General features: G+C 41.6%; 8 protein-coding genes across 9 annotated transcripts in view; 7 read left to right on the plus strand and 1 right to left on the minus strand.

The window, feature by feature from the left end:
• Positions 1-9,379: 9,379 nt before the first annotated feature.
• LOC306933796 (uncharacterized protein) lies at positions 9,380-17,408 on the minus strand. The gene is made up of 9 exons (XM_079516120.1): positions 17,131-17,408; positions 15,979-16,155; positions 15,678-15,741; positions 14,967-15,185; positions 14,317-14,525; positions 12,462-13,351; positions 12,231-12,300; positions 11,486-11,651; positions 9,380-10,827 (listed from the first exon to the last, which is right to left on the minus strand). Exons 1-9 carry the CDS (start codon positions 17,279-17,281, stop codon positions 10,656-10,658), a joined length of 2,118 nt encoding a protein of 705 aa, XP_079372246.1. The 5' UTR covers positions 17,282-17,408; the 3' UTR covers positions 9,380-10,655.
• A 511-nt stretch (positions 17,409-17,919) lies between these two features.
• On the plus strand, positions 17,920-26,606 carry riox2 (ribosomal oxygenase 2). The gene is made up of 11 exons (XM_079515610.1): positions 17,920-18,041; positions 18,671-18,950; positions 19,605-19,760; positions 20,540-20,659; positions 21,092-21,220; positions 22,062-22,165; positions 22,782-22,884; positions 23,592-23,754; positions 24,339-24,427; positions 24,765-24,866; positions 25,514-26,606. Exons 2-11 carry the CDS (start codon positions 18,678-18,680, stop codon positions 25,667-25,669), a joined length of 1,395 nt encoding a protein of 464 aa, XP_079371736.1. The 5' UTR covers positions 17,920-18,041; positions 18,671-18,677; the 3' UTR covers positions 25,670-26,606.
• Positions 26,607-41,381: 14,775 nt separating this feature from the next.
• On the plus strand, positions 41,382-41,767 carry LOC306933372 (large ribosomal subunit protein mL51-like; the record flags this gene model as incomplete). The annotated part of the gene is given in 3 exon segments (XM_079515578.1): positions 41,382-41,438; positions 41,440-41,696; positions 41,698-41,767. Coding segments are annotated over 3 exon segments (384 nt in total).
• Positions 41,768-43,159: 1,392 nt separating this feature from the next.
• LOC306934289 (large ribosomal subunit protein uL18m-like) lies at positions 43,160-43,723 on the plus strand (the record flags this gene model as incomplete). Its single annotated transcript, XM_079516860.1, has 1 exon — positions 43,160-43,723. The coding sequence occupies one exon, from the start codon at positions 43,160-43,162 to the stop codon at positions 43,721-43,723; it is 564 nt and encodes a 187-aa protein (XP_079372986.1).
• Positions 43,724-49,123: 5,400 nt separating this feature from the next.
• marveld2b (MARVEL domain containing 2b) lies at positions 49,124-59,363 on the plus strand. The gene is made up of 10 exons (XM_079516784.1): positions 49,124-49,247; positions 50,466-50,710; positions 52,527-52,812; positions 53,044-53,148; positions 53,604-53,893; positions 54,917-54,952; positions 55,950-56,122; positions 56,381-56,552; positions 56,707-56,757; positions 57,230-59,363. The coding sequence occupies exons 1-10, from the start codon at positions 49,172-49,174 to the stop codon at positions 57,350-57,352; spliced, it is 1,557 nt and encodes a 518-aa protein (XP_079372910.1). The 5' UTR covers positions 49,124-49,171; the 3' UTR covers positions 57,353-59,363.
• A 3,844-nt stretch (positions 59,364-63,207) lies between these two features.
• oclnb (occludin b) lies at positions 63,208-80,133 on the plus strand. 2 transcript variants are annotated; one of them, XM_079516432.1, is made up of 9 exons: positions 63,208-63,333; positions 65,856-65,966; positions 67,206-67,935; positions 69,343-69,513; positions 72,202-72,317; positions 76,584-76,682; positions 77,528-77,699; positions 77,868-77,909; positions 78,354-80,133. In XM_079516432.1, exons 2-9 carry the CDS (start codon positions 65,917-65,919, stop codon positions 78,450-78,452), a joined length of 1,479 nt encoding a protein of 492 aa, XP_079372558.1. In that variant the 5' UTR covers positions 63,208-63,333; positions 65,856-65,916; the 3' UTR covers positions 78,453-80,133. The 2 variants fall into 2 exon arrangements, with proteins under 2 accessions (XP_079372558.1, XP_079372557.1); XM_079516431.1 differs by having other exon boundaries at positions 63,261-63,420.
• A 996-nt stretch (positions 80,134-81,129) lies between these two features.
• gtf2h2 (general transcription factor IIH, polypeptide 2) lies at positions 81,130-94,641 on the plus strand. Its single transcript, XM_079516261.1, has 14 exons — positions 81,130-81,327; positions 82,012-82,089; positions 82,968-83,004; positions 83,258-83,344; positions 83,813-83,863; positions 84,034-84,088; positions 85,987-86,092; positions 86,705-86,795; positions 87,384-87,579; positions 87,765-87,828; positions 88,412-88,521; positions 92,097-92,199; positions 92,320-92,359; positions 93,277-94,641. The coding sequence occupies exons 1-14, from the start codon at positions 81,272-81,274 to the stop codon at positions 93,385-93,387; spliced, it is 1,185 nt and encodes a 394-aa protein (XP_079372387.1). The 5' UTR covers positions 81,130-81,271; the 3' UTR covers positions 93,388-94,641.
• A 3,175-nt stretch (positions 94,642-97,816) lies between these two features.
• Positions 97,817-123,628, plus strand: part of parp8 (poly (ADP-ribose) polymerase family, member 8) — a 59,388-nt gene continuing 33,576 nt past the window's right edge. The window contains exons 1-7 of the mRNA XM_079516861.1: positions 97,817-98,106; positions 100,598-100,652; positions 114,282-114,319; positions 117,084-117,173; positions 117,681-117,751; positions 120,753-120,821; positions 122,706-122,800. Coding sequence (XP_079372987.1) covers positions 98,013-98,106; positions 100,598-100,652; positions 114,282-114,319; positions 117,084-117,173; positions 117,681-117,751; positions 120,753-120,821; positions 122,706-122,800 — 512 coding nt within the window. The 5' untranslated portion in view covers positions 97,817-98,012. The remainder of the gene's footprint in view (positions 98,107-100,597; positions 100,653-114,281; positions 114,320-117,083; positions 117,174-117,680; positions 117,752-120,752; positions 120,822-122,705; positions 122,801-123,628) is intronic.

Here is a 123,628-nt window from a genome sequence, read left to right on the forward strand (position 1 = left end):
ACCCTCTATTGCCCTACGTCACTCAGAGCGTGAGTTTTTCGGAAGGGCTGAGATCCTTCCGAAAAAGACTAGCTCTGATGCTCTATTCACACTTTATTTTTTCTGATTCCTTTCCCGTTCTGCTGTTAGTGGGATCATCACAGTAACCACACTTGTTCCGTAGATGGAATGATCCCAGCTGGGACAGGGCTAGGTTCCATTCCTGACCAGCACCGCTCAATAAATGTAATTCACACTTATTTATGAGCTGGATTATAGACTTTATAGAACATTCCCTCTGAGGTCTAAAATAGCAGTGATTCCATATATTCTAGAGACAGGTTTGTGTCTAAAATGTGTTTGTCCTTTACGTCAACTTAAGTCATTGCCTGCAAGAATTGTTTCAGTCTGTGTCCGTTCCCTGCCAAATGTCCTTTCAGTGAGGTGCCTTATTCAAGGCAAAAAAAATAACCCGGGTCTTGAACCTGAAGTTAGTGAACGGCCAAGTGGCCCACTGCTCCTCCTTGTGAATAGGGGGAGGGCTCTCTTACTGAGACATGTAGTCCTGGAAGTAGGTGAGCCCAGTGTCCATGACATCATGGAGACCATGGACACTTTGATATACTAAAATATCTAAAAACACATATTACTGTGTACTGTCAAAGTCCACAGGTGTTTGGTGCCCTTAAAGGAGTAGTTCACCCCAAAAATACTTATTTCTAACAATTACACAACCCATGAAACCTTGGATTCATGTTTTTGTTACATTCTTGAGCCAATAGTTTGATGACCGGCAGAGTCAACCGGTAGGAGAGACTCAAAGAGACTAGTCAAGACTACTGACCGATGACCCGGCCGGTAAAAAATGCAGTTCAAGAACCGATGACCCGGTAAAAAATGCAGTTCAATAATTTAATAGTTCTCTCTGATATTATCTTTTTTCCTAGACCTCCTGCACTTCCCTGCGTGTAAAGAGGGGGTTTCCCCTGAACAGGAGAGCCTCATTTTGACCCAGGAGAAGCCAGAGCTTCCACAGATTAAAGAGGAACAGGAGGAGCTACATCAAAGAACAGAAGAGGCTGAAAGGTCAACAGTGACATTGCTATCAGTGACAAGTGAAGATTATTATGAAAACAGACAGACAGAGCCTCTAGCCAGCACAACTACTGGACACATGAAAACGCACTCCGATGTGGAGGACTGTGGATCATCACAACCAAGTAGTGATGGACAGCTCCTCTCTTATCATTCTGTATTTGACACTGTAGTCAGTGACGAATGGAAGGAGACAAAGGGAGATCAGTCAGCTGCTAACACACTGAAATCACACAAGACACAACATGTGGAAGGACAAGGATTGGAAGGACTGTCCCGAGACCTAATGTCATCAAAACAAACATTCATGCGTCACACAGGGAAGAAACCTTGTACTTGTACAAATTGTAGCAAACACTTTCATTATTCTAGTTCTTTGAGGACTCACATGACCCATACAGGGGAAATGGCCTTTAATTGTACATTATGTGGCAAAGGCTGTGGTCGTGCCAATGGACTGAAAATACACATGAGGTCTCATACAGGGGAAAGACCATTTAGGTGTATCATGTGTAACAAAGGCTTTAGTCAAATGAGTGATCTGAAGATACATATAAGGATTCATACTGGCGAAAAACCCTTTACATGTACCGTCTGCGGCAAAGACTTTAGTCAAAAGAGTAATCTGAAAAATCACACGAGGATTCATACTGGAGAAAAACCCTATAGTTGTACAGTTTGTGGTAGAGACTTCAGTCAGTTTGGTAATCTAAAAAAACACATGAACATTCATGCAGCTGAAAAGCCTGTTGCACTGATAACGGCAATTGATAACGGCAATTGCTAGGACCACATTTAGATTTGTGCAGCTGTTACGAAACCCTTTGGTCTAGGCAGGGTAGAGTTGTCAACGGGCCTGAAAATTAAGGCCCGGCCCTAACTGGTCTGGCCTGAGGCCCAGCCCGGCCCGGCTAATTAGCATACCCGATACCCGGGTCTGGTTTGGGCAGAATGTGTAGTGTAGTGTTACAGTAACTCTACACTACAAGTGAAACGCCAGTCAGCACCATCTTATGAAATAGTAAATAAAAGGCAAAGAAGTTTAGGGATAAGGGGTTTAGCATGGACAAAAATAGAGCCCACTGTCTATTTGCTCAGACACTATGACGTAAAATTCTCCATTCATTGTCGATGGGAATTTAATGTTTGTTTAAGACAAAGTTTGTGGATGGAGATGGACACTAAAAGCTGGATATAGCTAGTAACCTGACTCTGCAAGATTGCGGCAGTATTGAGTTCACAAATTCCCTCCTCCTCCCTGCATCTGGTCTCTCTCAAGCAGAAACGATGAACCGGAAGCAGCAGGACAACAATCTGATATCTCCATAATAATTTCGAGTTGTAGTCTTGTTAGGTTGTGTTTACATTTGTGCTGTGGCACAGCTTCAATATGTCATCAGTCTGCATAATGCATATCACTCCGGTCTGATTTGGTACCGTCTCTGCCCGAGAGACACCAGACTCTCCCTTCTGGCAGAATGCAAATGTTGTCCAGCAGGGGGCGTGGTTTTACCAGGCTAGCTAGCTAGCGCCCCTCAAAAATAAAGAATAATAGAAAGGGATGTAAGAGGACCGTGAACAGTACATTGTTTAAGATATTTATTTGTTTTAATAATTTGTATCCCACGATTTTGTAACCCATTTTTCAATTATCTAATGTAATTCTGGGCGCTACACTTCCTCTGCCAACCTGGGGTGGCAGCGGACTGACCTCATGCTTCCTTCTATGCATGATGAGTCCAAGCTGCTTCTTTTCACCTGCATGACAGGGTAGAGTTATACGTTATTCCGACCAGTTCCTTTCCCCTCCATCAGGCGCCCCGGCTGGCCAGCCAGGGGGAGGTAATTTAAAGACCATGATTACTGCATGTTTTTTGTGAGGGTACCTACCCTAGGGGACACGGGGAGAACATGCAAACTCCACACAGAAAGGCCCTTTCGCCAACACCGCCGCGGGTATGGGCACTATGATGATGTGGGGGAGTGAACACGCCCCCAGCGTGCCCCCTACATTGTTTAAGATGTTAACCGAGACCCCCGTCCTTGACCCCCAAACAAATTATTTTATAATAAATATAATAATAATGCTGTATTGTTTGGTTATTGTCTTATTCATTCAGAACACCCCAATAACTCTCCCCTCTAGACAGCCCTGCTGTTCATCCCACAGAAAGAGAAGATCTCCTATTCTTTATGCTGGGACAATGTTCAAGTAATTATTTTAAGATGTTGTTTATTTTATTGTCTCCACCAGGCCGAAGGCATGGGGAGAGAGTAGGCTATGTTTTGCACTCCGTCCGTGTGTGAGTGTGTCCGTCCGTCCGTCTACAGCTAATGTCCGGCACCGTTAACCCGGTCGATGCCAAATTTTGCACACACACTCCCTGGATGCCAGCGATGAACATCTTCCCCAAAATGTCCAGAACAACCTGTTATAGCGCCACCAGGAGGCCGACTTTTGAAAAACACATTTTTATATTACTCCAGATTCTGTCCAAAATTCCCGCAAATCGCTACACACTATCTCTATAGTCATGTGTTCCAGGGCGGATCTGTTCGGCTAACATTGGCTTTCAAAGTTTGCAGGATTGGCCCGTTTTGAACAAAAAGCCTCAAATCATGAACAGAGCGTGCAATTTTAGTGAAATCTTTCACAGACTTTCCTACTAGGCTGAGGAATATATCCATATCCCACCCTTTTCACATTGGTCTGTTATAGCGCCACCAACAGGTGGATTTTTGCAAAACACATTTTTGGAACAAAATGCCTCGGAGTGTGCAATTTACGTGAAATCTTTCACGGACTTTCCTACTAGGCTGAGGAATATATTCCACCCTTTTCACATTGGCCTATTATAGCGCCACCAACAGGTGGCCTTTCGCCTTTGATTGAATTACCGTGATTAATTGTATATATATTTATTTGGGTGGGTGACGTGACATAGCAGTTTTGCTTTCCTCAGTGTCAAACATGTATAAATAAAAAATATATTTGTCAAAAACCTTCTGTATATTGTGCAGGACACTATGCTGTAGATTATGTGAATTTACTCAAGATTAAAACATTTTATTCCTCATTTCTTCAGAATTTTCAACCAAACATAACAAAACTCATTTCAATGAAAGGAGATCAAGTTGTTGCAAATGAAGTTTTTGCATTTGCATTATTGGCATTACATAACATTTTGGCGATTAGACTCTAATTGCATTTATTGAATAAAATTAGCTTTTAATAGGGAGAATCCCCCATTGGAGCATTGGAGTCTACGCTGGTGGTGGCAGAGCAGATGACCCTCCTTCCTTCTCAACGCTAGATGACAAATTTGACAATACAAGAGGTGGGTTGCTTGTTGCAAACTGAAAACAGAATTAAATGGCAAGTGTCAGCGGCAGTGATATTTAAAGGCGGAGTCCAATCGCCTGATTGGCTGACTGCAGATTGGCTAGATGAGCTGGCCTCTCAAGCTGTAGATGACAAAAGCTATATGGTGTGACTGTTGTTTCTCAAAGAAGGAACTTGAATAAAACTAAGAATCCATAAATCCATAAATATAATATAGATGTCTATTTGTGAGCCTAATCTTTTCAAAGTCCAAGCATAATGTTTTCAGTCATTTCTGATCCAAAAGATTTTGTCCCCCAAACCAAAATCATATTGTGTGACACTATTTTGGGAAATTTCAACAGGCAATTGTCTGGACACCCACTGGGATAGAGAGGTCCTTCTTCAATACAAGACCATACAAGAGCGTGAGGTGTCTGAGGTACACAAGTTATCACCAGAGTTTCAATTAAAGTTGTATGGGTCACCACTTGAAAAGGTCATGTTTTTCAAGTTTTTGGGGGTGTGGTTTGAGGAGAGAATGACCTGGGCGTGGGTAGTGCATATAGGCAAAATAGTTGAGAAGTGCGAAAAAGTGATTAATGTTTCGAGAAGCCTGTCTGGGTGTGAGTGGGGAGCTGACAGGGGGACGTTGCATCTAATTTACGAGGCCATGATTAGGGCGGCTATAGACTATGGATGGAAGCATGGTGTACGGGACGTGCTTCAAGCCAGGGCACTGAGGTAATGTTGCGGGGCTTTTAGAACGTCCCCAGTGCCAGCACTACTAGTCGAGATGGGCAAAATGCCATTATGGTCTGGATGAGGGCATGAGGCGTATTAAACTTGCAGTTTCTTCTAGAATGTAGAGGGATGTCCTAGCTTCAAGTATGAAGTTTTAAACCTCTCAGAGCTATGTTGTGATACATGAGTGTATATATGTATATACCTAAATCCCCAGACGGACAGGCTTTAGTTTTAGGTTTATAACTTTATATGTATAGGAGGCCTTAGAGATGAGGAAAAACAATGGGCTAATTGTCACAGGACTGTACAGTAGCACCCTGTGTCCTTGTTAATTAATGAGCATGTTTCTAAATTAATTATTTTCCAACAATGCACCTGTTATGCCACTATTTCATGACCCCTGGGCCAGATGTCATCACTGGGAAACACACACCTGCCTTTGTTTGCCCAGCTCATGATTAATTTCTACCCACCTGGGCATGGTCTATATCTATACTCTATAGTCTGAGATGTCCGCCTACCAATTCATCTGGACACTTCTGAACAAGGTAGTTGCAAGAACACCAGCCAGAACAAAGCTACGCCCACTGTTTTAACAGCCAATCATATCACCACCCCAATATGAAGAACCACCCTAAAGATTTTGGATTTGTTCTGCAATGCAGTTTTTTTTCTCTCCCTCTGTAATTAATTAGTTTCCACCCACGTTTTGCAATGAAAGCGACGACATTGCATCATTCTCTGTGTTTAGCGACTCACTGGTAATTTTCCAGACGCTAAACACTCATCAGTGCCCATACCCGCGGCGGTGTTGGCGAAAGGGCCTTTCTGTGTGGAGTTTGCATGTTCTCCCCGTGTCCCCTAGGGTAGGTACCCTCACAAAAAACATGCAGTAATCCTGGTCTTTAAATTACCTCCCCCTGGCTGGCCAGCCGGGGCGCCTGATGGAGGGGAAAGGAACTGGTCGGAATAACGTATAACTCTACCCTGTCATGCAGGTGAAAAGAAGCAGCTTGGACTCATCATGCATAGAAGGAAGCTTGAGGTCAGTCCGCTGCCACCCCAGGTTGGCAGAGGTAGTGTAGAGCCCAGAATTACATTAGATAATTGAAAAATGGGTTGCAAAATCGTGGGATACAAATTATTAAAACAAATAAATATCTTAAACAATGTACTGTTCACGGTCCTCTTACAGCCCTTTCTATTATTCTTTATTTTTGAGGGGCGCTAGCTAGCTAGCCTGGTAAAACCACGCCCCCTGCTGGACAACATTTGCATTCTGCCAGAAGGGAGAGTCTGGTGTCTCTCGGGCAGAGACGGTACCAAATCAGACCGGAGTGATATGCATTATGCAGACTGATGACATATTGAAGCTGTGCCACAGCACAAATGTAAACACAACCTAACAAGACTACAACTCGAAATTATTATGGAGATATCAGATTGTTGTCCTGCTGCTTCCGGTTCATCGTTTCTGCTTGAGAGAGACCAGATGCAGGGAGGAGGAGGGAACTTGTGAACTCAATACTGCCGCAATCTTGCAGAGTCAGGTTACTAGCTATATCCAGCTTTTAGTGTCCATCTCCATCCACAAACTTTGTCTTAAACAAACATTAAATTCCCATCGACAATGAATGGAGAATTTTACGTCATAGTGTCTGAGCAAATAGACAGTGGGCTCTATTTTTGTCCATGCTAAACCCCTTATCCCTAAACTTCTTTGCCTTTTATTTACTATTTCATAAGATGGTGCTGACTGGCGTTTCACTTGTAGTGTAGAGTTACTGTAACTCTACACTACACATTCTGCCCAAACCAGACCCGGGTATCGGGTATGCTAATTAGCCGGGCCGGGCTGGGCCTCAGGCCAGACCAGTTAGGGCCGGGCCTTAATTCTCAGGCCCGTTGACAACTCTACCCTGCCTAGACCAAAGGGTTTCGTAACAGCTGCACAAATCTAAATGTGGTCCTAGCAATTGCCGTTATCAATTGCCGTTATCAGTGCAACAGGCTTTTCAGCTGCATGAATGTTCATGTGTTTTTTTAGATTACCAAACCGACTGAAGTCTCTACCACAAACTGTACAACTATAGGGTTTTTCTCCAGTATGAATCCTCGTGTGATTTTTCAGATTACTCTTTTGACTAAAGTCTTTGCCGCAGACGGTACATGTAAAGGGTTTTTCGCCAGTATGAATTCTTATATGTATCTTCAGATCACTCATTTGACTAAAGCCTTTGTTACACATGATACACCTAAATGGTCTTTCCCCTGTATGAGACCTCATGTGTATTTTCAGTCCATTGGCGCGACCACAGCCTTTGCCACATAATGTACAATTAAAGGCCATTTCCCCTGTATGGGTCATGTGAGTCCTCAAAGAACTAGAATAATGAAAGTGTTTGCTACAATTTGTACAAGTACAAGGTTTCTTCCCTGTGTGACTCATGAATGTTTGTTTTGATGACATTAGGTCTCGGGACAGTCCTTCCAATCCTTGTCCTTCCACATGTTGTGTCTTGTGTGATTTCAGTGTGTTAGCAGCTGACTGATCTCCCTTTGTCTCCTTCCATTCGTCACTGACTACAGTGTCAAATACAGAATGATAAGAGAGGAGCTGTCCATCACTACTTGGTTGTGATGATCCACAGTCCTCCACATCGGAGTGCGTTTTCATGTGTCCAGTAGTTGTGCTGGCTAGAGGCTCTGTCTGTCTGTTTTCATAATAATCTTCACTTGTCACTGATAGCAATGTCACCGTTGACCTTTCAGCCTCTTCTGTTCTTTGATGTAGCTCCTCCTGTTCCTCTTTAATCTGTGGAAGCTCTGGCTTCTCCTGGGTCAAAATGAGGCTCTCCTGTTCAGGGGAAACCCCCTCTTTACACGCAGGGAAGTGCAGGAGGTCTAGGAAAAAAGATATCAGAGAGAACTATTAAATTATTGAACTGCATTTTTTACCGGGTCATCGGTTCTTGAACTGCATTTTTTACCGGCCGGGTCAACGGTCAGTAGTCTTGACTAGTCTCTTTGAGTCTCTCCTACCGGTTGACTCTGCCGGTCATCAAACTATTGGCTCAAGAATGTAACAAAAACATGAATCCAAGGTTTCATGGGTTGTGTAATTGTTAGAAATAAGTATTTTTGGGGTGAACTACTCCTTTAAGGGCACCAAACACCTGTGGACTTTGACAGTACACAGTAATATGTGTTTTTAGATATTTTAGTATATCAAAGTGTCCATGGTCTCCATGATGTCATGGACACTGGGCTCACCTACTTCCAGGACTACATGTCTCAGTAAGAGAGCCCTCCCCCTATTCACAAGGAGGAGCAGTGGGCCACTTGGCCGTTCACTAACTTCAGGTTCAAGACCCGGGGTATTTTTTTTTGCCTTGAATAAGGCACCTCACTGAAAGGACATTTGGCAGGGAACGGACACAGACTGAAACAATTCTTGCAGGCAATGACTTAAGTTGACGTAAAGGACAAACACATTTTAGACACAAACCTGTCTCTAGAATATATGGAATCACTGCTATTTTAGACCTCAGAGGGAATGTTCTATAAAGTCTATAATCCAGCTCATAAATAAGTGTGAATTACATTTATTGAGCGCCGAGCGGTGCTGGTCAGGGCTGGAACCTAGCCCTGTCCCAGCTGGGATCATTCCATCTACGGAACAAGTGTGGTTACTGTGATGATCCCACTAACAGCAGAACGGGAAAGGAATCAGAAAAAATAAAGTGTGAATAGAGCATCAGAGCTAGTCTTTTTCGGACGAATCTCAGCCCTTCCGAAAAACTCACGCTCTGAGTGACGTAGGGCAATAGAGGGTATGCGCAAGAATAAAGTGAATGGCAGATCGAGTGGCAAAGTGAGTGACAAAGTGAATTTAATGTTGTTTAAAGTAATTTAATACAATCAAATAGGACTTTTCTGTTTGGATGTATGGGCTGTCAAGGCCAGAAAGTAGTTATTTGCCACTCAGTAGGCATTCCCGCATTACTTTCGGGTATGATGATGATGTCACTTGCATACCCTCTATAGCTTTATCAGAGCCTGAGATGGGGTGGCCACGAATTGACAGGCTGCACGTGGAGCGCACAGCAGGATTTTAACATACAGTAACCGTGTGGAATTCAAGCACCCTGATAGTTATGTCCCTAACTGGTGGTATAGGGTTTTAAAGGGACAACATAATATATCCAGTGAAAGAATGGAGGAATCTTATGGATACACAGTATTCAGTGTTTTATTTAACAAGTGTCTGAACAAAAGGCAGGGAAAAGGACAGGTGAGTGCCAAATCAAAATAGCATAAACCAACTACTACTATCTCTTGAACAAATGGAAATAACTTCTCTATAGAAAATTAAACAAAACCTACTACACTAACAAACAGAAATTCAGAGGGTGGCACTCACACACACACACACACACCTAACAGAAAATATGTGATGAAAACCAGCTACCCCAGCTCTTACCTAGTTTCCCAGAAACAATATTGAACAGAAGTGCATGAAACAGGCCTGACTTTGACACATAAGCCTGTAAGTCTGAACACAGCCAGAGGAGCATGGTCTGAACATGGTGGGGAAGGGGGCCAGATTGCAAGTACACCGTTATTGGAAGTGAATGGAGATGATTGGTGGACCACTGAGAATGGTGAGCTGGACCTGGGATTGACCTTATGCAGACCGCGGCCATCTTGCTAGTGGCAGGTTGGCAACTTGCCGCAATTTGCCATTAACAGCCCATACATCCAAACAGAATCCGATTCTATTAAACAATGTCAAACTCACCAACATTGCAGCTGTACAAAAAAAAAGCTTAAATTATCCTCTTTCTATCTGCAAAGTGTTTGTTTCATAAAAATCCACTGTAGACATGTTATGAGCTACTTTCTGTCAAGAAATTCCTTGCAGATGATAGTGTTGGAGTTTGGAATTGCTTGTTGGATATCACTCAATGGCCCTGCGTAGTGCGTACCACCTGTTGCATTTGCACATAATGCAGGAGGCAGCAGGACGTTGCTTTACTGAAATCGAGCGCTTCCAAATTTCTGTCAAGTTACTCTCTTGACAAAAAGTAGATCATAACATGTCTACGGTGGATTTTTTTGAAACAAACACTTTGCAGCTAGAAAGAGGATAATTCAAGCTTTTAGTACAGCGTGCAATGTTGATGAGTTTGACATCGTATAATACAATCAGATGACTTTTCAGTTTGGGCTGTCATTGGCAAATTGCGGCTAGTTGCCACCCTGCCATTAACTTGGCAAGATGGCCGCAGTCTGCATAAGGTTTATTGAGGACAGCAGGAGAATCAGTAGAGGGGGAGAGAAACACAGAAAACAGATTGCTCTAAGAGCATACATGCGGAGTGCACAGCAGCATTTCAACAGAACAGTGTGGAAATCAAGCACCCTGATAGTGTTATAATAAAATAAAATAAATCAATGGTACAGGCAGGGGTTGAAGCAAAAAAAAAATCACAAGACCGCTATGAAATCCTCAGGACGGAAATCCGTCCCTAGGACGGAGAACTTTAAGCCCTGGATACAGGTCTGAGATGCTGAGCTTCTCCATGAGTGCGCTGACATGTGGGTTCACCGATGTTTTGTTTTGCACCATCATCTCCTGGCTTGCTTTTGTGCACCTCTCAGGCCAGACAACAATGCAGCATCTGAAAGACGATGTAGAACAAAAAGATATTCTTCTTTTTGGGCCCATCGATTTACAAATGCAAAATATCAAGCAAGAGCCTTTTTTAAAGTCTTACTGTACCACGTGCTGTTTATATTTCTGACTAAGCATTCAATCAATCAATCAATCAATGTCTAAATAAAATGCTATCTGAATTACATGTTAACCTTTGCATAAGACTGCATGGTCGTCAAGGCTAGGTCAATGTATCAATTCACCAGTGATCGGGTGTCGATTCAAAAGGAAGTGATGCAAAGGTCATAGCAAGTATTATTATTAGAGGCGGCACACTGTGTGCCGCAGCAGTAATGTTTGTAGTAGTTGTTCTAGTGTCAGAGGCAACAGTTGTCATCATCAGTAGTTAGTTAGTGGACAATGACGATGTGTGAAGAAGAGTCACTTTAGTCAAGCTGTATAGTACAGCCGGGGTTCCCAAACTTTTGAGGTTGAGACGCAAAAGAGAGATTATATGTTTGCACGGGATGCATTCCAAACCAGTGAAAATAGCTGATCTACAAGCACAAAACGCATTGTTATGTGGTGACGGATTGTGTGCTTGTAGATCAGTTATTTTCACTACTTTTGTTTTTCTTCTTTCTTCTGCATGATGCAGTTCTCTGTGTGGAACAACCTCGTACCTCTGAATGAATTCCAGTGTGCACGCTGCGTCATGCTGATACTGGAGGTTGAAGTTGTAGTACGAGGAGAACAGCACAGCGAGTCCAACCAGAAAGGACTCTCCCTCACACAACACCTGCTTTTGTATGCTCATCATCCATCGCTGGTTTGACTCATTCATTGGACCTGACGAAAAGAAAGAAACAAACAAACAAACAAACAAAATGGAATCAATCTCTTCAGATTGTTTATGGTTGTATGACAAAGTATGAAAATCTGTTACATTAAATTTGAGTCGAATTATGTTTGACCAAATGGACCCGTACCGGTCTGAAACTCTGACTGCACAAATGCAACCAAATGGACACGTATTTGGTTCCATTTGTATGTTATGTTATGGGGGTCCTTGAAATTAAAAAGTTCTTAATTAGTAACATCGGTAGGAAGTAGGGAAGGGGCTCGAAATTAGGAAGTTATTCTGTGTGCATAGAGACCATTCCCCCATGTGTATTAAAAATAACACAAATGAGTCTTGAGAAATGGGGGTCGTCTTATATACGGGATAATACGGTCATTTGATTTGGTTTCCATAGTTTCCATATTTTTGCATTGGTAGATATTAGAAAATACATCTATCCCTGCCAACTTTCTTTTAGGTTTCTTATGGTTGTAATATAGGCCCTTTGTCTAATTTGTAGTCTTAGCCACGTTGTAAACAAAGAGTGCAGCTGTCCATGTTATTCTCATTGAGCATTGTATACTCACCCGCCACAATCAAACGTGGGGTGTCAGCAAGTGGGACAGTCAACTGCACAAAGGCTGGGGAAGCAGACTCCTTAAAAAAAGAAAAAGCACATTAAACCTTCCAGATGCATGGTGGCTGACAATGAACTACAATGCTAATAAAAAAATGGAATAAAGTTAATTTAATGAAAGAAGTCTAACTATGATAATACTGTTTAAATCAGACACTGTAACAAAGGTACAAATCTGTACATCTGTTTGGATAACAAGGGCATCCAGTGGCTCCTCGAAGTGTGCCATTAAAAGCTGCAGGATGTTTGCGGCAGTCACACTGCACTCCGTCCTGTGGAGAACAGCCTTTACAGCATCATTGGTAGGGTTTCGTATGAAGAACTCCATGATGATCCTGCCACGCTCTTCGAGAAAAGCCCCGATCTCTCGGAGAATCGGAACGTCTGTCAGCCGTTCGAAATGAGCGCACATGCTCCTCGGGAAAAACAAATGTGGCCATTGCTGCTTCACATCGTTTAGACGTGGCGCTGGATTGGCGTTTATCATTTGGCGCTGCAAGGAATACGTTGTTTCCATCAGCTTTGACACATCCGTACTTTCCATACCCAAGGAAAAGAGATATGTGAGCGATTCTTTCATCTCCTCATCAGGTGGAAGCTCGGGTTGCCGTTGTGTGCAGCTGTAAATGTCTGGAGGTCCGCCTGGTGGTTTAGCCCAATTTTTCCGTTTTCTGTGACGAGCAAGAGGGTTCTTTCTGTTCACGTGATCTACACGCGCCTTAATTTGAGATAGAAGAGAATCGTGAGCAAACGACTGGGGATACTGGTCCACAATGTTCCTTGTGACGACGATACACTCAGCTCTGCGTGGATTCACAGCGATTCTTTGCATGTCGTTGACGATCACACGGACCATGTGCCGCCTGTCTACCGGCGAAGGCCTTTTTCCATTCCGGAGGGCTGTGAGTAGACTGGGGGGCAGTTTGTCCCAGTTTACTTTGAAATTCTCAGGCCAGTGTGTGAGCGATGCCGGCTGAGAGGACGTGGGACTGCTTGTTGAAACTGAAGCGCTTTGGTCCAGTGGCACACATGAATACATCTGCCTTGGTGGGGCAAACATCGACTCAGGCTCTAGAATGGAGAAAGTCATCCAGTGTTAATTTTGACACCAATTTTTGGTTTTAGTCATAGGGCTCCATCTTGCGCCACCCTTATCCCTAAACTAATTCGCCATTTTTTACTATTTTAAAAAACCTTTTAAAATAGTTCAACTAGCTGATCTACATCGAGACATTGTGAGCTTGTAGATCGGCTATTTGAACTATTTTAAAAGGTTTTATAAAATATTTAAAAATGGCAAATTAGTTTAGGGATAAGGGGTGGCGCAAGATATAGCCCATAGTCTTTTGAATAAAATTCCATTTCGTTTTAGTCTAGTTTTAGTCGACTAAATACCATACGATTTTAGTAGACTAAATCTACAGACTAAAATGTATTTTAGCTGGCCTTGATGGCGGCATAATGCCCGATTTATACTACATGTACTGTATGTGTGTGGAAAATAGACAATCTACAAGCCACTCTGAGCTTGTCTATCGGCTACTTTCGGAGCACGACAACTACACACAACCAAACATAAAATGACGTCTGTTCTACTGGATCGCTTGTCCACTAGTCCCTCCCAAACATTTTAGTCTAGTTTTTATTTGTTGACAAAATTGACGATATATTTAGTCATAGTTTTAGTCATCATAGCTTGGTTTTTATATAGTTTATGTCAGTGAAAAAGGGTTGTCGAACATTTTTCATCAATAATGTATTCGCCGAAATGAACACTGCATTCAGCATTAGGCCTATCAAGACAAACCTAGTGCTTTCCGTTATATGCATACCATCGGTTTACTATTGCCACATTTTGCAACAGGATACTGTGTGCTCCATGTATACACCGTTTTGTAAATAAGAAATCTAAAACCTTAATTATATGAGGACTGCGCATTAGTCCGACTACGTGGCTGGTTAAGACTCACCCCATGGCTTCCGTTAGGGTTAGGGTTAGTAATGGTCGGAACAATGACGTGTTACAAATTAATTACCTGCGCGTTTCAAGGCATTCAGAAGTGTTCTGCACTGAATGGGTGTCATGAGCCCTTCGATGTCTTCCACCGTTACATAGTGCAGATCTTCCTCCGTCTCTGCTCCGTGCTCCATCAGCGTCTCCACCACACAGCCCAGCACTTCTACAGGGAGACTGGGAAGTGCAGAGAGGACTCTGGCCCTGATCACATAACTGGCTTCCAGCATCCTATAGAAATTAGAAATGGGAAAGAGTGTGGAGGTGTGAGATCACTGTCGAGCCAAGCGTAGCATACTGAGTCTAGACCAGTGGTTCTCAACCTGTGCGTATTGGGGGTCCCCAAATGATTGTGACGGTCCCCAGATTAATGGCAATATTGTTTTCTCACTCAATAGTTAACAAACCAACATACAGTTAAGTGTATACAGGATATTTGCACATTTCAAAAGTTACAATTTAATGACTTTAAGAGCTTTTTAATACCGAATTGGCCAAATTGTTAAATATTTCGGAAGAAAGAGGCAAACATTGTGAAAATAGCCGCTCTACAAGCTGACTGACAACGCCTCGCAGTGCGAGGGATTGTGAGACGGTAGTTTGGCTATTTTCACAATGTTGTGGAACCGAGTCAAACTAAATGTAATGCCTACAACTGAAAGTTACAAGTACTTGTCATTGTCAGGGTGGCTCATGGTCTTCAGAAGTTTTCTGCACTGAATGGGTGTCATGAGCCCTTCGAGGTCTTCCACCGTTACATAGTGCAGATCTCTCTCCGTCTGTGCTCCGTTATCTATCAGCCACTCCACAACACGGTCCAGCACCTCTACAGGGAGACTGGGAAGTGCAGAGAGGACTCTGGCCCTGATCACATTACTGGCTTCCAGCATCCTATAGAAATTAGAAATGGGAAAGGGCGTGGTGGAGTGAGATCACTGTCGTGCCAAGCGTAGTAATACTCTAGACAGCAGTAGCATTGTGAATTAAAATTAACTTAGTCCTGCCAAAGTCCTTTATCATTATGTTTTTTAACAGTAAATGCATGTGCTGCAACAGTGCTGCCTGGCTGAAATCTAAGCGGGGCAACGGTTTCTTGTATCCTATCACTGTAGTCCTCTATACACAAGTCTGTCCCCTTCTATTCATGGAAAGCTATAATAGAAGTAATTGTTCTCCCTTAAATACAAACATTAAATCAAATACAAATGTCACTGGTAGGCGGCATGTTTCTGAACTGTCCATAGTCCTCCTCTGAGACACAGAATGACTACAGAAATGGTGACATCTTATAATGAGCATTAGTGAGGACCAATTATATGAAGACACGTTGCGAATGGGTGAAATGCTCCATTTATTTCAAGTATAATAAAAATGGTGACTTACCTAATCGGTGACTTGGCGGACCAGTGCACGTTGTTGTGTGATAATGTCTTTGGGTTGACAGACACTGGCAGGCAGATGAACAAAATCAACAAAAATAAAGCTGCAAATGTAACCTTTTACAAAAAGTTCGGAAACTTTATTTCTGTTGAATATTACTCCCCTTCGATAATACCAATTTGTATTGAATTTTATAACGTTGGAAAGCTTGATCTTTACAACGAGGTATCACTTGTAAGGATGGTGTATTCGTGGAATGAGCAAAACCGCTAAGCGTGTGGGGAGTTTTTATTTTATTTTTTACCTGAGAGAGTATCAAGATTCTGGTTCCAGTGGGATAATGTCAGCGTTAACCCATCAGCCTCCTCTGGTCTTAGAAGTAGCTCCTCGTGTTCCTCCCGTTTCATCTGTGGAGGCTCTGGTTCCTCATGTGGAGGTTCCGGTTCCTCCTCCTCTTTACACACCGATAGCAATGGGAGATCTACAAATAGGAGAGAGCACTTTGTTTCAAAAAATATATTTTTTTAATTGCATCCATAATAATGGATGCAATTCTGTCCAGATTAGATGCATTCTGTCTAGAAATTCTGTGCAAGTGAAAGCTTTTCTGAGTATTGGAGTTGGGAAGCACTCGTTTTTATTAATGCATCGTGCAATGTTGGTGAGTTTAATGTTTAATGTAAGCAGGTTGTCAATGGAGTCAGTGTATTGCAACTCTAGATTCAACCCATTATAAACAATAGGTACAATTAGGAGAGCCAAAACAGGCAAACTTTGATTGAAATACAAAATATTTTACATTATCTAAATAATTACAAGTAATGCAGTTGTTAAACAATCATTTAACTTGAGAGCGTAAAATGAAACCAAATGGTTAAAGATCTACAAGGGGCCATTTGGTTACACCAACTCTCCATCATTTTTAGCTAGGGACCACCTGGAATCCCCTCAAAGACTCAAATACCCAAAATCTCGGGCACTGTGACTCGCTCACCCACACTCGCTCACTCCAGCATCATGGCGGACTTTGGCGGTGTTATGGTGAAATTGGTGACCATCTTGTGGACTTCACACAATGTACGTGGAGGTCTTTAAATACGTGGCCTGAATAGGTTGAACTTTGCTAATAAACAAACCGCAACGATTTACATTCGGACACTGGCCATTATGTGATTGTCTACTCTACACGATTGTCAGTTGTCACAAATGTCAGCAGGTCACCAAATTTCTTATTTCACCGTAATAACGTGTTCTATGAGCAGGGCCTGGCTGGAAACAAGTTCTTAGAGCTTAGCCCAGATACCCTGGGTAAATATAGATTTCATTTCATTTCATTTCATTTCATCATGGTCATGCTGGAGTGACCGCGTGTGAGTGAGTGAGCGAGTGGCCGAGATTTGGGGTATTGGAATTTGGCTTTTGAGAACCACTGGTGTAGTGGCTCTGCTGTACCAACCTGCTGGGTGTATCTGCAGTAGTGTGTGTTGTTGTTTTGTGGAGTCGTCTAGCTCTGTGATGATCCTCTCCACGTCCATAAAGATGTCCTTGGCTACTACATTCAGCCGCTGCTCTATCAGGGACTTCAGTGTTTGTAGTAAAGCAGTCATGTTGGAGAGCTCTGTTTATAATCCTATTCTAAAGTGGAACTATGACTCAAGTCTCTAACGATAAACTTAACGGCAGCTCTCTCCGAGTCTCCGTGCTGTCACTGCTGTGTTTACAATTACAATGTGAACGGACATTACATTCGGACAAATTCCCTACAAGTCAACGACTTCTGCTTGTCAAGACTTCACTGAACGTGGCGGTGAGTTGATGTCTTGTCTACCGCCCCCTGCTGGTGAAGGTGTGTACAGCTAATTATGCGCGTACAATGTTGAGGTACTTTTACTTTACTGGATTATTGCGAATATTGTGTCCGTAGGTGGAGAGTTCCAACTCTCTCTTCTGCTGAGACATATAATAGCCACAAATGTATTAGGAGATTGGTTATAAATAACTGGGTTTAGAAATAAAGACAACGCCGCCACCTGGTGTCCTCTTTAGGTTATTACATCAGTGATTTTTCTGTCGGTGTTGCAGTGAATGTTGTCGGTTGTCCGTGGCGTGTACACATTGTTTACATTATATTCGTACTGTTCTTTTAAATATAAATCGTGACATGGTAGTTGTATCACCCGCGTCATCACTTTAATTTGATGGCTTAACATAAAGAAGTAAAGACTTTCTTTACATGTTGTTTGAAGATGCAGAAGATGTTCTCGTTGCTTTGGCCGCCTGATGTTTCCTGTCGGACTGATTAATGTCTAGCACACAACTTACACTCACGTGGGTGTGAAGGAAGCAGATGTTTGTGGAAAAAGCCTGGTGAGTTTGATCTGTTTGAAATAGAAACGTTTTTAAACGTTTAAAGTTGTCCTTGTTAAGGTGTAAGTTGCATGTTACTGTTATGAGAGGAAGTCTCAATCTGAACTGTCCTATACAAAAACGTGTGAAAATACTGTTATGGAATAAGCTGCTAGTGATGTAATTTTTATTTGGGGTTGATATTTGTTAGGGCTTTTGTGGTTTTCAGTGTTTAATAATAGGCCGTGTCTTTATTTAACCCTGGCCTGATCAGACTGTGTTTATAAGGTTGGATCCCATGCAGCAGCTGATCCTATTATTTTGGAAGACATCTCAGAATACAGTACAATCAAATACAAGGGTATTGTTCCCTATATGCATATCACCTGTCATGTGAAAAGCTTGCATATCCAAAAAAAAAGAATAACATATGTGTTCCAATGGATCCAATTATCCACAAGCAACTCTTAGATCATATTTTTAATATCTGGAATCTAGAGTTGCAATATCAACTCCTGACAGCCCATACATCTAAACAGAAAAGTCCTATCCATTTTTATTCACATGTTCAGTGTTCAATCACTAACTAGCAATTATTTGCATGACAATCCACCAGTTCACCACCACTATTCTCCAAATCTTTTCCCCAGATTGAAAATGTCAAAGGAAGGGAAATCTGCCCCCAAACGTCCTGGCGAGGAGCCTGAGGCCACAGGCATTGAGGCTAAACAGAGGAGAGGCTCTCCTCCGTTGTGCTTCGACACGCCTCGCAGCCTGTTCCAAAGCCTCATCGCCCCCATGGAGCTGGAGCAGTTCTTCCAGGAGTACTGGGAGAAAAAGCCCCTCCATCTGCACAGGTCTGATCCTTCTACAGCCTCGTACTACCAGTCCCTGTTCCAGCTGTCTGACCTGAAGGGCCTGTGTTCCGAGGTAGGCCTGCCAACCGACCATTATCTTCTTCTCTGCGATTATATTATTGCTAACTTTTTTTGATTGATCGATGGGTGCTCGGGTGGCGGAGGTTGTGGGTTCGAAACCGTCAGGGTGCACCGACTTTGTCGAGCGTTTACAATATAAACACAATTGGCCTGTGTTTGGCGGAGGGAAGCCAGGTGGGGAGGGGGATAATTGTCACTGCATATATTCCTACGGGCTGGGGCACCTGTCAGCAGGGAGTGTTGGGCGGGAGGAGTAGGACGAACGCTTTACCTCCCCCTGGTAGGTGAGTCAGTAGGAAAAAGCGGGCAAAAAGCAAACATAAATAAATATACTATTACTTTTTTGATTAATTCATTAAGGGAAAAGCATTTATTTTTCTTCATAATTTGTACATTTACATGTTTGCATTGATTGATTAGTCTGATAAACCAGACTATTTAATAATTAAGTGTTGTACAACAATAGCAAAATAAGCAGATCTACATCAGCTTATAGATCTGATATTGTTTGCTATTTTTAATACATTATGAAAGGAGAAAAAAAGGCTACATTAAATGTACCCTCCACCCCTCAAAAAATAAAATACAAAAATGATTATCATTTATTGTTTTATTAATCAACTTGATGTTTTAACCCTATCCTCAGCGCTTGGAATATGCCAGGGACCTGAACGTGTGTCGCTGTGTTCACGGCAAGAAGAAGACTCTGAACAAGGAGGGCAGAGTCAAATACAACGTTCTCAACAAGGACTTTGTTCAGAAGAAAGCCACCATCCAGTTCCATCAGCCACAAAGATTCAAGGTGATAACCAGTGTTGTCCGATTTAGCAAAAGAAACGAACAACCAGGTCTATGAAAGCAAGCCCAAAGAAGGGACTAGTAGTCCATTGGCTATTAACATCGCATCATCATATTCATCAGTTCTACAAGCTCCCAACGTGTCGCGACTCGCAACGCGCTGTGAGCTTTGAACAAAAATGCACAAAATGTGGTTGTCACAAATGTTAAATTAATGTGGAGGTCCTTGAGTTGTGCTTTCATGTGAAATGTACCCATTCTGTTAATATATACTTCAATCAATGACATGCAACCTTTTGAGAACAAACTTGTTTAAACGTTAGGAAGTGAGCCCAAATGAGCAACTACACTGACAAAAGCCACTCAAATTTGACTGACCGGTCCACAATTCACACGTGTTAATACTTACAGTAACTGCCATATACAAAACGAATGACTGTAGTTCCGAATGTTTGGAAATTATTTAAACAACCTTTTATACCAGGTTTTTATTCAGCCTGCATGTTTAATACAATTATTATAGTTCACGATCGGCAACTTGCATGCACACATTCGTCAACATGGAGGTGCGTTCAAGATGACGTTGTGCCCTTTGCTCCAGTCTTAAAGCCAGACAGAACTAAAAAGACATGGTTTGAATGTTGTTGTTGAAGAAATGATTCCTATATCTACTAGTTTTCATCATAGTACAATACAGTAGATGAAAGTTGAGAGTTGACTTGTCCTTCAGCAACATGAAAATGTATACCTTAATCTTAATAGTATACTCCATGTCTTTCTCAGGATGACTTGTGGAGGATTCAGGAGATGTTGGAATGTTTCTTTGGCTCTCTAGTCGGCTCCAATGTCTACATCACACCCCAGGAATCCCAGGGGCTGCCTTCCCACTACGATGACGTAGAGGTACAGTGTTCCCAATACAATAAATTATGCTGTTCATTTGTATAAATGGCATTTTTCTGTTCATAAACAACCTAAAATGTTTGTGTGAAAACCACATATGTCAAAATCAATTTCAAGTATAGCTTTTTGTATCTGACGTAGGTATTGTGAAATGTAATAAAAGTAACCTAACTTAGCGGCTCCCCAAGGTTTTTTCAACATCGGTAACTAACCACTGACTTACAGTATGCTCAGGTTTGAGTGTTTCTCCACTTGATTGTCTCTTTCTCTTTGCACATCTTTGAATATTATATATTACCGGTGTATATATTTTAACCTTTTCTGAGCTGGAGGTCTGCAGCCAAAATCCATATCATTTTGGGGGTCCTTGACATGAAACGGTTTTGAGATCCACTGAAGTTTGAAGTGATGTGTTTCTAAATGTGTCTTTAGGTGTTCATTCTGCAGTTGGAGGGTCAGAAACACTGGCGTCTGTATCCTCCTACGGTTCCCCTGGCCAGGGAGTACAGCCTGGAGCCTGAGGAGCGCATCGGCAGCCCCTCCCACGACATCATACTCAAAGTAAGATGTATATAGAGAACCGAAGTCTGACATCGCTACCACTAGAGGGCGCTATGCCCTTGGGTCACAGATTATTTTCCCTTAAGAAATTCCCCATAGAGAAATCTTAGATCGTGTCATATAAGAGCTGTGTATGAATCGTACCAAAATACAGAAGTTGACTGGCAGTCCATGACTGCCTGCTGATGATATCAATTCACTACACAATGTTATATCATTGACCTAAATGGTAATGTCTGTGACTCTGTATCAGAAATGACTTTGAACAGGTGGAAAACCTTAGTTAAACCTGCAGATAGACACATTTCTTTACCTGATAGTTGAACTTGAATGAAATAATCCTGTTTAGTGTTCATTAGAGCGATCGCGACAATACAGCTTAGTAACGCTGCTCAACACATGCTGAAGGCTAAGATGAAGATAGGAAGGATTCAACAGTGATGTCACTGTTATGCAACACTGGTAGTAGCATGTTGTTGGAAAATCCTGGTCATGCAAGGTTATTAATTCACGGCCGGGAAAACTTGGAATTCCTGGCTGCCTTCTCGCATACTAGTGGTACTTGTCCCACAGACCGGCGCCGTGCCACATACTGGTGGTAGGAACTCCTGCTCTATTAGCCTCGCAGTGGCCAGACGCAAATCTGCCGGTGCAAAACAAAAATTATATACATTAGTAGTATGGCCAGGCCAGGATACTGCTCTATACCACCACCCTCACAATATATCGAAAAATAACCTTTTTGTGAGTTCTCTCTCCTGATTGGTTTAGCAATTTTGCTAAGCTGATGGCTAACTGAAGTAGAAACATGACTCGAATGTATGTTTGTTTATCATAATAGGCAGGTGACCTGCTGTATTTCCCCAGAGGAACCATTCATCAGGCAGACACCCCGGTGGGAGTGGAGCATTCCACCCACCTCACCCTCAGCACCTACCAGAACATGTATGTTAACTCTTCCTTCCTTTTGGTGGCCGCTCAGGTGGCGCAGTGGTAAAAGTCCCTGTCCACCACCATGGAGGTTGTGGGTTCAAATCCACCGTGGCGCGTCCGTATTTGTCGTCCGTCTATGCGAACACAATCGGTCTGTGCTCGGGGGAGGGAAGCCGGGCAGGGAGGGTGCATGATACTGGTGGTCATTGCACGTACTCCTACATCCTCCCTACTGTGGGGATGAATTTATTGGCATAACTACTAAATTGGGTAGAAAAAGGGTGTACCAAAAAAAAACGTTCTTTTGCCACATAAATTCATACACATATACAGTAATGTTCCCATCCCTTGCTCTCTAATATACCATATATATGAGCTTGTATATCTGCTATTTTTGAATAGCCGAAGTATAAAATAATGGTTAAAGTGGTTTAAAATCTAAAATAACACAGATGCTTTCCAGGTTTTAATGGGTTAAAGTTATTCAATTATTACATATTGGTACAGTTTTAGTTTGAGTTAGTCCGCCTTCTTTATGCTTATCTCTGATCCACCACCTCTCTCTCTCTCTCTCTCTCTCTCTCTCTCTCTCTCTCTCTCTCTCTCTCTCTCTCTCTCTCTCTCTCAGGTGTTTGGGTGATCTACTGTTGGATGTGTTTCCCACCGTGATGTTTGACATGATGAAAAGGGAGGTCAGCATGCGACGGGGCATGCCCCCAAGACTCTTACTGGTGAGACCCTGCCTCCTCTGGCACAAGTACAGACTTGGCTTATAACACTGCTTTTCAAAGTGGGGTCAGTAAAACAATGATAATAAGGCGATAGCGACCGCAGGGCTTAGACACTCTACCGGAATAATGTCACTTCATTATGTTTTTTTTTATAAATCAAAGGCTACTTAATATCCAAATCCAACAGATAAACAAGTGCAGCAAGTGCCTATATGAAGTGTCTTCAGTGTCTATATGAATACTCATATGTGCTTTACATGGGGGGCATGAGAAAACATTAGAGATAGGATCCAGAAGGAAGCACGCACATCTCCAGATATTCTACAGGTGCTGGACAAACGTTTCGAGTCGACCCTTGTGGGTCTTCGTCAGGTAAGACGCAAGGGTCGAAACGTTGTATTCAATACATGTTTCCTGGGAGCAGAGAGACAGTGTGCGGACATCCCTTCCTTTTCATTGGGCATGAGAAAACAAACAACTTTATTAGGGGGGGAAAACAGTAAGAGTAACAGTAAGGAATAAAATCAAAAACTGGAATGAACTAGCTGGGGAGTGCATTTCACATGGGGTTGGGGCAGAACATTGTCTGACCACGGACTTCCACTAACGTTGGTCATGTGTGTGTGTGTGTGTGTGTGTGTGTGTGTGTGTGTGTGTGTGTGTGTGTGTGTGTGTGTGTGTGTGTGTGTGTGTGTGTGCGCGCGCAGAGCAGGGGTGACAGCGGTGACACTCGCAGGTCCCTGTCCTCCTTCCTCAGACGTGCAGCAGATGAACTGGACGCAGGGCAGCAGGATCTGAGGTCCAACGACATGAAGAGAGACTTTGTCACCAACAGACTGCCTCCGTATAATGACACCGACATCACACCATGTACGTATGACACTTATAACATATATGACATTATATCAGCTAGGCTTGTCACAATAGGCTCTATCAAAGATGGTTAATTTATGAAATTACACCATCCCAATTGGAGCCACAAGAGGCGACATGGTACACAAATTCTACTAATGGTCTCCTAAGTGTGCACCGTCTGGGTGCCAAAATGTCAACTTCCTGTTGATTTTACTATTTTAAGATCCAGATTCATGGATCCAGTCTGGGCTTTCTTCCTGATAAAAATAGAAAAATCAACAGGAAGTTGAATGTTTTATTAAAAAAGAAAAAAATGATGATGTTCTGTATTAAGTGGTCAGATGGGTGGGTCTACTACCGTGGTATAAGCTACTTTAATTAAGCTCCTATTTATTGGTATCAGAATGGTTTCAAGCTTTTAAACAAAACAATACGATGACATTATTTTAATGTTTTGCCACTTGTGATATCCTTACGACCCACCAGAACCACTGCTTTGCACCTCACCCTTTCGTGTGTGTGTGTGTGTGTGTGTGTGTGTGTGCATGTGTGCGTGCGTGCGTGCGTGCGTGCGTGCGTGCGTGCGTGCGTGCGCGCAGCTGGGAAGATTCCTGCACTAGAGGACATTGTGCGTTTGAGGTTCAAAGATCACATGGTTATATCAGTAGAACCCAGCCAAGACAGAGCGGTGAGTACAAATGTTGCCAACTTACCATACATTCACAATATATGAATATACCAGTCCCTCAGGGCCCCTGTTTTCTCTCTACATTAAACATCTTCGCTGAAAATTGCCGATCTACAAGCTCACAATGCGTCGCATTTAGACAAGTTGTGTTCTTGTAGATCTGCTGTTTTCTAGATCTACAATTTGAATGTAGTAAATGAATGCACACAGTTTATATGTGTGTGTGTGTGTGTGTGTGTGTGTGTGTGTGTGTGTGTGTGTGTGTGTGTGTGTGTGTGTGTGTGTGCGTGTGCGTGTGCGTGTGCGTGCGTGCGTCCGTGTGTGCGTGCATGTGCAGGATGAGGCCACAGTGCTGGTGGTGTATGTATTGCATTCATTGAGGAACCTCAGGGAGAGTCACATGATGGGTGATGGCGTGCAGGATGAGTCCGTGTCTCAGGTAAAAGCTACTGCGTTTGTAGAAAATAACATACATACATACATACATACATACATACTATCATTAACCACTGAAAAGACCATAGGACGTCTATAGATGTCTTTGTCTTGGCAATCAATGTGTTTTAAGCTAATCATTTGGGCATCACCCTAAATAATTTGGGGACCCCTCTAGTCGTCCCTACCCACAGTTTGAGAACCACTGGTCCATACTAACTAAAGTGTTTCTAAAGTGTAGTTATGTTGGCTTCCTTCCTAATGTTTAAATCCGCTGCTCAATATCTGAAAATATTTTGTGACTGGGATTTGATATGGTAAAGTGCCCATTCATACACCAATGGCGGAGGAAACCATGCAAGCAGATTACAGATACACACATTTTCAAATGGTAAAGTGGGGGGATCGAAACTGGGTGGAATTGGTCCAGCCCTGATCTAATGACTCCTGGCCGCTATACATAATTTCTGGTGTCAGGAAGCAGACACTCAAATAAAAATGTTTATAAGAAGAAATAAACTTTTGTTGGAATCTTTATTGTGAAAAACAACATACCATTCAAATAGTATAGCCTCCCATTCCCCAAAAAACTTTTGTTTAATTGAAAAAATGTACACAGTATAACTTTAACCACTACTATTTACTCCTCAGGGCCTGCGCTTCCCTCTGTCACACCTACAGGCCATTAGACAGCTCCATGAGGCAGAAGAGCGCCTCCCTGTGGCGAAGCTGGAACTGCACTCAGACCAGGACAAACTCAACCTGTTGCTGTCCCTCTGGACAGAGTGTCTGCTGGAGGTCTGCTAGCTATACTGATTGTCTGGGTCCGTAACTCAGAGTGTACAAATGGAACCAAATGTCGGGTCTATTTGGTTCTATTTGTACACGGCAGAGTGTTTCCAGTGAGCCAACATGCACAAGATCAGCTGACTCTGTTTGACCAGAATGGAACACATCCTTAATTATTATCTTTTTCTTTCTTTTTTACTGGGACAATGCACATTAATCAACATGTCATTTTTCAAATCCATGTAAATGGGCCAGAGTTAGCCAGAAGATCATTTTCATCTGCAGTCCCTGAGCAGGCTCTTAAAAGTGGTAATAAAACTATCCATACAAAAACATACAATACAAAAAGTAAGGCAAGTATGGCTGCTGCTGTGCGTAGAGCCTGTCTATTGTATCAAATTGGGGTTGCCGGCCTTATGAATATCAATTGAGGTGTCTCAATTAATAAGTATTTCTTATGGAGGAAATATCTATTTTTGATGTGTCTTGTCAGTATACTGTAACACCTTGAACAGATCCGTTTGCAGAACAATGTAACCAGATATACTGTAGTGGAGTTGAGCATTCTTTTAGAGATAGAGATTGGGCACGGTTTGAGCAGTGTTAATTTTGACAGCAATTATTGACTTTGTTTTAGTCATAGTCTTTTGAATTAACCTGGAATGTTTTAGTTTTAGTCTAGTTGGTTAAACGTTGAGTATCTATCCTAGTATCAAAACAGATATTCTCTCAAGTTGTCCTCCTGACATACTGTATTGTCTTAGGGGGAAAGATTGACACGTGCCGTAATATGACATAAATCAAATGTAAGGTGATATAAAGAAACTGTAATTCAGGCGTACCGACCGTGCCGTGGATGAACAGGTTATTTAGAGGCGTGACCTGAGCCTAACATGTTTGATAAGCACTGCTGTAAGTAAACCTACTGTCACAATAAAGGAAGGAACTACACCAATACATGTGAGTGATGTGTTCCTGTTCCAGCACCCACATTGATGCATATAAATTTAGGATAAGGGAAGGATTGAAGACCAATCAATCATCTGGACTCTGGAGGAGTACCGTGGAGGAGAATTTGTAAGAATGTAATAGAGTACAAATACTCAAGAAGTCAGAATTAAGGACTGTAAACCTTTTAAACAAGTGAATATTAACTTTATCTTTACTGTTATAATGTTCAACTGTAACTCTATAGTAATACCTTTTAAGGATAAATACTTTAGAGGAAAACTATAATACCAAAAGGAAAGAATTAGGCAGAGAAGTATCAGAGTATACCAGAATACCTTAGAATGAGTTTGACACCAGACACGGAAGAAGAGAAGTCACACCAGAGCTAATGATTTTCCATTTGATATATATTACAAATCACATCGGGAGAGAAATGGCAGGTCCGTACAGCGTTAAAACGATCTCTCACTGACACATCATCAGTGACAACATTTTATACTACATAAGTCATAACATCCTTTGGACATGGGGAAGTAATGTATTTGAGTTCAGAGGGTAACCCAAAAGTGAATTATGGCGACACCTATTGCCGGGAGGCCTACTTGGGATACGTGGCAAATTATACTTCCGGTAAAATCCCGGAAGAGTGACCGAAGGGAATTGTAGTTCTTTAAGTAAATGTAGTTCACAGCCCAAGTTACTGACAACCAGCTAACGTAACTAGGAGACAATTTGTCTGCTCTAGCACCGTACCAAGGCCGAATAACATGTTTTTCACCAGAGGGGCAGATAATGCAAGACGTCCAACAGGAGAAAACAATCTTTTATCTTACTCGCTGACTGGGGGAGAGTGAGATTTAATACTATCTGTTTTACGCTGGGGCAGAAATGATATGTAAACTCAGTGGGATACAGGGCATGAAAAATACATAGTTATTGAGAACATGGAAACTACCATCCACCAAAAATAACAGATCTACAGATCTAATAACTCAAAATTATCCATCAACTCCATCGCTTTTTGTGGGTGAAGTGTCATGTGATCAATAATCAATAATCAATCTTCAGGGAATTAAATTAAAATAATATAAGGGTCAATTGGGAGATGAGAAATAAAATTCACTCTATACTAAGGATCAGGATGGGAATAAAAGGGTAACAGGAACAATGAAAAATAAAAAATAGTTTGACTTACGACCAGGCAAGAAATCACTCATTATTTAGATGGTACCGTGGCAGAGAGACAGAATGACTTTTCTCTCTCGAGGTCTTCGATCTTCGGGGTTCCCGAGGAACCCAGCAATGTTGCAGCGTTCCTACGCCGACGTTTAGTGTCATTTGACAACAAAGTTCTTTTTAGCAGCGCAGATACTGCGATAGTTCTTCTTCGCTCGTAGTCGGAGCCGAATCTTCGCCCCGCCCCCAGGATGGGTGACATAACAGGTGACCCACAGGTGACAATATCAGCCTATACTTTCTCATTGACAGATACACTCGATCTCTGTCATTCAAACGGGAGAAAACGGCCGGAGATGCACCTAACAGTTCTTATACCAAGCAGAGCTTGGAGAGGGGGGGACAGGGTAATTGATGATGTCGTGTCGTTTCCTGGCGAGTCCATTAGTACCATGAAGGCCAAATATAGAATCAAGTCTATTCAGGGGAGGATATATGCCTAATCAAGTCAAACTCAAGGTGATGAAAACAAAATGAAATGGAAGGGGAAGATGTCCCTATTCTAAATATCTCAATGTAAGGTCAAGGGGTGGTTCGGGGATAATAAAGGTTAAATGTTTACAATGGAGGGATATTCCAAATTCAGAGGTAAAATATGAATCAAATCTAAAATAATAAAAATATAATGAGAGGGATAATGAATCATAATGGAATGGAATTTAGATTGTCCAAAGATGGGATAATTCAGTTAAAATAATCTATATAATGGGGAAGATGGAGATCCTTTTTTTTATAACAAATGGAAAATAGTTTTAATAAAAATAAAAGAAAATAGTCAATTAAGTCAAATTGTCACCTGTCTACATGTCAGGATAAGCGAGCAATCAGTCAGTGTCAGGTAGCTATCAGTCTCCTACTGTCAAATGCAGAGGGAATAGTAGTCTATGTACCGGTAGTCAAGTCCAAAAATAAATGAATAAATGTATGGAAATAATAACGAACATGGTCTGTTTGTCAGTCAAAATAAAATAAGTAAAAATGACAAATAAATCAAATTAAAATTAAAATAATCTAATATTAATTAATTGAGGGGAGAAGGGATGATCAAATTAATCCTAATATAAGGTAGGGAGGGGTAACAGTGTGTTAGCAAAATACAGCGTTTTAGCAAAGAAAAACATGGATAAAAACATAAAACAATAATGTGTATGGTGAAACATGAGTGGAATTATAATGTGTTCCCGATGGGAAATCTATGGGCAAATTAAGGCCTAATCATAATGATAAAAGGGCAGTCACTGTTCTGGGGGTTTGGGCCTAATACTAATGATTCAGACGGTTCTCAGTGGGTCGGGGTCTAATGATACTGATTCAGACGGTTCTGAGTGGGTCGGGGTCAAGGGTCAAACCTTATAAACAAAGGGAAAGGAATCTCGAGGTCCACAACACATGTCCATTCACTCCATCGCTTTTGTGGGTCTCTAGATTCCTCTGTCCTGACTCGGGTTTGTTCCTGACCACGAAACCACCAGAGATCCGTATCTGTGAGATAAAACAGAAAGACAAAAAACAAACTGGTGAATGAAATGAAACAATAATAATTATAAACAATTCATCAACAGGGTAAACATCAACAGGGTATGTTTTTAAATGAAAATGAAAATGACTGTTCTACCCCCCGCGCATGTACACAGCTTAATGGTGAAGGGAGGGCGTGTAGGTAGACAGGGTATGGTTTAAAAATGAAAATAAAAATAATAATAAAATATTAATATTTGTACTTCTCCTGACCGTTCTTACAGTACGTATTTACACATTTATATGGAGGGAGGGTACTTAGAGAGACAGACGTTCTCACAGCACGCATTTACACATTTATATGGAGGGAGAGTACTTAGAGATAAGTCAAGGAGAGAGAGAGAGAGAGACCCAGCGTTCTACGTACGCATTTACACAGTTGTAAAATGGAGGGAGGATACGCAGAGAGACAGAGTTCTCTAGCGCATGCATTTCACATTTATATGGAGGGAGGTTACGTAGAGACAGGTAGAGAGAGAAAGATATCTCAAAAAGAAAACAAAGTATTCTATTTTTTTTCTATTTAATTCTTCTATTTAATTGTTTTCTATAATAATGTTGCAGTGATAAATCCGTTAACACAGGAAACACAGCTTGATGATGACAGAATAAACGCACAAGTCTATTTTGCCCTGTATTTGCACTGGACTTTAAGACTATCATGCATAATATGGCATGGCATTGCAAACACGGACAGAAATAAACAAAATGTAGGTCATCACTCCTAAAAAAACACATGTTTGCTAATGTACTTATCAAATACGCTATTAACCCTTAGACAGATTACTACTGGAAAACACGTGGAGTTTTGCATTAGTCTTTTCTGCCCTGTACGTGATTTTCCGTAGTTCTCTTTTTTTATTAATACCAATATATTAATTCGGTCCGCACCTCTGTATATAGTATTGAGCATAAATATCAACTACATTTCCCAGAATTCCCGTGTCACGTGACACACGTGTATGCTTTCCTATTGGAAACTGACGCCCAGCCCCCAGTGAACAGGGGGGTTGGTTGACTCCTCCGAGGTGGGCACTGGAGGAAGAGTTTTTCAGCCAGGTTTGCAGTCGCCGCAAAAAAAACAATCTGAAAAATGATCCATCCGTGTCCAGTGGCATTCTCCAGTCCCAGACCGTTGGCCGGGCTGCAACATCCACCCTCGCGGATTACACGTGTGCAATGTTTTTTCTTCTCCCCACCGGAGTTACCACCAAGGCTGATGCCTTCGCTAAAAGGTAATTTTATTGTATTCGAAAATGCCCTAATATGACATGTCTAGTAAGACGATCCCTATATTTGGCCCGAGCCGACCTAGTGCTGATATCAGATAGATGTGGTAGAACCATATATGGATAGATCTAACTGGTTTAGTCATCGTGACATGCATAGTCGGAGAATATATAACAAGGGTCGGTACTATAGGTGATCGACGTAGCTAACAAAAACATCTGATCAAATGAATGTATTGTACTGTGTCTTTGTGGGCCGAATCGTGGCATCGTGGCATACAAATAGATGTTTGTATAATTAGTATCACGATAAAATAATATGGCGACGTTAGAATGACACCACCAATGAGTGATCGCGTGTAATGTAGCTGCCCAGCGTATATCCAGCACCATCACGTCACCACATTCCACTGGCTGTTGGCTAGTAGTAGTTGCTAACAAACACTGCACAAATGGTACTGGCTATTGGCCGGGCCACAAGCCCGGGCAATAGCCAGTACCAATGTTGCTGGATGATTGCGACGCAATGGTGCTGGATATACCCTGGGCAGCTAGCTACATTACCACCGATCACTCATTGGTGTTTCATTCTAACGTTGCCATATTATTTTATCGTGATACTACTTATACAAGCATCTATTTGTATTTGTCATGCCACGACTCGGCCCACAAAGACACTGCACAATAAAATCATTGATCTCCAGCAGCCGGGTAAAACGCCATGTAATAGTAGCGTGCACTGACTACAGCTAAAATGTTTATTTCTTTTTATATATTTAGAACTGGCATCAGATGAGGAGGAGGAGGAGGAGGAGGATGAAGAGTCAAGACTGCGATGGCGTTCTCCGACACTGAACCGGATTCATTCATTCATTCATTTCAGGGGGGGGCAGTTTTTGGGTGTTTTTTTTATTTAGCCTACTCACACATAACCTGACTCCGCCAGATGGGGCAGCAGAGAGTACACTGGGTTCCCCCCTCCTGCTCCCATCTGGGAACTCTCAGGCAGACTTGATGCCCGGCCACAAAACGGCCTGGCCAATCAGCAGCAGCTAGAAGCGAAGTTGCTCACAAAACGGCCTGGCCAATCAGCAGCAGCTAGTAGAAGCTAGAAGCTGCTGCTAGAAGTTGCTAGAAGCTGCTGCTGATTGGCCAGGCCGTTTTGTGGCCGGGCATCAAGTCTGCCTGAGAGTTCCCAGATGGGAGCAGGAGGGGGGAACACAGTGTACACTCTGCTGCCCCATATGGCGGAGTCAGGTTAACTCACACACACACACACCGTCAAGGACTGGGTTTGGGGACATTTGGGAGGAGTAGCTCTGATCCATAGCTCTAAATGCGCATTTAGAGCTATGGATCAGAGCTAGGGGAGGAGTAACTGTTTTGTATGTAGGCCTATTTATTTTCTGTAATATTTATCATTTTATTATGTTAGTAGTCGTAAAAAATAAAAGACGCTTTTACAATGAGTTAGACCTGTCATGACTATTTTGTTCACTATTGTGAGGTTTATTGTATATGACTAAGCAAGTTTCAACTGTGATTTACTCTGTAACGGTAGATGGTAATAACTCAATTTCTTTTTTATAATACAGTATACATTCAAGTCTATATTTTGATACATATCATGGGCACCAAGTCATATCAAAACAATGTCCTTGGATGTGTTTTTTATCAAAACTGTGTTTCTTCATAACAGGTTTTTGAGATACATGCATGAATAGACAAGGTACTGGTAAGACTATGTAAACATGGTATATATCAAAATGTGCGTTAGAATGTCTAATTTTACCCCAAAAAAGAATTGAGTTTATATGATGTTCCAATTTCAGAGCTATGGGGACTTTTAGCTGGATAGGTCAGATTGATCATGACTGACCATGCTATTTATAGATGGCAAAATATCTACAGTGGTACATGTGAGAAACTTTTTATTTTATTTTAATTGAACTAGACAACTCACCCTTTAAAATGAGATATTGCATGGCTATGTATGCCCAGCAGAAAAAAAGTTATTTAGAAAATAAAACTTCAACCGGGCATAACTTTTTTTGGTTGTCCTAGAAACAGAAACAGTGTAAATGCAGGCTCTTTTAAATGGCTTCCAACACAAGAACTAAACATTTTATCAACTCAGTTCATTTTTTTCCTGGAAGCAGACAAGTCAAGCTTTCTCTGAAGGTCTTTCGTTGTCACACATTCACAACAGAGAATTTTCAATAAATCATTCAAAAACGCCATTCTGGCCATAGAGAAGTCTACCTACTATATAGAAATCCTTGAAACGCTCAAAGAGTTAATGACGTAGCTAATGTCACGTATAAGACGCCAAAAAAGAAATTGTGAGATCACAAGTTCTACCTGTAGGAGCCTATAGTTACTCGTTCCAGGCAGAGAAGAATAGAGTAGAGTACAAATAAAAATAAAATAATAAGTATTATAATAATAGGGAATTTAACTAATTTAGTGGGATATCAAGACGCTTCTGGGCGCCTATCGCGCAGTGGATACAGACAAGTGGTGTCTGTACCACTCTGGGATTTACCTGAAATCAAGACACCCCTTCCTATGTAGTCCGGTGCCTAGTACAAAACCCGTTTGTACTCTGTCCCCTGCACGTATATTTGACGTAGCTAATCGTCACCCGCAGGTTTGCCAAAAGAGTCAAGATAGACCGAAATTGACCATGATTGTACACATCAGGTCACAGAGAGACAAGATCTACCTGTAGGAGCCTGCAGAACTCGTTCCAGGCAGAGAAAGAGAGAGTAGAGTACAAATAAAAATAATAATAATCGGGAAATAAAATCTCTTGGGAATAAATCGTCCACTCAAAACAAAACCTGTGAAACACTATTTGTGTCACGTGTGGTGGAAAACCTCTAACTGTTCTTGTGACAGATTCAATCACACTTAGTCCATACCTTAGACTCTTGACCATGTTGTCTGTAACATGGTGTTTATACCTTGACGCGACCTTACGATACATAATGTGGCCTTCTCTGTCCTGAATAACACTATATTAACTATGCTATTTTTTTTTTAAGCTGTAATGCATTTGTTTCCTTCCACACATGCGTCCATGTGAGGATATGAAAGAAATGTCCATGCAGTCAAAATCATCACTTATTAAACTTCCGTCACTTGGCGAATACAAGAAGAAAACAGCCAGATATAACAGGGAAATAAATGAGGACCGACCCCTGTAGCTGACCATTAAAGTAAAGAATTCTGAAAACTGAACTCCACTGGATGCTGGGGGTTCCCTAATAAAAAACTAGTAATGAGCAAAAAAAATATATAATCTGAGGCCTGTTGTCTTCATGAACAGTAAAAAACAAGTTTGAATGTAGATGGCTCTCTCTAAAGGTACAGACTGATAGTGCACTGACTATGTTACTAAACAAAATATAAAAAAAATATTTATACTGTCTAAAAATAGGGAAAGCCAATGAAAACAGAAAGAAAAAAAATTCTAGTGTAAGTACTAATCTACAAATGGGAAAACAAATGAAAACAGAAATAAAAATAACTATTTGCATCTACTATACTGTCCTAGCACACAGGGAAATATAAAATGATAATGGTGATAATTTGGTGATAATACTATAGGGCCAACAGCAACTTCTCCTATGGACCCGCCCTATAGCACCTGAATTGTCAACATAATTTTTTTTTTGTTAATTAAACTTAAAACTTAAAACTTAAATGAATGAAAATTAAAATCAAAATTTTAAATCCAAAATCCAAACCATAGAATGAAAATTCAAAATGTAAAATGTAAAATGTAAAATGTAAAATGTAAAATGTAAAATGTAAAATGTAAAATGTGAAATGTAAAATGTAAAATGTAAAATCCAAAATTCAAAATGTAAAATTCAAAATTTAAAACGTTAAACTCAAAATCCAAAATTTAAAATGTAAAATTCAAAATTCAAAACTTAAAATTTAAAATGTTAAATGTAAAATTTAAAATGTAAAATTCAAAATTTTAAAACTTTTAAACTTAAAAACCGAAATGCAAAACTTAAAACTTAAAATCTAAAATTCAAAATTCAAAATTCAAAACTTAAAATCAAAAATCAAAAATAAATAAATTAAAATTACAATTAAAATTAATACTGGGATTTAACCTAAAAGATAATTAAAATATAATAAAGGAATACTTAATTAATAGTACCGGAGTTCGGATGTAAGCTATAGTTAATGGATGGCCAAGTAATTAATGAGTTAAATCAATGAGGGTTGAAATCAATGGTTGAAATCAGTATGGCATAATGGCATGACTAATGTATTAAATGGACAAGGGGCCCTATCCCAAAAAGGATTGTGGGAGTTGTAGTTATTAAATGATGATGAACGGCGGAAACCAGAATGTAATTGAAAAATCACACCCGTGTGAACTGAGTGGTGTGAGGTCTTATATAGCCTGATCAGCTGTGGTCTGACGTAATGTCTGATGTAATGAAATCACACCCGGGTGAACTGGGTGACCGTAGCAACCATGCTCATGTTTTTTTTCTTTTCTGCACAGACAGACTAACAAAGCCAGTCGTAGGAGAGGTCCACACCACTCAAAAATAAATGAAATGAAATAATAAAAAAAATATAAAATGAATTAAATCAATAAGGGGATTGGTTAAAATCAATAATAAATTGTCATACTAAGGCAATTAAATGTTCAAGGGGGTCCTATCTAAAAAAAAAAATGTATGAAATGATGATAAATGGCGGAAACGGAGGCTGACAGATGTCGTCGCGTATTCCTAATATTTATCAATAATCACACAATAACCAAATGGAGAATTAAGTGGGAATAAGCGAAAATGAAATATAAAATGTTCAGGTAGAATGGAGGCTATACGCAAGTACACGTTTGTCACACTCTTAAAATAATGAAATGGGAAATTTTAAACTGACCTATTTGTGGAATAGGAAGTTATGATGAGGTGAATTTAAAAGGAAGTGTTCCACACACACATATAAACACAGAAACACACATGGAGCGAGATGGGGGTTATCTGACAAAAATAGGATAAACGGAAATTTGTACTGATGCTACTATGACATGAAACATAATGTAAGGCAATAATAAAGTTTTGAAATGCAGTAAAAACTGTAAAAATAACAAAAATCTAAATTTTGTTTTGCCTCCCTTACTAAAAGTCTGAATTTTGAAAAATGTGGCTTTGCTCCGTTACTAAAAATCATGCAAAGTATGAGTTATCTATTCAAATAAACTTCTAAAGTAATAAAACAAGATGGCAGGGGACCGAGCCGGGGTAATGTCACACGCACACACGCACACGCATTCAAATGAAAATGTGGGGGGGGGGGGGGGGGGACCATTCACATATATCCACTAAAAAATAAATAAAATAAACTGTTCCACGGGCATTCACACACACATCCATACAAACAGGGGGGTGGGGAGAGGAGGGAGGGGATTCGTGCACACACGCGGACACACTGGCACACGCACATACGCACACACCCATACAAACAGGGGTTGGGGAGAGGAGAGGTGGGGTTGTGCACACATGCACATACACATGGGGTGGTACTCACACATAGACATACACACTGGCACGCGCACACACATACGGATATACACGCACATACGCCCGCACGAACGCATGCACGGACACAACTGGCACGCACACACGCACACAAGCAGACAAAATACAGCCCGACTTTGGGTGGTACACATATACACACGCACGCACGCACACTGAGACTGCACTCACATGCATTCCAAAGTAAGCGCACGCACATACACATACACACGCACACACTGGCACGCGCACATACACATGGGGTGGTACACACACATATACACACGCATGCACGCACATACCCACGCACGCAGACACACATTGGAGCGGAGAGGAGAGACAGAGAGAGAGGCAGCTACCTCTCCCACGCATTAAGCACATTCCTGACACAGATAAGGCACAGACAAGCTTTAAAAATAAAAAGGTAACATTTAAACCATAATGGACAGGCGAGAAATAGCCAAATGTAATCTTTTAAAATAATCTGGGAATTAAATGGTCAAATGTAATAATGGCATCATTATTGTTACCTTGTTTTGGGGTGATATAAAAATGAATGAATTAGTACTGAATGAGAAAAGCGTCTGAATGAACGCAAGTCAAATCTGGACCCTATGAAGGTTGAAATTGAACCCTTGCAGCTCTCGCTCCGTATCGACTCAGAGGAGAATGCAAGAATAAATGAAAACATATATATATACTTCCACACACACGTCGATCCTGTGCTAAAAAACATATATATAATTCCTATCCAGACAGCTGACCATACTAAAAATGTTTACTACATGGGACAGAAGAAACTCAGGGAGGTTCCGATCGAAACATTGTCTAAAGTTGTTAAGCAACTAAAAATAAATGCCTCGCTGCTCGAGGTGGGGTGAATGATAATGACAACTTAATCTATGAAGGCTAAAGAAACCATAAATTACTTAACTTAGAGCAGATGAAGAAGCAGATAGGCAGAAGTCGGACCAGACGATCCAGGGCAGCGGGGTATGGAAGGAGGATCAGGGGGAGATCCGTGGAGTGCACACACGCCGTGAACCGTTATGTTCACTGCTGTTAGCAGTTCACGGACCCCAAAATAAAAATCGCTGTCCGTCCGAATCCCGGTGACATACCATTCCGATGTAATGGTAAACAACGATCAAATGAAATCTCCAAAAAGCTCCAAAAAATTGCTTGTGTGAGGTGTCTCCCCTCCGTGTGTGTGTCAAACAGAGATAAAGAAAGGGAGAAATTGGGAGAGGAAAGGGAAAACTATGGTCTAACATTCTTAATTAATAATGTTGATGAGAAAGGACTGTATAATATTTATAATAGCAGAGCAAGAAACTCCGGAAATGTAAAAATACTTTTGAAAGTAAGAGTACAAATACTCGCTGGAACAAGCTTTTGTCGGAGCAGCTAATCTTTAAATTAGTCTAATACTCGTTAAAAGACGGCTATCGAATAGGACCAATTGATGCATATAAATTTAGGATAAGGGAAGGATTGAAGACCAATCAATCATCTGGACTCTGGAGGAGTACCGTGGAGGAGAATTTGTAAGAATGTAATAGAGTACAAATACTCAAGAAGTCAGAATTAAGGACTGTAAACCTTTTAAACAAGTGAATATTAACTTTATCTTTACTGTTATAATGTTCAACTGTAACTCTATAGTAATACCTTTTAAGGATAAATACTTTAGAGGAAAACTATAATACCAAAAGGAAAGAATTAGGCAGAGAAGTATCAGAGTATACCAGAATACCTTAGAATGAGTTTGACACCAGACACGGAAGAAGAGAAGTCACACCAGAGCTAATGATTTTCCATTTGATATATATTACAAATCACATCGGGAGAGAAATGGCAGGTCCGTACAGCGTTAAAACGATCTCTCACTGACACATCATCAGTGACAACATTTTATACTACATAAGTCATAACATCCTTTGGACATGGGGAAGTAATGTATTTGAGTTCAGAGGGTAACCCAAAAGTGAATTATGGCGACACCTATTGCCGGGAGGCCTACTTGGGATACGTGGCAAATTATACTTCCGGTAAAATCCCGGAAGAGTGACCGAAGGGAATTGTAGTTCTTTAAGTAAATGTAGTTCACAGCCCAAGTTACTGACAACCAGCTAACGTAACTAGGAGACAATTTGTCTGCTCTAGCACCGTACCAAGGCCGAATAACATGTTTTTCACCAGAGGGGCAGATAATGCAAGACGTCCAACAGGAGAAAACAATCTTTTATCTTACTCGCTGACTGGGGGAGAGTGAGATTTAATACTATCTGTTTTACGCTGGGGCAGAAATGATATGTAAACTCAGTGGGATACAGGGCATGAAAAATACATAGTTATTGAGAACATGGAAACTACCATCCACCAAAAATAACAGATCTACAGATCTAATAACTCAAAATTATCCATCACACATGTCTGAGGATGTTGCTGCCAGTTTTATTATAGGCCACATGAGCATTCTAAACCTATGCATTGACTATTTGAAACTAGCCGCCCGACATACAGCCAAGCATAAAATGACTTGTCTTTTAGTTCTACTGGATCTCTCTCCCTGTGCCCAACATTGTCAGTGTATTTATATTTAGTCATAGTTTTATTTTCTTTACTTATATTTGGAAAATAGTGACAATGTCACTATATTTATATCAAGGACCCCCTTTTGGCCTGTGTATTTTGCTGTGTACCCAAGGGTCAACATGCAACTCCTTGCAACCGTTTGGACCCAAGGAGTTGCATGGTGACCCTTTGTTGTGGCTAGGGCTTTAGACTGCATCCTCTTTGTTAGATAATTCTAACTTCTCCATTGTCCTACCTATTGTTATAACAAATTATCAAAGTTTCATCCCTGATATTCCCTTCTGCATGTAAATTCTTATCACAACCTATTTCTACACTTTTCCTATGAAGAGATATCTTTTGTGTCCGTTTTCTCAAATTTAGCCAGGTTCTCTGTCTCTGCGTTCCTTTTTCGGCGAAGTAGAGTTTTGTCTTGATATCACTCCCATCCCCTCTTTGATTTCATCCACCCTACTTTTCTTTGCTTAGCCAACTGAATCTTCGTGTCCATTCTCTCTGTCTGCTTGTTTCTCTGCTTGTCTCTCCCTGCTTGTCGTTTTTCCCACTACAAAGCGCCCTGATTTGTCTTCTGTGTCCACACTTTTAATTGATCACCAAGAGAAATGAGATCCAATATATACATAACATATCAGTGTTTGTGTCAAAGACTTTTGTCATGACATAACATGTCTATTTGCTCTATTTGTCTATTGCTTCATTATCAATAGCATTTAATATTCATATTAGGACAAAATAGCTGATTAGCTCAGACACAACGTAAATTCTCCATTCATTGTCAATGGGATTTAATGTTTGTGTTGTTAGCAAATAGCCGATTTGCTCAGACACATGACGTAAATTCTCCATTCATTGTCAATGGCATTTAATGTTTGTGTTAGGACAGAATCTACACTATAGCTGTATATAGGAGGGGCTAGCGCCCCTCGAAGATAGGGATAAAGTGGTCCTTTGCGTGTGTGCGTCTTCGTTCTATAGGTTGTGTCATTGAGCTTTTTGCTTGTTTTTTGTTTCGATAAAGAGAAAACTAAAGAGGAAACAATATACAAGCTCCAAACATCAGCCTGGACAGGGTCGTTGAGAAAACCACATCAGGTAATAACATAACATGTATTCAATTGCCTTGTCTATTGCTAGCTACTCTTAATGTTGCTGCTACTTTGTACGAATACAATATCAGGTAGTGTAAGAATGTAATGTGTACATGCTAAAATCCTACTGAGGTGTCTTAGTAGGCAAACACTCAACTCAAGTAAAGGTATATGGTCACATTTACCCATTGAGACCTGAGGCCGATTTTACAAATTGCCTCTAAATTAAATAATCCGATAAATAAACAATTAAATGGAAATATTTGTTGTACACACACACGCACACGCACACACACACACACACACACTCACACACACACACACACACACACACACACACACACACACACACACACACACACACACACACACATCAAAACGTGAAAAAGGTCCAAATGTGGCCAAATCACTTGAAAAAGGTCCTTTGCATTTGGCCTAATTTGCCCAAATGTAAATGTGCAAAAGTTAAAAAAAAAAAGAAAAGACAATCTTCAACAATATGATCAAGTATTTGCATTAAAACTACTGTCACAATTTATTTTACTTTTACTAATTACTTACTAATTATGGAGTAGTTCACCCAAGCCAATAATTTGATGACATTTAATTATTGGCTTATAAATGAGCAAAACAAAACAAAAACACATGAATTCAAGGCTTCATGGGGTGTGTACTGTAATTGATAGAAAATAAGTCATTTTATGGGTGAACTACTCCTTTATAACTCCTTAATAACTGACATGGTTTCGGTCTATTACACTACAGGTGGAATGCAATGATTTAGGTTTACCATACCTTTTTATTCTAAAGCAGCTTGTTTGAGTCAACGTTTCTGCCCTGCACCAACCAACAGCCACATTACACCCCATTCTGCTTGCCCCAAGGCTTTTTGATAACATGTTTTGCCATCATGAAAACCTTAATGTGTCTACCACTACAAGTACTGAAGTATCGAAGCACGAAAATAGCATTATAGCGTCTGTTCACCACCAAGTGTCACTGTTGCACAGCCTAACACACAGGGAGGAGGGCTTGTACAGTACAGTACAGTACAGTACAGTACAGTACAGTACAGTACAGCACCACTCACTTCAGACGGGTCTGATTTTTCTTTTCTTTTTGGGCCTATGGTCCCTTATTAATGGGCCAAGACCGAAGGACCTATGGCCCCTTATTGTTTCTCTACTTATTTTTCTTCTTCCGCCACTTTTTGCAGTTCAGGCTTAACCGTGGAGTCTGTTTTCATGAAACTCAGCAATATGGTAGAGGGCTTTGCCAAACAAACGGTGAAGACACAAAACCCACAACCATTGTATTGGCCAAAGGATGGCACAGGAGCTCCTTATTTGGTCACCTCCACATTTTGAGGATGACTGACAGCCAGGGAACTACGTTTTTGGGCAAGGCAGAAATCAGTGACATCATAGAGATGATGCAGGTGTTGTTAACACAAGTCAAGTGACCTGCACCGTGAGTGAGCGTGTCTGAGTGTCAATAACGTGACAACGAGCGATTCTGTTAATGTACGATTATATTATGAAAAGTAAATAAGAGCATGTCGGTTTTGGGAGGGTTTCTGAAAGCTGGCGTGTCTCTCTGTCAGTCGTCTGTCACAGACTGCTAGACACATATCTACAGGTGTCTGCTGCAGCATAAGGATGCACCCCATCCCTCTTCCAAAGGTTGTGGACAGATGGACAGAGAAGAGAAGCATGTTTGGGGTTTATGACAACGTAGGGATCCTTGGCGATTTCAGAGCACACCCGAGGGACCTTATCAGAGCCCCCTGCTGGCTGAAGGGTTTCCACGGTAACGAGCTACAGCGTCTGATCAGGAAGAAAAAGATGGTGGGTGACAGGATGATGACGCTGCAGACACAACCTGGAGAAGAGGATCCGCTTCCTCTACCGACGATTCAACCGCTACGGAAAACACCGCTGATGTGATCTGTACCAAGCTGGCCATTTTTTAGGGTCAGAACTCAGAAATGACTCATGTGGCAGCCCTTTTCCACCGTTCAGTTCTTTTTGGTTTTTAGTCCATGAGCCAGAGCTCCAAAATTGGTGGGCAAACTATACCCTATACAAGTAAGACGTGCGAACGCGGGAAGCGAACGCAGCTCGTAAATTGCAATAACAATTAGAATAAATTACGTACTTTAAGGTTGTTTTTTTTAGTTTTTTTAGATTCTTTAAGATTTTTTTTTAAGATAAGTTTTTTTAAGTTACGTTTTTTTAAAAGTTTTGTCTTTTTAAGTTTTTTTTTTAAGTTAAGTTTTTTATAAGTTAAGTTTTTTTTTATTAAGTTAAGTTGTTTGTGTGTGTGTGCGTGTGTGTGTGTGTGTGTGTGTGTGTGTGTGTGTGTGTGTGTGTGTGTGTGTGTGCGTGCGTGCGTGTGCGTGCATGTGTGTGTTTTTGTGTGTGATACAGCTGCGCCCTCTGGTGGCGGGCGTGTGGTGTTACAGCGTGACACACACACAGACAGACAGACAGACAGACAGACAGACAGACAGACATGATCTGCTGGGTCTCATAGTAAATGCCCAAATACGTTCGCAATTAAATTGTTTATAGGATCAATACAAGTAAATTAATACTTGATAACCCTTCCACAGTAGCTTTTTTATATTTTCGATTATTTTGCATATTTTCCTACAGAATGCCTCATTTGCATATTTAAAATCACACCCGTGTGAACTGAGTGGTGTAAGGTCTTATATAGACTGATCAGCTGTGGTCTGACGTAATGTCTGACGTAATGAAATCACACCCGTGTGAACTGGGTGACCATAGCAACCATGCTCATTTTTTTTGGTACGGACAGACACGTAAACTAACAAAGCCAGTTGTAGGAGTGGTTTACACCACTCAAAAATGTAAAATTTGTAATACAATAAATTGTCTTCGTGTAAGTACTCAATTGGGGAAGTTTAATGGTGATAACAATCTAATATAGGTATGGTTTTGCCCACTCAATTCATAATTAAAGTTTCAATGTTGGTGCTCTGGCTCATGGACTAAAAACCAAAAAGAACTGAACCAGTTCCCATTGGGAACCAACCGGTGGAAAATGGGCCTGTGAGTCGAGCCACATCACTGACTCCATATTTGGGTCCAACTGACCACCTGGAGCTGGAATGTATGGAGATAACCATTGTGGACTCCAAATTTGGGCATGACTTATGTTAGTACTCCATATATGGACGTGAGCAACTCATATTGACACAAGCATCGTAGCAGACTCTTCAGCAAGACTCAACAAAACTCAATACCCAAGAGATGAGAACCTTCTGCACAACAAACCAGGGCCATAATGTGAGAACAGAACAGAGAGATGGTGGGATTTTTTAATAAAGTTAATCATCATTTGTGGCTGCTGTGTCGAAGTTTAAAGCCAGCTTTGAAACCGGCTCGCTGGTTGAGTGCGGCCACCTCGCAGCCCAGACCCAGAGCGAGCGCTGAGGAAGAGGAGGCTGTCAAGCCCACCTTCGTCAACAGAAACCCCCGCAACCTGGAGCAGATGGCTCTGGCCGTGAAGGACAGAGGATGGATGACAACCTGGCCTCACAGAGAATTCTACCATAGGCTGGTGTTTTCTCGGACCCAACATCATGTGATGGCGGAGGTGTTCTCCGCTGCCCGTCCGGACCCGGTGCTGTCCGCCTCCACCAGGGAGTGGGCTGTGAAGCAGCAGCTGGCGTCTACGCGCTGTGTGGCAGCATGCCTGGCGGTGGGCGAGGTCCTGGCACAGCGGTGCCAGCAGGCGGGCATCACTAGAATGGTCTACAGGTGCATCCCCTGGCAGTACCGATCAGATGCCGTTCAGTCGTTTAGGAAAGCCATGAAAGGCGGTGGTGTCACACTCAGTGAACCCAGAAGAAAATATGTTGGAACTTGAATTGACGTTTTCTCTCTTACACTTTCACGGACCGGTGGTACAAACAGTGACAATGAACAATGGGTTTTTAATACCGAATTGACCAAATTAAAACATGGGCTTGGTTCATGACATGAGGCAAGAGTTTATCGTCATTAACAGACACCATCAGGGTGGCCAGAGCTCTAGATCAATTGGTAGTGTGACAGCCTATGAGTCCGATGGTCAAGGTTTTGATTCCTGTCTCTGGACAGTGGCCATATGTTGAGGTGTCCATGCATGGAGTTCTTAACCCTAATTGCCACTATGAGTGCTAAATATGGTCACCTCAGCTGGGGCAAGCTGAAAAATAGTTTCCCCTGTTGGAATAATTCAAGGTCTATATTATTATATTATATACAGCACCATGACCTCCAATAGATGACCTCAATATGATGAATTCCTGTTCTTATGATGAATTCCTGTTCTTTTATGATGAATTCCTGTTCTGTCTATAGAAGTGTCTATTTGTACGTCTCTAAATGTTTTGATGATTTGAACATGGTGGACCCTATTGGAAACAAGTGTAATGCTTAATTGGGTCGTCCACTCACAGTTAACAGCCTTTGTATTGAGTTTGTGCTTGAAATGTACTGTAATTCTGCAAACTGTTAATAAATTCTTCAATCAATCAATCAATCAATAGACACTGGGAGGCAGTGGGGGTGGCACTGGGGGGACGCTGGAGGGGGCACTGTCTGGGGGAGGCACTGGGGGACACTTGGGTGGGGTGGGGGGGGGGCGGGGGGTTGGGGCACTGGGGGCAAAAATGTAATTTTGACAAAACAAATTCCACCACAAGCCAGCACGACGATGACCCCTGCACGTGTGGCATCCAAACGTATTGTGAGCTAATAGATCTGCTTTTTTCCGCCTTTTTGTCTCCACCAGGCCAAAGGCATGGGGAGAGAGTATGTTTTGCACTCCGTCCGTGTGTGTGTGTGTGCGTGTGTGCGTCCTTCCTTCCGTCCGTCTGTTACCAGCTAATCTCCGGCACCGTTAACCCGGTCGATGCCAAACTTTGCACACACACTCCCTGGATGCCAACGATGAACCTCTGCCCCACATTTTCCAGAAAGGCCTGTTATAGCGCCACCATGAGGCAGCTTTTCACATTTCTTTACCTAAAACTGCACCGATCTGCGTGAAACGTTGCATGCACACTCCCTAGAGGCCAAGGACAAACCGTTGACCTGCATTTTCCGCATCTGCCTTTAATAGCGCCACCAGGAGGCCGACTTTTGTAAAACACATTTTTTGATATTACTCCTCCAGATTCTGTCCTAAAATCTCACAAATCGTTACACACCATCTCTATGGTCATGTGCTCAAGTCGGATCTGTCCGATATTTCATATTCCATCCTAATTGGCTATAATTAGCTTTCACAGTTTGCAAGATTGCCCCGTTTTGAACAAAAGCCTCAAATCATTAACGCAGCATGCAATTTACGTGAAATCTTTCACACATTTTCTTACTAGGCTGAGGAATATATCCCACCCTTTTCACATTGGCCTGTTATAGCGCCACCAACAGGTTGATTTTTGCAAAACACATTTTTGGAAACAAAATGCCTCAAAAACATGTTTATATTAATCCTAAACACTTTGCCAAACATCTCACACAGTCCTATCCTCCTGGTGGAGACCTGTGCCCAGAAGGGCACTTTTTCTAGTTTTAATTATTTTTACATTTTCTGGGGGAAAAAAAGAAAAATGCAAACATGGTGGGGGAAAAAAACAAAATTCAAATTGTCAATGTTTTGTAAGAAAGAAAGAAAGAAAGAAAGAAAGAAAGAAAGAAATCTACTAACGTCCCATACAAAAACGGCCCCGCGACCCAGAATGGATCGCGACCCTATGTTTGGGAAACAGTGAGGAGAAGCTACACCGTCATGGCTTCAGGTTTCACTGCAGGCAAACTTTGAATAAAGCGCTGCGCGTCTCCCAGGCAGGTTGAACTGCCCAGGTGAGTTTCACTGCCACTGATCTCACACCAGTTCAGTTCATCATCCCTAAACGCCATGTCTACTACAACGGTTAGATCACTATAAACTACACCTGCTGACTGATGTGCGGAAGAAGGAACATTATTATAGGCGGAGAATAAACCCATGAACACTCGACGCCCGGTAAGACCCTTCCAATCTGTGATATCTGATCCATTGTCTTGCTGTTTGGAGACGAGAGACGCGCGTCGTTTGCCACTTTTGCTATTATGACAAATAGCCCGATACCCATAGGCCATGTTTAGTTTTTATAGTTTAAACGAACTATACCGACCCCTGCATCCCCGGCGTGATGACAATGGCTACGATTTCCTCTAAACATACGCGATAGAGAGTAGATTATAGGCTATATTTGCAACCTGTAGCCATAGTTCTATATTTCGATCGCCAGCATTAAAACCAGATAAAATCTTAAGTCTTTGCAAAATTCTAAACACTTCCCCCTTTTTCGTGATCATCTTTTATATCAACTGATACAATGAGCCTTTTTAAATGCACCTGTAGGCTACACCTGTTGCTATTTATGAATGAGTGGTACAGTAGGTAGGCTAGGGCTGCGACACCTGCTATAATATTTGACAGACTATTAGCCAGTCAGGTGGTTTATATTGAGAACAACGTTGATTGTAAATAGCTAGGTTGTTTTGGCGTTGGGTAGATCACTGGTTCTCAAACTAAGGGGGGCCCTTCAAAATGAGAAATATAGCTTCAAAGTCAGCCAAACCACCTACCCTTACCTCCCTATCTACAAGCAATAGGTCTACTGTGTATCTAAAACATGGTTTTGGATATCTAAAACATATATTACAGATAGGAGGGTGGTTTGGTTAAATGTTATTAAAATGGCTTGCCATGTGAGCTTGTAGATCTGCTATTTTCAAAACATCTGTGTGGGAAAAAATTACATATTTAATTTTTTAGAAACAAAACCTGTGATAGCCAGTCATTATAGTGTAAACAATACATTGAATGGTACATTTAGGTTTGATAATGATGTAGGCCTACCGTGCATGTTAAATCATGTATACTTTTTCAAAAGTATACTGTACTTTGAATAGCCACTTTTGTTTTGTTTATACAGTAGGCCTATAGGTGCCCAGATGTCTCTTCTTGTATCCAGGCGACTAGTTTATTTCTATCTAGAATTACCCATCATGTCCTTGTAGCCTACTGTCATCACATTAGCCACTGTTAGTTAACCCATTCATTCCAGAAAAGCAACGGTTTCATTTTAAAATGTATTACGATTGGAAATAAACAAGTCAGATTGAAAGGGGTGCACTCGGTTTCATTGAGTTACGTACGTAACCGATAGGGACAGAATTGTACATCACATTTTTTTCCCCTTCATACAATAGGATTGAAGTGGTTGCTGATTTCGCTGGGACCCCCAGGGGAACCCCCTCGAGGACCCACGGGGGTCGCCACACCTCGCCTTGAGAACCAGTGATCTATGTTGTGATGATGTAGGGGGCGGGTCGGCTGAAGCATCATTCTAGTAGTCGGCTGACAACATGCTCCATACATCCGCCAGCTTTCTCTATGGTTGAGGAGGGATATATTATGGCAGGGGTTCTCAATTTTTGCCTGGGGACCCCCAGAAATGCTTTGACCATGTCTTGCGACCCCCAATACAAAATGATGGCTACAATAACGTTAATAATGGAGAAGATGCATCATAAATAAATACTGAAACCAGATATTATCGTTAAGGAAAGTTTCCAGCCACTCGGCTGCACACATTCAGAATAATAATAAACTGGCAACCCCCTAAAATAATCTTAGCAGGTTGAGAACCCCTGTGTTATGGAGCGTGTCTGCATTGCTTTCTTTTAGGTGGTTATACAATTTGAGTGCATTTCACTTGTGTAATGGATTTAATGTAATGTAATGGCATTGTATCTTTCACCAAGTCTTGAATACATTTTAACACAGATGTATTAGGCCTGTATTTGGTTTTCAACAACAGCCGGTCTACAAGCACCACAACGTGAGCTTGTAGATCAGCTATGTTTGGGCTGATTTTGATATATTAACTAATTTTTCTAGGGAGTAGGGACCCCTTTAAATTCAATTCAATTCCATTTGTATTAAAGTGTCAAATCACAAGTTGTCTCAAGGTGAGAGAGAGAGAGAGCTTGGAGAACCTCTGGCATAAAAATCCCCACTGAGGTCTCAAGCATGTGAGTGTTGGGTGTAGGCTGTCGTAGGTGTCAGTTGTTTGCAACATGACTTTTTTTTTGGAGGGAGTCGTCCATTGAGATTCCATTCCTATGGTGAACAGTAAGGAATCCAGGGTGGCCTCTCATTACAAGATGTTCGTATGCAATATTGCTGTGGGTTAGCAGTGGAAGCATTACTGCTGCTTCTGCAACTCTCCAGCAATGTTTGTTTCCATTCAAAAAATGTTAACGACAACAACCCTTAGGTGTCTGTGGTAACATGACCCTTGAAAGTTAACTCTATTTGCATTTTAATTTAAGTGGTACAGATGTAGGCCTATATTTTTTCAACTCGTTAAAAAAAAAAGAAGTTGGGGTCCTTGGACTGAATTTCTTTGAAGACCCCCCCCCCCCCCCTGCTGTAGCCTGAACCTCTCTCTCTCTCTCTCTCTCTCTCTCTCTCTCCCCCTCCCCTCTCTCCAGGGCAGAGAACCAGCCCCCTCATGTCTTCTGCTAGGTTTGACATAGTGCGGGAGATGCCCCACTATGACCAGGTCCCCGTGGGGTCTCTGTGGCGTGACGAGGAGCCCCTCCCACCTCGGCCCCTGCAGGACGTCCGTGCGCTGGCGCTCAGCGCCGACCCCCTGCCCCCTCCCCCTCTGCCGGACCATCCTGCGGTGGGACACACAGACTTCTACCCTCCAGGTATACACTTATTACAAAGATGAATAATTATACACGTTACTGTTATCAATTATATTGTCATTATATTTCGTCGCTGTCGGGCAGAAATTGTAATTTTTGTATTACTAGGCTATAAAAAGACATGGCGAAAATAGCTGATGTGACGTGCGTGTTGTGAGCTTGTATATCGGCTATTTTCACAACTTGTGAAATGTGTATCGAAGTTTTATTGCCGACGGTCAAATGGTTCATGAGCTATGCATGGTCAAAGTTCACATTTTCAATTGAGTGCTATAGCGCCACCCTTTGGCCAATGGTCTTGGGCTTCGCATCCTCACCGTTTGGCATGGCCCTCTACATATTGCCAAGTGTCGCGATTCAGCCCAAACTGCTATTTTTTACGCAAGAAGAAAAAAACAGACAAAAACAATAAGGGACCCTTCAGGACTGGCTTGGTCCCTTAATAAAGCACAATGCTTTTGTATGCTAATTAATCGTCACCTATAAATGTAATGATCGTACACCTCCAGGTGGTGTCGGTGCGTCGGCAGAGCGACTGGACGGTGACCGCGACGGTATGGACATCAAACCGGTTCACCGATTCGTCCCCGACTCCGTCAAGAACTTCTTCCGTGGCAGTGTGCGCGGCAGTGGTAAGGCCCTGTACAGTACGTAGCTAACCAACATGTATGTTGATTATTCTACTGCTATTAAAGGTAGGGCAAGTGCTTGTCTTTAGTTAAAATAAGCGTTGAATAGCATTATATTGTGATAGTACTCATTGCTTAATATTAACTGGAGTTCAGTAACAGGGACCACATCTCTCCAGGTCTTTCATGAACAGAAAATGCATTTTCAGCTCGGGGTATCAATGTCATCCAATCGGGAGAGAACACTCGCACAGAATACAGGATGAACAAGTCACATTGGAAGTGATGACGCAAAGAAATGAGCAGACAAAATTGGAATTGGAACAAATGTAGCTGATAAATGGGTACTCTCTCTTGGTTGGTTGAAAATTGGTGACCCACCTGAGAGTTGTTTTGGAGTTTATAGTATTATTTTTATATAGTTACATTTTGGTCTCCTACTTCCTACTGCAGTGGTGTCGTGAAATATTGAATTATTAGGAATGTGTCAAAAATAAACAACAAACATTTTTGAAGTATTCCTTTAAACCATTTCTGAGGCTGATTTAAAAAAACATGGTTTTACTGTAAATCCTATGCTAAGTTTTCAGAAGAAATTAACATTTTATAGCGTATTGTCTCTGTCTATCACTTTTCAGGATTCAAATTCATTCGTAGCAGATCTACAGTACGAGCTCGAAACGTGGCACTTTTATGCGACGCGTGTATGTAGTATGATCAAGTAGGGCATTATGAAAAAACATAAAAAGTTAGAGGTTTCTGTCCGATGATATCGGACAGAAACCCATTATTAAGGCCCATTATTAATTCGACATTTGAGCCATATCCACCATTTGATGAGATTTAGCCTCCCAGACCCAAAACTAAATAATGTTTTTTTTGTTGGATACAATGTTGTCCACAATTCCCTGCTGTATTGATGTGGCACCATAAGAGAGATAACAGGAAAACTAACAAAATAACAATTATCTTACATTCTGTAATTGTGTAAACTTCTTGTAAATTAAGTAATGCAGATGTTTAACAAAAATGTAAGTCGTCTTGAGAGTGTAAAATGAAATATTTGGTTTCATTTTACGCTCAAGAGTTGAAGATCTATAAGGGTCCATTTGGTTACCAACTTTCCATCATTTAGCCCGGGACCACTGGTGGTCCCTGGACCACTGTTTGAGAACCACTGGGTTAAGTGTTTAATTAACAACAATTTCCTGATTGCAACAGGCCAAGGCAGCCAGGGCTGGTCGTCCCCCCCTCCTCCTCCTCCTCCTCCTCCACCACCTGACTCCCCCGCTCCGTCATCGAGGACAGCCAGGACCAACCAGACCACGGTGGGGGTGCCTTGCTCACCCCCCAGTTCGGCACCTCCGTCACCCTCTCTGCCGGGCTCCTACCTGGACCCCTACGGGGGCTCCGGTGGCAGCTACAACTCCCGGAAGGAGCGTGACGGCCTGCTGCTGGGGGCCGAGGTAAGGCCTTGTCACCCACTTATAAATAATTGCCCGATCGCAATAATCACAATTGTGTTTTTTGCACAATCATTAGTTTCCATTAATTTGTGTAGAACTTCTATAGCTATATTTTCTGTACATTTATCGCTCCTATAGTGTTAATGATTTATTGTATGTTATTGTGTCTTTAAATGTCTTGATTCATTGAATATATATATAGGACCAAAATGGAAACAAGCCCTCAGGGCTTTTTGTGTTATCCTTTTAGCACGTACCACTGTACTTTTTGATATCTGTTAATAAAGCATTCAACCAATCAATCCAAAAGGAAATTGCGGAAATCGAGGGATTTACAAGCTTACCTTGTAAATGTAAAATATTTTTTTATTTCACTGGTAAAATAAAGGTAAAATAAAAAGATGTGAGCTAGCAATGCAGCTGTTTCCGCTATTTGTTTTATCTTTGAATATATACAATGATCAAATATGGCCCTTCTTGGCCATATAGTACATTGTTTATTTTGATTATTGTTAATGATCATTGTTTGTCATCATTTCGTTGTAATGTATGCAAATTATTTGTCATATCTGCCCTGTGTATTTATTACTATTTACTAAGATTAAAAGGCAAACGGAACACATTTTATTTATGTGGTCAATGCTAAAAAAGAAGAAGCTTAAAATAACTGTTAAATAACTCTATGTGCCGATAATTAATAAGTCTTTGTTGTTCTTTGTTTGTTCAGTAGCACTGGCGTCTCCCCATCACCCCAGTGTTTTTGTAAATGGATGTTTTTTTATGTCGGGATACCAATCTCATCCAATCCAGGAGAGGGATCTCATATGAGATACAGATTTCAGATTTTTATTGAAGGGAACAAGATACATAGAAACATACAGTACACAGAGAATATACAGATACATACATACAGTACACAGATAGAGAATATACAGATACATACAGTACACATATAGAGAATATACAGATACATACATACAGTACACAGATAGAGAATATACAGATACATACATACAGTACACAGATAGAGAATATACAGATACATACATACAGTACACAGATAGAGAATATACAGATACATACATACAGTACACAGATAGAGAATATACAGATACATACATACATACAGTACACGGATAGAGAATATACAGATACATACATACAGTACACAGATAGAGAATATACAGATACATACATACAGTACACAGATAGAGAATATACAGATACATACATACAGTACACAGATAGCTTGCTCACCCTCTTCCACCCACCCACAGGATAAACAAGTGACGACAAAGAAGTGAGCAGACACAATTGAAACTGCGTTTCTCTCTCCTGATTCGATGAAACGGGTAATCCACCTGGAAATGTGGGTCTGGAGAGACGGGGAGACCGCTGGTACGGAACAGACACACTTTAGTAATGATTACTATCACAATATAAAGCTTTAAGAATCAAAACTCTTTTGTTTAAACCAAAAACATATCACTTACCCTAGCTTTTAATTGTCTGCTAACATTTCATGATGGTGACTGACAACCAACAAATTGTGGTTCACTGGCTGCCTTTAAAACAGGCCTGAAAATCTACTTTTTAGAAGGCCAAAGGGGAGGTAAATTATCACTTCTCCAAATAATGTCTTGTATTTGTGATGATATTGAATTTAGTTAGTTATTTTTATATTATGTTGATGAATTGAATACACGTGACAAGTGACAAGACCTCAAGTGCACCAGGACGTTTTGGTGTAAATCCGTTACTCGTGCTGTTTGCATCCGTCTAATAAAGTATTCAATCAATCAATCAACCCCACCAGGCCCTGCAGTCCGTGTCGGAGGCGCCCACGGGTCGCTCGGTCATGACCTACGCCGAGCGCATCGAGGACTACAACCTGCGCTACGCCTACCTCAAGTCCTGGGCGGGGCTGCTGCGCATCCTGGCGTGTGTGGAGCTGCTGCTGGGTGCCGCCGTCTTCGCCTGCGTGTGCGCGTACGTGCACAAGGACAACGAGTGGTTCAACATGTTCGGCTACAGCCAGCCGCAGATGTTCGGCGGCCTGGGGGGCGGGGCGGCCGCCTATGGCCAAGGCGACCTCTACACGGGTACGGACTGTCACTCACAGTGGCCTAATCACAGTTATTTGAGACGATCACAGTTGTGATCATCAGAATCATTTAGATGAATCTGTGAAAATTCACAGATTGCACGGTGTGAAAACGCAGCGCGTTTTGAGCTTGTAGATCTGTTATATATATATATATAGCACAACCATTTTCAGATGGGGGTCCGTGGCCAAATTCAAACAAGAACCACTGCTCTAATGTCATCCACAGGCCCCAAAACTACATTTGTGCTGGTGGTGGCTGGCCTGGTGTGGATCGTCACCGTCATTATGTTGGTGCTGGGGATGACGTTATACTACCGCGCCATCCTCCTAGGTTAGTATGGTCATTATATTGGTGATGGGGATGTAATGGTTTTTTATTCCATTCCGATTATTATTTTTTATTTTTTCGATTATCAATTTGATTTTAGTTTTATCAGTTTGTAAAAATGGATTTGCTAGTTTAGTCTATTAGGCTTATTTCAGTTTACTTTGTATTAACTTTCGTGTTAGTTTAATAATTTGAATGTAATGTGGAGTAATTGTCGGAGGTGAGATTCAAAATAACAGACCAACAAACTCACAACGACATGTGAGCTTGTAGCTCTGTCACTGGTAGACTGATGATGTCACGGGTCGACAGGTTTCTGAACCGTCCACAGCCGCCCTGCTTTCAGAAATGGTGCTTATAACGGGCATTAGTGAGGACCAATTCATGTGAAGATAAGTTTGGAAATGGCCTGGGTGAAGCGCTCGTTTAACTACAAATAACCATACCATTCCTCCTAGACTCTCCTTGGTGGCCGTGGACGGAGTTTGCCATCAACGTAGCCCTGGGGGTCCTGTATCTGTCGGCGTCCATCATGTACGTGCGCGACACCACGCGCGGCGGCCTCTGCAACTTCCCCGTCTTCAACAATGGCGTCAACGGCGCCTTCTGCCGCACGGAGGCGGGCCAGAATGCGGCCATCATCTTCCTCTTCGTCACCACGGTGCTGTACATCGTGGGCGCCGCCGTGTGCCTGAAGCTGTGGCGGCACGAGGCAGCGCGCCTCAGGAGAGAGGCGATGGCACTGGAGGTCAGGATCATGTGCAACGTGCGCACACACACACACTTTAAATATGATTTATGCTCACATAAAGTACAAGAATACCTCGTACAAAGGATCTAAACACACACTACCAGTGCAGTCAGACAATAGGTAAACAGCCAGTTACAAAGTGCCTGTAATGCAGAACATTGTTGAATACAATAAAGTTGGCATACTTGTCATTTTGCCAGTCTGACCACGCACACTGAAGCCGTGGGGAGCGACCGGCCAGCTTTGTGTGCGTAGTGGATTGGACTTCCTCTTTAAGTCCAGGAAGCTAGGATTCGAGCCATACGCCAGGGGGACCCTACGTCGTTTTAGGACCAAGATGTTTTTCGGTCACCAAACTGCTCCTGAAGTCTCTCTCTTTGACTTGAAATAATAATAATAATAACTTTATTTATATAGCACCTTTCTAGGCATGAGACACAAAGTGCTGCACAGGAATAATAACAAGAAAATACACAATAGAAAAATAGAAAAACAAATAAGTGACATGATCTATCATAATGAACGCAATAAACAAGAAATACCCAAACATTAAACAAATCAAGATAACACAAGATCAGTAAAAGGCAGGGAAAAACAAAAAGTTATTTATAGGAATGCTTTTTGAAACAAATGGGTTTTTAATAGGGATTTAAAACGTGTGAGGGAGTCAGTGAGGCGAATTAATTCTGGAAGCTCATTCCAGAGCTTTGGTGCTCCGATGGCGAAGGCCCCATCACCCTTTGTGACGTAGTTCGCAGTATGGATTTTTAGGAGCCCCTTGCCTACAGACCTCCGCGATATAGCTAGGGGCATGACCTCTTTGAGCCTTAAAGGAGATTAAAATAATTTTAAAATCAACTCTATAGTTGATTGACTCTATAGTTTACTATACATGAAAGGCCAACCATTGCCGAAATGTGTTTTCCACTCACTGTCACTAAACTAATGCTCACTCCCTTTGTTTTGTGTCTCTCCTATCATCATCATCATCATCATCGGCATCATCATGGTCATACTTAGATGAAAACCATTGGATCGTCTGTGCAATTGTCTATTGTAAGTGTTATGTCATGTATTATTTTCCATCATCATCTTTCAGCTCCCATCAGGGGTCTCCACAGTGGATCATTTGTTTCCATCTGCTTCTGTTATCATCTCCCCCTTTTGAGGTTATTTGTTTAGGCCTTGTTTCTGTAAGGTTACGGTTAGGATTGAGGTTAGGGTTATAGGTATAGGGCTCCATCCCTAAACTTATTTGCCATTTTTTTATTATTTTGAAAATAAATTTAAAATAGTTCAACTAGCTGATCTACATCTACATGTTGTGAGCTTGTAGATTAGCTATTTTAACTTTTTTTAAAGGTTTTTTTAAATGGTAAAAAATGGCAAATAAGTTTAGGGATAAGGATTAAGGTGTGGCGCAAGATATAGCCCATAGTGTTTGTGTGTGAGGTTAGGGTTAGGCATAGTGTTTGTGTGTGAGGTTAGGGTTAGGCATAGTGTTTGTGTGTGAGGTTAGGGTTTGGCATAGTGTTTGTGTGTGAGGTTAGGCATAGTGTTTGTGTGTGAGGTTAGGGTTAGACATAGTGTTTGTGTGTGAGGTTAGGCATAGTGTTTGTGTGTGAGGTTAGGCATAGTGTTTGTGTGTGAGGTTAGGGTTAGGCATAGTGTTTGTGTGTGAGGTTAGGGTTAGGCATAGTGTTTGTGTGTGAGGTTAGGGTTAGGCATAGTGTTTGTGTGTGAGGTTAGGGTTAGGCATAGTGTTTGTGTGTGAGGTTAGGGTTAGGCATAGTGTTTGTGTGTGAGGTTAGGGTTAGGCATAGTGTTTGTGTGTGAGGTTAGGGTTAGGCATAGTGTTTGTGAGAGTACGTTTTAGGCATAGTTTTTATGAGGTTAAAAGTCAGGGTTTAGAGTAGACGTATAACCACGCCCAGCTGAGCAAAGCCCTAGGGGAGCAAAGGGCGTAAGTCAACTGAGCAAAACAACAAAGAAAGAGGGAGTCCCGTTGGTGTGTGGCTCATGTATGTTGGGTCTCTGTCCTCCCATGATGCAGCTGGGTCCAGGCTCCAGGGCATCGGAGCAGACTCCTCTCCCCACCGTCCAGTCAGAGATCATCTTGGATGGACCACTGATGTCCCCAGCTCCTCCGCTGGAACCCCAGATCCTCCGCGGTCACATCCCAGCCGGACACATCCCCAAACCTGTTATCATAGCCGACTATGTGGCGTGAGTACTACTAGACCAGGGGTCTGCAACTGGGGGTCCGGGACGATGGGGGGGGTTGTGCGATGATCTTTAACCACTTGAACCATAGCATCCCTAATACTAGGGCGGGGGGGAGCTCGGAGAGTGTACAAATGGACCCTTACAGGTCTGTAACTGTGAGAGTGTACAAACGAAGGAAATGGACCCTTACGGGTCTGTAACTCTGAGAGTGTACAAATGGAACCAAACTAGTATTTCCTGTGTGTGTGCACACTACAGGAAGTACCCCGGCATCCACAGTGACGAGGCGAGGGACCAGTACAAGGCTGTGTTTAATGACCAGTATGCAGAGTACAAGGAGCTGCATGCGGAGGTGCAGGTCATGGCCAAGAAGTTTGAGGAGATGGACGAAATTATGCAGAACCTCCCCGGCCGACCGTCCAGCCAAATGGTACACGCACACACCTTACTACGCTTTGAGGGCATCAACATTTTAGGACCGCAATAATGAGCATTTTTAACTTTAAGCTTAAGCCTAAAAATAGCAGATCTATAGTATACTGTAAATCAGACATACAGTAACTGACAGAAGTTTTATCTTGCAGGAGAAGGAACGCATCAATGGCATTTTACTGGAGTATCAGAGAAAGAAAGTTGTAAGTATTGATACTATCCTCTGCTCAATGGTCCAATGATGTCCCTATGATTATCCTCTGCTCAATGGTCCAATGATGTCTCTATGATTATAGTATTGATACTATCCTCTGCTCAATGGTCCAATGATGTCCCTATGATTATGATACTATCCTCTGCTCAATTGTCCAATGATGTCCCTATGATTATGTGGGGCCATTGGGGGGTTGTATTGATACTATCCTCTGCTCAATGGTCCAATGATGTCCCCATGATTATGTGGGGCCATTGGGGGGTTGTATTGATACTATCCTCTTCTCAATGGTCCAATGATGCCCCTATGATTATGTGGGGCCATTGGGGGGTTGTATTGATACTATCCTCTGCTCAATGGTCCAATGATGCCCCTATGATTATGTGGGGCCATTGGGGGGTTGCGGACTCGCGGCCTGAGAAGTTTGGGAACCCTCGGTGTAATTCATGTTTTTTCCACAGGACCCAACCTATGTGGAGAAGAGGGATAGGTGTGACTACCTAAAGAACAAACTATCTCACATCAAACAGAAGATCCAGGAATACAACAAGGTGGCAGACTGGAGCGATGGCTTCAGCAGCTAAACCACTTCCATCACATCACGTTAATTTATTCCACTGTGAAACCTAGAGACATGAAGGGACACCTTTCAAGAGTCCCAGTTAGCCAAGGGAGATCTTTTAAAGGCTCTAGTTAACCAAGGGACATATTTTATCTTTTAAAGGACACAGTTAGCCAAGGGACATCTTTTAAAAGCCTCCCCCCTTTTGGGGTTTTTACCCTTCAAGACGGGAACCCCTTTTGGGGTAGGTGTTGCTATGTAGCTACAGAATATAGCAACATAACGTTTTTGTATTTGAGTTTTTCAGATTCAGGATTTAGAAGGCGTTCCTAATGGACATCTTTTAAAAGCTCAAGTTAGCCAAAGGAACAATGGACTCTTCCAAACGTCTTACTCCTCTCTAGCTCCTGTCCTTCTGACTGTCTCTATTCTAACTTGACAGAAAGATCAGCAACACACTGAGACCACCGCTGAGAGGAATGTCAGCCAAATTCTTCAAATATTTTTGCACTACGACTGTGCAAATATATATAAATCTCTGCGGTATGGTTATTGTGACCGTTTTTTAAATTGTCTCATCCCTACCATCACGTGACTTATCTTTTCCTTTACTTTTATTTATACGGGGTAGACCCTGCTTCACCCTGCTTGTTTTATTTTGTTTTTGGCTTTCCTTACTTTATTGATAGTATCAATTGAAGATGGACAGGAAAGAGGGAGAGAGAGAATGGAGAGACATGCAGCAAAGATGAACTGGACTCGAACACGCAACGAGCTGTCGGGCCAAAGCCTACTGTATATGTGGCATGTGCCTGGACCACTTGGCAAGTGGGAGCCCCTCATTTTAAATGTCTTTGTGAGAGTATTTTAAAGTGCCTTTGCTGTTGGCCAGGTCTACTTTGTAAAACAACTTGAAATTGTGTTTCACTGGGACATCCTAGAAAACATGAAGGTTAAATTCACAGTAACAACCTCATTCTCAAATGAGTGCTAAAACTTTGGCTAAACTCTATAGCAGGTGAGGCATAGAGAGCCATAGCCTCTTTTTTTTTTTACCATGGCAATGATGAACAAGATAAGTCATGTTTATATTCATATTAAAATCTTTTTGAGGCATTTTCCATCAATATATTTAGTAGTCAGTGGAATATCAAATTGTTGCGTGGTATTATTATAATACAATACAGAAACAAGGTTTCTACATCATTTCTTGACATCTTTTGGGGGCAATGATTGATTGTACAATCATGTTGTCTCTTGTCTGTGGGTGGCATGTGGTCTTCTCTCTTGCAAATAGCATAGTAATGATTCTCAACCTGTGGGCCGTATTGTAAGACGGACCGCCAAATAATTGGCAAAACACTGAATTGAATGTGTCATTAATCTAAAAATACAAAAAGCCATGTTTTTTTCTTCTGTAAAACCTTGAAGAATGAGTTTTCATTGTGCCACTAGTTCCATTAATGCACAGACACAATCGATTGATCATTAAAATGCATGCGGTCGACCCACCTTTTGAGATTATCGAGTGGGCCTTGATCTAGAAATGGTAGGGAACCATGCTGTATAAGTGTATAGGGCTCCCCATCTGATTCTGAAAGACATTATTTCGGACCTGCATATCTCTCTGTCTACGTCTCTCTGCCTATCTCTCATGCATGTGCGTGTGCACGCATACACACAAGAAGGGGTTTGCAGAAACTTCAGAAATGCACAAATTATTCCTAATGCTCTAGGATGGTTTAAATGTATTTATGTATATACTTTTATAATTTAGATAATTTGAACATGATTACCTGACCATGCATGCATGCATGCTTCCCATTCAGCTTGCTGGACTCTTGAAGTTGATTTTCCACAATTGTGCCATAAGGTCTTCTGTACAATGTAAACCCAAAGCCTGCTGTTCATGTTCTTGTTGCTCAGGCCGTAGGCTACAGTACTTTTATAATGTACAGTTAAATTTTTGTTATTGTATTTTTTTATTTGTTTAATGAGCACTGTTGCTTCAACAATGGACTGCCTTTTCACAGCTTGCCGTTTGGTCCTTATTTTCATAAGGTGATCTGCCTCTTTTGAGTTGATCCTTCACTGCCGCCACAACTTTTATGCCTGTCTATAGTGTAAATGAATGCACAATATTTATATTAGGTTTCAAAAAGTAGGTAGTAACCATTGCTATAGTCTTTTCAATAACCTAGCCTATAGTCTTAATTGTGTTAGTTTATTGTGGTATTTCTGGACTTTTGCATTCTACTATAGCCGGCCATTTCATTCAATCCTGCATGATATTTAAGATAAATCATATAATCTGGCTTTTTTGTGGTTTAAATGAGATGCTGGTTCTGAGTGGTAGAGGGTATGCGCATGCATAAAGTGAGTGGCAAATAGAGTGGAAAATTAGTGTCAAAGTGAGTTTGACGTTTAATGCAATCAGACTTAAGAATACAATTTTGTGGATAATCGTAGTTGTCTTCTATGTTGCAAAGAATGGACTAAGCTCGAGATGCTTGTTTACAGCCAGACCCTGCTCATAGAGCATTTCATGGTAGGGGTTCAATGCCTTTGCTCAAGGGCACTTCAGCAGTGGTAATTTTAACGTGCCGGTCCGGGGATTCGAACTGGTGACCTTCCGATAACAAGACCGCTCCGCACGGCGTTCGGCCACCGCTGCCCACTATGCACCCCCATGGATAGCCAATGTTAATCTTACAGCTACTTTTTGTAAGTCGAAAGTATGTGTCTTTGAATCAGAATCTACTTTATTGTCACATCAGAGGTTCATAGCCAGGTGTAAAGAAATGGGTGAAATAATGTATTTTTTCGTACAAGCTCCTTCATGTTGTAGTGTTATGAGATGAGAGGACAGTACATGTTGATCCCATGGGGGACATTCAGGCGCCAGAGAAATGGCTAGTACATTTCCAGAAACGGTACAGTTAGATACATGTAAGAGGAGTAGCATCACAATAAAGACACCATATATTTATATTAATTAAAGAGTATGTAAAAGTATACATAAGTCAATACCCATGTTTACCCACCCAACTGAGGAGAAAGTACATCAAATTATGCATATATGAGGTTCCACGGAACACAAACCTTCACTTCTGGGGGTCCCTACCACAAAACATTTTCAGAATGGGGTCCGTGGCCAAATATAATCAATTTGTGGGCCCTTGACACAAAGGTTTGAGAAATCCCGGTGTACATTAAAGCAGTGGTTCTCAACCTTTTCAAGCCTCGTAATCATTTGAACTGTGGACCCTCCCTGACAAGCACTTAATTGTAGGAGTTGAGTCATTACATTTTGTCTGACTCAGTTGCACAGATAAATGGCCAATCTACAAGCGCTCACCACCTTGCAATGTTGTGAGCTTGTAGATCTGCTATTTTCACAATTTTCGCCTCTTGTTTATATTATTTGACCATTTTTATTGCGACTGCAGGTCGCATTTACTATGTAGATGTGCATTTGCCGTCCGTCTGTTAGTCACCCCATGCCTCCATATATCATCACGTGACATCATCAGGGATAGTGATCCCGGATGTCATCAATATTGGCCAGCAACTCTAATCTAACCTCAAACCCTTAGATCTCCATATATGGAGCTGACCTGTTCTGACCTTCCATAATTGATCCTTCTCCATCCATCCTTCCTCTTCGATGTCTCCCTTTTAACTGATACCTGTCCATTCAAACCCTAGCCCGCCCCAAAGTTATTAGGGCTGCTAGTTTTTGCCGGCAAAAACTAGAGTTCTCAACAGGCCCGGAAATTAACGCTTGGCCCTACCTGAGCCGTCATCAAACCCTGTACACTCAAGACACTGCCACCCTTAGATCGCCGTATGGAGCTGACCTGTTCTGACATACCATATGTTGATCTGACCTCATCAAACCCTGTGCACTCAAGACACGCTCCATATATGGCTAGTACAGAATTCATTCCATATGTTGATCTGACCCTCCATGCCAGCAGTCTATCATCCTGAGGGCTTCTTGCCCTCAGGGCGTCTTACTGGTAGTATAGTGTGTTGATTACTTTTGATTAAGTAATGGCCTTTTTTTGTAGGTATTCAAAAAGTCTTAAAAGTCCTTAATGCATGCATCCTGCATTTAACTGCATTAAAGCACCTGGGAACAGAGTGGCATTCTGATGCACCGCCATTCCGACTACGTGGCTTCCGCGTGCAGTTAGGGTTGGGGACAGGGTTAGTATTGAGCCCATGTGCACATTTCCCCAGTTCATGTGGTTGGTGCCCACTGGGAGGAGACCCCAGGGCAGGCCAAGACCAAGGATCAGATGGAGGGATTATATCTCCAAACTGGCCTTGGAACGCCTCGGGATCCCTCAGGAGGACGTTACAAATGTTGCTCTGGAGAGGGAAGTCTGGAACTCTCTGGTGGTCGCGACCGGACTACGGATAAGTGGTTGAAGATGGATGGAGGGATGGATGTGGTGCCACCTGTTATGCTAACCATGGCAAATGGCTGCTATTGTGTAGCCTGCAGCAGGAGGACCGGTTTGGTGGCTGGTGTGTAAACTCTTTCTTTTCAAAGCACACAGTGTCATGTTACACAACTTGTCTCTCATGCCCCCTGGGTGTCAGTTGACACAGCAGTATAGTGTATATTGTACTAGTAATGGATGACAGGGAACAGGCATGGTTGTTCAGTAGGGGTCTTCCCGTCTCTCCAAATCTTTAGTAAACGGAACATACATTTTCAGGTTGGGATACCAGTTTTATCCAATTAGGAGAGAAAACTCATACAGGAATCAGGATACACAGGATAAACAAGTGATGAAACAAAACAAACGAGCAGACAAAGTTGAAACTGCAAACAAATGGGAAGTGGCTCCTGATTGGAGGGAATTGGTGACCCATCTGAAAATGTTCTGTTTATAAAGAGCTGGAGAGAAGAGGAGACCCCTGTTACCGAACAAACACTCTATAGGTAAAAACAAATATCACTCATGAGTCATAGCCTAGCTACCTTTAACAAATGGAATAAAATGGACCTGCAGCTCTGAGAGTGAACCCTCGGGGGCCATTTGTAGACTCTCAGAGTTAAATAAATGAACACTAAGAATTTAAAATCTGCATTGGAATGAATGACCGCTTTTTAAGGACAGGTTGAGTCACTTTGACCTGCTGGGCTGTGTTGCCAGAACTTGTGAGAGAAATGTGCAACCAGGTCTATGAAAACAAGCCCAAAAGGAGCGACTACGCTATTAGGCCACATGAGCCCTTTAAAGCTACATCATTGGCTATTTGAAAATAGACGATCTAAATTAAATGAAATGATTACTATATTTACCCAGGGTATCTGGGCTAAGCTCAAGAACTTGTTTCCAGCCAGGCCCTGCTCATAGAACATTTCATCGCAGGGGGCACTTCAGCGGTGGTAATTTTAACGTGTCGGACCGCTGATTCGAACTGGCGACCTTCCGGTATCAAGACCGTTCAGCAATCCGCTCGGCCACCGCTGCACATCTACATTCTATACAAGCTCGCAATGCGACATGCTGTGAGCTTATAGATCTGTTATTTTCAAACAAATCTTGGGGAAAACAAACAGAACATTTCGAATATTTTTCAAAACATTTCACAGTGCAAATCTTGTTTAAAAAAATGCAACCCACAATTACCAATATTTACAACCAATATTAAATACCATAAACTGCCAATAATCCCAATATTAACTATACCAATATTTACTGCCAGTAGTACCAATATTTACCAAAACACAAGCCCAAAGTCGCTTATAATAATAAGCAGACTTGGCAACACTGCTGCTGTGCGAGGGTGGGAGGATGGCTGGATGGATGGATGGTTGAAGGGGGATGGGTGCTGATACTGACACACACCTCTGCGCGCGGTGACGCGCGTTACGCACGGCACAGGTGTTTTCCAGGCGCGCACTGAAGTATCACCGAGAGCGCGTTCACGAAAACGCAGTCAGACAGTCAGCCAGAAGACGATCAAACCTCCACGGATAAGGTAGAGTTTGTTTGTGTGAAGGTTTTGACCACAAAGGGATTAAACTCACTTACACGCCCCAAACACAAGAACATCTCCTCTTAGCAGGTAGGTAGGCTAACAACTTGAATGTTTAGAGGTAGTTTATTTAAAAAATAATGTTGTTTGGAAATCTAGGCATGATGCTTTGTCCGTTGGTTAGTTACCTGGCTTTCTACCGACCGTTTGCTTTCTGATTCAGGGTGGGTCTTCCATTTGCAAATAAGTCGTTTAAATCTCCCACTTAGGCCTACCAGATTTAACTAATTGTAGGCCTAATCAATATCGCTGCCACATGATTCGGCCCTCTTCATTGATAGAAAAAAGAAGCATATTTTAATCGTATTGTGTTCATAGTGACAGTAGACCTACTTTGTTTTATTGTATTACGGTATCTTAATTTGTTTTTGTTATTTGTTCAAATCAGCTTCCTATACCGGCTTGGCTTCTGGCTTGGCTTCTTACGCCACTGAAACCTTTTGTTACTAGTAGTAGACTTTGATTATTTATACAAAACCACTTCCGACTGCTTTCTTGGTTTTTTTAGGGGCACTATAGCCCCTCATATACAGGTTTAATGTTTGTTTTTCCTTAAACAAACATTAAAAACGCCATTGACAATGAAGGGAAGTTTGTTTGGTCCATGTTTGTTTTTGTCTGATAAAGTCATAAAATATGTATATATATAGTGCCCCTCACTTCACACGGGTGTGATTTTGTTTTTAATCCTCTTAGCAGACCTTCTATTGAACTGTGCTTTCCTGCATGTGCTTATTCTACAAACTGTTAAAAGTTTTCAAACCTATTATATTTTGACAATTTGAAAATATAGGCTATAATATAGCCTATTTTAAATTATATCTACAAGTTGTGTGCATTTTGAGCTTATAGATTTGCTATATCTTCAAAGGAGTTTTATACATTTTATAACTTGTGAAATGGGACCTTTTGCCTAGTAGGCTACTTTTACAATGTGATGCCAATACCTTTGTTGTTCTACTCAAGTAAAATCTTGAATACCAAATTTGTACTCTTATGTACTCAGGCTATATTTCTACAATAGGATATTTCAGCTACTTTACTTTCTACACATGTGGAACATTACACACAAACTATTCAATGAACATTTCTAATCACAAGGGGAAGAATAATTAAAAAAAATGTGCTTTAATTGCTTATTCCATTTGCCTTTTTCAAAATTAGATTTTTCGTAGGAAATGCTTGCATTAATATAGTGGTTGGAAAGGTATATTCCCAGAGTCCCATGTTGGTGGGAGTTCTGGTCTTGTTCCCATGTGACAGGGAGGGTCAATGTTGAACGAAAGTTGCTCTATATGTAGAAATCGGGCAACAATACACATGACGCTGGTTTTGTGGATTCATTTATTTTGAATGCATGCCCCCCAGTGACCCCCACCAAATGCCTAGAACTTCTTAATATTCACCAAAACCAGACCAGAACTTCCACCACAGGACTTGGGCAATCAATTATACTATACTTAATTATTTTTGCATGCCCCCCCCCAGTGACCCTCACCAAAATTGAGTACCACAGACGAAAAACAGTCTTAAGTCCATATTTCATTCTGACCCCTCCACGAAAAGGCCTCGTTGTCCTGAACCCTTATCTATCATTTATACATTATGGATCAATAGTGTGGACTTAGACTACCAGATACTATAACAGATACTATAAGTATTTCATTACAGCTTTAAGTTCAAATATCTGAACTGACCCTTTAAAGGTAGAATTGACAGACATGGCATGTGTAGGCCACACAGTAGCTCTGTAGTTTCTATGACCTGGCTGTCAGCTAGGCTGCTTCTTGTTAAGCTAGACAAATATGACAACAAGTCACTGGCCCACTTGGCACACCTTTATTTTCCCCTCAAGCAAAAGCTCACTGAGTTTAGTGGTTTTGTGCCTATTTAATGATTGATTGCTTTATTTTATTTGGTGACAAAAACAAGAGCACAAAAGCACTTTCCAACATGCAGTCATAGCATCACCGAGGATGAAAACACAAAGCCTGCCCTGGGGGGTTATTTCCATTGTTTCCACACACTAAACGGCATAACAAACGACAACGCCTCCACAATACACCAAACAGATACACTATACCGTAAATGTGCAGGCTTAGTTTAGTTTATTTGCACGATAAAAACAGTACAAATAACATCAATAAAAGAGAAATATGTGCAGGTGAGAAAAGAAACCCATGAGGGCTTATATATGGTTCTCACCAAAGATAATATATATAGTGTATATATATAGTTCACACTTCTTCACAGCCTATTACAATGCATATAGATTTAGTATGAAGCATTTGGGTAACGTCTTAAGTTAGAAATGTCTATGATGAAAAAGGTCAATATTTTAATGTTTAAGGAAAGAGTTGTGGGTGATTATTTAACTCTGCTTGACTTCTGAACGGTTTAATTGTTGTGTGATTCTTCTGAATGTTACTGATGGTTGTGAATATTTTCTTGTTTTGTTTTGACAGTGTGAACATCTTGGTGAGCTGATCCCCTGCAGTGCTCCCATAGCGGTGGTCCTAGTAGGCTATGCCATCTCATAAAAGCCCGCCGCCCTATCAGCCTGGACACCACAGACAGTAAGCCAACTGTCCCAAACTATTTAGCTTGAGACCCAGAAGTATGTTACGTTTATCCGGGACACAATAGTGAAAATAGCAGATCTACAAGCTTATAGATTGGCTATTTTCACTTCTTCCTAAAAGTTACATTTGTGGGTCGCGGACACATTTTCATGGGTACCTTATTGTTTTGGTTTCCTACATTTTGTTTTTAATCATTTCAAAATATTTTTTCAGTAATATGATGAAATACAAGAAATCTAAAATGTCATAAATTATAAAATAAAAAATAAAAACAAATGTTTAAGTAGTAGTAGTCAATCTACAAGTTCTGTGAGCTAGTACACTAGGGCCACGACCTGAAAAGTGCACCTAACTCGCTCTCCAACTTGTCTGTTCTCAACCTTTATCATGTCATGTCACTGTACGGCATCCAACAAAAATATTAATAACTGTGCTTAATTCTGCATGGTCAAAGTTACAGTTTCATTTGTAATGCATTTAAAGGTTAATTTTGATTTGAAAAGCCAAAAATTGTTTCTAGACTTAAATTGATTTACACATACACTTATGAAGTATTAATGTTTGGCCTACATTGACTCAATTCTTCAGGTGAGATCCATAACACTCCCATATTTTATCCTTTTTAATCATTTTTGGATCATTCCTGAGCATCTAAACACATTGAATGATATTCACACTGAAAATATCGTTCGTATTTATCGTAGTCCGTTTTGCTCGGGTGCATCTTTCTGCTCCTTTACTTGCAGGCTGTGTTCAGTTGTAACCACTTATTATTCATTAGCTTGATTAATTAATTAACCTGAGATGGAGGTTAATCCATAATCCATAACATGTATGTTATGGACACCCAGATGACAGTGAAGTTATTCTTAAGACTTAAAAAAAACATTACTGCACCAAAAGTAATCAACACACTACTATAAAATCTGGTCAAACATTGGCCAAATTGTCAAATGACAAGTTTTGAAAATAACCGATCTACAAGCTTACAACGCCTCGCTTTGCCTCACAAAAGCGAGGAGTTGTTGTGAGCTTGTAGATCTGCTATTCTCACAATATTTCTCTGTGGACCCCAGTCAAACAATGTATAATGCCTACAACAATTCCAAGTGCATGTCAGGGTGGGGGGGTCCCCCAGTTCAAATCTTATTATTTTGGGCGGTGTCACGTTGAGAACCCATCGTGCTAAACTCCACTAACGTTTTCTCTCCTGTCTGTCCCGTTGACCCACAGCCACCACCACCACCATGGCAGCAGACACAAACACAGTGACCAGCACGTGTCCAACCCAGCCTTCTCCTACTACCCCAGCGAGGAGCTGCTGCACTTCTACACCTGGAAGTCTCCCCCCGGCGTCATGAAGATCATGTGCATCATCATCATCATCATGTGCGTGGCCGTGTTCGCCTGCGTGGCGTCCACACTGGCGTGGGACTATGACATGAGCATGATGGGCGGTGGCATGGCGAGCATGATACCGGGCATGGGTGGGGGCGGCAGCTACGGAGGCGGCTCTTACGGGGGAGGGTCGTACGGGGCCGGCAGCTCTTACGGCGGGGGATCGTCATACGGCAGCGGCGGCATCAGTGGCGGAGGCGGAGGGTACGGTGGCGGCAGCACTCAGATGGACCCCAAGTCTGGGAAGGGCTTCATCATCGGCGTGGCCGGCATCACCTTCATCGCCGTGCTCATCATCTTCATCCTGGTGGTGTCGCGGCAGAGCTCGTCGCGCACGCCCAAGTTCTTTCTGGCGGCCATCGTGGTGTCGGCCATCCTGGCGTTCCTGATGATCATCGCCACCATCGTCTACCTGGTGGCGGTGAACCCGACGGCGCAGAGCTCGGGCTCCATCTACTACAACCAGATCCGCCAGCTGTGTGCTCAGTACCAGAACCAGAACCAGGCCTCGGGCATCTTCATCAACCAGTACCTCTACCACTACTGTGTGGTGGAGCCACAAGAGGTGAGACTATAGGGCTGGGAAAATTAAATCGCTATTATCGTTTATTGCTGCGTATGACACTGGCAGATACAAAAGACACAAAGCTGCATGGCTTATTTTTGTTTTAGCTTACCTTTGTTCGCTGAAGTTGAAACCAGCTCAACTTTTGTGTTGCTGTTGTAGCTTTTATAGCAGCTACAAACATCAGATGTATCTTTGTATCTTCATGTTGCTGGCTTCAATTGAAAATGCTATAGAGTTTGTTCAGTAACTGTGTTAAAATAGCTCTATATTGTGATAGTGATAGAGTATTTGTTTAGTGACAGGGGTCTCCCCGTCTCTACAGTTTCTTTCAATAAACAGAAAATACATTTTCAGGTGGCTCACCAATTTCATCCAATCAGGAGAGCGAATTTATACAGGCAAAGTAGGACCCAGTAAACCTAGGATTGTATGACATCCTAGGTTTCACTCTCTCCACTGTTACAGTATCTCCCCACAACTGCAGTATAGAATTCTAATCTAATAGCAATGTCATTTTGGAAAGAACTTGGGCACCTAGCTTTGCACCAAGTGTTTCTGATGATGCTAATGAAGTTAGCTAGTTTCATTCTGGTCAAACAGAGTCAGGGTGCTGCTGTTGTGCATGTTTTCTCACAGGAAACACTCGGCTACACCAGTGGGTCTCAAAGTGTCCTTGAGTGGGTTCCAATTCCAAATGGCCCTGTATGGGTCTGTAACTCTGCAATCTGGGTACCCATTGGCAAAACAAAGGAAAGACGGTGCCCTCTTGACATTAGCCACAGTCTTGTCTCGAGAAACTAGAGTTCCATTTGTACACTCTGATGGGGCCATTTGGTTCCATATGTACACTCTCAGGGTTATGGGTGTCCTTGAAATTAAAAAGGTTTGAGAATCACTGTACACAAAATGGAACAGAGCCCTAATTAGTATCGTCGGTAACACCTAGAAGTAGGGAAGGGGCCTGAAAGTCTTATTCTGTGTGCATACAGTCCATTTGTATCAATTTGGGCACGGGTCCTTACCTGGAAAAAAGTTTAACAACTGCAATAAGTATCCATGTTGATGATGTTGGGTTGTTTGTGTACTGTGCCACCATACAGCTATCATCCTGTTTACTGTGCCACCATACAGGCCATAGCTATCATCCTGTTTACTGTGCCACCATACAGGCCATAGCTATCATCCTGTTTACTGTGCCACCATACAGGCCATAGCTATCATCCTGTTTACTGTGCCACCATACAGGCCATAGCTATCATCCTGTTTACTGTGCCACCATACAGGCCATAGCTATCATCCTGGGCTTCATGATGTTGGGTGTTTGTCTACTGTGCCACCATACAGGCCATACTGTAGCTATCATGTTGATGATGTTGGATCTTTGTCTACTGTGCCACCATACAGGCCATAGCTATCGTTCTGGGCTTCCTGGTGTTTGTGTCGCTCATCATTCTGCTGGTGTTCGCTGTGAGGACGCGCTCACAGATCCGGCGCTGGGGCCCAGACCGCGTCCTCTGGGAGGAGGTCAAGGTCATCGGTGGATCTGGAGGCTTGCCTAACAGCATTGGAGAATGGGTGAGAAAAGCAGCACACACAGTGCCATCCCGAAGGGTCACTTAACCACTTTAAAACCGGTTTTTATACTAATTTAGGAAAACGGAGAAAATAGCCAGTCACGATGGGACACATTGTCGGCTCTTTGGGAAATTCAGTATATGTGGCTGTCCCATGTTGTCCCATGTTGTCTAAAACTCGAGAAAACGCCATATTAAATTAAGGCATTAAACCAGGGTTCTTCAATCACGGGTCTTCAGTCAGGCCAAGGACCCCTTAGCTGAGAGAGGGTGGTGACGCCCACTATGTGCATAAAATTGTGTTGTAGAAATGTTTTCATAGATTTCATGGATAGCTTCATAGACTTATTTGACAGCACTATCATCAGTGTTGTGTAATTCATGTTTTTTCTTTTTGTGTTACCTTTTCCATTAATGCTGTTCATCTGTATTTTCAGACATTACGGTATTTTATCCACTTAAATTAAAATACTGTGGCTCCGTACTTTGCTTGCTCTTTTTTCCCCTCTTAGTTATTAAATCCCATTTGAAATGAGCGGTCATATACTGTACACTACATGCTGCCATTTTTCTTTTCATCCTCTGGAAGTAAAGCTGTTTGTATGTGTTGATGACATGTATTGTGTTAATATTGTATGCTTGTTGATGAATAGAATACATAGGACCACAATGGAAAGTTGGAAACAAGTCTCAGGACTTTTTATCGTGTTATCCTTTTAGCCTAAATGTTTTACTGACCCGTGCTGTTTACATCTTAATAATAAAGTATTCAACCAATCTACACCAAATCTCTTTCCCAAGAATAGCCTATTGTGAGGTTGTACATCTGCTATTTTGATATTTTTGCCGTAGTATGATCAAGTAGGCGATAATTCATGGAAAAACACAAAGTTAAAATAAGAGGTTTCGGGCCAGACGGCAACGATATGCAGAGTGCAACACACCACCAGGGTTTTCATGGTGGTTTCACTTTCAACACACAAAATGGGAGTGGGTCACTAACCACTTAAACCCAGCAACCATATTGTGCCGAGGGTTTTTGCAGGAAATAAGTCGATCGACAAGCTCACCTTGTTTGTCGATCTGCTATTTTCTGCACATGCCTGTCCCGCCATAAAAGAAAACCGAAATGATACTAGTATAAAACCCAGTGGGTCAGCCATATGGGCTTTAACACTAAATGTTAAACATGAGTGTCTTATTACCTGGTGGGGTCCACAGTGGGAACCGTTATCTCAAACATATTTCAATGGCCGTCTCTTCAATGTAACATTTGGAACCGGTTTTCCCCATGGTTCCAGGTGACTTGTCAGGTGAGTGCAGGTAGAGAAAGGAAGAGTTTCATGTCCAGTTTCTGGGTGGGGCATCCATTCCGGAGGCTCTCCTTTACCCTGTGTTTTGCTTATATTTTTTCTACTTCCCTGGAGGGTGAATAAAACAAAACAAAAAACACCAGCCTCTCAAGAGGACGAGAGCATTTCTTTACTAACTTCTCCCGAAAATCTGTAATCCCCCCCCCCCCCAAAAAAAAAGATTTAATAAAGAAAAATCTTTAAAATGCTCAGATTGTCCATGATCGTGTTCGATCTAGGTACAAAATTAAAAGTAACTCTTTTTAACTGCCATTTGACTAGTGTCACCCAAGGCCCACTAGTGTCACCCAAGGCCTGTTAGTATTTCCCTCTACACCAAATCTCTTAGCTGATATCAGCCGATGGGTGTGCGCTTGTGGATCGGCTGTTTTTCGCCGAAAGGACTTTTTTATTTTTTAAAGAGTAAACTACTTCCCAAGCGGAAGTCGATTGCGCTTCAAAGCATTATTGTTCAAAGTGGGGTCGGTGTGTTATGTTAGTGTTCAAGCTGTGTGTCGCCGTCTGTGTCACTGTGATAGTATCTGTGGTATTCAGGCGGGGTGGGGGGGGGACTGTAAGCTGTGGAACCGGTCAGACCTGGCCAGAATAATGCACCGTGTTTTGCAACAATGTTTACCATACCACATGCTTGGGGACACATTGGGACAAGTCTTTATTCAAACTCTTTACCTCAGTGGTTTTCAACCCTTTTCATATCAAGGTCCAGTTTATTCAGGGTTTTAGCCATATCCCCATTTGATAAGATTTAGCCTCTCGGACCCAAAACTTTGAATATTGTCGTTGGATAAGATTTCGTCCACAATTCCATGCTGTATTGATGTGGTACCATAGGAGAAATAATAACAGGCAAAACGTTGAAATTAATAATGTTCTACATTGTCTAATTGTGTAGACTTCTTGTGAATTAAGTAATGCAGATGTTTAATAATAATTTAACCCTTGATAGCGTAAAATGACGCGTCCATTTGGTTTAATCTCTCTGTTGTGAGCTTCTAGATTTGCCATTTTTGGCAAAGACATTTTGGTGTAGAGGTGAATACTAGTGGACCTACTGTAGTGTAGTACCCAACAACAAAGCACATTACAAATGATTATCAAATGTCTTTGACAAACATTTCAGACCTCACTTTTTTTTTTAGGGTAATTTTGCACTATGGCTTAAAAAGAGAAGTCAGTGGTTGAAATTGGAGCCCAGAGTGCATTTAGATTGGTGTGAAATGTGATCCTTTGCCTTTGTGTGTTGGTCCTATAGGTGAATAATGTGTCTGTGTGTTGGTCCTATAGGTGAATAATGTGTCTGTGTGTTGGTCCTATAGGTGAATAATGTGTCTGGTGAACCCGAAGCCCTGGTGAGTGACGGCAACTTCAATGTGAGGGCGTCCAGAGAATACCTGGACCAACTGGACACCAGCAAGCCCCTCTATCTGCCTGGGTAAGATATGATGCGCGCACACATGCGCGTGCACACACGCACACGCATGCCTAAATGTTTTACTGACCCGTGCTGTTTACATCTTAATAATAAAGTATTCAACCAATCTACACCAAATCTCTTTCCCAAGAATAGCCTATTGTGAGCTTGTACATCTGCTATTTTGATATTTTTGCGTGATGCCGTAGTATGAAGTAGGGCGATAATTAATGGAAAAACACAAAGTTAAAATAAGAGGTTTCGGGCCAGACGGCAACGATATGCAGAGTGCAACACACCACCAGGGTTTTCATGGTGGTTTCACTTTCAACACACAAAATGGGAGTGGGTCACATTTTGGTGTAGAGGTGAATACTAGTGGACCTACTGTAGTATAGTACCCAACAACAAAGCACATTAAAAATGATTATCAAATCGCACACACAGACACACACAGACAGACACGGACGGACAATTTTATTGACTACAACTTTGACACATTTTACCTACCTACTACCTTTTTCACTGACAAACTAAATAAAAACTAGGCTATGATGACCAAAACTAAATTGACTAAAATGTCAGGGAGGGACTATAGTGGAGAAGAGATCCAGTAGAACTACAAGACGAGTCATTTTATGTTTGGTTGCGCTCAGGTGTTGCAATCTGAAAATAACAGATCTACAAGCTCACAAAGCGTCGGACTGCAAGTTCTTGCAAGATTGTCAAGTTTCAGCATGCAACAACGTGTGGAATCGGGCATTACGACATCAAGGCCAGCCAAATTAATTTTGACAATCAACTGTACATTTAGTCTACTAAAATCGTATATTAATTTGACTAAAATATGACAAGAACTAAAAGAAAATCAAGATTATGACTAAATCAAAATTTGCTGTCAAAATCAACACACACAAATGCACACCACTGCAGCTGAGTAATTTTTGGGGGGGCAGAGCTTCATGGATGAGTGCAGAGCACTCATCGCTAAAGCCTGCGCTCGGCTTTGGAGATGACTGCTCTGCGGATGTCAGGGGGAGCAATGCCAGAGAGAGCGCAAAGGCAGGGTACCGGGGTTGTTTTAATGCACACTATCCTGCAGGTCTCATTAAGGATGGGGAGGTAGAGCGGCCATCCTTGGAATCCGAAAGTTCCAGCAGTGTTGGGGAAAGTTTTTTTTTTTTAATGAACTAGTTCAGTTCACAGTTTTAAAAGTGAACTAGTTCCGTTCATAGTTCATCATTCAAAATGTTGAACTAAAGTTTATTGTTCCAAAAAATGAACTATTATAGTTATTTTTCGTTTTTCTTTTTTTAAATTATTGCCACAGCCACTTTATTCCAAAGGAAGTCCAAACCTTAAACAACTTTGGGATTAATAAAGTGACAACTTTTACAATATCTCCATTACCATTATCCATTTTGTAAAAATTACATTTTACAAAATGTGTTCTTTTGCAATGTGAAATGCCACCGAATTCTTAATTATTTTCCTTGTCTATATAGGCACACTTGTGAAAGCTGCATGCTTTTATTGTGAAGGCAAAAGTTTCTGAATGTTCTCAGAGGCTGCATCTCCGCATGCTGAAAAGAGCTGATCTACAAGCTCACAACGCGTTGCATCCACGACGTGTTGTGAGCTTGTATATCAGCTATTTTCAGCACGGAACACATTGTACGCCGAAGAATAAATCCGGCATCACTGCGCTTCACTCACTGTGTCTTTTGTTGGCCGTTCGTGGCGATATTATGGACACATACCTCCTCGACAATAACCAACTAAGCTATTGGAATCTATTTTTCGTGGCACATTATGTTTAATCAAACAACAAGTTCCCTCAATGTTTGTGTTGGGAGTTGGGACAGTGTCTGCTGTCTGTCTGCGTGCTGCATGCATGATCATCATGCAGTAGCTAGATGTGCTCCAGTGACGGCTGAGAAAGATTAGTTAATTTGTGTCTGATATAAGGGCTTATTGGTGGGGTTTTCGCTAGGTATTAAGGCATGTTTAGGGTGTGTTTTAGCGCCGGGGATTTCGCCTGGAAGCCTCTATGGAAACACTCACTCTTGAACGAAGTTGAATGTGAGAAAGTGACGTACGTTCACACACGCCAGAAATGAACGCGTTCACAATGACGTTCATCAAGCAGAAATACAGTACGTTCAGTTCACGTTCCCCCAAAATATGAACGTGTTCATGAACGATCGTTCTTTGAACGCGTTTGGGTAACACTGGGTTCCAAGTTTGATTCCCGGCTCCTCCTGGCTAAGTGTTGAAGTGTCCTTTGAGCAGGTTGGTGCCATGCATGGTTTCCTCCGCCATCAGTGTGTGAACATGGGTAAATGTGAAGTACATTGTAATGTAAAGCGCTTTGGATAAAAAGCGCTATATTAATGCAGTCCACTTACCATTTGATTTATACCGTGCTGGGACGGCATATTCGGCAGTGGAGAAACACAGTTGTACACTGTGTGAGCTCCACACTTTGAGTTTGTTAGTTGTCGCAGAAGTGACACCGTTGCTGGTGGACACTTTGGCTCTCGTCTTCTGGATGTGCTCCTAATTGAGGGTATGGTCTAAAGTCTTGGTTCAGATGGTTCTCAAGCTTTATTCCTTTGGCTCACTAAAACATTGGAAAGACCAGTGGCTCTCATATTGGGGTCCAGGGACCCTCATGGTTCTTTGAGGGGGTTTCAAATGGCACCTTACAGGTGTGTAACTCTTGAGAGTTACACATGGAACCAATGGACCATTTGGTTCAGTTTGCACATTCTTAGAATTATGGGGGTTCTTGAAATTAAATAATGTACTGTGCTGCTGTGTAAATGTAACAGTTAGTATTATTAAGACCTGTGAAGTAAGGAAGAGGCTCAATTTCTTTCCAATGTGGCTGCTGTGCATAGATCCTATTGGGGAGATTCACAGATGTGAACAAACCTGTTTGATTAATTATTTAGATATAGATGACAACCCATTCAATGACATGTTACAATTGTCTTGTTGGGCAGAACTAACCCATACTGGTCTATTTTATACATTTGTACACATTTCAATTCAAAGGGGCTTTATTGCATGAGAAAACATTGCAACTTCAAGAAATATATCTTACAAAAAACGGTAGGAAAGGTTAGCTTGGGCTAAACTAGAACAAATGGCAGCACTCACTGAGTTAAATTAACTCACAAGATGGTTAATGGTTATGAACCAAATGGGCCCTTACAGGTCTGTAAATCTGAGTGTACAAATGGAACCAACTGGACCTTTACAGCTCTAACTCTGAGTGTACAAAGCTAACCAAATTGACATGCAATGATCCATTTTGATTTTGTACACTTGAGTTAAATTAATACTCAATGTTTTTTTTACAACAGGAATGACCTGTTGTAGGTCAAGTGCACACAGACGTCACCAACGCACAGTTCCAACATTGTTGTTACGTTGGTTTAGGATGAAAGAAAATAAGTTCTCTAGCAAAGAAAGGCGGTTTAATGTCATGATGCAATCAACACACTCCCCCCCCCCCCCCCCCCCCCCCCCCCCCATACATAACCACTTTAAACCTGGCACACCTATTGTGGGCAACCTTTTTCAGAAGTAGCTGTGCTAAAATACCATATCTGCGTGCTCGTAGACTAGCTGTTTCCACGGCACTGCCCTCTCGACAAAGGATACAATATGAATTAAGTGGTTAATTATAATTACCCTCTGGGGAAATGTTAACAGCATTTTCACATATTTGTGAACATTTGTGTACAGACGGAGACAGTCAAGTCAGATCATTGACATAGACAGTAAGTAGGTCATATGTCACCCACATGCTTCGTGGCAAAGCAGAACTATTTCCTAAACAGAATAGAATGCTGCATACAGTGGAAACAAACACTGTCACTGTCTTCCCTCCACAAAACACTTATTATTTTGTGGTTATTGTTAAGGTTATTTAGACAGATGCAAGGTTCATTGTTTACCTGGTATCTTATAGTTTCAATGTACAGATCATTACTGTATTTTTATAGTACAGTATTTGTTTAGGTTTACCTGAGATCCTAGATTACTGAAGCACCAACTGTCTCTCTGCATTTGATGCATGCGTTTACCTTGCTTATTGAAAGTCTACTAAATGCCTACATAGTAAATTGTTTATCCATGTTTTACTGTTCAACTTGCGGACTATATATTTAGCGAGCAAGAATTCCTAGTTTACATACATGCAAAGATCCCTTGACTCTATATATTTATAGATGGATGCAAGTTTTGAATAACGATATGTCATGTCTGTGGTTGCAGGGACTCTGAAATAAGCAGCTCTCTGGGCGGTCTGAAGGCTAAACTGAGGGACTACGACGCAGAGTCTGTAGATGAGCTGGACGATGTGGACTTCAGCAGGTGAGTGAACCATTGAACTCTGACCAGCTCGGTGGTCTTGTGGTCAGTGTCTGTTCGGAGAGTGGGAGCTTGGGGGGGATCAATTCACAGCCAAGTCATACCAATAACATCTATAAAAATGGTAGCCATTGACTCCATGCTTGGCATTCAGCATCAAGGTCTGGATTGGTGACGACGTACTGATTAATAATAATCGTAATCTGTAAAAATGATTTGCTTTGTCAAACAAGATTACAAAGTGCTTTACTGAAATGTATATTCAACATTTATGTAATTTTATCCTATGCTATGGATGTACAAATACTCCCGGAGAATGCCACTTCTCAAGCCCCTGGAGTTTATTTAGGCATTCTCCTTCACATTTTGTGTACCATTTTTAAATTCTCTTGCAAGTGACAATAAATAAACAAACATGCTTAAGGGCCTATTTCGTCCTGTTCCTTTTTATACACTCTTGGAGTTACAAAAGGATAACTTATTACTGAGGGTGGTTTTCTAACCAGTGTGTCACTCAGGACTCAAAGGTACACAAGGGTCATGAAGTAACAACCTCATGTGTCCAAAACTGTTACTTTTCAGGAGTTAACTTCAAAAGTTTCAGATCTACAAGCTCAAAACGTCTCTTTGTGCCGCTTTGTACCTTTTGAATCTGCTACTTTTAATGCATTTGGGTGATGGGGCATTCATTTGCGAAAAAGTACAAAACGACCCCAAAAGTTAACATAAGGAGATAAGAGGTTTCTGCTTGACAGGAACAATAATATAGCAACACAAGGTTTTTCTGAAAACGTCCTCGGGTCTTAATGCGTCAACGTAACATTGAAATGTTCTCATGGTTCCTGCAGTGACTTCCCGCCCATCGTGGATGAGAAGGAGCGCTTGGACTATAAGAGGGACTTTGACAGAGACCATCAGGAGTATAAGAGTCTTCAGGCTGAGCTGGATGACATCAACAATCACCTGGCAGACCTGGACAGAGAACTGGACCGACACCCAGAGGGAAGCCCCCAGTTTCTGGTACGTGTGTGTGTGTGTGTGTGTGTGTGTGTGCCTTCAGTGGCAGTGCCACCGTCTTGGCCAGGCACTCGACACAAAACAATGATTGTTTTCACAATATTGATATTGATGGAATATTGTGAGCATAATTTCAAATGCCTTTTGTTTGATTTTTCTTGTGATTCTCAGGATGCCATGGATGAATACACCAGACTGAAGAATGTAAAAAAGGTGTGTGCATCTTCAGAACCATATGCAAGTCACTCAGTCTTTCACACTGCATGACCACATACATCATCACCAACTCTCACACACACTTACAAACACTATGCTTTTCACCCGATCTGACCGAAATACTTAATATTGGGGTGCAAAAGTTAATTGAATAATGATATTGAATCGATTACAAAAAATATTGATAATTAAGTGAAATGGCACCTGTACAAACTCATGACGTGTTGTGTGCTTGTACATGCTGTCACTATTGCACTATTTCGACTAAGTATTAAACTAATGCTTAAGTGGTAAATCGATTTGTCGATGCATAAAACATTTATATTAAAATAACCTGCTTTTCAACAAAAGCAATTGATAGAAAATCTATTGTTGGAGCACTAGATTGATGTTTTTCTCCACCATATAAGATATCATAACTGTCATATTTCCTCTCTTCAGTCCTCAGACTACCAGCTAAAGAAGAAAAGATGCAAGTACTTGAAGTCCAAACTGTCTCACATCAAGAGGAAAGTCAGCGAGTACGACCGTCGTCGATGAGAGCGAGAGAGACACATGTCTGTCGGTCTCTCTCTTCCTTCTCCCTCACCTGCCTTCATTTTGGTCACTGATCTGGAATCTGGATTGTCTTAAAGGGCTATTTCACTGTAAAACAATACGGGGGTCCTTTTAACGTCTGCATAGGCCTTGGTAACCCCACACAGGTTTAAAGTTCATTGATTCAATATTAAGACACGTCCCCAGCCTATTGTAAGCCAATTCAAAAATAAAAAAACGTTAAGCATTTTAGTCTCACTGAAAACACACGTCCCTGGATCTGGTGACTGACGGTCCTTTCTAATGCATGTGGAGGCCTTCATTTTTCCATTCGTTTTTTATTTAATTTTTTCCCCCTGTATTTTAAAATGTTTTAATTTAAAAGGACAGTCACCAGAAGCATGGGCGTATTTTTTTCAATGAATCTAACATGGTTAAAATGAGTTCATAATGGAGTGGGGTAAACCCAAAAGCCAGAGCAGACATTATTAAAATCTCCCCAGAAGTTCTCGGTCGGTGACTACTTTTGAGAAAGGATTAAGGAATTGGGTATATTTGCCCGTCACCACAATCACGTCCTTACTGTGTGATTCTTCATCCTCTGTGACACTCAGGGTGGAACATTTTATAGATTTGTAGTGCTTTTATTTCACTGCGTTTTGCAAGTCTAAATGTGACAGTGATGTGGAACGTATTGTGCCTTTTAATTGGCAATATTTATGTTTCATACAATGATGTAGTCGGTGAAGAAGCAGGGACAATTTTAACCACTTGTTGTGAGCTTGTAGATCGGCTGCTATTTTTGGGCTAATGTTCCCCCACCCTCCATCCAGAATATGGATGCTGGGGTCCAAGTGGTTAATGTTTTTGATGAACATAAGCCATAGCTTTTTTTTGTGCCGTAAACTATATCAGTTGCTGTTTCAAGTTGGTTTTGTTGTGCCAATTTGTAGACTTGTACTCTTGTACATTTTAAAAGAGGAAGGTACTGTCATCACTTGCAGTCAACTTTATTTACTGCAAATTCATTAGCTGTTGGTTGGTTGTCGAATGCTCCAAACATTGAATTTTAAAGGTTGCTATATTGTTTCTTCACAATATAGCTGGATCTGTTTAACACCTATTGACGACAACAAAACAGTACCCCACCTTATAGCTGACAATGAAAGGTGATGACAGTGCACCTTTTTCCTTGATTCAGTTTGATGCAGCTGTCCTCGGCATACAGGTGTGCAAAAAGACTTGTTAAAAGCCTGAATTATACTGTCTTGGTAGCTCAGATGTACCGAAGAGCTTGTATATCGGCTAGTTTTGTACTACCGGTATGTATAATTAAGGCTATAGTCTTATTATTCAGAAGGAAGGAAGTATTTTATCTGATTCTCAAAGATTTGTCATAATGCCTTGTTGCCTTTTTTTTAAGCAAATGAACAATTATGCATTGTTTCCTCTGTTTTTATGTAATGTGTCTCTTTTACAGTTTTTAACTCATGAAGTATTTTTATATACAAAATGTACAGTATATTTCGAAAAAGGTTACAGACATTGGTTATTATATTGGTATTAGCGTTACAGAAAACCGTCTTGTAAGCTCAGCAGTAGGCTATGATTTAAATGCTTTGTTTTTTCCATTGTAAAAACAAAATTAAACAAAGACACACAACCTGGTTAATTCTATTTTTCATTATGTGATCACCATTAAACTATAGGACTGTATACTGAAATGCCACTGGGTGACAACGTACTCGACTCCAGGACAGGGCATACTTGTTTTTTTAGGGGTACTAAGGGGTGCTAAATGCTGTATGCCCAATCTAGAAAATGGTATTACATTCTCTATATTCAAACCAATGCATTAGGCTATTTATTTTATTGTCCAGACATTTTCAAAAAATATATAATCGTGAAAACGGCTAGGGTAAGCTCACGTGTGACCCGTGAGCTTCTAGACTTGCCATTAGCCTTTTTTTTTCTTTTAATCTTCCTAGCTAGTAATGATGAAGTGGTTTCAAACTAGCTAATATGTATTAAAAGTCATATCCAAATACATACTCAAGTAAAGTACATATACTCATTACTCATAGTCTTTTTACTTATTTAAAACTTATTTAAATACGTAGAAGTACAGTACTCAAGGAAATGTACTACATTATTGACATTTGATGAATTCCTGTTCTGTCTATAGAAGTGTCTATTTGTACGTCTCTAAATGTTTTGATGATTTGAACATGGTGGACCCTGTTGGAAACAAGTGTAATGCTTAATTGGGTCGTCCACTCACAGTTAACAGCCTTTGTATTGAGTTTGTGCTTGAAATGTACTGTAATTCTGCAAACTGTTAATAAATTCTTCAATCAATCAATCAAACTCAGTTCATACACACAGCTGCTCACTGCTCACTGCTCTTTTGGGGTGGAACCATAGTTTCTGGGCATCCGTTTCTTAGGGCCACCTAAATTCGCCGTACCGTTCCATAAAATCCCATTCCTAGAGTTATGATCCCATGCTCTTGAGTCTAGACTTACACACACTCTCTTATGATTGACTAATTGGTTGCGAGGCAACCTCTCACAGCCAATCAGAGGAGCTAATGGCTGTATCCCGTGGCAACACGGTCAGAATCAGCCAATCACAGCTGAACGGTGCATAGTTGCATTGTTGTGTTTCGGGTGAAGTCGATGTCTGTAGCCCGGTGTTGTCATCATCACCGACGCATGTTTGACACAACCAGCGAACGTTAAACTAGATTACAAAGTAATTGTACTTTTATCAATCAATTCATCAATTTACATTGAAGCTTCGAACTGTAATAAACAACAGTGATGGACGATGAGCCGGAGAGAGCCAAGCGGTGGGAGGGAGGATATGAGAGGACCTGGTGAGATGTTAAAATCACTGTTCAACTTTACAGCAGCAAGAGAGAAACACACCTTTTCTTGTCAAGGACCCCCACATCGATCTAGTTGGCCGCGGACCCCCCTCTGGATATCCTGTGTGCCAGGGACTGGGGCCCCCCAGAAGATTCAAAATATTCTGAATGTTTTCGATATTTTTCAAAAAATAACAACAGTTACAAGCTGTGATCTTATAGATCTATGATTGTGACGCTATACTGTTAATTTATTTTGATCAGTGGGATCACCCCCCCCCCCCCCCACACACACACACACACACATACATTTGAGAACCAATGCAATAATGTGCAATATAGTTGGTGCAGAGATTAAAAAAAAGAGCAGACCAAGCTCCGTGCTTAGTCTGGCCAAGGTTGCTATTGTAAGTATTGAGCTTTTGTCGTTAAATGTCTGAAAATACAAATTAACATGAATCCAACATACAGAAAACATACAGAAACAACATACAGAAAACACTGATGATGACTGTGCTGTCAAATAAGTCTATGAAGCTGTCTATGTCTGCGACACAATTTTATAAAATATGTAGTGGGGGGGTCCCTGCTTCTTCTCTTCTCTCTTTCACTGCTAAGGCGTCCTCTGCCTGAAAAACGTTGAAGACCCTTTCTAATGTATTTCCATGTGTGTGTGCGTGTGTTGGTCTGTAGGGAAGTCCTCAAGGAGGATGAGTCTGGGTCACTCAGAGCCACTGTGGAGGAAATCCTCTTCCAGTCCAAACGGAAAAGGTGTGTGTGTACATTCTGCACAATATGACTAAACCAATGACACGTTTAAAAGGCATTAATGCTCATAGCTCTGCGTCACATTTTTAAGAAAGGAGTATTATGTATTTTGTTTTAAATGCACTTGATTTGTTTTGCAAATCAATTTCGTTGTCAATGACAATAAAGATATTCTGATTCTGATCAAACAAACCATTGCAGCGTCTACGCATGCTACTTCATCCTGCTATGTTCTGAACTAATTCAGCACTTATAATGCTGGACATTCCCGAGAGCCAACGTGACTGCGCCTGCAATACTTGTCTGCTTCTCTCCAGAGTGGCTGCGTCTACAGACAGCGAGGAGCGAGCACTGAATGAAAATCGATTATTAAAATTAAACGGACAGGAAATTTTACTTCATTAAACTCCTTGGTGTGGTTGTTATGTGCAATGATGTCTTCCCTTTGTATTTAGGTTTTCTTCTTGGAGGCTGAAACCTTGACAGTCAAACGTGACAATGAACAAAACGGTGATATAGTGACATCACAATATCATCCCCTCCCCTAACCACTCCCCTTTTATCAACAACAGCTGTGGGTACTGCTTCAGTTCAGGTGGATCACCAGGCAAACCAGGCATACTTAATTAACTGGTGGGCGTCTCCACATAAAAACGACATTTTAACTAATACTGTACACTTTTTTGAACAAATTCTTCCTCCTTATATAATAATACCCGATAATCATGTTTTAGGGTGGAAAAATATCACGGCACTCCATCTTTAAAGGAAATGACAACCCACATTCAAGGATTATACAGAGAGAAGACAGAGGACAGATTATGGTTAAAATTAAAGGTTCTTTTTTATTACAAACCGCTTATTCCTGCTTTCTTATTTAGAGTACTGGAGAGCCATGGACAGGTTCGGCTTGGGATGGTGAGTGTTACTGACTGTCTGAGTTGTGTTAACAAATTGGCAAATAAGAAAGAATGAAAGAAAAGATAGATAGATAGATAGATACGATTTGCACAGATTGTCATGATAGATAAGATTTGCACAAATTATCATGATTTTAGAGGAGTTCTGTGACAAATTATGACCATTGGTGTGTGAGTTGCTTTCCATAAAAAAACGTGTGATTGTCATTGCTATTTTGATGTTGGTAATAAACACTGTGTTTGTGTTGTAGATGCGTCACCTTTATGTGGTGATTGATTGTTCAAGAAGTATGGAAGACCATGATTTAAGACCAAACCGCCTCAAAGCCACTCTCAAGGTAATGTGTAGTAGGGATGGGATGATAAATGGCATGTCATGATTATTGTGCCAAACATAATTGTGATTAATGCTATTCTCTTGCTAATCAAAATATGCTTTAAACTCAAAATGACTATTTTGTTAACAACTTGAATCCCCAGCATCCCCTCTGTGAGTGCTGGGACCACTGTTGGTTCCTGGACCACTGGTTGAAAACCACTGGTATAGAGCATTCATGACAATAGCATTCATGATGGAAAGCGTTTACCATTTGGGAAATGGTCAAATAAACCAAATAATGTGAATCAATATGAATGTCCACACTTTTATTTGCTTGCTCGTGTGATAGCATAATGCTGCTGTTGGCTTCCGTTAGGTTCAGTGAAAGCTGCTCTGGTAACAACAGCCTGTGTTATGTTGGACCTCTCTTCTGAACAAGCACCAGCTGTGAAACTGAAAACCTTTTGTTCTGATGTTTCTTCTCCAGCTGATGCAGTTCTTCGTGGAGGAGTACTTTGACCAGAACCCCATCAGTCAGGTATTCTCAAAGTTGCCACAGCATTGCTTCTTGCTGTTTACTTTTATTTGATTTGCTTGATTCAACTTTTGGTGTCCCTGTTTTGGGCATGTTCTTTGCCTTGTACTTATTATAAGAAATAAAATAGTCGATCTACAAGCTCACAGTGATGTGTTGTTTATATTTTCCAGGTGGGAATTATCACAACAAAGAACAAACGGGCAGAAAAGATGACAGAGCTAGCAGGTGAGCATCACGCCATATATCACAATCATAAATCGCATGTTTATCAATATCAACTTACATCATTAATAATTACATGAATTATAAAGTAAAAACATCCACCATGGAAATTATAGTGCTAAGGATATGTACTGTGGCCTCATTGAACACATTTATATGACAGCTAAGCTAACATATCATTAATAATAATAAATTAACCTCTATAACATGGGTCTACAACAGGGGGTCCAGGACCCCTAGGGATCCTCAGAGTTAACTATGGGGTTGCCAAAATATTTTTTTACATTAAATGGTTAGTTCATTAATTAAAGGGTTATGTTTTGTGTCCAGTATCAGCAGGAGTGCAAAAACATAGTTCCATCATGTGACAGAGGGGTCAAAGTTGAACAAACGTTGTGCTAAGGTAGAATTAGGTCAACAATACAAATGATGCTAGTTTTGTGGATGAATTTATTTTTAATGAGACCCCCTCCAAATGACCGGAACTACTTAATATTCACCGAAACCAGAGCAGAACTCCCAGACGGCGTTCGGGCAATCAATGAATACCTTTGCAACCAACTTTTTAACCATTATATTAATGGCAAGTATTTCCTACAGCTTGGTAAATCCAAAAATTTGAACTAACCGTTTAACCACTTGAACCCTAGCATCGCTATTCTGAGGGGAACATTAGCGGAATATAACAGATCTACAAGCTCACAATGCGTCGGCCTTGTGGAGACAAAAATACGCATATTGATTAGAAATCAAACAAAAACTTTACAGAACACTGAAGATAGTGCTGTCATGAAGTCTATGAAGCTATCTGAAATGTTATTTTATGTAATATTTTATGCAATATGTAGTTGGGGTTCCTGCTTCATACTGTATGTCTCTCAGCTATTAGGGATCCTTGGCCTGAACAGCTGTTGAAGACCCCTGCTCTATAAATCCCACTGCTTTACATTGCATCATTATATGGTCTTAGATCGCCATCTAGCGGACAAATATATTAATGTAAATAGCGCCTCATCAATCTACTCTAGAGTCTAGACTAGTGTAGACATAACAACACAGAGCTAGTCGACGGTCTCTCATATTAATTAATTTACTGGTGATTTCCAACAGTTACAGAATAGAAACACAAGTGTTAACATGAATGGAAAGTCAGAGCCTGGCCGATGCATTAGTTTGGACAATATATCAACCATTATTTGACGTATTGAGTACCGTCATTAATTATGCAGCTAATGTGTCCTGATTGCAAAACTTGCTAAACACAAACTGCTCAAAATAAAGCCTTCATTTCCACTGTTCCTCCACACCATCTATGTGTATGAGCTACAGCCAATCACGTAGACGCTAACTAAAGTAACGGAGTCTAGGCTTACCATTACAATATTACATATTCTCTAATTATTCTGGCGGCACAGTAGTTATTATCAAGCAAACTGTAATGAGATGATTTTAAGATGACCCCATGTTATTCTCCATAGAGACATTTCTTATGCAAACCAGGGTATGCGTGAGTGAGGTCAGGACTTCGGTAGTCTATTGGGACCAGTGGCTTCCATTAATACAACGCCTTGAGAGCAGTTAGGGAGTGTTCCATAACAAAGTGTCAGACTGGGTTTATGAATACACCCTTAACCACACAAACCATAGGGTCTCTGTTCTGGCAGTGGACAGAATAGGCCAAATTCGTCAAATAAGCTGATCTACACAAACGATCTATCATCTTCTTGTTCGTGCCCGAAATGACTGGATATCAAAGGTTTTGTAGAAATTTGTAGCTGTGGCCGTCAATGTAATACAAAAATATATATTCTATGTATTTTGCTCCTCATTGTAAAATAAATATACAATGTGTGTTTGCGTGGATTTAAAATGGTTAAATGTGTTGTGTGTTTGTGTCACAGGGAACCCAAAGAAGCACGTTGCTGCCTTAAAGAAAGCGGTGGACTCTCTCTGCATCGGGGAACCTTCACTATACAACTCTCTCAACCTGGCCATGCAGACTCTCAAGTATGTTCTGAGCAGTCGTGTAGCTGTGCTTAACCCAATAAGACCTGAGCCCCATTCTACAAATGCCTTCTAAATCAGTAGTTCTCACTACCACAACATTTTTGTGCCAAGGACCCCCAAAATGATTATGTATTTGGCCACAGACCCCCCCCCCCCCCCCCCATGCCATGAGGAGAAGTTTTGTGTTTAAAAACAATTTTTTTTTTTTCACACAATGTTCAAAAACAGCAGATGACGTACATACCAACTCGTAGTGCTTCTCTTTACAGACGTAGTTTGTTATTACAACACATACATTGCAGGCACTTTACATGATGCACGAGGATGCTTACACACACCAAAGTGCTTGTAGCTGGAGAATAAACTGAATAGGGAATCTTGAAAAAACAATAAAAGAAAGTGGCCGCACACGCTGATAGCCAAATTGCCATTTTTTATTTAGGACTCAGATTAAGACATGAAACCAACGTTTCGGCTGTTAAGCCTTCTTCAGGGAAAGGGAATTCCCTCTTCATTTTACAAGAAACAGATGTATTTAAATGTTGTGGTTAACATATTTAGTTTCTAGAGTGTCCGTGAACAGAATTATATATATTTTTTATTTTTGCTCAGGCACATGCCGGGACACACCAGCCGTGAGGTCCTCATCATCTTCAGTAGCCTGACCACGTGTGACCCTTCCAACATCTACGACCTTATCAAAGTAATCTGAGCTATTATTAAGCGACCTAGCCCGAAGGGCAGGGTCCCTTATTGTTATTCTACTTACAGTATATCTTCTTCCGCCACTTTTTCTGCATCTGGATGCACATGGCGGATACGTCACGCATAGCCACATGTCAGCCCGAAAGAGAAATTTGCCAAAATAGCTAATAAGCTAATCATTTTGCACTTATCAAACAATGTGAGCTTATTGAGCGCCTATTTTCACAGAAGAGGCATACAGGTTTACAAAGGTTAGACTGATTTCGATGCTACGTGTAATTAACTCATTTAGCAGTCAAATGTTTTAGCCCAAGATCCAAAAGAGAAATTTTGTCAAACTAGTTAAAATAGCCGATCTACAAGCTCACAACGCACGATCAAAGGAATTCCTTTGATTTTATAAATGTATTCTTATTTATTTTATTACTTTTTTTAATCTATTGAAAAAAAAAGTAATTGTAGGAAATTAGGATATTTACTCGTGAGGCGTGACCCATACAAATGGGTCCTGACTCCTGACCCCATCGGGTTAAGACAGTGAGGTTACAGTTGTGTGGTTCCCATGTCGTCTTCTCCCCCACCTCAGACCCTGAAGACACTGAAGGTGCGGGTGTCCGTGATCGGGCTGTCGGCAGAGGTGCGGGTGTGCACTGTGTTGACCAGGGAGACAGGGGGCACCTACCACGTCATCCTGGATGAGAGCCACTTCAGAGAGCTGCTCATGTTCCACGTCAAACCCCCTCCCGCCAGCACGTCCTCCGAGTGCTCCCTAATACGCATGGGTAACGGCTGATTTAAACCTACACAATGTTCCCTCGCTGATACGCATGGGTAACGGCTGATTTAAACCTACACAATGTTCCCTCGCTGATACGCATGGGTAACGGCTGATTTAAACCTACACTAAGTAATAAGATATGGAGATGGAGGTTTCGATATGAAATGACTAGGTGATTTGTCTTGACAGGTTTCCCCCAACACATCATTGCCTCTGCGTCTGACCAGGACGCCAAGCCTTCATTCAGCATGACGTACGTACTGCAACTCAGTGCTTCTCAAATGATTTGGCTCAGACCCTGTAAATAACTTTATCATCCAGGCCAGGGCACCCCTCTAAATACCTTTGTCATCCAGGCCAGGACACCCCTCTAAATACCTTTATCCTCCAGGCCAGGGCACCCCTCTAAATACCGTTGTCATCCAGGGCACCCCTCTAAATACCTTTGTCATCCAGGGCACCCCTGAATGACATTGTTAATTTTTAGAACGTTGTGCCATATTAAGCTACTTTTAGGTTGCATGAATAATAAAGTGCAATAATGTTTTGATCATCTATTTTGTGTATATTATTACAAATGTATACCGTGCTTGTCCTGCTGTGTGTGTGTATATATACTGTATTTTTACCTGCCATAATGTTTTATTGTGTGTGTGTGTGTGTGTGTGTGTGTGTGTGTGTGTGTGTGTGTGTGTGTGTGTGTGTGTGTGTGTGTGTGTGTGTGTGTGTGTGTGTGTGTGTGTGTGTGTGTGTGTGTGTGTGTGTGTGTGTGTGTGTGTGTGTGTGTGTGTGTGTGTGTGTGTGTGTGTGTGTGTGTGTGTGTGTGTGTGTTCCAGTCAGTTAGACGGCAGCAGTGATTCGGGGGCGGGGTTGAGTCTTGGAGGCTACTTCTGTCCACAGTGTCACGGCAAATACACTGAACTACCTGTGGAATGCAAGATCTGTGGTATGTCTATAGTAAGGGCATTTTATCAGGTATTTGACCAATCTGGGAACTAAATCGTTACCAATACATTTCTTCACCCATGTGTTTCTAAAGGTGTCTAATAACATATAATAAAAGTTTGAAATTCAACTCCTGTGGGAAATTGAGTTATTAGCATAATATGTGAAACATACCCTTAACATCCTATATAAGGCAAAAAAGTCCAAATTTCATCATTCTTTAAGTAGCATGTGACATATGAAACTAGGGGGTTTTCATGATTCTGAATCCATTCCAAGCATTAGTTTTGCACAAAAAACACTCCTTGGGCTAAATTAGGCCATATCCACTTGACCAAATGTGCTGACCTCATCACGTTTGTGAGGCCGTTTTCCTCCCAAGGAGTGTTTTTTGTGCAAAACTTGGAATGGAATGGAATGGATTCAGAATCATGAAAACCCCCTAGTTTCATATGTCACATGCTACTTAAAGAATTATGAAATTTGGACTTTTTTGCCTGGAAAAAGAACTTGAGTACAATGCAACTCGGGTCCGTTTTACTAAGTCTAAATGATTAAACTCAAGTGATGATGGTTTCCAAATATTATGTTTTTGAGAAACCCAGGTCTAGTGCATTCTAATCAAACGTTTTAATTTCACGAATCCCCTGTAACTCTTAGTGTTCAAGTCTTTGAGCATTTGCCAAAAGATACAGATCTACAACCTCACTCAATGCTTGCTCATGTTGTGAGAAATACCAGACTGAGGCAATAATTCCTAATTCAGCCACTTGGTGTCACACTTGACTCAAGAATAATAAGAGGCTTTGAACGAGAGTGTAGGAACCACAATCAGAACAACACAGTGATAGTCAGCGCTGAACTGTGAACAGCTCATATGCACACACACACACACACACACACACACACACACACACACACACACACACGTTTCAACTTTGTAACACTACACTTGACAATTCGATTAATCCCGATTAATTGGGCTACGATTCGATTAGCGATGCATTGCGATGCCAATAAATGATTTATTTCCCCCTCACTGTGTGACTAAGAAACAGAGTGCTGTGCATAATGAAAACAGATTATCTTAATTCCGTTATATTTTATTGATGAAAACAAATGGAAGAGATGTGTCATGGCACTGTCAACTGGAAGGTTTCATTTGACATCAACAATTGCAGCCAACTCACAGGGAAATAAACACGATTTTTTTTCGTAAAATAATAATGACTAATAATAGCCTACAGGTTCCGCGATATATTTTAGAATGCTCCTGTATGTGCAAACAAACTGCAAAGTGCAACATAGTCTAAAAAAATTCAAACGGTAATCTGTACAGTCAATCTGTGACAGTCAACCAATAAAGGGAAGAAACTCATTGTCTCCACCAGGCCGAAGGCATGGGGAGAGAGTATGTTTTGCACTCCGTCCGTCCGTCCGTGTGTCCTTCCGTCCGTGTGTCCGTCCGTGTGTCCGTCTGTGAACAGCTAATCTCTGGCACCGTTGGCTTGATCGCAGCCATACTCTGCACACACACTCCCTGAATGCCAGAGCTGAACCTCTCCCCCAAAGTTTTCACATTGGCCTGTTATAGCGCCACCAGGAGGCCGCTTTGTGCAAAACAAATGTTTTGACAGTACACCTACAGATTTTGTCCAAACATTACGCAAATTGGTACACAGTCTCTCTAGAGCCATTCAACGAAACGGGTCTTTCAGATTTTTCAGACTCCATCCTGATTGGCTAAGATTGGCTTCCAAAGTTCGCAGGAGTGCTTCGTTTCAAACAAAATGCTGCAAATCATGAACACATGGTGTGATTTCCGTGAAATTTTGCACGCACATTCCCACTAGGTCGAGGAAGAATTGCCACTTGAATATTTTCAACTCAGCCTCATGGTGGCGCTATAACTGGCCGATTTGTGTTTTTACCTATAACTGCACCGATCTGTGTAAAACCATGTATGCACACTCCCTAGAGGCCAAGGAAAAACCTTTGCCTGGAATTTTTCACATCTGCTCTTTATAGCGCCACCAGGAGGCCGACATATGTAAAACACATTTTCTAATATTACTCCTTCAGATTTTATCCAAATTTCACGCAAATCGGTACACATGCTCTCCATAGTCATGTGATCATGTGATTTGTTTGATTTCTCATAACTATCCATCCTGATTGCCTACGATTGGCTTCTAAAGTTTTCAGGAGTAGCCCGTTTTGTACCCGTTTTGTACAAATTGCCACAACTCCGCAACGCAGCGTCCGATTGCGGTGAAACTGTGCATGCCTATTCCCACTACTAGGCTGAGGAAGAAATGCCACTTGACAGTTTTCAAATCAGCCTCATGGTGGCGCTACAACAGGCCAAGTCGCGTCACACACACACACACACACACACACACACACACACACACACACACACACACACACACACACACACACATGTTTATATTACTCCTAAACATTTTGCCAAACATCACACACAATCCTATCCTCCTGGTGGAGACCTGTGCCCAGAAGGGCACTTTTTCAAGTTTATAATGTGAAGGTGAGCTCCTCTTCTCAGACCCTTTAACAAAATGCCAGATTTGTGCCATGTTGCACACTTTGTAGCCACACTACGTCGTCTCATCTCGGCCACATTTCAGAGACGTAGTCATCCAAATAAAGAATAATCATCCCCACTGTAACCCCACACTGTAGTGTACATGGAGGCCAAAACCAACGTTGAGGAGTCGCTACAACAAGCGTGTACGGTTGCAGTAACAAACTGATTGCCACAGATTCCTGTCACTGTAACCGCGCCCTTCATCGCCGTCTTTTCCGAATGCATGGGCAGCTGTGTCGGCGTGTTCAGGATGGTTGTATGGATTGTTTGGACATGTTTGTCGTGTTCCCAACTTCCCACTATATTTCTTTTTGACTTTACACAACTTGCAAACAGTTGAAACCTCGTAGAACCCAAAATGCTGTCATACACTGGCTTTATTCTTTATTTATTTCCACCACTAATGGGGACGGATGTGTATGTGTATAAATATGTATATTTGGATATATGTATGTCACAGTACGATTTAGAAAACCAGTTAAATTGAAAAAGGTGCACGCGGTTTCACCGACAGACAGCTGAAGGTGACTTGAGCCACGAGAGGCAGCACCGAGCGAGCTTAGGCAAGCGAGTCACCATGCCGAGCGTTGTGAGGTCACCTTCAGCCAACTCAGCACCATCCGAGTTATGTCGGATAGGGACAGAATCGTTAATCATCTTTGTGTTATCCTTTTAGCCTTAATGTTTGACTGTACCAGTCACTGTATAAAAGTATTAAATATGTCAATAATTTCTTTATACATTTACGTTATATGAAATATCTGCCCAAACTACAAACTAATTTGTATTTTGGGCAGTGCTCTCCGGAATCTTATGGTGTTTTCCTTTTAGACCAAGTGCTTGACTGTAATCTGTTGCTGTTTGTTCTGACTAATGAAGTACCGGTATTCAAACAATCAATCAAATAAGCACTCGGCCACAGTGATGATAAGTATCGGTAATGTGTGTGTGTTTGTCTCCCCCTGCAGGCCTAACCCTAGTATCGGCACCACACCTGGCCCGCTCCTTCCATCACCTCTTCCCTCTGGACGAATTCACGGAGAGTCCACTTGACCAGCACCACGGCGACAGGTGGCTCACACACACACACACACACACACACACACACACACACACACACACACACACACATACACAGGCATCTCTAGCCATGTATTTGTTGTCTCTGAACCAATGTCATTGTGTTTCCAGGTTTTGTCAGGCTTGTCAAGGACAGCTAAAAGACAAAAGTGTAAGTGTTATTTTTTTTGCTCATCTGATGTTAATGCTTTATTTGTACTTGGTTGCACCCTAGTGCCGCACATAGATATAAAACCCTAGATGCCTCATTCACCGCTGCAGTTCATTGGAGCGACCTGTATCGCAGGGAAGGCGGAAGTGCGCCGGAAGTGCGGAAGGCACGCTGCCACTCAAATGACTACTGGCCAATCACACAGCGCGTCTTTTCCGGGACTTATAAATTAATTTCAAAGGAGCTTTATTGGCATGAGAAAATAAACATTTACATTGCCTCTGATTGGCCTACCGGACGCACGCGGAAGCTTCTGTGAAGCACGCGGAAGCTGCCTTCCCTGTAAGATGGCGCCCAAGATACAGACGGCTCAGAGCTGAAGGAGGCGTCTAGCCGACCTTTCTATGTATATGGTCTACACCCCTTATTTGATTAATCACAGAAGTAAATGCAGAATAATGGATGAGAGAATGATGCATACAGATGTGCCGTTTGAGAACTTCACATGTCCTGCCATTGGCAGTAGATTGTCAGTGCATTGTCAGAAACAGAACATTTTCAGTGAGAAAGTGGGGCATTTGCCAAGGTGTCATATGTTAATTCTATTCAGATTCCCTGAATAGATAGAGTTCCTGCTGGACACTTCTTTCAGTAGCAAAGCAGTAGAATTAACAAGGCTAATCAGTGAATAGAACCTGCAGGCAAATTATGCATTTTCAGAAAACCTTCAGGAAAAGATCAGGAAAGCGTGAAGAGTTGACATGGCACATCTGTAGTTGCAGCCCTGTTTCCGACGCTTTGCAAGTTGAGTGGACAAACCTAGCGGTAGACAACATGGCTGCCAGTGTGAGCCGCTGGGCAGATAGTTAGGACAGACATTGAAGCTGTCCTCTGCTGTGTCTTTGTGATGCGTCCAGGTGTTCAGCTGTCCGTCCTGCAGTGTTGTGTTCTGCACCGAGTGTGACCTCTTCATCCATGACACGCTGCACTGCTGCCCTGGTTGCATCCACCACCACGCCACCTCCTGAAACCCTTTCTGTTTGTAGATCTGTTACTTTTTGTACCACAGAGTCAAGTGTGAATGAAACGTGATATTTATATTATACTGGAGGGAGGGCTTGTCTTGAGTGTTCTTTGATAGGGAAGACGTGGCACTATACATCCTACTATAAAATCAAGGAACCTTTGTCTGTCATTCTGTCTGATGCACATTTTTCAAGCCTCAATCAGTTCCCCACGGGCATTGACCAATTTGCATACGGTATGAAGGTGGCGACGAAGCCATTTTTACTTTATACATTTCCCAGTACATTTAAGCTGTTTATTTGCTTTTTTGTGTGAACAGTCCTCACAGGCAATGGCATCAGTCGTGCATTCCCATAGCCCAGATGCACGGATGGTGGAAATGCACCCAGTGATTTATATTCAGTGAGTGTCGCTGCTTTTATTTGACTTACCGTATTGACAAAATTATCAGACCCCCCCCCCCCCCCCCTACCCCCTCAATCTAGGTTCTATAGGTCCTATGAGATATTGTTAACACTTTTATCGCCCTAGATGGAGGTCTCCGCCCTATCAAATAATTATGCCCGACGCCCAGGACGGAGATTAATCAAAAGACGGAACATTACTCTTTTCATAACAGAGTGCACCGCTCCACAGGCTGGGAGCGTCTATTGGGCAACATTCGCTGTAATTTCCGGCTAGTCCGTCATCCAAAGTGGTCCTGCTCCATTTTAATGGATGGGATCAAAAATCTTAAAATGTGAATAACTAATAATCGAAATCAATGATTCCAATTCTAACAAAAAATATGTTTTTGACGGCCCATCACAGTCCCGTCGCTTGTCGCGTTAGAAGTAATCATACCTCCGGTTGTTGTCGATCCTCCCGCGGGTCTTTTGGCTACATGCGGGTGCCCATAGGCACCCGCTTTGCGGCGAGATCAAAGCGTGTGGCTTCTCTCCTACTCTACACTCCTACACTGACACGACACAATGTGTCGTTTCACCTTGAAATGGGCTCTGAAGCTGCAAATCGCTGGGCGCCTGATTTAATGGTTCCAAATGATGCTGGGCAAATGACGCTGGGCGATTTAAGTGTTAACTTGATCAAATAGTTGTTGGTGTATGGTACACATGTAAGATGATGCTTATTAAACGAGTACGAGTACTAAACCGTAATATGGAACCATTTCTGTGTCTTAGAGCAGGGGTTCTCCCACCCCCACCCTCTGTACCCCAATACAAATTAACCGCTACAGTAACCTTAATAATAATAAACATCATAAATAAATACTGAAACCAGATGTAATCATTAAGGAAAGATGTGTACTATGTAAACTTTCCAATTTCCAGCCATTCAGTTGCAATTTTTTTTATCTGGTTACCCCCCCAAAAAAAGGATTTGACCCCCCGAGGCGTCGCGACCCCCAGGTTGAGAACCCCTGTCTTAGAGGAGGGCTGTGGAAGTTTAGAAACCTGCCTGTGTGTGCGTGCGCGCGGGGCTGCAGTTCTATTGACTTGTAACTCCCATCAATGATGACATTGGCAGACAGGTTCCTGAACTGACCACAACCCTCTGAGACTGATGCTATGTCCAGACGAGGACAGCCCGAGCCGTCCAGCCCGAGCCGTCCTCGTGTATACAGGGTCTCAGACCCTGTAGTGAGGACGGCTCGGGTAGACGGATGTTGCGCCATATTATAATGAGCACGGTTGGAGAAGTGTGAAGTGCTCCTTTATTAGTGCTGTGTTTGTTTTTTATCAATTTTCATACTGCCTAGTAAGGTAAACATTTTTATTTTATTGTTCTTTTTGTACAAACAGCATGGTAGAAATGCAAGCTTGTTTTGTATCAAATGACATTTGCGGATCTCTGGATCTCCATAATGAGCCGAAAGAAGTTGTGCCTATGTTCTTGGGCAATATATAACACCATCAAAATCCATACGTCTTTCTTACTGTCTTTAATTAAATTGTCACTTCATGTGCATTAGGAAGAAGACCCTATAGGTGTATCAAAACCCTGTTTGACCAAACAGATTTTTTGCTACAGACAGTGTCATTTGTAGCATTTTGCATGTTTTGTATTAATGAGTGGAAGTGAAATTATGTGTGGCCCTGCTTTGTTTGATGGGGAAACTGGCACATTTTAGAACCCAATCATATTTATCTGGAAAATTGGTCTGACCACACCGCATGACTCCAGAGATGGTGAGTACCAAATTGCGTGAGTTTTGGAGCAAATCTGTAGGACGTTTTTTGCATTAGGCCACTGGTCCCTAGATGCCAATGATGAACCTCTGCCACAAATTTTCCAGAGCGGCCTGTTATAGCGCCACCAAGAGGCCGACGTTTGTTTTATATTACAAAATATATATTTTTTTATATTAATCCTCCATATTTTGTCCAAAAATCCCGCAAATCTTTGCACAGTATCTCTATAGTCATGTGCTCAAGACGGATCTGTCCGATATTTCATCCTAATTGGCTAACATTGGCTTTCAAAGTTTGCAGTTCAAAGATGTTCCTAGAAGCTTTGTCATTGGTCGAAAAAACACGGTCGCAATGACTAACCTATCAGGAAGTAGACAGGCAAATCGACCAATGACAAAGCTTCTAGGAACATCTTTGAATGCAGATTGCGGCCCCTAGATGTGTCACAGAGACTACATTTTTGTCTCCACCAGGCCGAAGGCATGGGGAGAGAGTATGTTTTGCACTCCGTCCGTGTGTGTGTGTCCCCTTCCGTCCGTCTGTTACCAGCTAATCTCCGGCACCGTTAACCCGGTCGATGCCAAACTTTGCACACACACTCCCTGGATGCCAACGATGAACCTCTGCCCCACATTTTCCAGAACGGCCTGTTATAGCGCCACCATGAGGCAGCTTTTCACATTTTTTACCTAAAACTGCACCGATCTGCGTGAAACGTTGCATGCACACTCCCTAGAGGCCAAGGACAAACCTTTGACCTGCATTTTCCCCATCTGCCTTTTATAGCGCCACCAGGAGGCCGACTTTTGTAAAACACATTTTTTGATATTACTCCTCCAGATTCTGTCCAAAAATCTCACAAATCGTTACACAGTATCTCTATGGTCATGTGCTCAAGTCGGATCTGTCCGATATTTCATATTCCATCCTAATTGGCTATAATTGGCTTTCACAGTTTGCAAGATTGCCCCGTTTTGAACAAAAGCCTCAAATCATGAACACAGCATGCAATTTACGTGAAATCTTTCACACATTTTCTTACTAGGCTGAGGAATATATCCCACCCTTTTCACATTGGCCTGTTATAGCGCCACCAACAGGTTGATTTTTGCAAAACACATTTTTGGAACAAAATGCCTCAAATCATCCAATTGCCATCAAAGGCGTATGAAGAAATGGCACCCTTTTCACATTGGCCTATTATAGCGCCACCAGGAGGCCACAACCTGACCTGGCCTGGTGGAGACCTGTGCCCCGAGGGGCACTTTTTCTAGTTTGGGAGTGTTCTACCCATTGCTGGCTCTCTGAATACTAGGGGTGGGACGATAATATCGTATCGTGAGGTACCCATATCGTCACGATATGGGTACCTCACGATACGATATTATCGTCCCACCCCTAGTATTCAGAGAGCCAGCAATGGGTAGAACACTCCCAAACTAGAAAAAGTGCCCCGAGGGGCACTTTTTCTAGTTTGGGAGTGTTCTACCCATTGCTGGCTCTCTGAATACTAGGGGTGGGACGATAATATCGTATCGTGAGGTACCCATATCGTCACGATATGGGTACCTCACGATACGATATATATCGCAATATCGATATTTCAGCACACCCCTACTGAATAAAAAACAAAGTAATTAAAATGTTGACATATTATTGCTTATAGCTACTTTAATGTATGTTTTAGCATGTTGTATAGGCCTAATGTATGCAATAAGCTGCCACAAGTTTAAAGTAGCCTACTGTATTAAAAAGGTCTACTCAACTAAAGTGAGAGTATAGTTCTCGGCCCACAAACAAAAATGCCTACATTACTTGAATAGGCCTACATAGGCACCTGGTTCCTTTTTTCGCCACCAGTGACTCGCGTCTCACACGCGCGCACATGCACAATTGCACACAGAATGACAGAAAGAGCACACAGCTCTCTGGTTTCCGTTTCACTTTAAGGCCACAGTCAGTCAGCCAGGCTGCCATCCATACAGGACGCGTCTGTGTGTATATCTATCTCCCTATCAGCGCCATTGCTATAGTATTATTATTATTATGATAACCGCTTCTCTCCATGAAACATACATCGAGGTGTCCTGCCGTAGGAATCGCGTGACAGTGACAGACACATGACGACAGCGACGAGCCGACGACGATGCTGATGATGATGATGTTCGCTTCTTGAAAACAGCACCTGAGACACACACACACTGCAAAATAACAGAAGCCAGCCACACACACCCCACTTCGTTACAGCTCTGATCGCTGTGGATTATTGCGGAATAAACACTTTTATTCATAACAATTCTACATGGTTTCCCGTGAGGATAACATAATCATAGACAGAATATTGTTGTTTATATCACCGCCGCCGCTGTGTCGCTGCTGCTGGGAGAGAGACGGAGGAGGCAGTAGAGAACGCGGCCGGGCTTGTGTGCTACTTGATGGGGATGTGTTCTCGGCAAGAGAGGATACAGAAAGACGTGGACACCGTTGTTCAGAGGTGCAAGGCGGAGAAGGACTACTGCCTTTTCTCCGGTGAGGTGGTTCAGCCTACTAGATGCATTGTAGCAGGATGTATATAATATAGCCTATACCGCTTATATAGCCTCGGATCAAAGACCACCATGGATGTATTTGATCGAGTCTATCCATTACATCTATACTAGTCTTTGATCCGAGGCTAGTGTACCGTTGGTGCTTTCCATGTCAAAGCCAAAGGACCCATCATGCATTTGGCCAAGATGACACCCATCTGGTATAGTGGTAGCCTACCAGCTGGAGCCCTCCCATACACGATTTTGTGTTAACACGTTTCAAAAAACAAATTAAAATAAAAAATAGCCGATATAGTAGGGTTTAAGTGTTTGTGACTGATTTTGATGCAATAGTAGCCTATTAACATGTTTGGGCGGGGGGGGGGGGGGGGGGTCCCCTCCCTGCAACTGCACTCAAGGACCACCCTGGGGGTCCCCGGGCCCTACTTTGAGAGACACTGATGTATATCCATCCTCCCACGGTAACTTATCATCAACCCCCACCCACCCACCCACCGCCCTATAACAGCTGGAATCTGGATGGATATGTGCCTCCCTTAAAATGTACATCATATGGTTTGGTGTTATTATAGACCCCTATATACAATACATTAACCTCATGATCAAATACAAATAGCATCATCACTGTAAAGTCAAGGGTTATTGGCTTAGAGACATGTTGAATTTCTTGTGGTGTGTGTGCTGGCGAAAGAAAGAATCAACATACATTGATAATAGGCCCTATATAATATGGAGCCTATAGTATCCTCCATACTGTTATAACTAGGCCTACCACTCGAAAATTACACACACCACCAATATTGGGCTTCTAGGGTTCAAGTGGCTTGACCCCCTCAAATAAAAATAAATGCAATTTATTTGTAGGCTAGCCTAGCATAATAAAAAAAATGCTACCCTACATCAGTGATTCTCAACGTAGGGTGTGGCGGAGGTGCATGGTACCAGGTGATCCCCAGGGCCCTAATCAGTTTGACCACTTTCAACCTATACATCGGCTAATAGCCAATCTTCAAGCTCACGAGTCACAACACGTTAATAATGTCTTACTAATATATCCATTATATGGTGCGTCTGGGTGTCCCTGACAAAACAATTTCAGATAGGGGGCCTTTGACATGAAAATGCCTGAGAACCACTAGTCTACTACTCTACTCTACATCAGTGGTTCAAACTTTTGAGCCCGTGTCCCAAAACTGAAATTGTATGTATGTCTCCCCGGGACCCAAACTAGTGAAAATAGCAGATCTACAAGCGCACAATGCTAGCGAGCTTGTGAATCGGCTATTTTCACTACTAGGCCTACTTAATTACATTTTTTGATTTATGGAATTTCATATTAAAATGTATATAAGTCTTTTTTGGGGGGGGTGGAATGGAATTTGTACTCAAGTCGTGACCCAATAAGTGGTCCGTGACCCACAAATGGGTCCTGACCCACTGTTTGGGAACCAGTGGTCTACTTGACATGATTTATATTATGTTCAGCACTTTGTCTCCTTTACATAAGCCCGTTTGATGTTGTCATGGAAACTAGACTTGTTGAAGACTTCCTCTGTCCTGCATGTGCCAGATGATAATTGCAAACTTTATTTCACTTCTTCTACGCTTCCATTTACAATTTATATCAACGGTAAAGATCGGGTCTACAATGCATCATAGTCACATTATGATGCACTCATAAGGCTCCATAACACTTAGTGTGAAATAATTGTGATATTGATGTGAAGTGATATGGCCCAGCCTTAACTGTTCCACTGTTTTATTTTGAAGTCGTATTGCCCAGCCCTAACTGTTCTACTCTTTTATTTTGAAGTGATATACATGGCCCAGCCCTAGCTCTGGTCCATAGCCTTCTACTGCTTCTACGATTCTGCCCTGCAGTATAAGGCTATGGGACTTTCGGTTTTAAATCTCAAATCGAAATCAGACCAGCCTCTCCTCTTTAGTGGAAATCTCACAAACGTTTGACCTACTCACCAATACAAAGACGGGTTGTGTCAATAGAAAGCCTACTTTCCTTAGTGGACGCACTCTGAGCCCCCCACCACACGTATAAATGGTACTTTTTGGCCAAAAAGGGATTTTGTTTCCACCGGGAAAAAAATACTTTTAGTTACTCCAATGCGCCCTCTACCGATTTTGCCCAGAGAACTGCCTCATAGAGAATATTTTTCCTCCGGTGAAAAAAATCCCTTTCTGGCCAAAAAGTACCGTTTATACGTGTGGTGGGGGGCTCAGAGTGCGTCCACTAAGGAAAGTAGGCTTTCTAATGACACAACCCGCCTTTGTTTTGGTGAGTAGCAAAAACGTTCTTTTAAAATACGCTAAAGAGGAGAGGCTGGTCTGATTTCGATTTGAGATTTAAAACCGAAAGACCCATAGTCTTATACTGCAGGGCAGAATCGTAGAAGCAGTAGAAGGCTATGGACCAGAGCTAGCCCAGCCCTAACTGTTCTACTGTTGTGTTCTAGATTTCAGATACGCTGACTCCACCTTTACATTTACATACTGCAAGGGACCCAAAAGGTAAAACATTATTTTATCATAAACCTTTATATGTGTGATGATGATGGTGATTATTTTGTATTAGTATTATTAGATTAAAATAAGTGTTAAATAGCTCTATATTGCATTAGTAATTTACTAATTTACAATGTAGGCATTTAGCAGATGCTCTTAATCCAGAGCGATTTACAATAAGCAAGGTAAACACATACTGTACATAAAATGCAGAGAGACAGTGTAGCCTCAGTAATCTACAGTAAGATATAAAAAAAATAATATTCTGTACATTGAAACTATATACACTATAGGTTGCCAGGTCAACAAATGGATCTGTCATCTGTCTAAATAACATGCTAACCTTTGCATAAGATTGCATGCTCGACAAGGCTAGGGCAAGTGCTGCGCACTAAAGTACAGTCTGAAGAGGTGAGTCTTCAGATTACGACGGAAGATTGGGAGTGAGTCTGCAGTTATAACTGCAATGGGGAGTTTGTTCCACAGTTTGGGCCAGAAGGGAGACGAGTCTGGGACGTGTGGAGTGTAATCGTTGCTGTGGAGTGTTTGTTCAGTAACAGGGGTCTCTCCAGCTCTTTCATAAACCGAAAATACATGTTCAGGTTGGGATACCAATTCCAATATTTTGTATTGATTAATTTTACCTATTGACAATACACATCAATCAACATTTCAGTTTCAGTAGTCAATGTAAATGTGCCACAGTTACATAAGAGCCTCCTTTCATTCGGGAGAGACCGAGAACTCCTACAGGATAAACAAGTGACATTGAATGAGTAGACAAAACTGGAACATAGAAGACATACCAACAGTCCTACAGACATTAGTCACACAAACCCCTGCTGCGGGTTAAAAATCACCCGTGCTGCGGGTTAAAAATCACCTGTGGCTCCCGACATGCGTGGAGGGTTAAAACTAATCCGTGCTGTGGGTTAAAAATCACCCGTAATGGTCAAGAGGTGCATGGCTGCACGCACATCCACAAATTGCAACGGGTGCAGGATCCAACAAATAACTGAGAAAGAAGAGAGGAGATCCGCACACCGTTTTAAAAGCTCCCAAAATAATTTATTGACAACAGAGCGGATAAAAAATACGTTTCGGCCTCAGGGGCCTTCGTCAGGTATACTCAATTAAAAATCACCCCTCTCTTCTGATTGAATTGGTGACCCACCTGAACATGTTACTGAACAATCACTTACAGTATAGAACGTTTAACTTAACTTATTTTAACCAATCACTCACAGCACCTTTAAGTCACGTGACTCATTTTGCTATGACGTTAGATGATTGAACAGAAACCGAATAAAAGTTCACTCAACTGGCATGACATTGTCCTGTTTCATCGCAATATAAAATTTGCACTGCAATATACATTTAGTGTTGGTTTCTGGTTTCTTCTTCAAAGAAGAACTCCAAAGCTCACCATCAAACTCCCAGATTAATCGTATAGGTTACCACTATGACGCTGTTTCAAGCGTGCCACGCTCGAAAGCCTCTCTAACTTAAAGGGTTATTTGCTTATTTCACATTAAAACAATGGGGTGATATAATTATCTCTGGCTTTTGTGTTTCACCAGTTTTTAAGTTGCTTGATTCAATATTTTGATATTTGATATTAATTTTATCTGACACACCGACCTCCCTCCTATATTATGATTGTGAACCCATTGTAACTTCAAACATTTTAACCATGCTAGTCGATTAATTGAGAAGACGTCCCTGCTTAATGGTGACTGATACTGTCCTAATGCGTGAGGGGGCTGTTTTGTTCAAATGTTTTCTTTATTTTGGATGAAATAAAATAAAGAAGTAAAGTAAAAAATAAGTTGGTGAACCTCCCCCCCAAAGGACTTGTGCTTTTAATGAGTCTAACATGGTTAACATGGAGTTTGAACTTACAATGGGTTTATATACTAGGAGAGGGGCTAATGAGCGAATGAGTGAGTGTCCATTTCTGTCTAACACGCCCAAAAACAACAGGGACAGCAGGTGTACAGAGTGTATAATATCCATAGTGATGAGAAGAAGAAGAATAGCTAGCGTGTGTAAGTAGAACAAAAAGAGAAGCTTGTCACCAGAACCCCTGAGACGCTGTGTATTAATAGCACTGCATGAGAGCCAGGACAGCCTGACCACAAACACCTGACATGACTGTGTGTTTTGTATTATCTTCTGACTTTTGATATTCCGCTTTTTGCTACCCAATTATCGAAATTGGGTTCCACGCAGGGCTCAGCTATATCTCCGTACACGGACAAAATGTGTCCGTGGCAAAGTTTCAATTTATATTATATTAGGGGAAATAGCCAATAATGCACTTTTGCACAATATAACACCTGTACCTCTTTGGTGGGGACGTAACAACTACAAATAAAGGTAAGAAAGCCTTCTAGTATGGAATTCTCCTTTAATACTTCAAAAACATATACAACAACAGTGGGTAGGATTGTCTTTGTGAAGCGGCCTGGCCCAGTCGTCATGTAGCGTTGTATGGTGAAGTGCAGTTACTGTTTCACAAGCACACACATGACTGTGTGTTTTCAGCTGAACAGGGAAGTTGCACATTTCCTGAAAAGCTGTGAGGTTGACACACATTGAGCCATGTGGCAACATCTGGACTTTAAATACAAAGACAGTCTGTCTCTCTTTCCAGGTGATGATAGTCCGCTCCACATACAGTTGTATGGAGATCCATGTGTTGTACCAACCAACTTGGTTCATTTGCAAGTGTGACTCGCGTCACGGCAACCCCACTGGTTATCAAGACTGTCACAATATATTGACATTCCCATATATGGGCTAAATATTGATGACATCAGGGATCTTTTTATTTTATTTTTTTTAATTGAATTTTCAGGCCTGAAACAACAGAGCTTCTTAATACGGCAAAGTTGAGAAGCACGAGTTACAGTAAACTATTAATCTGGTGTCAGTGAGGTCAGATGTAGATTTGCTGGCCGGCTCCATATATGCACATGTAGGTGATGATCCAGTCTTCTCCATGTATGGCTATCCAGGGTTTGATGAGGTCAGTGACGTGATCTTCATATATGGAGATCCAGGTGATGATAGTCAGCTCCACATATGGAGATTCATGTGTTGTACCAACTTGGTACAACACATGGTTGCATTGCGGCAACCACAGTGGTTATGATGACTGTGGTAGTACTGGTCAGCTCCCAGTATGACAGTATTGGACTTTGCTTGTAATGGTCAGCTCCCAGTATGACAGTATTAGACTGTGGTTGTACTGATATATTAATAGAGACGTCACGAGAGGAAACACTGAAGTGAAAAAGTCATGGTGGCCGAAACTACTGCCATTGATGATTGAATTTCTGTTATTTATTCAACACATTGCTGGCCAGGCCTGGAATCGAACCTGCGGCAACTTGGGGACTCCTGACCCTAATAAGGATGGTGCTTTAAACTGGTGGAAACTGGAAACGCAAGTCAGTCAGCGGCCGGTTCCGTGAAAGCACCAAGGTTCCAAGGAGTTCTTTTGGTGCAAAAGGGGCCTCTGAGAACCACTGGGTTAAATGATTGGTTCTGCTCGGAAACGAACCGACTGAAAACACCGCTGGTTGTTGCTCAGCAGCATTTCTGGTTAACGGTGGTGAGTGACGACACATGAAACATGGGTGATAATTGGTCACAACAGCAACCAGATGCTTGTCAAGCAGAAGTGTCGGCGCTGCCCACAGTGCCCAGGGCCAGGTGGTAACACCAAATTACATTCCTGACAAAATTATGCGAAGCAGATCTACAATAACAGCTTCAAATTTGTTGCTGTTTTGTTTTTACATGATGTGTTGTTCTTGACTGCCAATTAGGGCTGCTGCTATCAGATATTTTTGTAATTGGGTATTCTACCGAATTATTAAAGTGGCTAAAATATAGCTAAGATCTAAAATGATAGGCCTGCAGATGCTTTTCAGTTTTTTTTAATTTTATTTTATTGAGTAATCGGATAAAATGTAATTTAGCTTAAAGCAAGTATGCAACTTTTCTCTTCTACCCCAGTTTTGAACTTGGTTTCCCTGCTTAATATTAACCCTGGTGGAATAAAGTGGTGGTGCTTGTGCGCCACCAGATCTGCATCTGTTTTAGTATGATGCACGTCCAATTTTGGGTTCCATTTTAGATGCTACGTTATTAGCGTTAATGCTAGCGAGCTAAAATGAGGCCAATGTTCCAATCGGGATCACCGGACAATCTGAAAAGACCCCCAAACATCAGCGTTTGCCGTTTGGTCAAAAACATGGAAAACGTAGATTTGGAGTTATGAGCAACTTTAGTAACCCCCTAAACCTTAGAGTATATATTAATAGAGACGTCACAGAGAGGAAACACGGAAGTGAAAAAGTCATGGTGGCCGAAACTAGGTACTGCCGCTCGAGTGGCACTGGGCCAATCACATGAACGCGCCGAGCCAATACACAACTGCGGCCACGCTCGTTCATGACTCGCACGCACGCACGCACGCACGCACGCACGCACGCACGCACGCACGCACGCACGCACGCACGCACGCACGCACGGTATTCGTTCATTTGTTTGGCCCACCGCGTTCACGTATGGCCTAAATGCATCCCAGAATGCCAGAATTCCAACCAAGGAGGAAGGGGTGAAATCTCCTCATGCGCTGAGTGAGCAACTCAATGCAAGTGGATGGGAGGAGAAATCCGGTGACGTCTCTATTATATATAACTATGCCCTAAACAGTAAACAAGAACTGAACGGCAGAGCGCATACGTGCAAAACACAAGGAGACGGTTGGATTTTATATGGCGGAATACTCCGTCATAAGCAGTTAATTTGTTAATTACTGACATTGTTATCATTGATCTAATAGAGCATGCCTGCTTGCTCAGGGGATAAATGTAATCTTGACCATTAAGTCAAAATTTGTATCGGATCCTGTGACAGGTGAGACATGACCTTTGACATGATTTAACCAACGTTAATTCAATTAAATTGTATTAATTAAAAAGGTTACATAGTGAGGCTTTAATTAAAGAGCAATTATAAATGTACTCTATATTCCCATTTTGAGAAGATGAGACGATGCACTTAATAATGAACAACCAATTTGTTTCCTTTTTATAAAAAAAACGTTTTTTATTTGTTTAATTGAATCTATAGTTATTTAATCTAGTTATCCACTGTTGTTTGGAGTTTGTTGCAGCTCTCAGAACAATGGATGCAGGATGTGGGTTATGTGGTATCGACATGGTTACACCGGTGACTAAGAACGTTTATTTTGTCACGTTTCCTGCTTCTGTTTCAATTTGTGGACAGCTGGTGCTCTCATGTGCACTCGTTTGAGGTTCTTGTCACGTGCAATATTTAAACCGAGTCAATTGAGGGTGCGGTTGTAAATGTATCTGGCATCCCGTGAAACAAGAGCTGTTATTTACGTAAACACTTACTTAATTGTGTTGACTCTGAAGACATCCTCTACTCTTAGACTCACCGCTTCAGACTGTAGTGCCTGTAGCACTTGCCTTGACGCTTATGCAAAGGTTAAAATGTAATTTTGATAGCATGTTAGACAGATGCCAGGTTCATTTGTAGACCTGACATCCTATAGTTTGTATAGTTTGTATTACTTATTTTTTGATATACTGTTTAGACCAGGGGTGCCCAAAAGGTAGATCGTGATCTACCAGTAGATCACAAAGGCTATGCTGGTAGATCACATGACATTCCCCTAAAAATATATAATTTAAATATATATATTTTTTAAACTATTTTTCTGCCACTTGACTTGTTGACTTGATTGACATCAAAAAGGCTTATGCAATACTTTGTTTTCAAGAGTGTTTCACACAAACAGCTGTAGTAGCATTACAAAGTTATACAAGAAAACACTTCCAACTCCATTTCCACCCCTCTATTTCCCATTCCAAGTGTGTTTGTCTTTTAAAACACCATCGCTGCTATTCCAAAGCCCCCTCAGGTACATATTTGAACATAACTATTTTCAGCAATGGGATAATCTGTTTGATGGGTAGATCTTGTTGAGCCGGTCATTTTGAAAGTAGCTCTCAAGTCCAAAATCGCTCTGGATTAAGAGTGCCTGCTAAATGGCTGAATTGTAAATTGGACATACTTAGTTGACTGGGGTATTGACAGGAAACGGGGAAAGAGTCAGGAAGTGACATGCAAGCAAAGGTTTTGGAATCGAACCCAAGCCTCGCTTTCAGTCTGTATGTGCCTTAACCACTAGTAGGCCATCAGCGCCCGTCCTTCTACTGCAAATCAATTCGTCCGAAAATATCCGATCTACAAGCTCACAAAGCGGTGCAACCTGAGCTTGTAGATGAGCTTTTAGATCGGAATTGTAGGCGGAATGTTATGCTATTTTCACAGAAATTATGAATGAATAGGGATACCATTGTTCAAGTGTGAAAGTTAGTATCACCCAGTGTTGTCATGTCTGCTTATAGAGCACCGAAGTCTGACGTTAATATCGGTAGAGGGCGCAAGTACACAGGTTCATGTACTTTTTATTTGCATTGTAATCCCCATAAGGGGATTTTAGATCGCCTCATATAAGAACTGTTTGAAAAATTAACATGTCATCCTGGTCGTTTCACTCATGGATATGAAGAATCAACTGACTGAGAGAAAACACAAATGTTACTGCTGCTAAATTAGTTAAATTTTTGCTAGAAACAGACTATCAAATATAAGTGACTGACTGTCGTAAACGATACAGAGGCACCTCCCTGACAATATCGCAGAGACAGCTTGTTTATTTTTGGACCACAATGCTTATATGAGACGATTTCAAGATTACCGCATGTTATTCTCCATAGAGAAATTACTTCTGTGAACAAGTACAGGGGATGAGCGAGTGACGTCAGGACTTCGGCGCTCTTTTTTTATAAGCGATTTTGAGCTTGTTTGAATGTAAATTAGTTTGTAAATATTGGTGGTTGGTTGGGATGCAGGTTTTGGGCTTGTTTCTGAATTGCTTATTTGAGCTTGTTTCCTGATTCCAGTGGTTCTGAAACATTTTCATGTCGACAAGGACCTCCAGTCTGCGGACCCCCTTCTGACAATATTTTATGCCAGGGACACCCATGCAAGATTTGTGTTGTTAAAATGTTTAAAGGATGACATTTTCAAACTATCTTATATAATTGGTCCTCACTAATGCTCATTATAAGAAGGTACCATTTCTACTCAGTCTGTGTCTCAGAGGTGGGCTGTAGACAGTTCAGAAACCAGTGACATCATCGATGGGGAATCCAAGCTAATAGAAACAGCAGACTTTCTATTCCTGGAAAGTCAGCAAGCTATAATAAAAGCCATTGCGTTAATACAAAATGTGAAATATTAAAAAAAATAAAAATAAAAGCCTAATGATGATGTCACTTGTAGATGGGTTTCTGAAGTGTCCACAGCTCTCCTATGAGACACAGACGGAGTAGAAACAAATGGTACCAATTATATGAAGATAAGTTGAAAATGTAAGTATAAATAATATTCAAACATTTTCACATTTTCTTCAGGATTATTTTGAAAGTAGCAGATTGTGACGCATTGTGAGCTTGTAGATGGGCTATTTTCAAATAGGCAATGTTTGTTTAATTGCTCATAGCCTAGTCGCTTCTTTGGGGCTTGTTTACAACACTGGTATGAACCATATGGCCGTTTCAGTCAGTCAGAAACTTGGGGACTGGCGCTGCATGTTCGCTGCTCTTTCAAAGGACTTCAGTCGGACCTGTACCCAAATAGACCCGTAAGAAATGTATCCAGGCCAGAACCGAATGGAGTTCTTATAGTACCAAGAGATTACAGACCGTACCCGTACAAAACCCGAGGATCCAAGGCTCTTTCTTGTTGTTGTCTACACAGTAGCGCTTGTGCTTCCACACACACACACACACACACACACACACACACACACACACACACACACACACACACACACACACACACACACACACACACACATAGTTGCTGTCGGGCAGAAACCTCATATCTCTGTATTTCATCTTTTCTTTTTAGTTAATTAATTAATTATTGTATGTATTTCCATAAGTTAGTTACTTTGTCATATTAATACTGCAGGGTCACACAGAAGGAGCAAGCATATGGCCTATCTACAAGCCCACGTTTTGAGATTGTAAATTGTGTTTTCTAAATATTAAACCAAGAGCTTGTGACTACATAATAACTACATTGGATCCATTGGAACACAGCTCCCCCACACACACACACATCATTGCGGATAGACAGTAGAGTAGAAGTCATTCCCAACTAATTGTTTACATTGAAACTAGAAGAGGCGGCCATAGCTGAATGGGTAGAGAGCTCGCCTGTGAGTTGTTTAGGGTCCCACTAGATCAACTCCAAATAGGAAAACAATCCTCCTGCAAACAAATCACCTCCTCAGTTTACTTCTCCTCTCTGGATTACAGCTCAGAGGAAGAATCTCGGCAGTCCTGCTTATTCAGTGAGTGAAATGTTTTCTACAACGTGCTCCGACTCGAGCCACTTAAATGATAACACCAAAAGGTCCCAGGGTTCATTCCTGGCCCGGTAATGTGTCGAGGTGTCCCTGAGCAAGACGCTCAACCCATAACTAAACCTCCTCCCAAAAAATAAAAAAAAAATAAAATAAAAATAGCACTCAAACTAAAACCTCAGTCTAATTAAAACTGCACTCATTTTCACCTTGAAAAATGAGTTGACATTTCCTAAAATGAAAACCAGGAAGGAAGGCATTGTTGGTTGTTAATGAATACAATCTGTACTGAGTTTGTCTTGCCAAAAGCACCGTTGTTGGGGCACTTATACAACTAGTGGAACTGGGAATTTGAGGTCTATTCATTTTAAGTTTAATGCTTTATGCTGAGGAATCTGAATCTGAAATCTAGAGGGAGGTTCCTCTTCAAAACCTGCTGCGTTCAGTTGAAAGGGGAAGAGAGCGAGTTCTGAAGTTCTGCTACAGTGCGTTGGTGTAACTTCTATTAGCCCATACAGTCCTATGTATGTGCTTTAGAGGTCTTCGGGTAAACCCGAGGACCCGCTACCGTATGTCTCGGATCTCGGTGCTCTGACAGTGAAATGACGGTTCCACGAATACCCGAGTGGACCCAGTGATTGGCTGTCACAGCTGTCAATCCTCCCGCTCCCCCCCTTTTTTCTCCTCCGGCAAGTGGGAGGCGAGCTGCCTGCATGCCTTGTGTCCCATGACTTTAGTAAAGAAGTAGTAGCGCAACTGGGTAGACAACAAGAAAGAAAGCACGATACAACTCTTAATAATAACGTTGGCATGGGTCATTTGGGGCCTCGGATTTTGTACGGGTACGGTCCAACATCTCTTGGTACTGCTCGGGGTCGGAACTCCTATTTCTAATAATAGCCAGGTCCATTCAGCTCCGGTTCTGACATCTCTCTGTACTTTTTAGATTCGGAACCCGGTATTCTAACTATTCCATTCGGCTATGGGTACATTTTTCACGGGCCTATTTGGGTACGGGTCGGTCGTAGGAGGAGTAGGAGCATCTTGAGCATGTGGTCACACTGGACAACACAGCTGTTTTCAGGGGTCTTCAGGTCAAGGAGGACCGCTTAGTTGAGAGAGAGATGAGGCAGGGATCCCCACTACATATTGTATTTAATTGTGTTGCAGACAAACATTTTCATAGATTTCATAGATAGCTTCATAGACTTGTTTGGCAGCATCGTTGGCGAAGATCCATGTATCATTCGTAAACTACTGAAAAGACCACATAACGGAATATTCCCCGCTTGGCAGTGACAGTCAAGCATTGGATTTGGAATATGACGTGCTTGTCAGTCAATGTGTTAAAACAAATGTTCTGTCCACGGCGCGGAAAAGTATGAGAAGCACAGATTTCAAAGGCATTTTGTAGAATCGGCCTCAGGTCTTAATGGGTTAAAGAGAGCTACGGTAGGTGCATACTGTATGGACGACGTACAGGTAGAATTGCTGATGATCAGAAACAGAAGGTGCTTTGAGGTGTTTCCGGGTCATGCAGCTGCATCAGCACAGCTACACGGACATGTGCACACAAACGTGCGCACAACTTGCACACAACATGCACAGAACGTGCACACCTGTTTGTCAGCACTCTTTGATATGAGCCTCATCTCCAATGACTCATTATTCATGCATTCAATAGAGCGTCGCAGTCCCGCCCATTACCATGGACCAGGAAATGATTCTCCGTTCATTTTCCTCATAGACATTTCAGAAAGTATTTATTTAAAGACGTTTACGCCGCGGACAAAGCCAACTCGAGTCGTGACAAATCATGACAACAAACACAATTTTTGGGGCCAAAAAAATAATTAGAAAGAAGAAAAAAACGGCAGGTTACAACACTTTTTTTGTTGTTTTTCTTCTTTGTAATTATTTGTTTGGTCCAAAATATTGTTTGTGTTGTCATGAGTTGTCACGACTCGAGTTGGCTTTGTCCGTGGCGTAACCGTCTTTAAATAAATACTTTTGCAAATGTCTATGGGAAAAATGCATTGGGATTCATTTCCTGGTCCATGGTAGGGGGCGGGACTGCGACGCTCTATAGGAAACGGCTGACCAGCAGCACACAAGCACATAAGGTTACTATATCGTTTATTCTTAGACATAGGCATGGGATCATGGCATGGGATGATGGGACATGGCGATTTCATGTCACACGGTTAATATTGTGGCCATAACAAATGTGATTAACAATATTATTGCAATAATCATCAACAGTCTTTCATCATGGTAAGTCATTTACAGCCAGAGTAAATAAATAGTTCAGCCCCTGCCAGCGATTTTTCGCTTTTCTCTACCTTTCAAGTAGTCACAGAATATTTATCTCTAGCAGTGTTAGGCAGTAACTGTAGTTACTAGTGATATATAACTGTAATATTATTACTTTTCCCAGTAACGAGTAAAGTAAGGTATTACTCTGCCAAAACAGTAATATTATACCTATTTACTTTGTAAAATTAACACATATTTCATATTACTTTTTTGTTTTGTTGGCTGTTGGCTTTTTTTTAATACTTTATATTTTTATTTTATGTGAACACCACGGTGTAGTCATACAGATACAAAAACCAACACATAGGACAACATAAAGACAAATAAAACTAGAAACAATGACAGCGAGAAAAATAAATATGTCACAGGTTACCTATCGATATACACAGAAAACAAAAGGAAAATAAAAACACTGTGGGCATTATGCATGGGCAGAAAGCCGGAACCCTTAATAGTAAAATTAATTGTCTTTATCTAACCTTACAGTAATACATTTTTGGTTAGGTTTTTGCAGGCCAAATGCCTTGCCTAATGGAAAACAAAAAACAAAGACAAAAAGGAAAACAAAAAATAAAAAGGTGCTGTTGGCTTGAAAACATTTCATTTAAAAGGTCGAGAGAGATTGCTGCTTTATTGTATAGCCTTTTAGGCTGATTGGTGACTCTTCTTCATAATATTATTATTGAAAACAATTGGATTCAGTTCTAAAAGAAGCTGACTAAACAGATTGTGTTGTTGTACATCCCTTTTCTTGCGGGTGTGGGGGGAGCAAAAGTAATATGTAATATAGTATAACATGTAATATATTAGTCTTGATTCCAAGTAATAAGTAATGTAATATTATTACTTTTTCTATAAAGGAGTAATAAGTAATAAGTAACATATCACTCTCCTAAGTAATATTGCCCAACACTGATCTCCAGTATGATCGATCCCTTGATAAACACAGAGGTTTTCTCTGTGCTTCCGCAAAAATCATTTTGACCCTCGGTTCTCTAGTTCGTTGAAAGTAGCATGCTGGCCAAAAAAGGAGAGGAACGACGCAGAAGCCGAGATGCAGGCATTTATAAAGTACAATAACATGGAAGTGGACGGTGGCTGTTTTTTTTTGCGATCACGTGGTTTCCTGCTAGACTGTTTCACTGAGAGTCAAACGGCTCATAGCAATAAACAGCGCCATCAATTGTAAAATTATACGTGCTGTTGTGCGGCGCTGTTTGTGTGCCCAAAATGCCAGATGTGCTCAGCCTCATTTTGGCACGCATCATACACATACAGCAAGGTATTAATGAGGCCTTATAAATGCTCCACAGAGAGCACTCATTCCATTCGACCATGACAGTCCGTGATAATGTCACTGTGTGCAGTGCTGACTCCTCCAAGCTGGTATGATGAGGATTTCAATGAAGCATGCGCATACCGTAACCAAATTACTCTCACGTCACCCCTTTAAGTAACCTTTTCATCCACGGCACCCCGGAATTACATTGCTACTATATAGCACCTTACATTTATGTCAACGCTACGTAAATATGTCAATCTTCCCCCCCTAAGTGATACAGTTATGTCACGAGGAAAACATGCAAAGGATATCAGTTTCCATTCGGACAGATTGAACATAACTTGATGTTTTAGCACTTGAATCCCAGCATCCCTAATCTGGGGGGAACATTAGCCAAAGTATTCTGCGACACCCCTGGATTGACTGTCAAAAATGTGCATACAGAAACAAAGCGATACACAGTAATTATACAGTAACTACAGTATGCAAATGTATTCACCGACTAGAAAGGTGTGCTCCGCGGAGCAGGTCTCCACACACTTTGGAAGGCTGTCAACCATAGCATGTAGGAGTAGTAGAGCGTTTTGAAGAAAACACAAAATGCCGGGAAAATGTAATGAATCTGCTACAAATGGCATGTGGGGAGAGAAGACCCATTGTACGACCTTACGGTTCAAGAGTTCTAGGCAGTTCTAGTGGGCTGTTGTAGCACCACGATGAGGTAAAAAGTGGTGTGATTGTGGCCTGGGCCGCTGGGGTGGTGGTCCGGGCAGCCTAGGCTGCAATGCCAGCCTGACAGCGTGTCACGGATTCGTATCCCGATCCCGACGACCTTTGCTGTGCGTGACTGCGTCACCCATATTTCCGACCTCGTGCCCCCCTATGTGCCTACCCGCAAACTCAGATCGGCAGATAAGCTGCTCCTCAAGGTGACCACCACGGCAAGACTCATAACAGAAGGTGATAGAGCCTTTGTTGTAAGGGCCCCTCACCTGTGGAATCAACTTCTATTGGAAGTTAGACAGGCTACCTCATTGGGCACTTTTAAAACTCTCCTAAAGACTCATTTTTATAGGATGGCTTTTTGTTAGAGCCTTTGGCTAATGCTTGTGCTCATTTGATTGCTTTTGTTTTAAATTGTAATTGGTTTTGCTCTGTCTGTTTGTTTTTTATACTTTGTTGTAATTTGTGTTGTGAAGCACTTTGTAAACTTGCTTTTGAAAGGTGCTATATAAATTAAGTTTATTATTATTAGTATTATTATTTACTGTCAGTTTACAGGAAAAAAAATAGCCTATATAAAGAGGGTGTGATGTTGCGTGCAAAGTTTCCACGGCAATCAGACACATTCAGGATTTGTAGCATTTCGTGCAAAACGGTAGTCACATCTGGACTTGTATCGTGATACAAGTCCAGATGTATGTATATAAGTCCAGATTTACACACACACACACACACACACACACACACACACACACACACAGTTTGAGAACCAATGAGTTTTGAGTGTATTAATGCTTTATTTTGCTGTGTGTTCTTTTGCCTCTTGTAGGATTTCTTATTCGGTGCACGTCTCTGATGATTACCCAGGTAAGACCCTCCTCCGTTCAGTCTTGCTGTGTCAACAATGTGTTACACCACTGCTTATAAAACCTTTGGTGGGAAAATGAGCAGACATTGTAGATTTGTAGATCTCCATTAGTTGTGTCAAATTAGCTGGTTAAAGGAGCACTTCACCCATTTTCAACCTATCTTCATATAATTGGTCCTCTCTAAAACTCATAAGATGGCACCACTTTTTTTAAAGATAATCTCTGGTTAAATCACACCTTTTCCACATTCAAGCAATAATGTTAAACAAAAGCAGTGACTGCTTCATAATTGGTGGTTAATTAATATATTAACAGCGGAATATCTTTTTTAGAACAATGAACAACAAAACACTCGTGTAGAGGACAAAGCGTATTTTCTGCATAAAAATAAGATCCTATGGGGGTTTAGACAAAAACACATCACATCCACCTTCACTTTAAATAATGTTCTATTTTTTCCATCACTTGAAACTGTTTAGGAAATATCCTTTCCACCCGACAGTGACGACAATGCTCCTTTAAAGCACAGTGACACTTTGGTTCAAGGTTTGGGTTGTGTAGTTACCATGGTAACTCCCAACTTTTAGTCAGATATCTTCAGTAGATTGATTATAAATAGACATGCCAAAGATAGCCTCTTCATTGACTTACACGGCACTGCTCTCAAAGTCACTTACAGCACACCAAATGAACTCCAACAAAGTAGGATTCTGACAATGTTTAAAATGGCCAGTGGTGGAAGAAGATTAGTTTTGTGTTTACTTAAAACGTTGAGAATAAAACATTACACTGTGGCTATCTGTATGGCAGAGTATGCCAAGCAAGAGATAATATACGCCGCGCCGGTAGTTGTTGAGACACCGGACAGAATGATTAAACACTGAGGCGAACATATTGAGCAAAAACATGTATATTTGAGAGACCACTGTTCTAGTGCAGTATAGCTCTCAATCTTTTTAGGCCGCGACCCCCCCAAAATAATAATATTTGAACTGGGGACCTCCCAAAAATAATCATAATTTGAACTGGGGATCGGGGAGCCCCCCCCCCCCCCCCCCCACACACACACACACACACACACACACCATCCCCCAACCTGAATCTGATAAGCACTTGGAGCTGTTGGAGTTGAAGCATTACATTTTGTTCGATAAATATAGCTTGTGACAATAGCTGATTTAGTTTGTACTTTTGATGCAGGAATTGCCTTTTGGGGGCGTCGGGGTGGGAGGGTGGGGGGGGGGGGGGGTTATGAAAAAGGTCTTAAAAGTCATTAAATTGTCACTTCACTGTGATCTGGTGACCCGCTCAAAGTTATTGTGGGCAACCCCGACCCACAGGTTGAGAACCACTGCTCTAGTGTACAGCAACTGTCACTGTAAGAGCCTGTGAGGCTCCGTTTTTTTGTTTTTTATTTTGGCTGGGGAAATGGATTGTTGAGTGCTGAAAGGTCAAAGCCACGGGTCACGTCCCGCTCTCTGTCGTCACGCTCTCCATTCTGTTCTGGCCTCAGCGCTGACCTAACACACATTTATGTGTTCATTAACTTGATGAGCTATTAGGTCTGTGTGGTGACAAGAGAGCCACTTTGGGGCATCATGTCACGCGAGGAAGTTAACGGCCATGGATGATTAGTGCAGTCATTCATTTTGGACCAACCGTTCTGCTGTGGGCTAAAGGAATTCACTAGGACAGTGGTTCTCAAACCTTTTCGTATCAACGACACCCAGATTAATATAGTTTTTGACAGAGAAGCCCCATCTGAAAATATTTAGTGCCCCCATATAAGATTGGTGTAGTTAAAATGTTTCAAAAACATAGTTTTTCACAAGTTTCTCAAGATTTTCGGAAAATCGCATGATGCAGATCTCCAACGCAAGCTCACAATGAATCGCACCGCGACACGTGAGCTTGTAGCTCTTCTATTTCCATATATCCGATGCATAGTAGAGTGATTTGAAAGGTGGTTAAACAGATTTTTATGCTACATTATCTAATTTAGCTGGGGACCCCCAGGAACCCTCTCAAGGACCGCACTTTGAGAAGTTGTTGATTATCTGCATTGTGGTTATTCTATTGAATACCTTTTTTTGATTAATCAAAGCATGACACATTGTGATCTTGTAGATTGAATATTTCCTTTATTTTGGAAAACCTTTGAAAATCATCAATGTCTGTGAATTTCCCGGCGAACTGGAGGCCGACGGGCCAACTGGGGCCCACTGACGGCCGGCAATCTCCACCCCAGTCCCCGATAACACGTTTACATACACCCGGCCACGGCCTCCGGTGACCTCCCGATAACACGTTTACATACACCCAGCCACGGCCTCCGGTGACCTCCCGATAACACGTTTACATACACCCGGCCACGGCCTCCACCCCAGTCCCCGATAACACATTTACATACACCCGGCCACGGCCTCCGGTGACCTCCCGATAACACGTTTACATACACCCAGCCACGGCCTCCGGTGACCTCCCGATAACACGTTTACATACACCCGGCCACGGCCTCCACCCCAGTCCCCGATAACACGTTTACATACACCCGGCCACGGCCTCCAGTGCCGGAAAAACGGCGCCCCCATTTATGTTTTTATCACTTGAACTGGTTTCTCACTTGTACTGTAACATACTGTATACAGTACAGTAGTTGAGTTAATAAACGCTTCATTCTTATCTATGACTGAGACTGTCTATTGTACCCCTGATTATAGCTGCAGGCATCCATTTTAATGCTTTTAAACATTTCATTGCAGACAACACCTACGTGTCCAACTCTGAAAATGATGACGAGGTTTTAATCACCACGGACCCAATTCCTGTTATTTTTCATCGCATTGCAGCAGGTAAGTGCCAGATTGTTGGCAATTTCTGGTATACCCATGCATTTTAGCTGGACCCTATTAAATGTTCCTAATGGTTTGACAGTAATTATAACAGTGTCATCATTAGGATGGATCTTCAGATTTAAGATCAGATAAAAATGTAATTTAATTTATTTTAATTGTTGTTATTGCAATTTACGAGCTGCGTTCGCTTCCCGCGTTCGCGCGTCTTACTTGTCCCAACTAGTAACTAAAGTTTATAAATAATTGTAGCGGGAGACATTTTTCGGTGAGAATGAGGAGTTTGTAATAGTGCTGTATGCCAGCCTGTCAGTTGAGAACAGGTAATGAGAAGAGTTGTTTTGTATAGATGGGCTATTCTCTCGCTGTGTGAATAGTATCACGGTTTAATCTTTTGTCTCGAGTTTCCCTAATTGGCATGTGTGAGTGAAATATAAAGTGAGAGTACATAACTGACATGAAACTGTTCTGAATGGATTTTGTTTCCTCGTTATTTCTCGTCGACAGAGATCAAGCTGAGTAATGATGCAACCAGCGGCCTGTCCATCAAGACCAAACTTCACATAGAGAAGAACCAGGTAGGATGACACCCGTACTGCTCTGCTGCCCAGGCTGCCTGACAATTATCTACCCAAATATGTTGTTGCTGACAGAAACCACTTATCGTATGTCACGCAAAAGTCAAGTGTGTCTGTCGGTTTTATAAATACTTACAATTTAGGCCAGTGGTTTCAACCTTTTTCATATGAGGCCACGGTCGGACCACCATTTGAAGACTAGAGATTTAGCCTCTCGACCCCAAACTTTGAATATTTTGTTGCTGTTCGATGACATTTGTCCATAATTCCTTGCTGTATTGATGTGGTACCATTAGGAGAACTGGCAAATGTTGATCAAAATAACAATTCTTCTACATTCTCTAATTGAGTACTACAGACGAAAAACTGTTTAAGTCCACACTAATTATGCACAATGTATAAATGATGGATAAGGGGTCAGGACAACAAGGCCTTTTCGTGGAGGGGTCAGAATAAAATTTGGACTTAAACTGTTATTCGTCTGTGTAGTACTCAATTGTTTAACAATCATTTAACTCTTGAGAGTGTAAAATTAAACTGTAAGGGTCCATTTGATTTAATCTTAATCCAAAACAATTCACGGTAAGCATGGTAAACACATCAAATTCTCATCAATCAATCATCATCACATCCATCTTCTCACCACCTCAAGATGAACCCAGACAATGCCGGGCAGTTAAGTCCTGCCCCACGCACGATCTAACTATTTCCAATAGGTGACTTTGGTTCCAACAGCCAAAAACCTTGGTGTTGTCCTGGGAAGTCAGCTCTCATTCAAGGCACACATTGCAGGTTATCTCTGTATCAGAAATTACTTTTCACAGCTGGAAAACTTTAAAGTTTAAACGTACAAAGTGACATTACTTCTTCTGATAGTTGTACTTGAATGTTGACATGAAATAATAATCCTGTTTAGTGTTCTCATTAGCGCGATCATGACAAAATTAATAGGACAGCTTACTGCAAATCATTTTACAGTAAATCACTGTATTAAGAGTGTCTGTTAAATGCCTAAATTGTAAATCAAATGCATAGATAGTAATCTAGGATCATAGGAAAAAACAGATATCAGTCTAAACAGTATAATAATAAAAAATAAATAAAATCTGTACATTGAAACTATATGAAGTATTGAGAACCACTGACCTAACCGTTCACTAGTCTTGACATTGACAATCAGAAAAGTCTTGACAATCAGAAACTTTGAGTGCCAAACAACTTTTGTAAAAGTTACTATATACTACCAGTAAGACGCCTTGAGGGTGAGAAGCGACCTCGCCCTAAAGGGCCGCTGGCGTTCCCTGGCCAGACGGCGGCGCCGCTCATCGGCAGTCTCCTCCATGAGAGTGTGGTGGTCGCGCTGCTGGGGCAGATCAGCGCGTGCACGCATCTGCCTGGGTGACGGCAGACTGCTGGGCGAGTTCTTTTCGCTTTGGCAACTTTGCTCTCCAGAGGGCCTTACTCTCCAGGGGGCCTTGCTCTCCAGGGGGCCTTGCTCTCCAGGGGCCTTACTCTCCAGGGGCCCTTACTCTCCAGGATTCCCTTGCTCTCCAGAGGGCCTGGTGAATGTGACATTTCAATTGTACAATAAGTTCAACAATATCCTTCTAGCGCGTACAACATCAGATATATAGTAACTTTGTAATGAGTGGTTGACAAACTAAATATACCAGGAATCACCCACCCACGCCCAAAGATGCAGTGAGGAGATGCATTCACAACATCATGATATATGTTTTCATGATACAATAGGCATGTCTCTCAGTACTCTATGGGTTTAAGTAAATACACGTTTCCACTATATTGCGGCTGCCAATTATAGCAGAGACGGCACAATACTTTGCACAGCCCTTTTGCCTCCTTTTTAGGCATCCCAAGTTGTTCTAACAACCTGTCTGTGGGTACTGTATGCCCTAGGCTGCCAAATATAAAAACAAATAGTCTGCTCCTCACCTAGCTCTGAGATGGTGATTATGTTGGAGTGATTGGTATAACGGTTTAATGACCGTGGTCATAAAGGCTTCCTATAGGCTATTAAAGGTCAAAGGTGCATGGCATCTCTAAATACAGACAATTCCCTGGAGTCTTCATCAACCACAACAATATCTGGTGTATTAGCTGTCAAAGTTGTAAATGTCTGGGTTATCACAGAGATGGAACATGGATGAAATGACACGGGACATTCTCACTGTAGATGTATGACATATGATATGTCCTTCTCTATGAGTTCCACTATTCTATCATGGCGTGCTATGTACATCCCTTTGTATGCATAGCAGCCATTCAAGATGTGCGGCAGTGTTTCAGTGATCTGTGGTGTGGTGCAACTTGGCAATGAGGAACCTGAATGCTGGGGAACCAGGAACCAGATAGAAAGATCGAGTCTGGTAGGGAGGACTTGTTAGGCTGGCTTTAACTGTGAATGTGATTATGTCCTCATTGAGTGCAGTGTTCTGAAGGAATGAGTGTGAAACAGAGTGATCAGCATAGGGGAGAGGAGACATGCGAGTTTCGCTTGGAGTTTTAGTCCAGTCCAGTGTTGTTCTTGTTGTTGTTGAATATGTGTAGATCCATGAGGACTCATCTGGCATCTGTATAGTAGCTTTTAGCACGTGACTGTGACCAGCATAGATGACTGTTGCTCTGACCTGGATGAGAGGGTCAGTTATGTTATGAGACCCTGACACGCTTATTTAAGGCTCGATTGTTTTTCTCCCTGCTCTGACTGCTCTCCCTCTCCCAGATTTGTTTTTCTTCTCGAAAATAGCACATCTTCATGCTCGCTACTTTTGCACTGTTGAAAACCCATCGTCAAAAAAAAAATCTCGAGAGACTAGGCTGCACGACACAGTCTAAAATAGGGCATTCATTTAAGCAAAAAATAAAACTAAATAAATACTGCGTGCGTGCGTGCGTGCGTGCGTGCGTGCGTGTGCGCGTTTGTGTGCCGGCATGCCAGCAAGGCTATGCAGATGACGGTGTGCTGTGCTGTGTCTTCCAGGTCCATTATGCACCAGAGGAGGACTCAGAGGGAGACAATGACTCTGAGGAGTTCTACTATGGAGGCCAGGTAACACAGCAAACTATACCTTTTAATGTTCATTCAGCACTTTATTGCTTTATCACATTTCACTAATAACAACGACACAACACTCTAATGTTGACACCACACTGACCTTTGACCTTCGAGCACCTGCAAAGTCCAAGTGGACTGAAATGCCCTCAAGGCGTTCACAAGGCCGTGGCAGATGGACGGACGGACGGACAGGCGATCAGACAACCTGTCAGAGGAATACAAATAACCGAGGGATACAAAATTATGTATTCATAGCGTGACTAGCTAGGCGTGACCTGGACCAGATCACAGTGGTCAGTTCGGAATGAAAAGCAGGCTTTCCTCTGTGTGGAGGAAAATATAATATGTTAAAATAAACTTCACCTGTTTTATTCAAATCGCTGCACATTCCTCCAAACACAGCTGCTTGAGTACATAACTGCTCTGTTTTTAATCTTATTCAAGATGACATACAGACAGTGTATTACTCATTTTAAACGTAATCAGCACGCTAAAATATGTATATCTGAAAACATTATAGGTTAGAAATAAGACACGCAGTAGCAAACATCCGAGCTGGCTGTCTGTGTCTCATTGTAAACAAACAGAACTCCACCTGGATGTAGCATGGCACTAACGTCCCATAGCCTGAAGGGGTGACGTTCTGATTGGTTCAGAAACACATAGGCTACAACAAATGTAGCTTATCTACATAAGGAAACACAGCGCTCTTGTCGGGAGGGGGCAGCACAAATATATATACCGAGTAGGGCAACAAAATGGTCAGCGACGTATCTGACACTAAGAGCTGGCAGCCAGCAAATTGGTGCTGTGGGAACAAACACACATGCACTGGTCACGAGGACATCCAACATTAACACACTTGGATGTACTGCAGAAAGACACAGGAGCGCAAAGCAAGCTGGCCAGATGTATGGAGAAGCGACGATGGACGGCATGTCTGAGGACGACCTAGAGAGAGAGAGAGAGAGAGAGAGAGAGAGAGAGAGAGAGAGAGAGAGAGAGAGCGAGAGAGAGAGAGAAATGCAGACAGACAGACAGACAGACAGACAGACAGACAGACAGACAGACAGACAGACAGACAGACCTGTGTGTGGGCAGGTATTCATGTCATATCAGTACGTCTTCCCTGTAACTGCATTTTATTCTTGTTCTTGACAGCACTTGCTTGGTTTTGATCTAAGCATAATAAACCGCTATTTAAGCTGCCAGTGCAGCACATCACTTCTGACGGATTCATTTGATTCCTCCACACAATGCGCTACTATAATTATTCTGTGAGCTGTTAAGAGAGACACTGTCACCTTGCCTGCCCCGGATGTTTCCAGGTACTGCCTGCAGATTGGCTGTGGCAAAGCTTTCTGTCTGAAACGCTGAATGAATAGTTTATTTTTTTAATCTATAGCCTAACCTTTTTAGATTTTGACACTTTTTACCAAGAATGAAGAATTGTGAAGAACATAAGATGGAAATACTATGCAACGCTCCGTTTTGTTATTGTCATAAAAAAACGCTGACGTCTCAATTTGAAGGGATTTTAGGGTCGCTCAATGTTGATGTTGTTGAATGTTGAACCCTCAGTTCCAACTTGACTTTGTTGCAGGTGCTTCTTTTTCCTACTCCCCGGATTGAAGAGAAATTCACAGACAACCTCTGAAATGGAAAAACGTATTTTATTTGTAGAGAAATTCTTGCTATTCTACCTGTTTTATTGTGTTCTGTTGGGGCGAAACCTTGTATCTCCATATTTCATTTTGTTTCTATTTCTATTCTTGTATCTTAATGTCCTACTTCATCCTACAAGAGTGTTACATAACATTAATTTGAAAACTTGTGAAATGGGTACTTCTACATAAATGTGTGTGTTTGTGTACGTAGGTGAACTACGATGGAGAGCTCCATAAACATCCTCAGCTGGAGGCCGACCTGCAGGCAGTGAGGGATTTGTACGGCCCCCATGCAGTATCTCTCAGGTACTCATTCTTCTGCACCGTTCTTTTTGTCTGAGGTCCTGATTTGCATTTTCTTTTATAGAGAGTATGCACATGCTAGACTGAGTGGCAAAACATTGAGCAGCATGGAGCATTATTGGAGTTTGGAAGTGCTCGTTGGAAATCACTCAACAGTCCTGCGTATGGCGCTCTATAGACAGAAAGTAGCTCATAACATGTGTACGGTGGATTTTTATGAAACAAAGACTGTGCAGATAGAACGAGGATAATTCAAGCTTTCAGTACAGCTGCAATGAGGTGAGTTTAACATTGTTTAATACAATGGTTTTCAACCAGTGGTCTGGAACCCCTCAAGGACCACTGGTGGTCCCCAGCTAAATAATGGAAAGTTGGTAACCAAATGGACCCTTATAGATATTTAAATTAAACCAAATGGACCCGTTTGGTTTCATTTTACACTCTCAAGAGTTAAATTATTGTCTACACATTAGAGAATGTAGAAGAATTGTTATTTTGACCGTTTGCTTGTTATCTCTCCTATGGTACCACATCGATACAGCATGGAATTGTGGACAAAATCTTATCAGACAATAAAAAAATAATGAGGCAAAGTTTTGGCTTAATCTCATCAGTGGTCGGCGGCTCTAAAAGTAATGGGCCTTGATATGAATATGTTTGAAAACCACTGGTTTAATATACGGTAATCAGATATTTCTGTTTGAATGTATGGGCTGTCAAGGCCAGAAAGCCTTATTTTTTTTTTGCCACTCAGTAGTCGTTCCCGGGTACGATGATGTCACATTATTGACCTGCTCAAGGGCACATCAAGGTTGTTGTTGTTGTACTGCT

Source organism: Electrona antarctica (genome assembly GCF_951216825.1).
Source record: "Electrona antarctica genome assembly, chromosome: 12".
In the NCBI taxonomy this organism is placed as follows: domain Eukaryota; kingdom Metazoa; phylum Chordata; class Actinopteri; order Myctophiformes; family Myctophidae; genus Electrona; species Electrona antarctica.

What these genes read in the sequence shown, in the direction of transcription:
- oclnb (XM_079516432.1), top strand. Translation starts at nt 65,917, where the DNA reads ATGCCATCTCATAAAAGCCCGCCGCCCTATCAGCCTGGACACCACAGA. An exon ending in AAGCCCCTCTATCTGCCTGG is followed by an intron (nt 72,318 to 76,583) that starts GTAAGATATGAT and finishes CTGTGGTTGCAG; the next exon opens with GGACTCTGAAATAAGCAGCT. An exon ending in AGGGAAGCCCCCAGTTTCTG is followed by an intron (nt 77,700 to 77,867) that starts GTACGTGTGTGT and finishes TGTGATTCTCAG; the next exon opens with GATGCCATGGATGAATACAC.
- marveld2b (XM_079516784.1), top strand. Translation starts at nt 49,172, where the DNA reads ATGGACATCAAACCGGTTCACCGATTCGTCCCCGACTCCGTCAAGAAC. An exon ending in GCCTGCTGCTGGGGGCCGAG is followed by an intron (nt 50,711 to 52,526) that starts GTAAGGCCTTGT and finishes CAACCCCACCAG; the next exon opens with GCCCTGCAGTCCGTGTCGGA. An exon ending in GCCGACCGTCCAGCCAAATG is followed by an intron (nt 56,553 to 56,706) that starts GTACACGCACAC and finishes TTTATCTTGCAG; the next exon opens with GAGAAGGAACGCATCAATGG.
- LOC306933796 (XM_079516120.1), bottom strand. Translation starts at nt 17,281, where the DNA reads ATGACTGCTTTACTACAAACACTGAAGTCCCTGATAGAGCAGCGGCTG. An exon ending in ACTGCAGATACACCCAGCAG is followed by an intron (nt 16,156 to 17,130) that starts GTTGGTACAGCA and finishes TCCTATTTGTAG; the next exon opens with ATCTCCCATTGCTATCGGTG. An exon ending in CCCACGTTTGATTGTGGCGG is followed by an intron (nt 11,652 to 12,230) that starts GTGAGTATACAA and finishes TCTTTTCGTCAG; the next exon opens with GTCCAATGAATGAGTCAAAC.
- gtf2h2 (XM_079516261.1), top strand. Translation starts at nt 81,272, where the DNA reads ATGGACGATGAGCCGGAGAGAGCCAAGCGGTGGGAGGGAGGATATGAG. An exon ending in ACCAGAACCCCATCAGTCAG is followed by an intron (nt 83,864 to 84,033) that starts GTATTCTCAAAG and finishes TATATTTTCCAG; the next exon opens with GTGGGAATTATCACAACAAA. An exon ending in AAGCCTTCATTCAGCATGAC is followed by an intron (nt 87,829 to 88,411) that starts GTACGTACTGCA and finishes TGTGTGTTCCAG; the next exon opens with TCAGTTAGACGGCAGCAGTG.
- riox2 (XM_079515610.1), top strand. Translation starts at nt 18,678, where the DNA reads ATGTCAAAGGAAGGGAAATCTGCCCCCAAACGTCCTGGCGAGGAGCCT. An exon ending in CCCACGACATCATACTCAAA is followed by an intron (nt 21,221 to 22,061) that starts GTAAGATGTATA and finishes TTATCATAATAG; the next exon opens with GCAGGTGACCTGCTGTATTT. An exon ending in TGACACCGACATCACACCAT is followed by an intron (nt 23,755 to 24,338) that starts GTACGTATGACA and finishes GCGTGCGCGCAG; the next exon opens with CTGGGAAGATTCCTGCACTA.